Below are 142,155 nucleotides of genomic sequence, written 5' to 3' on the forward strand. Positions count from 1 at the left end.
AACCAGTAGGCCAGAGTGCGAGTCTAAGACCTTAGCTATTAGGCCAGAGTAAGAGTTAAGACCTTAAACTGTAGGCCATAGTACGAGTCTAAGACCTTAGCTATTAGGCCAGAGTAAGAGTTAAGACCTTAGCTATTAGGCCAGAGTAGGAGTTAAGACCTTAACCATTAGGCCAGAGTACGAGTCTAAGACCGTAGCTATTAGGCCAGAGTAATAGTTAAAACCTTAACTATTAGGCCAGAGTAAGAGTTAAGAGCTTAACCTGTAGGCGATAGTACGAGTCTAAGACCTTAGCTATTATTCCAGAGTAAGAGTTAAGTCCTTAACCATTAGGCCAGAGTACGAGTCTAAGACCTTAGCTATTAGGCCAGAGTACGAGTTTAATACCTTAGCCATTAGGCCAGAGTAAGAGTTACGACCTTAACCAGTAGGCCAGAGTACGAGTCTAAGACCTTATCTATTAGGCCAGAGTACGAGTCTAAGACCTTAGCTATTTGGCCAGAGTACTAGTCTAAGACCTTAGCTATTAGGCCAGAGTAAGAGTTAAGACCTTAACCATTAGGCCAGACTAAGAGTTAAGACCTTAACATGTAGGCCATAGTATGAGTCTAAGACCTTAGCTATTACGCCAGAGTAAGAGTTAAGACCTTAACCATTAGGCCAGAGTACGAGTCTAAGACCTTAGCTATTAGGCCAGAGTAAAAGTTAAGACCTTAGCTATTAGGCCAGAGTAAGAGTTAAGACCTTAACCATTAAGCCATAGTACAAGTCTAAGACCTTAGCTATTAGGCCAGAGTAAGAGCTAAGACCTTAGCTATTAGGGCAGAATAAGAGTTAACATATTAACCAGTAGGCCAGAGTACGAGTCTAAGACCTTAGCTATTAGGCCAGAGTAAGAGTTAAGACCTTAACCATTAGGCCAGAGTACGAGTCTAAGACCTTAGCTATTATTCCAGAGTAAGAGTTAAGTCCTTAACCATTAGGCCAGAGTACAAGTCTAAGACCTTAGCTATTAGGCCAGAGTACAAGTCTAAGACCTTAGCCATTAGGCCAGAGTAAGAGTTACGACCTTAACCAGAAGGCCAGAGTACGAGTCTAAGACCTTTGCTATTAGGCCAGAGTACGAGTCTAAGACCTTAGCTATTTGGCCAGAGTACTAGTCTAAGACCTTAGCTATTAGGCCAGTGTAAGAGTTAAGACCTTAACATGTTGGCCATAGTATGAGTCTAAGACCTTAGCTATTAGGCCAGAGTAAGAGTTAAGACCTTAACCATTAGGCCAGAGTACGAGTCTAAGACCTTAGCTATTAGGCCAGAGTAAAAGTTAAGACCTTAGCTATTAGGCCAGAGTAAGAGTTAAGACCTTAACCATTAGGCCATAGTACGAGTCTAAGACCTTAGCTATTAGGCCAGAGTAAGAGTTAAGACCTTAACCATTAGGCCATAGTACGAGTCTAAGACCTTAGCTATTAGGCCAGAGTAAGAGTTAAGACCTTAGCTATTAGGCTAGAGTAAGAGTTAAGACCTTAACCAGTAGTCCGGAGTACGAGTCTAAGACCTTAGCTATTAGGCCAGAGTAAGAGTTAAGACCTTAACCATTAGGCCAGAGTACGAGTCTAAGACCTTAGCTATTAGGCCAGAGTAAGAGTTAAGACCTTACCCAGTAGGCCAGAGTACGAGTCTTAGACCTTAGCTATTAGGCCAGAGTAAGAGTTAAGACCTTAACCAGTAGGCCAGAGTACGAGTCTAAGACCTTAGCTATTAGGCCAGAGTAAGAGTTAAGACAATAACCTGTAGGCCATAGTACGAGTCTAAGACCTTAGCTATTAGGCCAGAGTAAGAGTTAAGACCTTAGCTATTAGGCCAGAGTAAGAGTTAAGACCTTAACCATTAGGCCAGAGTACGAGTCTAAGACCTTAGCTATTAGGCCAGAGTAAGAGTTAAGACCTTAGCTATTAGGCCAGAGTAAGAGTTAAGACCTTAACCAGTAGGCCAGAGTACGAGTCTAAGACCATAGCTATTAGGCCAGAGTAAGAGTTAAGACCTTAACCAGTAGGCCAGAGTAAGAGTTAAGACCTTAACCATTAGGCCAGAGCACGAGTCTAAGACCTTAGCTATTATGCCAGAGTAAGAGTTAAGACCGTAACCATTAGGCCAGAGTACGAGTCTAAGACCTTAGCTATTAGGCCAGAGTAAGAGTTAAGACCTTATCTATTAGGCCAGAGTAAGAGTTAAGACCTTATCCATTAGGCCATAGTACGAATCTAAGACCTTAGCTATTAGGCCAGAGTAAGAGTTAAGACCTTAACCAGTAGGCCAGAGTACGAGTCTAAGACCTTAGCTATTAGGCCAGAGTAACAGTTAAGACCTTAAACTGTAGGCCATAGTACGAGTCTAAGACCTTAGCTATTAGGCCAGAGTAAGAGTTAAGACCTTAGCTATTAGGCCAGAGTAAGAGTTAAGACCTTAACCAGTAGGCCAGAGTACGAGTCTAAGACCTTAGCTATTAGGCCAGAGTAAGAGTTAAGACAATAACCTGTAGGCCATAGTACGAGTCTAAGACCTTAGCTATTAGGTCAGAGTAAGAGTTAAGACCTTAACCATTAGGCCAGAGCAGGAGTCTAAGACCTTAGCTATTAGGCCAGAGTAAGAGTTAAGACCTTAACCATTAGGCCAGAGTACGAGTCTAAGACCTTAGCTATTAGGCCAGAGTAAGAGTTAAGACCTTATCTATTTGGCCAGAGTAAGAGTTAAGACCTTAACCATTAGGCCATAGTACGAATCTAAGACCTTAGCTATTAGGCCAGAGTAAGAGTTAAGACCTTAACCAGTAGGCCAGAGTACGAGTCTAAGACCTTAGCTATTAGGCCAGAGTAAGAGTTAAGACCTTAAACTGTAGGCCATAGTACGAGTCTAAGACCTTAGCTATTAGGCCAGAGTAAGAGTTAAGACCTTAGCTATTAGGCCAGAGTACGAATTAAGACCTTAACCAGTAGGCCAGATTACGAGTCTAAGACCTTAGCTATTAGGCCAGAGTAAGAGTTAAGACAATATCCTGTAGGCCATAGTACGAGTCTAAGACCTTAGCTATTAGGCCAGAGTAAGAGTTAAGACCTTAGCTATTAGGCCAGAGTAAGAGTTAAGACCTTAACCATTAGGCCGGAGTACGAGTCTAAGACCTTAGCTATTAGGCCAGAGCAATAGTTAAGACCTTAGCTATTAGGCCAGAGTAAGAGTTAAGAGCTTAACCTGTAGGCGATAGTACGAGTCTAAGACCTTAGCTATTAGGCCAGAGTAAGAGTTAAGACCTTAGCTATTAGGCCAGAGTACGAATTAAGACCTTAACCAGTAGGCCAGATTACGAGTCTAAGACCTTAGCTATTAGGCCAGAGTAAGAGTTAAGACAATATCCTGTAGGCCATAGTACGAGTCTAAGACCTTAGCTATTAGGCCAGAGTAAGAGTTAAGACCTTAGCTATTAGGCCAGAGGAAGAGTTAAGACCTTAACCATTAGGCCGGAGTACGAGTCTAAGACCTTAGCTATTAGGCCAGAGCAATAGTTAAGACCTTAGCTATTAGGCCAGAGTAAGAGTTAAGAGCTTAACCTGTAGGCGATAGTACGAGTCTAAGACCTTAGCTAATATTCCAGAGTAAGAGTTAAGACCTTAACCATTAGGCCAGAGTACGAGTCTAAGACCTTAGCTATTAGGCCAGAGTAAGAGTTAAGACCTTATCCATTAGGCCAGAGTACGAGTCTAAGACCTTAGCTATTAGGCCAGAGTAAGAGTTAAGACCTTATCCATTAGGCCAGAGTACGAGTCTAAGACCTTAGCTTTTAGGCCAGAGTAAGTGTTAAGACCTTAGCTATTAGGCCAGAGTAAGAGTTAACACCTTAACCAGTAGGCCGGAGTACGAGTCTAAGACCTTAGCTATTAGGCCAGAGTAAGAGTTAAGACCTTAACCAGTAGGCCAGAGAAAGAGTTAAGACCTTAACCTGTAGGCCAGAGTAAGAGTTAAGACCTTAACCAGTAGGCCAGAGTACGAGTCTAAGACCTTAGCTATTAGGCCAGAGTAAGAGTTAAGACCTTAAACTGTAGGCCATAGTACGAGTCTAAGACCTTAGCTATTAGGCCAGAGTAAGAGTTAAGACCTTAGCTATTAGGCCAGAGTAGGAGTTAAGACCTTAACCATTAGGCCAGAGTACGAGTCTAAGACCGTAGCTGTTAGGCCAGAGTAATAGTTAAAACCTTAACTATTAGGCCAGAGTAAGAGTTAAGAGCTTAACCTGTAGGCGATAGTACGAGTCTAAGACCTTAGCTATTATTCCAGAGTAAGAGGTAAGTCCTTAACCATTAGGCCAGAGTACGAGTCTAAGACCTTAGCCATTAGGCCAGAGTAAGAGTTAAGACCTTAACCATTAGGCCAGAGTACAAGTATAAGACCTTAGCTATTAGGCCAGAGTAAGAGTTAAGACCTTAACCATTAGGCCAGAGTACGAGTCTAAGACCTTAGCTATTAGGCCAGAGTAAGAGTTAAGACCTTAACCAGTAGGCCAGAGTACGCGTCTAAGACCTTAGCTATTATTCCAGAGTAAGAGTTAAGTCCTTAACCATTAGGCCAGAGTACGAGTCTAAGACCTTAGCTATTAGGCCAGAGTACGAGTCTAAGACCTTAGCCATTAGGCCAGAGTAAGAGTTACGACCTTAACCAGAAGGCCAGAGTACGAGTCTAAGACCTTAGCTATTAGGCCAGAGTACGAGTCTAAGACCTTAGCTATTTGGCCAGAGTACTAGTCTAAGACCTTAGCTATTAGGCCAGTGTAAGAGTTAAGACCTTAACAATTAGGCCAGACTAAGAGTTAAGACCTTAACATGTTGGCCATAGTATGAGTCTAGGACCTTAGCTATTAGGCCAGAGTAAGAGTTAAGACCTTAACCATTAGGCCAGAGTACGAGTCTAAGACCTTAGCTATTAGGCCAGAGTAAAAGTTAAGACCTTAGCTATTAGGCCAGAGTAAGAGTTAAGACCTTAACCATTAGGCCATAGTACGAGTCTAAGACCTTAGCTATTAGGCCAGAGTAAGAGTTAAGACCTTAACCATTAGGCCATAGTACGAGTCTAAGACCTTAGCTATTAGGCCAGAGTAAGAGTTAAGACCTTAGCTATTAGGCCAGAGTAAGAGTTAAGACCTTAACCAGTAGTCCGGAGTACGAGTCTAAGACCTTAGCTATTAGGCCAGAGTAAGAGTTAAGACCTTAACCATTAGGCCAGAGTACGAGTCTAAGACCTTAGCTATTAGGCCAGAGTAAGAGTTAAGACCTTAACCAGTAGGCCAGAGTACGAGTCTTAGACCTTAGCTATTAGGCCAGAGTAAGAGTTAAGACCTTAACCAGTAGGCCAGAGTACGAGTCTAAGACCTTAGCTATTAGGCCAGAGTAAGAGTTAAGACAATAACCTGTAGGCCATAGTACGAGTCTAAGACCTTAGCTATTAGGCCAGAGTAAGAGTTAAGACCTTAGCTATTAGGCCAGAGTAAGAGTTAAGACCTTAACCATTAGGCCAGAGTACGAGTCTAAGACCTTAGCTATTAGGCCAGAGTAAGAGTTAAGACCTTAACCAGTAGGCCAGAGTAAGAGTTAAGACCTTAACCATTAGGCCAGAGCACGAGTCTAAGACCTTAGCTATTAGGCCAGAGTAAGAGTTAAGACCGTAACCATTAGGCCAGAGTACGAGTCTAAGACCTTAGCTATTAGGCCAGAGTAAGAGTTAAGACCTTATCTATTAGGCCAGAGTAAGAGTTAAGACCTTATCCATTAGGCCATAGTACGAATCTAAGACCTTAGCTATTAGGCCAGAGTAAGAGTTAAGACCTTAACCAGTAGGCCAGAGTACGAGTCTAAGACCTTAGCTATTAGGCCAGAGTAACAGTTAAGACCTTAAACTGTAGGCCATAGTACGAGTCTAAGACCTTAGCTATTAGGCCAGAGTAAGAGTTAAGACCTTAGCTATTAGGCCAGAGTAAGAGTTAAGACCTTAACCAGTAGGCCAGAGTACGAGTCTAAGACCTTAGCTATTAGGCCAGAGTAAGAGTTAAGACCTTAACCAGTACGCCAGAGTAAGAGTTAAGACCTTAACCATTAGGCCAGAGCACGAGTCTAAGACCTTAGCTATTAGGCCAGAGTAAGAGTTAAGACCGTAACCATTAGGCCAGAGTACGAGTCTAAGACCTTAGCTATTAGGCCAGAGTAAGAGTTAAGACCTTATCCATTAGGCCATAGTACGAATCTAAGACCTTAGCTATTAGGCCAGAGTAAGAGTTAAGACCTTAACCAGTAGGCCAGAGTACGAGTCTAAGACCTTAGCTATTAGGCCAGAGTAACAGTTAAGACCTTAAACTGTAGGCCATAGTACGAGTCTAAGACCTTAGCTATTAGGCCAGAGTAAGAGTTAAGACCTTAGCTATTAGGCCAGAGTAAGAGTTAAGACCTTAACCAGTAGGCCAGAGTACGAGTCTAAGACCTTAGCTATTAGGCCAGAGTAAGAGTTAAGACAATAACCTGTAGGCCATAGTACGAGTCTAAGACCTTAGCTATTAGGTCAGAGTAAGAGTTAAGACCTTAACCATTAGGCCAGAGCACGAGTCTAAGACCTTAGCTATTAGGCCAGAGTAAGAGTTAAGACCTTAACCATTAGGCCAGAGTACGAGTCTAAGACCTTAGCTATTAGGCCAGAGTAAGAGTTAAGACCTTATCTATTTGGCCAGAGTAAGAGTTAAGACCTTAACCATTAGGCCATAGTACGAATCTAAGACCTTAGCTATTAGGCCAGAGTAAGAGTTAAGACCTTAACCAGTAGGCCAGAGTACGAGTCTAAGACCTTAGCTATTAGGCCAGAGTAAGAGTTAAGACCTTAAACTGTAGGCCATAGTACGAGTCTAAGACCTTAGCTATTAGGCCAGAGTAAGAGTTAAGACCTTAGCTATTAGGCCAGAGTACGAATTAAGACCTTAACCAGTAGGCCAGATTACGAGTCTAAGACCTTAGCTATTAGGCCAGAGTAAGAGTTAAGACAATATCCTGTAGGCCATAGTACGAGTCTAAGACCTTAGCTATTAGGCCAGAGTAAGAGTTAAGACCTTAGCTATTAGGCCAGAGTAAGAGTTAAGACCTTAACCATTAGGCCGGAGTACGAGTCTAAGACCTTAGCTATTAGGCCAGAGCAATAGTTAAGACCTTAGCTATTAGGCCAGAGTAAGAGTTAAGAGCTTAACCTGTAGGCGATAGTACGAGTCTAAGACCTTAGCTATTAGGCCAGAGTAAGAGTTAAGACCTTAGCTATTAGGCCAGAGTACGAATTAAGACCTTAACCAGTAGGCCAGATGACGAGTCTAAGACCTTAGCTATTAGGCCAGAGTAAGAGTTAAGACAATATCCTGTAGGCCATAGTACGAGTCTAAGACCTTAGCTATTAGGCCAGAGTAAGAGTTAAGACCTTAGCTATTAGGCCAGAGTAAGAGTTAAGACCTTAACCATTAGGCCGGAGTACGAGTCTAAGACCTTAGCTATTAGGCCAGAGCAATAGTTAAGACCTTAGCTATTAGGCCAGAGTAAGAGTTAAGAGCTTAACCTGTAGGCGATAGTACGAGTCTAAGACCTTAGCTAATATTCCAGAGTAAGAGTTAAGACCTTAACCATTAGGCCAGAGTACGAGTCTAAGACCTTAGCTATTAGGCCAGAGTAAGAGTTAAGACCTTATCCATTAGGCCAGAGTACGAGTCTAAGACCTTAGCTATTAGGCCAGAGTAAGAGTTAAGACCTTAGCTATTAGGCCAGAGTAAGAGTTATGACTCTAACCAGTAGGCCGGAGTACGAGTCTAAGACCTTAGCTATTAGGCCAGAGTAAGAGTTAAGACCTTAACCAGTAGGCCAGAGAAAGAATTAAGACCTTAACCTGTAGGCCAGAGTAAGAGTTAAGACCTTAACCAGTAGGCCAGAGTATGAGTCTAAGACCTTAGCTATTAGGCCAGAGTAAGTGTTAAGACATTAAACTGTAGGCCATAGTACGAGTCTAAGACCTTAGCTATTAGGCCAGAGTAAGAGTTAAGACCTTAGCTATTAGGCCAGAATAGGAGTTAGGACCTTAACCATTAGGCCAGAGTACGAGTCTAAGACCTTAGCTATTAGGCCAGAGTACAAGTCTAAGACCTTAGTCATTAGGCCAGAGTAAGAGTTACGACCTTAACCAGTAGGCCAGAGTACGAGTCTAAGACCTTAGCTATTAGGCCAGAGTACGAGTCTAAGACCTTATCTATTTGGCCAGAGTACTAGTCTAAGACCTTAGCTATTAGGCCAGAGTAAGAGTTAAGACCTTAACCATTAGGCCAGACTAAGAGTTAAGACCTTAACATGTAGGCCAAAGTATGAGTCTAAGACCTTATCTATTAGGCCAGAGTAAGAGTTAAGACCTTAACCATTAGGCCAGAGTACGAGTCTAAGACATTAGCTATTAGGCCAGAGTAAAAGTTAAGACCTTAGCTATTAGGCCAGAGTAAGAGTTAAGACCTTAACCATTAGGCCATAGTACGCGTCTAAGACTTTAGCTATTAGGCCAGAGTAAGAGCTAAGACCTTAGCTATTAGGCCAGAATAAGAGTTAACACCTTAACCAGTAGGCCAGAGTACGAGTCTAAGACCTTAGCTATTAGGCCAGAGTAAGAGTTAAGACCTTAACCATTAGGCCAGAGTACGAGTCTAAGACCTTAGCTATTCGGCCAGAGTAAAAGTTAAGACCTTAACCATTAGGCCAGAGTACGAGTCTAAGACCTTAGCTATTAGGCTAGAGTAAGAGTTATTAAGACCTTAACCAGTAGGCCAGAGTACGAGTCTAAGACCTTAGCTATTAGGCCAGAGTAAGAGTTAAGACCTTAACCATTAGGCCAGAGTACGAGTCTAATACCTTAGCTATTAGGCCAGAGTAAGAGTTAAGACCTTAACCATTAGGCCAGAGTACGAGTCTAAGACCTTAGCTATTAGGCCAGAGTAAGCGTTAAGACCTTAACCAGTAGGCCAGAGTACGAGTCTAAGACCTTAGCTATTAGGCCAGAGTACGAGTCTAAGACCTTAGCTATTAGGCCAGAATAAGAGTTAAGACCTTAACCAGTAGGCCAGAGTACAAGTCTAAGACCTTAGCTATTAGGCCAGAGTACGAGTCTAAGACCTTAGCTATTAGGCCAGATTACGAGTCTAAGACCTTAGCTATTAGGCCAGAGTAAGAGTTAAGACCTTAACCAGTAGGCCAGAGTAAGAGTTAAGACCTTAGCTATTAGGCCAGAGTACGAGTCTAAGACCTTAGCTATTATGCCAGAGTAAGAGTTAAGACCTTAGCTATTAGGCCAGAGTAAGAGTTAAGACCTTAACCATTAGGCCATAGTACGAGTCTAAGACCTTAGCTATTAGGCCAGAGTAAAAGTTAAGACCTTAGCTATTAGGCCAGAGTAAGAGTTAGGACCTTAACCAGTAGGCCAGATTACGAGTCATAGACCTTAGCTATTAGGCCAGACTAAGAGTTCAGACCTTAACCTGTAGGCCATAGTACGAGTCTAAGACCTTAGCTATTAGGCCAGAGTAAGAGTTAAGACCTTAGCTATTAGGCCAGAGTAAGAGTTAAGACCTTAACCATTAGGCCAGAGTACGAGTCTAAGACCTTAGCTATTAGGCCAGAGTAAGAGTTAAGACCTTAACCAGTAGGCCAGAGTAAGAGTTAAGACCTTAACCATTAGGCCAGAGCACAAGTCTAAGACCTTAGCTATTAGGCCAGAGTAAGAGTTAAGACCATAACCATTAGGCCAGAGTACGAGTCTAAGACCTTAGCTATTAGGCCAGAGTAAGAGTTAAGACCTTAGCTATTAGGCCAGAGTAAGAGTTAGGACCTTAACCAGTAGGCCAGATTACGAGTCATAGACCTTAGCTATTAGGCCAGAGTAAGAGTTCAGACCTTAACCTGTAGGCCATAGTACGAGTCTAAGACCTTAGCTATTAGGCCAGAGTAAGAGTTAAGACCTTAGCTATTAGGCCAGAGTAAGAGTTAAGACCTTAACCATTAGGCCAGAGTACGAGTCTAAGACCTTAGCTATTAGGCCAGAGTAAGAGTTAAGACCTTAACCAGTAGGCCAGAGTAAGAGTTAAGACCTTAACCATTAGGCCAGAGCACAAGTCTAAGACCTTAGCTATTAGGCCAGAGTAAGAGTTAAGACCATAACCATTAGGCCAGAGTACGAGTCTAAGACCTTAGCTATTAGGCCAGAGTAAGAGTTAAGACCTTATCTATTAGGCCAGAGTAAGAGTTAAGACCTTAACCATTAGGCCATAGTACGAATCTAAGACCTTAGCTATTAGGCCAGAGTAAGAGTTAAGACCTTAACCAGTAGGCCAGAGTACGAGTCTAAGACCTTAGCTATTAGGCCAGAGTAACAGTTAAGACCTTAAACTGTAGGCCATAGTACGAGTCTAAGACCTTAGCTATTAGGCCAGAGTAAGAGTTAAGACCTTAGCTATTAGGCCAGAGTAAGAGTTAAGACCTTAACCAGTAGGACAGAGTACGAGTCTAAGACCTTAGCTATTAGGCCAGAGTAAGAGTTAAGACAATAACCTGTAGGCAATAGTACGAGTCTAAGACCTTAGCTATTAGGCCAGAGTAAGAGTTAAGACCTTAGCTATTAGGCCAGAGTAAGAGTTAAGACCTTAACCATTAGGCCAGAGTACGAGTCTAAGACCTTAGCTATTAGGCCAGAGTAAGAGTTAAGACCTTAACCAGTAGGCCAGAGTACGAGTCTAAGACCTTAGCTATTAGGCCAGAGTAACAGTTAAGACCTTAAACTGTAGGCCATAGTACGAGTCTAAGACCTTAGCTATTAGGCCAGAGTAAGAGTTAAGACCTTAGCTATTAGGCCAGAGTAAGAGTTAAGACCTTAACCATTAGGCCAGAGTACGAGTCTAAGACCTTAGCTATTAGGCCAGAGTAATAGTTAAGACCTTAGCTATTAGGCCAGAGTAAGAGTTAAGAGCTTAACCTGTAGGCGATAGTACGAGTCTAAGACCTTAGCTAATATTCCAGAGTAAGAGTTAAGACCTTAGCTATTAGGCCAGAGTAAGAGTTAAGACCTTAACCAGTAGGCCGGAGTACAAGTCTAAGACCTTAGCTATTAGGCCAGAGTAAGAGTTTAGACCTTAACCAGTAGGCCAGAGTACGAGTCTAAGACCTTAGCTATTAGGCCAGAGTAAGAGGTAAGACCTTAAACTGTAGGCCATAGTACGAGTCTAAGACCTTAGCTATTAGGCCAGAGTAAGAGTTAAGACCTTAGCTATTAGGCCAGAGTAAGAGTTAAGACCTTAACCAGTAGGCCAGAGTACGAGTCTAAGACCTTAGCTATTAGGCCAGAGTAAGAGTTAAGACAATAACCTGTAGGCCATAGTACGAGTCTAAGACCTTAGCTATTAGTCCAGAGTAAGAGTTAAGACCTTAGCTATTAGGCCAGAGTAAGAGTTAAGACCTTAACCATTAGGCCAGAGTACGAGTCTAAGACCTTAGCTATTAGGCCAGAGTAATAGTTAAGACCTTAGCTATTAGGCCAGAGTAAGAGTTAAGAGCTTAACCTGTAGGCGATAGTACGAGTCTAAGACCTTAGCTAATATTCCAGAGTAAGAGTTAAGACCTTAACCATTAGGCCAGAGTACGAGTCTAAGACCTTAGCTATTAAGCCAGAGTAAGAGTTAAGACCTTATCCATTAGGCCAGAGTAGGAGTCTAAGACCTTAGCTATTAGGCCAGAGTAAGAGTTAAGACCTTAGCTATTAGGCCAGAGTAAGAGTTAAGACCTTAACCAGTAGTCCGGAGTACGAGTCTAAGACCTTAGCTATTAGGCCAGAGTAAGAGTTAAGACCTTAACCATTAGGCCAGAGTACAAGTCTAAGACCTTGGCTATTAGGCCAGAGTAAAAGTTAAGACCTTAACCATTAGGCCAGAGTACGAGTCTAAGACCTTAGCTATTAGGCCAGAGTAAGAGTTAAGACCTTAACCAGTAGGCCAGAGTACAAGTCTAAGACCTTAGCTATTAGGCCAGAGTAAGAGTTAAGACCTTAACCAGTAGGCCAGAGTACGAGTCTAAGACCTTAGCTATTAGGCTAGAGTAAGAAATAAGACCTTAACCATTAGGCCAGAGTACGAGTCTAAGACCTTAGCTATTAGGCCAGAGTAAGTGTTAAGACCTTAACAATTAGGCCAGAGTACGAGTCTAAGACCTTAGCTATTAGGCCAGAGTAAGAGTTAAGACCTTAACCAGTAGGCCAGAGTACGAGTCTAAGACCTTAGCTATTAGGCCAGAGTAAGAGTTAAGACCTTAACCAGTAGGCCAGAGTACGAGTCTAAGACCTTAGCTATTAGGCCAGAGTAAGAGTTAAGACCTTAACCATTAGGCCAGAGTACGAGTCTAATACCTTAGCTATTAGGCCAGAGTAAGAGTTAAGACCTTAACCATTAGGCCAGAGTACGAGTCTAAGACCTATGCTATTAGGTCAGAGTAAGAGTTAAGACCTTAACCAGTAGGCCAGAGTACGAGTCTAAGACCTTAGCTATTAGGCCAGAGTAAGAGTTAAGACAATAACCTGTAGGCCATAGTACGAGTCTAAGACCTTAGCTATTAGTCCAGAGTAAGAGTTAAGACCTTAGCTATTAGGCCAGAGTAAGAGTTAAGACCTTAACCATTAGGCCAGAGTACGAGTCTAAGACCTTAGCTATTAGGCCAGAGTAATAGTTAAGACCTTAGCTATTAGGCCAGAGTAAGAGTTAAGAGCTTAACCTGTAGGCGATAGTACGAGTCTAAGACCTTAGCTAATATTCCAGAGTAAGAGTTAAGACCTTAACCATTAGGCCAGAGTACGAGTCTAAGACCTTAGCTATTAAGCCAGAGTAAGAGTTAAGACCTTATCCATTAGGCCAGAGTAGGAGTCTAAGACCTTAGCTATTAGGCCAGAGTAAGAGTTAAGACCTTAGCTATTAGGCCAGAGTAAGAGTTAAGACCTTAACCAGTAGTCCGGAGTACGAGTCTAAGACCTTAGCTATTAGGCCAGAGTAAGAGTTAAGACCTTAACCATTAGGCCAGAGTACAAGTCTAAGACCTTGGCTATTTGGCCAGAGTAAAAGTTAAGACCTTAACCATTAGGCCAGAGTACGAGTCTAAGACCTTAGCTATTAGGCCAGAGTAAGAGTTAAGACCTTAACCAGTAGGCCAGAGTACGAGTCTAAGACCTTAGCTATTAGGCCAGAGTAAGAGTTAAGACCTTAACCAGTAGGCCAGAGTACGAGTCTAAGACCTTAGCTATTAGGCTAGAGTAAGAAATAAGACCTTAACCATTAGGCCAGAGTACGAGTCTAAGACCTTAGCTATTAGGCCAGAGTAAGTGTTAAGACCTTAACAATTAGGCCAGAGTACGAGTCTAAGACCTTAGCTATTAGGCCAGAGTAAGAGTTAAGACCTTAACCAGTAGGCCAGAGTACGAGTCTAAGACCTTAGCTATTAGGCCAGAGTAAGAGTTAAGACCTTAACCAGTAGGCCAGAGTACGAGTCTAAGACCTTAGCTATTAGGCCAGAGTAAGAGTTAAGACCTTAACCATTAGGCCAGAGTACGAGTCTAATACCTTAGCTATTAGGCCAGAGTAAGAGTTAAGACCTTAACCATTAGGCCAGAGTACGAGTCTAAGACCTATGCTATTAGGTCAGAGTAAGAGTTAAGACCTTAACCAGTAGGCCAGAGTACGAGTCTAAGACCTTAGCTATTAGGCCAGAGTACGAGTCTAAGACCTTAGCTATTAGGCAAGAATAAGAGTTAAGACATTAACCAGTAGGCCAGAGTACAAGTCTAAGACCTTAGCTATTAGGCCAGAGTACGAGTCTAAGACCTTAGCTATTAGGCCAGATTACGAGTTTAAGACCTTAGCTATTAGGCCAGAGTAAGAGTTAAGACCTTAACCAGTAGGCCAGAGTAAGAGTTAAGACCTTAGCTATTAGGCCAGAGTACGAGTCTAAGACCTTAGCTATTATGCCAGAGTAAGAGTTAAGACCTTAGCTATTAGGCCAGAGTAAGAGTTAAGACCTTAACCATTAGGCCATAGTACAAGTCTAAGTCCTTAGCTATTAGGCCAGAGTAAGAGTTAAGACCTTAGCTATTAGGCCAGAGTAAGCGTTAGGACCTTAACCAGTAGGCCAGATTACGAGTCATAGACCTTAGCTATTAGGCCAGAGTAAGAGTTCAGACCTTAACCTGTAGGCCATAGTACGAGTCTAAGACCTTAGCTATTAGGCCAGAGTAAGAGTTAAGACCTTAGCTATTAGGCCAGAGTAAGAGTTAAGACCTTAACCATTAGGACAGAGTACGAGTCTAAGACATTAGCTATTAGGCCAGAGTAAGAGTTAAGACCTTAACCAGTAGGCCAGAGTAAGAGTTAAGACCTTAACCATTAGGCCAGAGCACGAGTCTAAGATCTTAGCTATTAGGCCAGAGTAAGAGTTAAGACCGTAACCATTAGGCCAGAGTACGAGTCTAAGACCTTAGCTATTAGGCCAGAGTAAGAGTTAAGACCTTATCTATTAGGCCAGAGTAAGAGTTAAGACCTTAACCATTAGGCCATAGTACGAATCTAAGACCTTAGCTATTAGGCCAGAGTAAGAGTTAAGACCTTAACCAGTAGGCCAGAGTATGAGTCTAAGACCTTAGCTATTAGGCCAGAGTAAGAGTTAAGACAATAACCTGTAGGCCATAGTACGAGTCTAAGACCTTAGCTATTAGGCCAGAGTAAGAGTTAAGACCTTAGCTATTAGGCCAGAGTAAGAGTTAAGACCTTAACCATTAGGCCAGAGTACGAGTCTAAGACCTTAGCTATTAGGCCAGAGTAATAGTTAAGACCTTAGCTATTAGGCCAGAGTAAGAGTTAAGAGCTTAACCTGTAGGCGATAGTATGAGTCTAAGACCTTAGCTAATATTCCAGAGTAAGAGTTAAGACCTTAGCTATTAGGCCAGAGAAAGAGTTAAGACCTTAACCAGTAGGCCGGAGTACGAGTCTAAGACCTTAGCTATTAGGCCAGAGTAAGAGTTAAGACCTTAAACTGTAGGCCATAGTACGAGTCTAAGACCTTAGCTATTAGGCTAGAGTAAGAGTTAAGTCCTTAGCTATTAGGCCAGAGTAAGAGTTAAGACCTTAACCAGTAGGCCAGAGTACGAGTCTAAGACCTTAGCTTTTAGGCCAGAGTAAGAGTTAAGACAATAACCTGTAGGCCATAGTACGAGTCTAAGACCTTAGCTATTAGACCAGAGTAAGAGTTAAGACCTTAACCATTAGGCCAGAGTACGAGTCTAAGACCGTAGCTATTAGGCCAGAGTAATAGTTAAGACCTTAGCTATTAGGCCAGAGTAAGAGTTAAGACCTTATCCATTAGGCCAGAGTACGAGTCTAAGACCTTAGCTTTTAGGCCAGAGTAAGAGTTAAGACCTTAGCTATTAGGCCAGAGTAAGAGTTAAGACCTTAACCAGTAGGCCGGAGTACGAGTCTAAGACCTTAGCTATTAGGCCAGAGTAAGAGTTAAGACCTTAACCAGTAGGCCAGAGAAAGAGTTAAGACCTTAACCTGTAGGCCAGAGTAAAAGTTAAGACCTTAACCAGTAGGCCAGAGTACGAGTCTAAGACCTTAGCTATTAGGCCAGAGTAAGAGTTAAGACCTTAAACTGTAGGCCATAGTACGAGTCTAAGACCTTAGCTATTAGGCCAGAGTAAGAGTTAAGACCTTAGCTATTAGGCCAGAGTAAGAGTTAAGACCTTAACCAGTAGGCCAGAGTACGAGTCTAAGACCTTAGCTATTAGGCCAGAGTAAGAGTTAAGACCTTAACCAGTAGGCCAGAGTAAGAGTTAAGACCTTAACCATTAGGCCAGAGCACGAGTCTAAGACCTTAGCTATTAGGCCAGAGTAAGAGTTAAGACCTTAACCATTAGGCCAGAGTACGAGTCTAAGACCGTAGCTATTAGGCCAGAGTAATAGTTAAAACCTTAACTATTAGGCCAGAGTAAGAGTTAAGAGCTTAACCTGTAGGCGATAGTACGAGTCTAAGACCTTAGCTATTATTCCAGAGTAAGAGTTAAGTCCTTAACCATTAGGCCAGAGTACGAGTCTAAGACCTTAGCTATTAGGCCAGAGTACGAGTCTAAGACCTTAGCCATTAGGCCAGAGTAAGAGTTACGACCTTAACCAGTAGGCCAGACTACGAGTCTAAGACCTTATCTATTAGGCCAGAGTACGAGTCTAAGACCTTAGCTATTTGGCCAGAGTACTAGTCTAAGACCTTAGCTATTAGGCCAGAGTAAGAGTTAAGACCTTAACCATTAGGCCAGACTAAGAGTTAAGACCTTAACATGTAGGCCATAGTATGAGTCTTAGACCTTAGCTATTAGGCCAGAGTAAGAGTTAAGACCTTAACCATTAGGCCAGAGTACGAGTCTAAGACCTTAGCTATTAGGCCAGAGTAAGAGTTAAGACCTTAACCATTAGGCCAGAGTACGAGTCTAAGACCTTAGCTATTAGGCCAGAGTAAGAGTTAAGACCTTAACCATTAGGCCAGAGTACGAGTCTAAGACCTTAGCTATTAGGCCAGAGTAAGAGTTAAGACCTTAACCAGTAGGTTAGAGTACGAGTCTAAGACCTTAGCTATTATTCCAGAGTAAGAGTTAAGTCCTTAACCATTAGGCCAGAGTACGAGTCTAAGACCTTAGCTATTAGGCCAGAGTACGAGTCTAAGACCTTAGCCATTAGGCCAGAGTAAGAGTTACGACCTTAACCAGAAGGCCAGAGTACGAGTCTAAGACCTTAGCTATTAGGCCAGAGTACGAGTCTAAGACCTTAGCTATTTGGCCAGAGTACTAATCTAAGACCTTAGCTATTAGGCCAGAGTAAAAGTTAAGACCTTAGCTATTAGGCCAGAGTAAGAGTTAAGACCTTAACCATTAGGCCATAGTACGAGTCTAAGACCTTAGCTATTAAGCCAGAGTAAGAGTTAAGACCTTATCCATTAGGCCAGAGTACGAGTCTAAGACCTTAGCTATTAGGCCAGAGTAAGAGTTAAGACCTTAGCTATTAGGCCAGAGTAAGAGTTAAGACCTTAACCAGTAGTCCGGAGTACGTGTCTAAGACCTTAGCTATTAGGCCAGAGTAAGAGTTAAGACCTTAACCATTAGGCCAGAGTACGAGTCTAAGACCTTAGCTATTAGGCCAGAGTAAGAGTTAAGACCTTAACCAGTAGGCCAGAGTACGAGTCTTAGACCTTAGCTATTAGGCCAGAGTAAGAGTTAAGACCTTAACCAGTAGGCCAGAGTACGAGTCTAAGACCTTAGCTATTAGGCCAGAGTAAGAGTTAAGACCTTAGCTATTAGGCCAGAGTAAGAGTTAAGACCTTAACCATTAGGCCAGAGTACGAGTCTAAGACCTTAGCTATTAGGCCAGAGTAATAGTTAAGACCTTAGCTATTAGGCCAGAGTAAGAGTTAAGAACTTAACCTGTAGGCGATAGTACGAGTCTAAGACCTTAGCTAATATTCCAGAGTAAGAGTTAAGACCTTAGCTATTAGGCCAGAGTAAGAGTTAAAACCTTAACCAGTAGGCCAGAGTACAAGTCTAAGACCTTAGCTATTAGGCCAGAGTAAGAGTCTAAGACCTTAGCTATTTGGCCAGAGTACTAATCTAAGACCTTAGCTATTAGGCCAGTGTAAGAGTTAAGACCTTAACCATTAGGCCAGACTAAGAGTTAAGACCTTAACATGTTGGCCATAGTATGAGTCTAAGACCTTAGCTATTAGGCCAGAGTAAGAGTTAAGACCTTAACCATTAGGCCAGAGTACGAGTCTAAGACCTTAGCTATTAGGCCAGAGTAAAAGTTAAGACCTTAGCTATTAGGCCAGAGTAAGAGTTAAGACCTTAACCATTAGGCCATAGTACGAGTCTAAGACCTTAGCTATTAGGCCAGAGTAAGAGTTAAGACCTTAACCATTAGGCCATAGTACGAGTCTAAGACCTTAGCTATTAGGCCAGAGTAAGAGTTAAGACCTTAGCTATTAGGCCAGAGTAAGAGTTAAGACCTTAACCAGTAGGCCAGAGTACGAGTCTTAGACCTTAGCTATTAGGCCAGAGTAAGAGTTAAGACCTTAACCAGTAGGCCAGAGTACGAGTCTAAGACCTTAGCTATTAGGCCAGAGTAAGAGTTAAGACCTTAGCTATTAGGCCAGAGTAAGAGTTAAGACCTTAACCATTAGGCCAGAGTACGAGTCTAAGACCTTAGCTATTAGGCCAGAGTAATAGTTAAGACCTTAGCTATTAGGCCAGAGTAAGAGTTAAGAGCTTAACCTGTAGGCGATAGTACGAGTCTAAGACCTTAGCTAATATTCCAGAGTAAGAGTTAAGACCTTAGCTATTAGGCCAGAGTAAGAGTTAAGACCTTAACCAGTAGGCCGGAGTACAAGTCTAAGACCTTAGCTATTAGGCCAGAGTAAGAGTTTAGACCTTAACCAGTAGGCCAGAGTACGAGTCTAAGACCTTAGCTATTAGGCCAGAGTAAGAGTTAAGACCTTAAACTGTAGGCCATAGTACGAGTCTAAGACCTTAGCTATTAGGCCAGAGTAAGAGTTAAGACCTTAGCTATTAGGCCAGAGTAAGAGTTAAGACCTTAACCATTAGGCCAGAGTACGAGTCTAAGACCTTAGCTATTAGGCCAGAGTAATAGTTAAGACCTTAGCTATTAGGCCAGAGTAAGAGTTAAGAGCTTAACCTGTAGGCGATAGTACGAGTCTAAGACCTTAGCTAATATTCCAGAGTAAGAGTTAAGACCTTAGCTATTAGGCCAGAGAAAGAGTTAAGACCTTAACCAGTAGGCCGGAGTACGAGTCTAAGACCTTAGCTATTAGGCCAGAGTAAGAGTTAAGACCTTAAACTGTAGGCCATAGTACAAGTCTAAGACCTTAGCTATTAGGCCAGAGTAAGAGTTAAGACCTTAGCTATTAGGCCAGAGTAAGAGTTAAGACCTTAACCAGTAGGCCAGAGTACGAGTCTAAGACCTTAGCTATTAGGCCAGAGTAAGAGTTAAGACAATAACCTGTAGGCCATAGTACGAGTCTAAGACCTTAGCTATTAGGCCAGAGTAAGAGTTAAGACCTTAACCATTAGGCCAGAGTATGAGTCTAAGACCGTAGCTATTAGGCCAGAGTAATAGTTAAGACCTTAGCTATTAGGCCAGAGTAAGAGTTAAGAGCTTAACCTGTAGGTGATAGTGCGAGTCTAAGACCTTAGCTAATATTCCAGAGTAAGAGTTAAGACCTTATCCATTAGGCCAGAGTACGAGTCTAAGACCTTAGCTTTTAGGCCAGAGTAAGAGTTAAGACCTTAGCTATTAGGCCAGAGTAAGAGTTAAGACCTTAACCAGTAGGCCGGAGTACGAGTCTAAGACCTTAGCTATTAGGCCAGAGTAAGAGTTAAGACCTTAACCAGTAGGCCAGAGAAAGAGTTAAGACCTTAACCTGTAGGCCAGAGTAAGAGTTAAGACCTTAACCAGTAGGCCAGAGTACGAGTCTAAGACCTTAGCTATTAGGCCAGAGTAAGAGTTAAGACCTTAAACTGTAGGCCATAGTACGAGTCTAAGACCTTAGCTATTAGGCCAGAGTAAGAGTTAAGACCTTAGCTATTAGGCCAGAGTAGGAGTTAAGACCTTATCCATTAGGCCAGAATACGAGTCTAAGACCGTAGCTATTAGGCCAGAGTAATAGTTAAAACCTTAAATATTAGGCCAGAGTAAGAGTTAAGAGCTTAACCTGTAGGCGATAGTACGAGTCTAAGACCTTAGCTATTATTCCAGAGTAAGAGTTAAGTCCTTAACCATTAGGCCAGAGTACGAGTCTGAGACCTTAGCTATTAGGCCAGAGTACGAGTCTAAGACCTTAGCCATTAGGCCAGAGTAAGAGTTACGACCTTAACTAGTAGGCCAGAGTACGAGTCTAAGACCTTATCTATTAGGCCAGAGTACGAGTCTAAGACCTTAGCTATTTGGCCAGAGTACTAGTCTAAGACCTTAGCTATTAGGCCAGAGTAAGAGTTAAGACCTTAACCATTAGGCCAGACTAAGAGTTAAGACCTTAACATGTAGGCCATAGTATGAGTCTAAGACCTTAGCTATTAGGCCAGAGTAAGAGTTAAGACCTTAACCATTAGGCCAGAGTACGAGTCTAAGACCTTAGCTATTAGGCCAGAGTAAAAGTTAAGACCTTAGCTATTAGGCCAGAGTAAGAGTTAAGACCTTAACCATTAAGCCATAGTACAAGTCTAAGACCTTAGCTATTAGGCCAGAGTAAGAGCTAAGACCTTAGCTATTAGGGCAGAATAAGAGTTAACATATTAACCAGTAGGCCAGAGTACGAGTCTAAGACCTTAGCTATTAGGCCAGAGTAAGAGTTAAGACCTTAACCATTAGGCCAGAGTACGAGTCTAAGACCTTAGCTATTAGGCCAGAGTAAGAGTTAAGACCTTAACCAGTAGGCCAGAGTACGAGTCTAAGACCTTAGCTATTATTCCAGAGTAAGAGTTAAGTCCTTAACCATTAGGCCAGAGTACGAGTCTAAGACCTTAGCTATTAGGCCAGAGTACGAGTCTAAGACCTTAGCCATTAGGCCAGAGTAAGAGTTACGACCTTAACCAGAAGGCCAGAGTACGAGTCTAAGACCTTAGCTATTAGGCCAGAGTACGAGTCTAAGAACTTAGCTATTTGGCCAGAGTACTAGTCTAAGACCTTAGCTATTAGGCCAGTGTAAGAGTTAAGACCTTAACCATTAGGCCAGACTAAGAGTTAAGACCTTAACATGTTGGCCATAGTATGAGTCTAAGACCTTAGCTATTAGGCCAGAGTAAGAGTTAAGACCTTAGCTATTAGGCCAGAGTAAGAGTTAAGACCTTAACCAGTAGTCTGGAGTACGAGTCTAAGACCTTAGCTATTAGGCCAGAGTACGAGTTAAGACCTTAACCATTAGGCCAGAGTGCGAGTCTAAGACCTTAGCTATTAGGCCAGAGTAAGAGTTAAGACCTTAACCAGTAGGCCAGAGTACGAGTCTTAGACCTTAGCTATTAGGAGAGAGTAAGAGTTAAGACCTTAACCAGTAGGCCAGAGTAATAGTTAAGACCTTAGCTATTAGGCCAGAGTAAGAGTTAAGAACTTAACCTGTAGGCGATAGTACGAGTCTAAGACCTTAGCTAATATTCCAGAGTAAGAGTTAAGACCTTAGCTATTAGGCCAGAGTAAGAGTTAAAACCTTAACCAGTAGGCCAGAGTACAAGTCTAAGACCTTAGCTATTAGGCCAGAGTAAGAGTCTAAGACCTTAGCTATTTGGCCAGAGTACTAATCTAAGACCTTAGCTATTAGGCCAGTGTAAGAGTTAAGACCTTAACCATTAGGCCAGACTAAGAGTTAAGACCTTAACATGTTGGCCATAGTATGAGTCTAAGACCTTAGCTATTAGGCCAGAGTAAGAGTTAAGACCTTAACCATTAGGCCAGAGTACGAGTCTAAGACCTTAGCTATTAGGCCAGAGTAAAAGTTAAGACCTTAGCTATTAGGCCAGAGTAAGAGTTAAGACCTTAACCATTAGGCCATAGTACGAGTCTAAGACCTTAGCTATTAGGCCAGAGTAAGAGTTAAGACCTTAACCATTAGGCCATAGTACGAGTCTAAGACCTTAGCTATTAGGCCAGAGTAAGAGTTAAGACCTTAGCTATTAGGCCAGAGTAAGAGTTAAGACCTTAACCAGTAGGCCAGAGTACGAGTCTTAGACCTTAGCTATTAGGCCAGAGTAAGAGTTAAGACCTTAACCAGTAGGCCAGAGTACGAGTCTAAGACCTTAGCTATTAGGCCAGAGTAAGAGTTAAGACCTTAGCTATTAGGCCAGAGTAAGAGTTAAGACCTTAACCATTAGGCCAGAGTACGAGTCTAAGACCTTAGCTATTAGGCCAGAGTAATAGTTAAGACCTTAGCTATTAGGCCAGAGTAAGAGTTAAGAGCTTAACCTGTAGGCGATAGTACGAGTCTAAGACCTTAGCTAATATTCCAGAGTAAGAGTTAAGACCTTAGCTATTAGGCCAGAGTAAGAGTTAAGACCTTAACCAGTAGGCCGGAGTACAAGTCTAAGACCTTAGCTATTAGGCCAGAGTAAGAGTTTAGACCTTAACCAGTAGGCCAGAGTACGAGTCTAAGACCTTAGCTATTAGGCCAGAGTAAGAGTTAAGACCTTAAACTGTAGGCCATAGTACGAGTCTAAGACCTTAGCTATTAGGCCAGAGTAAGAGTTAAGACCTTAGCTATTAGGCCAGAGTAAGAGTTAAGACCTTAACCATTAGGCCAGAGTACGAGTCTAAGACCTTAGCTATTAGGCCAGAGTAATAGTTAAGACCTTAGCTATTAGGCCAGAGTAAGAGTTAAGAGCTTAACCTGTAGGCGATAGTACGAGTCTAAGACCTTAGCTAATATTCCAGAGTAAGAGTTAAGACCTTAGCTATTAGGCCAGAGAAAGAGTTAAGACCTTAACCAGTAGGCCGGAGTACGAGTCTAAGACCTTAGCTATTAGGCCAGAGTAAGAGTTAAGACCTTAAACTGTAGGCCATAGTACAAGTCTAAGACCTTAGCTATTAGGCCAGAGTAAGAGTTAAGACCTTAGCTATTAGGCCAGAGTAAGAGTTAAGACCTTAACCAGTAGGCCAGAGTACGAGTCTAAGACCTTAGCTATTAGGCCAGAGTAAGAGTTAAGACAATAACCTGTAGGCCATAGTACGAGTCTAAGACCTTAGCTATTAGGCCAGAGTAAGAGTTAAGACCTTAACCATTAGGCCAGAGTATGAGTCTAAGACCGTAGCTATTAGGCCAGAGTAATAGTTAAGACCTTAGCTATTAGGCCAGAGTAAGAGTTAAGAGCTTAACCTGTAGGTGATAGTGCGAGTCTAGAGACCTTAGCTAATATTCCAGAGTAAGAGTTAAGACCTTATCCATTAGGCCAGAGTACGAGTCTAAGACCTTAGCTTTTAGGCCAGAGTAAGAGTTAAGACCTTAGCTATTAGGCCAGAGTAAGAGTTAAGACCTTAACCAGTAGGCCGGAGTACGAGTCTAAGACCTTAGCTATTAGGCCAGAGTAAGAGTTAAGACCTTAACCAGTAGGCCAGAGAAAGAGTTAAGACCTTAACCTGTAGGCCAGAGTAAGAGTTAAGACCTTAACCAGTAGGCCAGAGTACGAGTCTAAGACCTTAGCTATTAGGCCAGAGTAAGAGTTAAGACCTTAAACTGTAGGCCATAGTACGAGTCTAAGACCTTAGCTATTAGGCCAGAGTAAGAGTTAAGACCTTAGCTATTAGGCCAGAGTAGGAGTTAAGACCTTAACCATTAGGCCAGAGTACGAGTCTAAGACCGTAGCTATTAGGCCAGAGTAATAGTTAAAACCTTAAATATTAGGCCAGAGTAAGAGTTAAGAGCTTAACCTGTAGGCGATAGTACGAGTCTAAGACCTTAGCTATTATTCCAGAGTAAGAGTTAAGTCCTTAACCATTAGGCCAGAGTACGAGTCTGAGACCTTAGCTATTAGGCCAGAGTACGAGTCTAAGACCTTAGCCATTAGGCCAGAGTAAGAGTTACGACCTTAACTAGTAGGCCAGAGTATGAGTCTAAGACCTTATCTATTAGGCCAGAGTACGAGTCTAAGACCTTAGCTATTTGGCCAGAGTACTAGTCTAAGACCTTAGCTATTAGGCCAGAGTAAGAGTTAAGACCTTAACCATTAGGCCAGACTAAGAGTTTAGACCTTAACATGTAGGCCATAGTATGAGTCTAAGACCTTAGCTATTAGGCCAGAGTAAGAGTTAAGACCTTAACCATTAGGCCAGAGTACGAGTCTAAGACCTTAGCTATTAGGCCAGAGTAAAAGTTAAGACCTTAGCTATTAGGCCAGAGTAAGAGTTAAGACCTTAACCATTAAGCCATAGTACAAGTCTAAGACCTTAGCTATTAGGCCAGAGTAAGAGCTAAGACCTTAGCTATTAGGGCAGAATAAGAGTTAACATATTAACCAGTAGGCCAGAGTACGAGTCTAAGACCTTAGCTATTAGGCCAGAGTAAGAGTTAAGACCTTAACCATTAGGCCAGAGTACGAGTCTAAGACCTTAGCTATTAGGCCAGAGTAAGAGTTAAGACCTTAACCAGTAGGCCAGAGTACGAGTCTAAGACCTTAGCTATTATTCCAGAGTAAGAGTTAAGTCCTTAACCATTAGGCCAGAGTACGAGTCTAAGACCTTAGCTATTAGGCCAGAGTACGGGTCTAAGACCTTAGCCATTAGGCCAGAGTAAGAGTTACGACCTTAACCAGAAGGCCAGAGTACGAGTCTAAGACCTTAGCTATTAGGCCAGAGTACGAGTCTAAGAACTTAGCTATTTGGCCAGAGTACTAGTCTAAGACCTTAGCTATTAGGCCAGTGTAAGAGTTAAGACCTTAACCATTAGGCCAGACTAAGAGTTAAGACCTTAACATGTTGGCCATAGTATGAGTCTAAGACCTTAGCTATTAGGCCAGAGTAAGAGTTAAGACCTTAGCTATTAGGCCAGAGTAAGAGTTAAGACCTTAACCAGTAGTCCGGAGTACGAGTCTAAGACCTTAGCTATTAGGCCAGAGTAAGAGTTAAGACCTTAACCATTAGGCCAGAGTACGAGTCTAAGACCTTAGCTATTAGGCCAGAGTAAGAGTTAAGACCTTAACCAGTAGGCCAGAGTACGAGTCTTAGACCTTAGCTATTAGGCCAGAGTAAGAGTTAAGACCTTAACCAGTAGGCCAGAGTACGAGTCTAAGACCTTAGCTATTAGGCCAGAGTAAGAGTTAAGACAATAACCTGTAGGCCATAGTATGAGTCTAAGACCTTAGCTATTAGGCCAGAGTAAGAGTTAAGACCTTAGCTATTAGGCCAGAGTAAGAGTTAAGACCTTAACCATTAGGCCAGAGTACGAGTCTAAGACCTTAGCTATTAGGCCAGAGTAATAGTTAAGACCTTAGCTATTAGGCCAGAGTAAGAGTTAAGAGCTTAACCTGTAGGCGATTGTACGAGTCTAAGACCTTAGCTAATATTCCAGAGTAAGAGTTAAGACCTTAGCTATTAGGCCAAAGTAAGAGTTAAGACCTTAACCAGTAGGCCGGAGTACAAGTCTAAGACCTTAGCTATTAGGCCAGAGTAAGAGTTTAGACCTTAACCAGTAGGCCAGAGTACGAGTCTAAGACCTTAGCTATTAGGCCAGAGTAAGAGTTAAGACCTTAAACTGTAGGCCATAGTACGAGTCTAAGACCTTAGCTATTAGGCCAGAGTAAGAGTTAAGACCTTAGCTATTAGGCCAGAGTAAGAGTTAAGACCTTAACCATTAGGCCAGAGTACGAGTCTAAGACCTTAGCTATTAGGCCAGAGTAAGAGCTAAGACCTTAGCTATTAGGGCAGAATAAGAGTTAACATATTAACCAGTAGGCCAGAGTACGAGTCTAAGACCTTAGCTATTAGGCCAGAGTAAGAGTTAAGACCTTAACCATTAGGCCAGAGTACGAGTCTAAGACCTTAGCTATTAGGCCAGAGTAAGAGTTAAGACCTTAACCATTAGGCCAGAGTACGAGTCTAAGACCTTAGCTATTTGGCCAGAGTAAGAATTAAGACCTTAACCAGTAGGCCAGAGTACGAGTCTAAGACCTTAGCTATTATTCCAGAGTAAGAGTTAAGTCCTTAACCATTAGGCCAGAGTACGAGTCTAAGACCTTAGCTATTAGGCCAGAGTACGAGTCTAAGACCTTAGCCATTAGGCCAGAGTAAGAGTTACGACCTTAACCAGAAGGCCAGAGTACAAGTCTAAGACCTTAGCTATTAGGCCAGAGTACGAGTCTAAGACCTTAGCTATTTGGCCAGAGTACTAGTCTAAGACCTTAGCTATTAGGCCAGTGTAAGAGTTAAGACCTTAACCATTAGGCCAGACTAAGAGTTAAGACCTTAACATGTTGGCCATAGTATGAGTCTAAGACCTTAGCTATTAGGCCAGAGTAAGAGTTAAGACCTTAGCTATTAGGCCAGAGTAAGAGTTAAGACCTTAACCAGTAGTCCGGAGTACAAGTCTAAGACCTTAGCTATTAGGCCAGAGTAAGAGTTAAGACCTTAACCATTAGGCCAGAGTACAAGTCTAAGACCTTAGCTATTAGGCCAGAGTAAGTGTTAAGACCTTAACCAGTAGGCCAGAGTACGAGTCTTAGACCTTAGCTATTAGGCCAGAGTAAGAGTTAAGACCTTAACCAGTAGGCCAGAGTACGAGTCTAAGACCTTAGCTATTAGGCCAGAGAAAGAGTTAAGACAATAACCTGTAGGCCATAGTATGAGACTAAGACCTTAGCTATTAGGCCAGAGTAAGAGTTAAGACCTTAGCTATTAGGCCAGAGTAAGAGTTAAGACCTTAACCATTAGGCCAGAGTACGAGTCTAAGACCTTAGCTATTAGGCCAGAGTAATAGTTAAGACCTTAGCTATTAGGCCAGAGTAAGAGTTAAGAGCGTAACCTGTAGGCGATAGTACGAGTCTAAGACCTTAGCTAATATTCCAGAGTAAGAGTTAAGACCTTAGCTATTAGGCCAGAGTAAGAGTTAAGACCTTAACCAGTAGGCCGGAGTACAAGTCTAAGACCTTAGCTATTAGGCCAGAGTAAGAGTTTAGACCTTAACCAGTAGGCCAGAGTACGAGTCTAAGACCTTAGCTATTAGGCCAGAGTAAGAGTTAAGACCTTAAACTGTAGGCGATAGTATGAGTCTAAGACCTTAGCTAATATTCCAGAGTAAGAGTTAAGACCTTAAACTGTAGCCCATAGTACGAGTCTAAGACCTTAGCTATTAGGCCAGAGTAAGAGTTAAGACCTTAGCTATTAGGCCAGAGTAAGAGTTAAGACCTTAACCAGTAGGCCAGAGTACGAGTCTAAGACCTTAGCTATTATTCCAGAGTAAGAGTTAAGTCCTTAACCATTAGGCCAGAGTACGAGTCTAAGACCTTAGCTATTAGGCCAGAGTACGAGTCTAAGACCTTAGCCATTAGGCCAGAGTAAGAGTTACGACCTTAACCAGAAGGCCAGAGTACGAGTCTAAGACCTTAGCTATTAGGCCAGAGTACGAGTCTAAGACCTTAGCTATTTGGCCAGAGTACTAGTCTAAGACCTTAGCTATTAGGCCAGTGTAAGAGTTAAGACCTTAACCATTAGGCCAGACTAAGAGTTAAGACCTTAACATGTTGGCCATAGTATGAGTCTAAGACCTTAGCTATTAGGCCAGAGTAAGAGTTAAGACCTTAACCATTAGGCCAGAGTACGAGTCTAAGACCTTAGCTATTAGGCCAGAGTAAGAGTTAAGACCTTAACCATTAGACCATAGTACGAGTCTAAGACCTTAGCTATTAGGCCAGAGTAAGAGTTAAGACCTTAGCTATTAGGCCAGAGTAAGAGTTAAGACCTTAACCAGTAGTCCGGAGTACGAGTCTAAGACCTTAGCTATTAGGCCAGAGTAAGAGTTAAGACCTTAACCATTAGGCCAGAGTACGAGTCTAAGACCTTAGCTATTAGGCCAGAGTAAGAGTTAAGACCTTAACCAGTAGGCCAGAGTACGAGTCTTAGACCTTAGCTATTAGGCCCGAGTAAGAGTTAAGACCTTAACCAGTATGCCAGAGTACGAGTCTAAGACCTTAGCTATTAGGCCAGAGTAAGAGTTAAGACAATAACCTGTAGGCCATAGTACGAGTCTAAGACCTTAGCTATTAGGCCAGAGTAAGAGTTAAGACCTTAGCTATTAGGCCAGAGTAAGAGTTAAGACCTTAACCATTAGGCCAGAGTACGAGTCTAAGACCTTAGCTATTAGGCCAGAGTAAGAGTTAAGACCTTAACCAGTAGGCCAGAGTAAGAGTTAAGACCTTAACCATTAGGCCAGAGCACGAGTCTAAGACCTTAGCTATTAGGCCAGAGTAAGAGTTAAGACCGTAACCATTAGGCCAGAGTACGAGTCTAAGACCTTAGCTATTAGGCCAGAGTAAGAGTTAAGACCTTATCTATTAGGCCAGAGTAAGAGTTAAGACCTTATCCATTAGGCCATAGTACGAATCTAAGACCTTAGCTATTAGGCCAGAGTAAGAGTTAAGACCTTAACCAGTAGGCCAGAGTACGAGTCTAAGACCTTAGCTATTAGGCCAGAGTAACAGTTAAGACCTTAAACTGTAGGCCATAGTACGAGTCTAAGACCTTAGCTATTAGGCCAGAGTAAGAGTTAAGACCTTAGCTATTAGGCCAGAGTAAGAGTTAAGACCTTAACCAGTAGGCCAGAGTACGAGTCTAAGACCTTAGCTATTAGGCCAGAGTAAGAGTTAAGACCTTAACCAGTAGGCCAGAGTAAGAGTTAAGACCTTAACCATTAGGCCAGAGCACGAGTCTAAGACCTTAGCTATTAGGCCAGAGTAAGAGTTAAGACCGTAACCATTAGGCCAGAGTACGAGTCTAAGACCTTAGCTATTAGGCCAGAGTAAGAGTTAAGACCTTATCTATTAGGCCAGAGTAAGAGTTAAGACCTTATCCATTAGGCCATAGTACGAATCTGAGACCTTAGCTATTAGGCCAGAGTAAGAGTTAAGACCTTAACCAGTAGGCCAGAGTACGAGTCTAAGACCTTAGCTATTAGGCCAGAGTAACAGTTAAGACCTTAAACTGTAGGCCATAGTACGAGTCTAAGACCTTAGCTATTAGGCCAGAGTAAGAGTTAAGACCTTAGCTATTAGGCCAGAGTAAGAGTTAAGACCTTAACCAGTAGGCCAGAGTACGAGTCTAAGACCTTAGCTATTAGGCCAGAGTAAGAGTTAAGACAATAACCTGTAGGCCATAGTACGAGTCTAAGACCTTAGCTATTAGGTCAGAGTAAGAGTTAAGACCTTAACCATTAGGCCAGAGCACGAGTCTAAGACCTTAGCTATTAGGCCAGAGTAAGAGTTAAGACCTTAACCATTAGGCCAGAGTACGAGTTTAAGACCTTAGCTATTAGGCCAGAGTAAGAGTTAAGACCTTATCTATTTGGCCAGAGTAAGAGTTAAGACCTTAACCATTAGGCCATAGTACGAATCTAAGACCTTAGCTATTAGGCCAGAGTAAGAGTTAAGACCTTAACCAGTAGGCCAGAGTACGAGTCTAAGACCTTAGCTATTAGGCCAGAGTAAGAGTTAAGACCTTAAACTGTAGGCCATAGTACGAGTCTAAGACCTTAGCTATTAGGCCAGAGTAAGAGTTAAGACCTTAGCTATTAGGCCAGAGTACGAATTAAGACCTTAACCAGTAGGCCAGATTACGAGTCTAAGACCTTAGCTATTAGGCCAGAGTAAGAGTTAAGACAATATCCTGTAGGCCATAGTACGAGTCTAAGACCTTAGCTATTAGGCCAGAGTAAGAGTTAAGACCTTAACCATTAGGCCGGAGTACGAGTCTAAGACCTTAGCTATTAGGCCAGAGCAATAGTTAAGACCTTAGCTATTAGGCCAGAGTAAGAGTTAAGAGCTTAACCTGTAGGCGATAGTACGAGTCTAAGACCTTAGCTATTAGGCCAGAGTACGAATTAAGACCTTAACCAGTAGGCCAGATTACGAGTCTAAGACCTTAGCTATTAGGCCAGAGTAAGAGTTAAGACAATATCCTGTAGGCCATAGTACGAGTCTAAGACCTTAGCTATTAGGCCAGAGTAAGAGTTAAGACCTTAGCTATTAGGCCAGAGTAAGAGTTAAGACCTTAACCATTAGGCCGGAGTACGAGTCTAAGACCTTAGCTATTAGGCCAGAGCAATAGTTAAGACCTTAGCTATTAGGCCAGAGTAAGAGTTAAGAGCTTAACCTGTAGGCGATAGTACGAGTCTAAGACCTTAGCTAATATTCCAGAGTAAGAGTTAAGACCTTAACCATTAGGCCAGAGTACGAGTCTAAGACCTTAGCTATTAGGCCAGAGTACGAGTCTAAGACCTTAGCCATTAGGCCAGAGTAAGAGTTAAGACCTTAACCATTAGGCCAGAGTACGAGTCTAAGACCTTAGCTATTAGGCCAGAGTAAGAGTTAAGACCTTAACCATTAGGCCAGAGTACGAGTCTAAGACCTTAGCTATTAGGCCAGAGTACGAGTCTAAGACCTTAGCCATTAGGCCAGAGTAAGAGTTACGACCTTAACCAGAAGGCCAGAGTACGAGTCTAAGACCTTAGCTATTAGGCCAGAGTACGAGTCTAAGACCTTAGCTATTTGGCCAGAGTACTAGTCTAAGACCTTAGCTATTAGGCCAGTGTAAGAGTTAAGACCTTAACCATTAGGCCAGACTAAGAGTTAAGACCTTAACATGTTGGCCATAGTATGAGTCTAAGACCTTAGCTATTAGGCCAGAGTAAGAGTTAAGACCTTAACCATTAGGCCAGAGTACGAGTCTAAGACCTTAGCTATTAGGCCAGAGTAAAAGTTAAGACCTTAGCTATTAGGCCAGAGTAAGAGTTAAGACCTTAACCATTAGGCCATAGTACGAGTCTAAGACCTTAGCTATTAGGCCAGAGTAAGAGTTAAGACCTTAACCATTAGGCCATAGTACGAGTCTAAGACCTTAGCTATTAGGCCAGAGTAAGAGTTAAGACCTTAGCTATTAGGCCAGAGTAAGAGTTAAGACCTTAACCAGTAGTCCGGAGTACGAGTCTAAGACCTTAGCTATTAGGCCAGAGTAAGAGTTAAGACTATAACCATTAGGCCAGAGTACGAGTCTAAGACCTTAGCTATTAGGCCAGAGTAAGAGTTAAGACCTTAAGCAGTAGGCCAGAGTACGAGTCTTAGACCTTAGCTATTAGGCCAGAGTAAGAGTTAAGACCTTAACCAGTAGGCCAGAGTACGAGTCTAAGACCTTAGCTATTAGGCCAGAGTAAGAGTTAAGACAATAACCTGTAGGCCATAGTACGAGTCTAAGACCTTAGCTATTAGGCCAGAGTAAGAGTTAAGACCTTAGCTATTAAGCCAGAGTAAGAGTTAAGACCTTAACCATTAGGCCAGAGTACGAGTCTAAGACCTTAGCTATTAGGCCAGAGTAAGAGTTAAGACCTTAACCAGTAGGCCAGAGTAAGAGTTAAGACCTTAACCATTAGGCCAGAGCACGAGTCTAAGACCTTAGCTATTAGGCCAGAGTAAGAGTTAAGACCGTAACCATTAGGCCAGAGTACGAGTCTAAGACCTTAGCTATTAGGCCAGAGTAAGAGTTAAGACCTTATCTATTAGGCCAGAGTAAGAGTTAAGACCTTATCCATTAGGCCATAGTACGAATCTAAGACCTTAGCTATTAGGCCAGAGTAAGAGTTAAGACCTTAACCAGTAGGCCAGAGTACGAGTCTAAGACCTTAGCTATTAGGCCAGAGTAACAGTTAAGACCTTAAACTGTAGGCCATAGTACGAGTCTAAGACCTTAGCTATTAGGCCAGAGTAAGAGTTAAGACCTTAGCTATTAGGCCAGAGTAAGAGTTAAGACCTTAACCAGTAGGCCAGAGTACGAGTCTAAGACCTTAGCTATTAGGCCAGAGTAAGAGTTAAGACCTTAACCAGTAGGCCAGAGTAAGAGTTAAGACCTTAACCATTAGGCCAGAGCACGAGTCTAAGACCTTAGCTATTAGGCCAGAGTAAGAGTTAAGACCGTAACCATTAGGCCAGAGTACGAGTCTAAGACCTTAGCTATTAGGCCAGAGTAAGAGTTAAGACCTTATCTATTAGGCCAGAGTAAGAGTTAAGACCTTATCCATTAGGCCATAGTACGAATCTAAGACCTTAGCTATTAGGCCAGAGTAAGAGTTAAGACCTTAACCAGTAGGCCAGAGTACGAGTCTAAGACCTTAGCTATTAGGCCAGAGTAACAGTTAAGACCTTAAACTGTAGGCCATAGTACGAGTCTAAGACCTTAGCTATTAGGCCAGAGTAAGAGTTAAGACCTTAGCTATTAGGCCAGAGTAAGAGTTAAGACCTTAACCAGTAGGCCAGAGTACGAGTCTAAGACCTTAGCTATTAGGCCAGAGTAAGAGTTAAGACAATAACCTGTAGGCCATAGTACGAGTCTAAGACCTTAGCTATTAGGTCAGAGTAAGAGTTAAGACCTTAACCATTAGGCCAGAGCACGAGTCTAAGACCTTAGCTATTAGGCCAGAGTAAGAGTTAAGACCTTAACCATTAGGCCAGAGTACGAGTCTAAGACCTTAGCTATTAGGCCAGAGTAAGAGTTAAGACCTTATCTATTTGGCCAGAGTAAGAGTTAAGACCTTAACCATTAGGCCATAGTACGAATCTAAGACCTTAGCTATTAGGCCAGAGTAAGAGTTAAGACCTTAACCAGTAGGCCAGAGTACGAGTCTAAGACCTTAGCTATTAGGCCAGAGTAAGAGTTAAGACCTTAAACTGTAGGCCATAGTACGAGTCTAAGACCTTAGCTATTAGGCCAGAGTAAGAGTTAAGACCTTAACCAGTAGGCCAGAGTACGAGTCTAAGACCTTAGCTATTAGGCCAGAGTAAGAGTTAAGACAATAACCTGTAGGCCATAGTACGAGTCTAAGACCTTAGCTATTAGGTCAGAGTAAGAATTAAGACCTTAACCATTAGGCCAGAGCACGAGTCTAAGACCTTAGCTATTAGGCCAGAGTAAGAGTTAAGACCTTAACCATTAGGCCAGAGTACGAGTCTAAGACCTTAGCTATTAGGCCAGAGTAAGAGTTAAGACCTTATCTATTTGGCCAGAGTAAGAGTTAAGACCTTAACCATTAGGCCATAGTACGAATCTAAGACCTTAGCTATTAGGCCAGAGTAAGAGTTAAGACCTTAACCAGTAGGCCAGAGTACGAGTCTAAGACCTTAGCTATTAGGCCAGAGTAAGAGTTAAGACCTTAAACTGTAGGCCATAGTACGAGTCTAAGACCTTAGCCATTAGGCCAGAGTAAGAGTTACGACCTTAACCAGAAGGCCAGAGTACGAGTCTAAGACCTTAGCTATTAGGCCAGAGTACGAGTCTAAGACCTTAGCTATTTGGCCAGAGTACTAGTCTAAGACCTTAGCTATTAGGCCAGTGTAAGAGTTAAGACCTTAACCATTAGGCCAGACTAAGAGTTAAGACCTTAACATGTTGGCCATAGTATGAGTCTAAGACCTTAGCTATTAGGCCAGAGTAAGAGTTAAGACCTTAACCATTAGGCCAGAGTACGAGTCTAAGACCTTAGCTATTAGGCCAGAGTAAAAGTTAAGACCTTAGCTATTAGGCCAGAGTAAGAGTTAAGACCTTAACCATTAGGCCATAGTACGAGTCTAAGACCTTAGCTATTAGGCCAGAGTAAGAGTTAAGACCTTAACCATTAGGCCATAGTACGAGTCTAAGACCTTAGCTATTAGGCCAGAGTAAGAGTTAAGACCTTAGCTATTAGGCCAGAGTAAGAGTTAAGACCTTAACCAGTAGTCCGGAGTACGAGTCTAAGACCTTAGCTATTAGGCCAGAGTAAGAGTTAAGACCTTAACCATTAGGCCAGAGTACGAGTCTAAGACCTTAGCTATTAGGCCAGAGAAAGAGTTAAGACCTTAACCTGTAGGCCAGAGTAAGAGTTAAGACCTTAACCAGTAGGCCAGAGTACGAGTCTAAGACCTTAGCTATTAGGCCAGAGTAAGAGTTAAGACAATAACCTGTAGGCCATAGTACGAGTCTAAGACCTTAGCTATTAGGTCAGAGTAAGAGTTAAGACCTTAACCATTAGGCCAGAGCACGAGTCTAAGACCTTAGCTATTAGGCCAGAGTAAGAGTTAAGACCTTAACCATTAGGCCAGAGTACGAGTCTAAGACCTTAGCTATTAGGCCAGAGTAAGAGTTAAGACCTTATCTATTTGGCCAGAGTAAGAGTTAAGACCTTAACCATTAGGCCATAGTACGAATCTAAGACCTTAGCTATTAGGCCAGAGTAAGAGTTAAGACCTTAACCAGTAGGCCAGAGTACGAGTCTAAGACCTTAGCTATTAGGCCAGAGTAAGAGTTAAGACCTTAAACTGTAGGCCATAGTACGAGTCTAAGACCTTAGCTATTAGGCCAGAGTAAGAGTTAAGACCTTAACCAGTAGGCCAGAGTACGAGTCTAAGACCTTAGCTATTAGGCCAGAGTAAGAGTTAAGACAATAACCTGTAGGCCATAGTACGAGTCTAAGACCTTAGCTATTAGGTCAGAGTAAGAATTAAGACCTTAACCATTAGGCCAGAGCACGAGTCTAAGACCTTAGCTATTAGGCCAGAGTAAGAGTTAAGACCTTAACCATTAGGCCAGAGTACGAGTCTAAGACCTTAGCTATTAGGCCAGAGTAAGAGTTAAGACCTTATCTATTTGGCCAGAGTAAGAGTTAAGACCTTAACCATTAGGCCATAGTACGAATCTAAGACCTTAGCTATTAGGCCAGAGTAAGAGTTAAGACCTTAACCAGTAGGCCAGAGTACGAGTCTAAGACCTTAGCTATTAGGCCAGAGTAAGAGTTAAGACCTTAAACTGTAGGCCATAGTACGAGTCTAAGACCTTAGCCATTAGGCCAGAGTAAGAGTTACGACCTTAACCAGAAGGCCAGAGTACGAGTCTAAGACCTTAGCTATTAGGCCAGAGTACGAGTCTAAGACCTTAGCTATTTGGCCAGAGTACTAGTCTAAGACCTTAGCTATTAGGCCAGTGTAAGAGTTAAGACCTTAACCATTAGGCCAGACTAAGAGTTAAGACCTTAACATGTTGGCCATAGTATGAGTCTAAGACCTTAGCTATTAGGCCAGAGTAAGAGTTAAGACCTTAACCATTAGGCCAGAGTACGAGTCTAAGACCTTAGCTATTAGGCCAGAGTAAAAGTTAAGACCTTAGCTATTAGGCCAGAGTAAGAGTTAAGACCTTAACCATTAGGCCATAGTACGAGTCTAAGACCTTAGCTATTAGGCCAGAGTAAGAGTTAAGACCTTAACCATTAGGCCATAGTACGAGTCTAAGACCTTAGCTATTAGGCCAGAGTAAGAGTTAAGACCTTAGCTATTAGGCCAGAGTAAGAGTTAAGACCTTAACCAGTAGTCCGGAGTACGAGTCTAAGACCTTAGCTATTAGGCCAGAGTAAGAGTTAAGACCTTAACCATTAGGCCAGAGTACGAGTCTAAGACCTTAGCTATTAGGCCAGAGAAAGAGTTAAGACCTTAACCTGTAGGCCAGAGTAAGAGTTAAGACCTTAACCAGTAGGCCAGAGTACGAGTCTAAGACCTTAGCTATTAGGCCAGAGTAACAGTTAAGACCTTAAACTGTAGGCCATAGTACGAGTCTAAGACCTTAGCTATTAGGCCAGAGTAAGAGTTAAGACCTTAGCTATTAGGCCAGAGTAAGAGTTAGGACCTTAACCAGTAGGCCAGAGTACGAGTCTAAGACCTTAGCTATTAGGCCAGAGTAAGAGTTAAGACAATAACCTGTAGGCCATAGTACGAGTCTAAGACCTTAGCTATTAGGTCAGAGTAAGAGTTAAGACCTTAACCATTAGGCCAGAGCACGAGTCTAAGACCTTAGCTATTAGGCCAGAGTAAGAGTTAAGACCTTAACCATTAGGCCAGAGTACGAGTTTAAGACCTTAGCTATTAGGCCAGAGTAAGAGTTAAGACCTTATCTATTTGGCCAGAGTAAGAGTTAAGACCTTAACCATTAGGCCATAGTACGAATCTAAGACCTTAGCTATTAGGCCAGAGTAAGAGTTAAGACCTTAACCAGTAGGCCAGAGTACGAGTCTAAGACCTTAGCTATTAGGCCAGAGTAAGAGTTAAGACCTTAAACTGTAGGCCATAGTACGAGTCTAAGACCTTAGCTATTAGGCCAGAGTAAGAGTTAAGACCTTAGCTATTAGGCCAGAGTACGAATTAAGACCTTAACCAGTAGGCCAGATTACGAGTCTAAGACCTTAGCTATTAGGCCAGAGTAAGAGTTAAGACAATATCCTGTAGGCCATAGTACGAGTCTAAGACCTTAGCTATTAGGCCAGAGTAAGAGTTAAGACCTTAGCTATTAGGCCAGAGTAAGAGTTAAGACCTTAACCATTAGGCCGGAGTACGAGTCTAAGACCTTAGCTATTAGGCCAGAGCAATAGTTAAGACCTTAGCTATTAGGCCAGAGTAAGAGTTAAGAGCTTAACCTGTAGGCGATAGTACGAGTCTAAGACCTTAGCTATTAGGCCAGAGTACGAATTAAGACCTTAACCAGTAGGCCAGATTACGAGTCTAAGACCTTAGCTATTAGGCCAGAGTAAGAGTTAAGACAATATCCTGTAGGCCATAGTACGAGTCTAAGACCTTAGCTATTAGGCCAGAGTAAGAGTTAAGACCTTAGCTATTAGGCCAGAGTAAGAGTTAAGACCTTAACCATTAGGCCGGAGTACGAGTCTAAGACCTTAGCTATTAGGCCAGAGCAATAGTTAAGACCTTAGCTATTAGGCCAGAGTAAGAGTTAAGAGCTTAACCTGTAGGCGATAGTACGAGTCTAAGACCTTAGCTAATATTCCAGAGTAAGAGTTAAGACCTTAAACTGTAGGCCATAGTACGAGTCTAAGACCTTAGCCATTAGGCCAGAGTAAGAGTTACGACCTTAACCAGAAGGCCAGAGTACGAGTCTAAGACCTTAGCTATTAGGCCAGAGTACGAGTCTAAGACCTTAGCTATTTGGCCAGAGTACTAGTCTAAGACCTTAGCTATTAGGCCAGTGTAAGAGTTAAGACCTTAACCATTAGGCCAGACTAAGAGTTAAGACCTTAACATGTTGGCCATAGTATGAGTCTAAGACCTTAGCTATTAGGCCAGAGTAAGAGTTAAGACCTTAACCATTAGGCCAGAGTACGAGTCTAAGACCTTAGCTATTAGGCCAGAGTAAGAGTTAAGACCTTAACCATTAGGCCATAGTACGAGTCTAAGACCTTAGCTATTAGGCCAGAGTAAGAGTTAAGACCTTAGCTATTAGGCCAGAGTAAGAGTTAAGACCTTAACCAGTAGTCCGGAGTACGAGTCTAAGACCTTAGCTATTAGGCCAGAGTAAGAGTTAAGACCTTAACCATTAGGCCAGAGTACGAGTCTAAGACCTTAGCTATTAGGCCAGAGAAAGAGTTAAGACCTTAACCTGTAGGCCAGAGTAAGAGTTAAGACCTTAACCAGTAGGCCAGAGTACGAGTCTAAGACCTTAGCTATTAGGCCAGAGTAACAGTTAAGACCTTAAACTGTAGGCCATAGTACGAGTCTAAGACCTTAGCTATTAGGCCAGAGTAAGAGTTAAGACCTTAGCTATTAGGCCAGAGTAAGAGTTAGGACCTTAACCAGTAGGCCAGAGTACGAGTCTAAGACCTTAGCTATTAGGCCAGAGTAAGAGTTAAGACAATAACCTGTAGGCCATAGTACGAGTCTAAGACCTTAGCTATTAGGTCAGAGTAAGAGTTAAGACCTTAACCATTAGGCCAGAGCACGAGTCTAAGACCTTAGCTATTAGGCCAGAGTAAGAGTTAAGACCTTAACCATTAGGCCAGAGTACGAGTTTAAGACCTTAGCTATTAGGCCAGAGTAAGAGTTAAGACCTTATCTGTTTGGCCAGAGTAAGAGTTAAGACCTTAACCATTAGGCCATAGTACGAATCTAAGACCTTAGCTATTAGGCCAGAGTAAGAGTTAAGACCTTAACCAGTAGGCCAGAGTACGAGTCTAAGACCTTAGCTATTAGGCCAGAGTAAGAGTTAAGACCTTAAACTGTAGGCCATAGTACGAGTCTAAGACCTTAGCTATTAGGCCAGAGTAAGAGTTAAGACCTTAGCTATTAGGCCAGAGTAAGAGTTAAGACCTTAACCATTAGGCCGGAGTACGAGTCTAAGACCTTAGCTATTAGGCCAGAGCAATAGTTAAGACCTTAGCTATTAGGCCAGAGTAAGAGTTAAGAGCTTAACCTGTAGGCGATAGTACGAGTCTAAGACCTTAGCTATTAGGCCAGAGTACGAATTAAGACCTTAACCAGTAGGCCAGATTACGAGTCTAAGACCTTAGCTATTAGGCCAGAGTAAGAGTTAAGACAATATCCTGTAGGCCATAGTACGAGTCTAAGACCTTAGCTATTAGGCCAGAGTAAGAGTTAAGACCTTAGCTATTAGGCCAGAGTAAGAGTTAAGACCTTAACCATTAGGCCGGAGTACGAGTCTAAGACCTTAGCTATTAGGCCAGAGCAATAGTTAAGACCTTAGCTATTAGGCCAGAGTAAGAGTTAAGAGCTTAACCTGTAGGCGATAGTACGAGTCTAAGACCTTAGCTAATATTCCAGAGTAAGAGTTAAGACCTTAACCATTAGGCCAGAGTACGAGTCTAAGACCTTAGCTATTAGGCCAGAGTAAGAGTTAAGACCTTATCTATTAGGCCAGAGTAAGAGTTAAGACCTTATCCATTAGGCCATAGTACGAATCTAAGACCTTAGCTATTAGGCCAGAGTAAGAGTTAAGACCTTAACCAGTAGGCCAGAGTACGAGTCTAAGACCTTAGCTATTAGGCCAGAGTAACAGTTAAGACCTTAAACTGTAGGCCATAGTACGAGTCTAAGACCTTAGCTATTAGGCCAGAGTAAGAGTTAAGACCTTAGCTATTAGGCCAGAGTAAGAGTTAAGACCTTAACCAGTAGGCCAGAGTACGAGTCTAAGACCTTAGCTATTAGGCCAGAGTAAGAGTTAAGACCTTAACCAGTAGGCCAGAGTAAGAGTTAAGACCTTAACCATTAGGCCAGAGCACGAGTCTAAGACCTTAGCTATTAGGCCAGAGTAAGAGTTAAGACCGTAACCATTAGGCCAGAGTACGAGTCTAAGACCTTAGCTATTAGGCCAGAGTAAGAGTTAAGACCTTATCTATTAGGCCAGAGTAAGAGTTAAGACCTTATCCATTAGGCCATAGTACGAATCTAAGACCTTAGCTATTAGGCCAGAGTAAGAGTTAAGACCTTAACCAGTAGGCCAGAGTACGAGTCTAAGACCTTAGCTATTAGGCCAGAGTAACAGTTAAGACCTTAAACTGTAGGCCATAGTACGAGTCTAAGACCTTAGCTATTAGGCCAGAGTAAGAGTTAAGACCTTAGCTATTAGGCCAGAGTAAGAGTTAAGACCTTAACCAGTAGGCCAGAGTACGAGTCTAAGACCTTAGCTATTAGGCCAGAGTAAGAGTTAAGACAATAACCTGTAGGCCATAGTACGAGTCTAAGACCTTAGCTATTAGGTCAGAGTAAGAGTTAAGACCTTAACCATTAGGCCAGAGCACGAGTCTAAGACCTTAGCTATTAGGCCAGAGTAAGAGTTAAGACCTTAACCAGTAGGCCAGAGTACGAGTCTAAGACCTTAGCTATTAGGCCAGAGTAAGAGTTAAGACCTTAAACTGTAGGCCATAGTACGAGTCTAAGACCTTAGCCATTAGGCCAGAGTAAGAGTTACGACCTTAACCAGAAGGCCAGAGTACGAGTCTAAGACCTTAGCTATTAGGCCAGAGTACGAGTCTAAGACCTTAGCTATTTGGCCAGAGTACTAGTCTAAGACCTTAGCTATTAGGCCAGTGTAAGAGTTAAGACCTTAACCATTAGGCCAGACTAAGAGTTAAGACCTTAACATGTTGGCCATAGTATGAGTCTAAGACCTTAGCTATTAGGCCAGAGTAAGAGTTAAGACCTTAACCATTAGGCCAGAGTACGAGTCTAAGACCTTAGCTATTAGGCCAGAGTAAAAGTTAAGACCTTAGCTATTAGGCCAGAGTAAGAGTTAAGACCTTAACCATTAGGCCATAGTACGAGTCTAAGACCTTAGCTATTAGGCCAGAGTAAGAGTTAAGACCTTAACCATTAGGCCATAGTACGAGTCTAAGACCTTAGCTATTAGGCCAGAGTAAGAGTTAAGACCTTAGCTATTAGGCCAGAGTAAGAGTTAAGACCTTAACCAGTAGTCCGGAGTACGAGTCTAAGACCTTAGCTATTAGGCCAGAGTAAGAGTTAAGACCTTAACCATTAGGCCAGAGTACGAGTCTAAGACCTTAGCTATTAGGCCAGAGTAAGAGTTAAGACCTTAACCAGTAGGCCAGAGTACGAGTCTTAGACCTTAGCTATTAGGCCAGAGTAAGAGTTAAGACCTTAACCAGTAGGCCAGAGTACGAGTCTAAGACCTTAGCTATTAGGCCAGAGTAAGAGTTAAGACAATAACCTGTAGGCCATAGTATGAGTCTAAGACCTTAGCTATTAGGCCAGAGTAAGAGTTAAGACCTTAGCTATTAAGCCAGAGTAAGAGTTAAGACCTTAACCATTAGGCCAGAGTACGAGTCTAAGACCTTAGCTATTAGGCCAGAGTAAGAGTTAAGACCTTAACCAGTAGGCCAGAGTAAGAGTTAAGACCTTAACCATTAGGCCAGAGCACGAGTCTAAGACCTTAGCTATTAGGCCAGAGTAAGAGTTAAGACCGTAACCATTAGGCCAGAGTACGAGTCTAAGACCTTAGCTATTAGGCCAGAGTAAGAGTTAAGACCTTATCTATTAGGCCAGAGTAAGAGTTAAGACCTTATCCATTAGGCCATAGTACGAATCTAAGACCTTAGCTATTAGGCCAGAGTAAGAGTTAAGACCTTAACCAGTAGGCCAGAGTACGAGTCTGGGACCTTAGCTATTAGGCCAGAGTAACAGTTAAGACCTTAAACTGTAGGCCATAGTACGAGTCTAAGACCTTAGCTATTAGGCCAGAGTAAGAGTTAAGACCTTAGCTATTAGGCCAGAGTAAGAGTTAAGACCTTAACCAGTAGGCCAGAGTACGAGTCTAAGACCTTAGCTATTAGGCCAGAGTAAGAGTTAAGACCTTAACCAGTAGGCCAGAGTAAGAGTTAAGACCTTAACCATTAGGCCAGAGCACGAGTCTAAGACCTTAGCTATTAGGCCAGAGTAAGAGTTAAGACCGTAACCATTAGGCCAGAGTACGAGTCTAAGACCTTAGCTATTAGGCCAGAGTAAGAGTTAAGACCTTATCTATTAGGCCAGAGTAAGAGTTAAGACCTTATCCATTAGGCCATAGTACGAATCTAAGACCTTAGCTATTAGGCCAGAGTAAGAGTTAAGACCTTAACCAGTAGGCCAGAGTACGAGTCTAAGACCTTAGCTATTAGGCCAGAGTAACAGTTAAGACCTTAAACTGTAGGCCATAGTACGAGTCTAAGACCTTAGCTATTAGGCCAGAGTAAGTGTTAAGACCTTAGCTATTAGGCCAGAGTAAGAGTTAAGACCTTAACCAGTAGGCCAGAGTACGAGTCTAAGACCTTAGCTATTAGGCCAGAGTAAGAGTTAAGACAATAACCTGTAGGCCATAGTACGAGTCTAAGACCTTAGCTATTAGGTCAGAGTAAGAGTTAAGACCTTAACCATTAGGCCAGAGCACGAGTCTAAGACCTTAGCTATTAGGCCAGAGTAAGAGTTAAGACCTTAACCATTAGGCCAGAGTACGAGTCTAAGACCTTAGCTATTAGGCCAGAGTAAGAGTTAAGACCTTATCTATTTGGCCAGAGTAAGAGTTAAGACCTTAACCATTAGGCCATAGTACGAATCTAAGACCTTAGCTATTAGGCCAGAGTAAGAGTTAAGACCTTAACCAGTAGGCCAGAGTACGAGTCTAAGACCTTAGCTATTAGGCCAGAGTAAGAGTTAAGACCTTAAACTGTAGGCCATAGTACGAGTCTAAGACCTTAGCTATTAGGCCAGAGTAAGAGTTAAGACCTTAGCTATTAGGCCAGAGTACGAATTAAGACCTTAACCAGTAGGCCAGATTACGAGTCTAAGACCTTAGCTATTAGGCCAGAGTAAGAGTTAAGACAATATCCTGTAGGCCATAGTACGAGTCTAAGACCTTAGCTATTAGGCCAGAGTAAGAGTTAAGACCTTAGCTATTAGGCCAGAGTAAGAGTTAAGACCTTAACCATTAGGCCGGAGTACGAGTCTAAGACCTTAGCTATTAGGCCAGAGCAATAGTTAAGACCTTAGCTATTAGGCCAGAGTAAGAGTTAAGAGCTTAACCTGTAGGCGATAGTACGAGTCTAAGACCTTAGCTATTAGGCCAGAGTAAGAGTTAAGACCTTAGCTATTAGGCCAGAGTACGAATTAAGACCTTAACCAGTAGGCCAGATTATGAGTCTAAGACCTTAGCTATTAGGCCAGAGTAAGAGTTAAGACAATATCCTGTAGGCCATAGTACGAGTCTAAGACCTTAGCTATTAGGCCAGAGTAAGAGTTAAGACCTTAGCTATTAGGCCAGAGTAAGAGTTAAGACCTTAACCATTAGGCCGGAGTACGAGTCTAAGACCTTAGCTATTAGGCCAGAGCAATAGTTAAGACCTTAGCTATTAGGCCAGAGTAAGAGTTAAGAGCTTAACCTGTAGGCGATAGTACGAGTCTAAGACCTTAGCTAATATTCCAGAGTAAGAGTTAAGACCTTAACCATTAGGCCAGAGTACGAGTCTAAGACCTTAGCTATTAGGCCAGAGTAAGAGTTAAGACCTTAGCTATTAGGCCAGAGTAAGTGTTAAGACCTTAACCAGTAGGCCAGAGTACGAGTCTAAGACCTTAGCTATTAGGCCAGAGTAAGAGTTAAGACAATAACCTGTAGGCCATAGTACGAGTCTAAGACCTTAGCTATTAGGTCAGAGTAAGAGTTAAGACCTTAACCATTAGGCCAGAGCACGAGTCTAAGACCTTAGCTATTAGGCCAGAGCAATAGTTAAGACCTTAGCTATTAGGCCAGAGTAAGAGTTAAGAGCTTAACCTGTAGGCGATAGTACGAGTCTAAGACCTTAGCTAATATTCCAGAGTAACAGTTAAGACCTTAAAGTGTAGGCCATAGTACGAGTCTAAGACCTTAGCTATTAGGCCAGAGTAAGAGTTAAGACCTTAGCTATTAGGCCAGAGTAAGAGTTAAGACCTTAACCAGTAGGCCAGAGTACGAGTCTAAGACCTTAGCTATTAGGCCAGAGTAAGAGTTAAGACAATAACCTGTAGGCCATAGTACGAGTCTAAGACCTTAGCTATTAGGTCAGAGTAAGAGTTAAGACCTTAACCATTAGGCCAGAGCACGAGTCTAAGACCTTAGCTATTAGGCCAGAGTAAGAGTTAAGACCTTAACCATTAGGCCAGAGTACGAGTCTAAGACCTTAGCTATTAGGCCAGAGTAAGAGTTAAGACCTTATCTATTTGGCCAGAGTAAGAGTTAAGACCTTAACCATTAGGCCATAGTATGAATTTAAGACCTTAGCTATTAGGCCAGAGTAAGAGTTAAGACCTTAACCAGTAGGCCAGAGTACGAGTCTAAGACCTTAGCTATTAGGCCAGAGTAAGAGTTAAGACCTTAAACTGTAGGCCATAGTACGAGTCTAAGACCTTAGCTATTAGGCCAGAGTAAGAGTTAAGACCTTAGCTATTAGGCCAGAGTACGAATTAAGACCTTAACCAGTAGGCCAGATTACGAGTCTAAGACCTTAGCTATTAGGCCAGAGTAAGAGTTAAGACAATATCCTGTAGGCCATAGTACGAGTCTAAGACCTTAGCTATTAGGCCAGAGTAAGAGTTAAGACCTTAGCTATTAGGCCAGAGTAAGAGTTAAGAGCTTAACCTGTAGGCGATAGTACGAGTCTAAGACCTTAGCTATAAGGCCAGAGTAAGAGTTAAGACCTTAGCTATTAGGCCAGAGTAGGAATTAAGACCTTAACCAGTAGGCCAGATTACGAGTCTAAGACCTTAGCTATTAGGCCAGAGTAAGAGTTAAGACAATATCCTGTAGGCCATAGTACGAGTCTAAGACCTTAGCTATTAGGCCAGAGTAAGAGTTAAGACCTTAGCTATTAGGCCAGAGTAAGAGTTAAGACCTTAACCATTAGGCCGGAGTACGAGTCTAAGACCTTAGCTATTAGGCCAGAGCAATAGTTAAGACCTTAGCTATTAGGCCAGAGTAAGAGTTAAGAGCTTAACCTGTAGGCGATAGTACGAGTCTAAGACCTTAGCTAATATTCCAGAGTAAGAGTTAAGACCTTAACCATTAGGCCAGAGTACGAGTCTAAGACCTTAGCTATTAGGCCAGAGTAAGAGTTAAGACCTTATCCATTAGGCCAGAGTACGAGTCTAAGACCTTAGCTATTAGGCCAGAGTAAGAGTTAAGACCTTAGCTATTAGGCCAGAGTAAGAGTTATGACCCTAACCAGTAGGCCGGAGTACGAGTCTAAGACCTTAGCTATTAGGCCAGAGTAAGAGTTAAGACCTTAACCAGTAGGCCAGAGAAAGAGTTAAGACCTTAACCTGTAGGCCAGAGTAAGAGTTAAGACCTTAACCAGTAGGCCAGAGTATGAGTCTAAGACCTTAGCTATTAGGCCAGAGTAAGTGTTAAGACATTAAACTGTAGGCCATAGTACGAGTCTAAGACCTTAGCTATTAGGCCAGAGTAAGAGTTAAGACCTTAGCTATTAGGCCAGAGTAGGAGTTAGGACCTTAACCATTAGGCCAGAGTACGAGTCTAAGACCGTAGCTATTAGGCCAGAGTAATAGTTAAAACCTTAACTATTAGGCCATAGTACGAGTCTAAGACCTTAGCTATTAGGCCAGAGTACAAGTCTAAGACCTTAGCCATTAGGCCAGAGTAAGAGTTACGACCTTAACCAGTAGGCCAGAGTACGAGTCTAAGACCTTAGCTATTAGGCCAGAGTACGAGTCTAAGACCTTATCTATTTGGCCAGAGTACTAGTCTAAGACCTTAGCTATAAGGCCAGAGTAAGAGTTAAGACCTTAACCATTAGGCCAGACTAAGAGTTAAGACCTTAACATGTAGGCCAAAGTATGTGTCTAAGACCTTAGCTATTAGGCCAGAGTAAGAGTTAAGACCTTAACCATTAGGCCAGAGTACGAGTCTAAGACATTAGCTATTAGGCCAGAGTAAAAGTTAAGACCTTAGCTATTAGGCCAGAGTAAGAGTTAAGACCTTAACCATTAGGCCATAGTACGAGTCTAAGACTTTAGCTATTAGGCCAGAGTAAGAGCTAAGACCTTAGCTATTAGGCCAGAATAAGAGTTAACAACTTAACCAGTAGGCCAGAGTACGAGTCTAAGACCTTAGCTATTAGGCCAGAGTAAGAGTTAAAACCTTAACCATTTGGCCAGAGTACGAATCTAAGACCTTAGCTATTCGGCCAGAGTAAAAGTTAAGACCTTAACCATTAGGCCAGAGTACGAGTCTAAGACCTTAGCTATTAGGCCAGAGTAAGAGTTAAGACCTTAACCAGTAGGCCAGAGTACGAGTCTAAGACCTTAGCTATTAGGCCAGAGAAAGAGTTAAGACCTTAACCATTAGGCCAGAGTACGAGTCTAATACCTTAGCTATTAGGCCAGAGTAAGAGTTAAGACCTTAACCATTAGGCCAGAGTACGAGTCTAAGACCTTAGCTATTAGGCCAGAGTAAGAGTTAAGACCTTAACCAGTAGGCCAGAGTACGAGTCTAAGACCTTAGCTATTAGGCCAGAGTACGAGTCTAAGACCTTAGCTATTAGGCCAGAATAAGAGTTAAGACCTTAACCAGTAGGCCAGAGTACAAGTCTAAGACCTTAGCTATTAGGCCAGAGTACGAGTCTAAGACCTTAGCTATTAGGCCAGATTACGAGTCTAAGACCTTAGCTATTAGGCCAGAGTAAGAGTTAAGACCTTAACCAGTAGGCCAGAGTAAGAGTTAAGACCTTAGCTATTAGGCCAGAGACCGAGTCTAAGACCTTAGCTATTATGCCAGAGTAAGAGTTAAGACCTTAGCTATTAGGCCAGAGTAAGAGTTAAGACCTTAACCATTAGGCCATAGTACGAGTCTAAGACCTTAGCTATTAGGCCAGAGTAAAAGTTAAGACCTTAGCTATTTGGCCAGAGTAAGAGTTAGGACCTTAACCAGTAGGCCAGATTACGAGTCATAGACCTTAGCTATTAGGCCAGAGTAAGAGTTCAGACCTTAACCTGTAGGCCATAGTACGAGTCTAAGACCCTAGCTATTAGGCCAGAGTAAGAGTTAAGACCTTAGCTATTAGGCCAGAGTAAGAGTTAAGACCTTAACCATTAGGCCAGAGTACGAGTCTAAGACCTTAGCTATTAGGCCAGAGTAAGAGTTAAGACCTTAACCAGTAGGCCAGAGTAAGAGTTAAGACATTAACCATTAGGCCAGAGCACAAGTCTAAGACCTTAGCTATTAGGCCAGAGTAAGAGTTAAGACCGTAACCATTAGGCCAGAGTACGAGTCTAAGACCTTAGCTATTAGGCCAGAGTAAGAGTTAAGACCTTATCTATTAGGCCAGAGTAAGAGTTAAGACCTTAACCATTAGGCCATAGTACGAATCTAAGACCTTAGCTATTAGGCCAGAGTAAGAGTTAAGACCTTAACCAGTAGGCCAGAGTACGAGTCTAAGACCTTAGCTATTAGGCCAGAGTAACAGTTAAGACCTTAAACTGTAGGCCATAGTACGAGTCTAAGACCTTAGCTATTAGGCCAGAGTAAGAGTTAAGACCTTAGCTATTAGGCCAGAGTAAGAGTTAAGACCTTAACCAGTAGGACAGAGTACGAGTCTAAGACCTTAGCTATTACATCAGAGTAAGAGTTAAGACAATAACCTGTAGGCCATAGTACGAGTCTAAGACCTTAGCTATTAGGCCAGAGTAAGAGTTAAGACCTTAGCTATTAGGCCAGAGTAAGAGTTAAGACCTTAACCATTAGGCCAGAGTATGAGTCTAAGACCTTAACTATTAGGCCAGAGTAATAGTTAAGACCTTAGCTATTAGGCCAGAGTAAGAGTTAAGAGCTTAACCTGTAGGCGATAGTACGAGTCTAAGACCTTAGCTAATATTCCAGAGTAAGAGTTAAGACCTTAGCTATTAGGCCAGAGTAAGAGTTAAGACCTTAACCAGTAGGCCGGAGTACAAGTCTAAGACCTTAGCTATTAGGCCAGAGTAAGAGTTTAGACCTTAACCAGTAGGCCAGAGTACGAGTCTAAGACCTTAGCTATTAGGCCAGAGTAAGAGTTAAGACCTTAAACTGTAGGCCATAGTACGAGTCTAAGACCTTAGCTATTAGGCCAGAGTAAGAGTTAAGACCTTAGCTATTAGGCCAGAGTAAGAGTTAAGACCTTAACCATTAGGCCAGAGTACGAGTCTAAGACCTTAGCTATTAAGCCAGAGTAAGAGTTAAGACCTTATCCATTAGGCCAGAGTACGAGTCTAAGACCTTAGCTATTAGGCCAGAGTAAGACTTAAGACCTTAGCTATTAGGCCAGAGTAAGAGTTAAGACCTTAACCAGTAGTCCGGAGTACAAGTCTAAGACCTTAGCTATTAGGCCAGAGTAAGAGTTAAGACCTTAACCATTAGGCCAGAGTACAAGTCTAAGACCTTGGCTATTAGGCCAGAGTAAAAGTTAAGACCTTAACCATTAGGCCAGAGTACGAGTCTAAGACCTTAGCTATAAGGCCAGAGTAAGAGTTAAGACCTTAACCAGTAGGCCAGAGTACGAGTCTAAGACCTTAGCTATTAGGCCAGAGTAAGAGTTAAGACCTTAACCAGTAGGCCAGAGTACGAGTCTAAGACCTTAGCTATTAGGCCAGAGTAAGAAATAAGACCTTAACCATTAGGCCAGAGTACGAGTCTAAGACCTTAGCTATTAGGCCAGAGTAAGAGTTAAGACCTTAACCATTAGGCCAGAGTATGAGTCTAAGACCTTAGCTATTAGGCCAGAGTAAGAGTTAAGACCTTAACCAGTAGGCCAGAGTACGAGTCTAAGACCTTAGCTATTAGGCCAGAGTAAGAGTTAAGACCTTAACCAGTAGGCCAGAGTACGAGTCTAAGACCTTAGCTATTAGGCCAGAGTAAGAGTTAAGACCTTAACCATTAGGCCAGAGTACGAGTCTAATACCTTAGCTATTAGGCCAGAGTAAGAGTTAAGACCTTAACCATTAGGCCAGAGTACGAGTCTAAGACCTATGCTATTAGGCCAGAGTAAGAGTTAAGACCTTAACCAGTAGGCCAGAGTACGAGTCTAAGACCTTAGCTATTAGGCCAGAGTACGAGTCTAAGACCTTAGCTATTAGGCAAGAATAAGAGTTAAGACATTAACCAGTAGGCCAGAGTACAAGTCTAAGACCTTAGCTATTAGGCCAGAGTACGAGTCTAAGACCTTAGCTATTAGGCCAGATTACGAGTCTAAGACCTTAGCTATTAGGCCAGAGTAAGAGTTAAGACCTTAACCAGTAGGCCAGAGTAAGAGTTAAGACCTTAGCTATTAGGCCAGAGTACAAGTCTAAGACCTTAGCTATTATGCCAGAGTAAGAGTTAAGACCTTAGCTATTAGGCCAGAGTAAGAGTTAAGACCTTAACCATTAGGCCATAGTACGAGTCTAAGTCCTTAGCTATTAGGCCAGAGTAAGAGTTAAGACCTTAGCTATTAGGCCAGAGTAAGAGTTAGGACCTTAACCAGTAGGCCAGATTACGAGTCATAGACCTTAGCTATTAGGCCAGAGTAAGAGTTCAGACCTTAACCTGTAGGCCATAGTACGAGTCTAAGACCTTAGCTATTAGGCCAGAGTAAGAGTTAAGACCTTAGCTATTAGGCCAGAGTAAGAGTTAAGACCTTAACCATTAGGACAGAGTACGAGTCTAAGACATTAGCTATTAGGCCAGAGTAAGAGTTAAGACCTTAACCAGTAGGCCAGAGTAAGAGTTAAGACCTTAACCATTAGGCCAGAGCACGAGTCTAAGATCTTAGCTATTAGGCCAGAGTAAGAGTTAAGACCGTAACCATTAGGCCAGAGTACGAGTCTAAGACCTTAGCTATTAGGCCAGAGTAAGAGTTAAGACCTTATCTATTAGGCCAGAGTAAGAGTTAAGACCTTAACCATTAGGCCATAGTACGAATCTAAGACCTTAGCTATTAGGCCAGAGTAAGAGTAAAGACCTTAACCAGTAGGCCAGAGTATGAGTCTAAGACCTTAGCTATTAGGCCAGAGTAACAGTTAAGACCTTAAACTGTAGGCCATAGTACGAGTCTAAGACCTTAGCTATTAGGCCAGAGTAACAGTTAAGACCTTAGCTATTAGGTCAGAGTAAGAGTTAAGACCTTAACCAGTAGGCCAGAGTACGAGTCTAAGACCTTAGCTATTAGGCCAGAGTAAGAGTTAAGACAATAACCTGTAGGCCATAGTACGAGTCTAAGACCTTAGCTATTAGGCCAGAGTAAGAGTTAAGACCTTAGTAATTAGGCCAGAGTAAGAGTTAAGACCTTAACCATTAGGCCAGAGTACGAGTCTAAGACCTTAGCTATTAGGCCAGAGTAATAGTTAAGACCTTAGCTATTAGGCCAGAGTAAGAGTTAAGAGCTTAACCTGTAGGCGATAGTATGAGTCTAAGACCTTAGCTAATATTCCAGAGTAAGAGTTAAGACCTTAGCTATTAGGCCAGAGAAAGAGTTAAGACCTTAACCAGTAGGCCGGAGTACGAGTCTAAGACCTTAGCTATTAGGCCAGAGTAAGAGTTAAGACCTTAAACTGTAGGCCATAGTACGAGTCTAAGACCTTAGCTATTAGGCCAAAGTAAGAGTTAAGACCTTAGCTATTAGGCCAGAGTAAGAGTTAAGACCTTAACCAGTAGGCCAGAGTACGAGTCTAAGACCTTAGCTATTAGGCCAGAGTGAGAGTTAAGACAATAACCTGTAGGCCATAGTACGAGTCTAAGACCTTAGCTATTAGGCCAGAGTAAGAGTTAAGACCTTAACCATTAGGCCAGAGTACGAGTCTAAGACCGTAGCTATTAGGCCAGAGTAATAGTTAAGACCTTAGCTATTAGGCCAGAGTAAGAGTTAAGACCTTATCCATTAGGCCAGAGTACGAGTCTAAGACCTTAGCTTTTAGGCCAGAGTAAGAGTTAAGACCTTAGCTATTAGGCCAGAGTAAGAGTTAAGACCTTAACCAGTAGGCCGGAGTACGAGTCTAAGACCTTAGCTATTAGGCCAGAGTAAGAGTTAAGACCTTAACCAGTAGGCCAGAGAAAGAGTTAAGACCTTAACCTGTAGGCCAGAGTAAGAGTTAAGACCTTAACCAGTAGGCCAGAGTACGAGTCTAAGACCTTAGCTATTAGGCCAGAGTAAGAGTTAAGACCTTAAACTGTAGGCCATAGTACGAGTCTAAGACCTTAGCTATTAGGCCAGAGTAAGAGTTAAGACCTTAGCTATTAGGCCAGAGTAGGAGTTAAGACCTTAAACATTAGGCCAGAGTACGAGTCTAAGACCGTAGCTATTAGGCCAGAGTAATAGTTAAAACCTTAACTATTAGGCCAGAGTAAGAGTTAAGAGCTTAACCTGTAGGCGATAGTACGAGTCTAAGACCTTAGCTATTATTCCAGAGTAAGAGTTAAGTCCTTAACCATTAGGCCAGAGTACGAGTCGAAGACCTTAGCTATTAGGCCAGAGTACGAGTCTAAGACCTTAGCTATTAGGCCAGAGTAAGAGTTACGACCTTAACCAGTAGGCCAGAGTACGAGTCTAAGACCTTATCTATTAGGCCAGAGTACGAGTCTAAGACCTTTGCTATTTGGCCAGAGTACTAGTCTAAGACCTTAGCTATTAGGCCAGAGTAAGAGTTAAGACCTTAACCATTAGGCCAGACTAAGAGTTAAGACCTTAACATGTAGGCCATAGTATGAGTCTTAGACCTTAGCTATTAGGCCAGAGTAAGAGTTAAGACCTTAACCATTAGGCCAGAGTACGAGTCTAAGACCTTAGCTATTAGGCCAGAGTAAAAGTTAAGACCTTAGCTATTAGGCCAGAGTAAGAGTTAAGACCTTAACCATTAAGCCATAGTACAAGTCTAAGACCTTAGCTATTAGGCCAGAGTAAGAGCTAAGACCTTAGCTATTAGGGCAGAATAAGAGTTAACAAATTAACCAGTAGGCCAGAGTACGAGTCTAATACCTTAGCTATTAGGCCAGAGTAAGAGTTAAGACCTTAACCATTAGGCCTGAGTACGAGTCTAAGACCTTAGCTATTAGGCCAGAGTAAGAGTTAAGACCTTAACCAGTAGGCCAGAGTACGAGTCTAAGACCTTAGCTATTAGGCCAGAGTACGAGTCTAAGACCTTAGCTATTAGGCCAGAATAAGAGTTAAGACCTTAACCAGTAGGCCAGAGTACAAGTCTAAGACCTTAGCTATTAGGCCAGAGTACGAGTCTAAGACCTTAGCTATTAGGCCAGATTACGAGTCTAAGACCTTAGCTATTAGGCCAGAGTAAGAGTTAAGACCTTAACCAGTAGGCCAGAGTAAGAGTTAAGACCTTAGCTATTAGGCCAGAGACCGAGTCTAAGACCTTAGCTATTATGCCAGAGTAAGAGTTAAGACCTTAGCTATTAGGCCAGAGTAAGAGTTAAGACCTTAACCATTAGGCCATAGTACGAGTCTAAGACCTTAGCTATTAGGCCAGAGTAAAAGTTAAGACCTTAGCTATTTGGCCAGAGTAAGAGTTAGGACCTTAACCAGTAGGCCAGATTACGAGTCATAGACCTTAGCTATTAGGCCAGAGTAAGAGTTCAGACCTTAACCTGTAGGCCATAGTACGAGTCTAATACCCTAGCTATTAGGCCAGAGTAAGAGTTAAGACCTTAGCTATTAGGCCAGAGTAAGAGTTAAGACCTTAACCATTAGGCCAGAGTACGAGTCTAAGACCTTAGCTATTAGGCCAGAGTAAGAGTTAAGACCTTAACCAGTAGGCCAGAGTAAGAGTTAAGACATTAACCATTAGGCCAGAGCACAAGTCTAAGACCTTAGCTATTAGGCCAGAGTAAGAGTTAAGACCGTAACCATTAGGCCAGAGTACGAGTCTAAGACCTTAGCTATTAGGCCAGAGTAAGAGTTAAGACCTTATCTATTAGGCCAGAGTAAGATTTAAGACCTTAACCATTAGGCCATAGTACGAATCTAAGACCTTAGCTATTAGGCCAGAGTAAGAGTTAAGACCTTAACCAGTAGGCCAGAGTACGAGTCTAAGACCTTAGCTATTAGGCCAGAGTAACAGTTAAGACCTTAAACTGTAGGCCATAGTACGAGTCTAAGACCTTAGCTATTAGGCCAGAGTAAGAGTTAAGACCTTAGCTATTAGGCCAGAGTAAGAGTTAAGACCTTAACCAGTAGGACAGAGTACGAGTCTAAGACCTTAGCTATTACATCAGAGTAAGAGTTAAGACAATAACCTGTAGGCCATAGTACGAGTCTAAGACCTTAGCTATTAGGCCAGAGTAAGAGTTAAGACCTTAGCTATTAGGCCAGAGTAAGAGTTAAGACCTTAACCATTAGGCCAGAGTATGAGTCTAAGACCTTAACTATTAGGCCAGAGTAATAGTTAAGACCTTAGCTATTAGGCCAGAGTAAGAGTTAAGAGCTTAACCTGTAGGCGATAGTACGAGTCTAAGACCTTAGCTAATATTCCAGAGTAAGAGTTAAGACCTTAGCTATTAGGCCAGAGTAAGAGTTAAGACCTTAACCAGTAGGCCGGAGTACAAGTCTAAGACCTTAGCTATTAGGCCAGAGTAAGAGTTTAGACCTTAACCAGTAGGCCAGAGTACGAGTCTAAGACCTTAGCTATTAGGCCAGAGTAAGAGTTAAGACCTTAAACTGTAGGCCATAGTACGAGTCTAAGACCTTAGCTATTAGGCCAGAGTAAGAGTTAAGACCTTAGCTATTAGGCCAGAGTAAGAGTTAAGACCTTAACCATTAGGCCAGAGTACGAGTCTAAGACCTTAGCTATTAAGCCAGAGTAAGAGTTAAGACCTTATCCATTAGGCCAGAGTACGAGTCTAAGACCTTAGCTATTAGGCCAGAGTAAGAGTTAAGACCTTAGCTATTAGGCCAGAGTAAGAAATAAGACCTTAACCATTAGGCCAGAGTACGAGTCTAAGACCTTAGCTATTAGGCCAGAGTAAGAGTTAAGACCTTAACCATTAGGCCAGAGTATGAGTCTAAGACCTTAGCTATTAGGCCAGAGTAAGAGTTAAGACCTTAACCAGTAGGCCAGAGTACGAGTCTAAGACCTTAGCTATTAGGCCAGAGTAAGAGTTAAGACCTTAACCAGTAGGCCAGAGTACGAGTCTAAGACCTTAGCTATTAGGCCAGAGTAAGAGTTAAGACCTTAACCATTAGGACAGAGTACGAGTCTAATACCTTAGCTATTAGGCCAGAGTAAGAGTTAAGACCTTAACCATTAGGCCAGAGTACGAGTCTAAGACCTATGCTATTAGGCCAGAGTAAGAGTTAAGACCTTAACCAGTAGGCCAGAGTACGAGTCTAAGACCTTAGCTATTAGGCCAGAGTACGAGTCTAAGACCTTAGCTATTAGGCAAGAATAAGAGTTAAGACATTAACCAGTAGGCCAGAGTACAAGTCTAAGACCTTAGCTATTAGGCCAGAGTACGAGTCTAAGACCTTAGCTATTAGGCCAGATTACGAGTCTAAGACCTTAGCTATTAGGCCAGAGTAAGAGTTAAGACCTTAACCAGTAGGCCAGAGTAAGAGTTAAGACCTTAGCTATTAGGCCAGAGTACAAGTCTAAGACCTTAGCTATTATGCCAGAGTAAGAGTTAAGACCTTAGCTATTAGGCCAGAGTAAGAGTTAAGACCTTAACCATTAGGCCATAGTACGAGTCTAAGTCCTTAGCTATTAGGCCAGAGTAAGAGTTAAGACCTTAGCTATTAGGCCAGAGTAAGAGTTAGGACCTTAACCAGTAGGCCAGATTACGAGTCATAGACCTTAGCTATTAGGCCAGAGTAAGAGTTCAGACCTTAACCTGTAGGCCATAGTACGAGTCTAAGACCTTAGCTATTAGGCCAGAGTAAGAGTTAAGACCTTAGCTATTAGGCCAGAGTAAGAGTTAAGACCTTAACCATTAGGACAGAGTACGAGTCTAAGACATTAGCTATTAGGCCAGAGTAAGAGTTAAGACCTTAACCAGTAGGCCAGAGTAAGAGTTAAGACCTTAACCATTAGGCCAGAGCACGAGTCTAAGATCTTAGCTATTAGGCCAGAGTAAGAGTTAAGACCGTAACCATTAGGCCAGAGTACGAGTCTAAGACCTTAGCTATTAGGCCAGAGTAAGAGTTAAGACCTTATCTATTAGGCCAGAGTAAGAGTTAAGACCTTAACCATTAGGCCATAGTACGAATCTAAGACCTTAGCTATTAGGCCAGAGTAAGAGTAAAGACCTTAACCAGTAGGCCAGAGTATGAGTCTAAGACCTTAGCTATTAGGCCAGAGTAACAGTTAAGACCTTAAACTGTAGGCCATAGTACGAGTCTAAGACCTTAGCTATTAGGCCAGAGTAACAGTTAAGACCTTAGCTATTAGGTCAGAGTAAGAGTTAAGACCTTAACCAGTAGGCCAGAGTACGAGTCTAAGACCTTAGCTATTAGGCCAGAGTAAGAGTTAAGACAATAACCTGTAGGCCATAGTACGAGTCTAAGACCTTAGCTATTAGGCCAGAGTAAGAGTTAAGACCTTAGCTATTAGGCCAGAGTAAGAGTTAAGACCTTAACCATTAGGCCAGAGTACGAGTCTAAGACCTTAGCTATTAGGCCAGAGTAATAGTTAAGACCTTAGCTATTAGGCCAGAGTAAGAGTTAAGAGCTTAACCTGTAGGCGATAGTATGAGTCTAAGACCTTAGCTAATATTCCAGAGTAAGAGTTAAGACCTTAGCTATTAGGCCAGAGAAAGAGTTAAGACCTTAACCAGTAGGCCGGAGTACGAGTCTAAGACCTTAGCTATTAGGCCAGAGTAAGAGTTAAGACCTTAAACTGTAGGCCATAGTACGAGTCTAAGACCTTAGCTATTAGGCCAGAGTAAGAGTTAAGACCTTAGCTATTAGGCCAGAGTAAGAGTTAAGACCTTAACCAGTAGGCCAGAGTACGAGTCTAAGACCTTAGCTATTAGGCCAGAGTGAGAGTTAAGACAATAACCTGTAGGCCATAGTACGAGTCTAAGACCTTAGCTATTAGGCCAGAGTAAGAGTTAAGACCTTAACCATTAGGCCAGAGTACGAGTCTAAGACCGTAGCTATTAGGCCAGAGTAATAGTTAAGACCTTAGCTATTAGGCCAGAGTAAGATTTAAGACCTTATCCATTAGGCCAGAGTACGAGTCTAAGACCTTAGCTTTTAGGCCAGAGTAAGAGTTAAGACCTTAGCTATTAGGCCAGAGTAAGAGTTAAGACCTTAACCAGTAGGCCGGAGTACGAGTCTAAGACCTTAGCTATTAGGCCAGAGTAAGAGTTAAGACCTTAACCAGTAGGCCAGAGAAAGAGTTAAGACCTTAACCTGTAGGCCAGAGTAAGAGTTAAGACCTTAACCAGTAGGCCAGAGTACGAGTCTAAGACCTTAGCTATTAGGCCAGAGTAAGAGTTAAGACCTTAAACTGTAGGCCATAGTACGAGTCTAAGACCTTAGCTATTAGGCCAGAGTAAGAGTTAAGACCTTAGCTATTAGGCCAGAGTAGGAGTTAAGACCTTAACCATTAGGCCAGAGTACGAGTCTAAGACCGTAGCTATTAGGCCAGAGTAATAGTTAAAACCTTAACTATTAGGCCAGAGTAAGAGTTAAGAGCTTAACCTGTAGGCGATAGTACGAGTCTAAGACCTTAGCTATTATTCCAGAGTAAGAGTTAAGTCCTTAACCATTAGGCCAGAGTACGAGTCGAAGACCTTAGCTATTAGGCCAGAGTACGAGTCTAAGACCTTAGCCATTAGGCCAGAGTAAGAGTTACGACCTTAACCAGTAGGCCAGAGTACGAGTCTAAGACCTTATCTATTAGGCCAGAGTAGGAGTCTAAGACCTTTGCTATTTGGCCAGAGTACTAGTCTAAGACCTTAGCTATTAGGCCAGAGTAAGAGTTAAGACCTTAACCATTAGGCCAGACTAAGAGTTAAGACCTTAACATGTAGGCCATAGTATGAGTCTTAGACCTTAGCTATTAGGCCAGAGTAAGAGTTAAGACCTTAACCATTAGGCCAGAGTACGAGTCTAAGACCTTAGCTATTAGGCCAGAGTAAAAGTTAAGACCTTAGCTATTAGGCCAGAGTAAGAGTTAAGACCTTAACCATTAAGCCATAGTACAAGTCTAAGACCTTAGCTATTAGGCCAGAGTAAGAGCTAAGACCTTAGCTATTAGGGCAGAATAAGAGTTAACATATTAACCAGTAGGCCAGAGTACGAGTCTAAGACCTTAGCTATTAGGCCAGAGTAAGAGTTAAGACCTTAACCATTGGGCCAGAGTACGAGTCTAAGACCTTAGCTATTAGGCCAGAGTAAGAGTTAAGACCTTAACCATTAGGCCAGAGTACGAGTCTAACACCTTAGCTATTAGGCCAGAGTAAGAGTTAAGACCTTAACCAGTAGGTTAGAGTACGAGTCTAAGACCTTAGCTATTATTCCAGAGTAAGAGTTAAGTCCTTAACCATTAGGCCAGAGTACGAGTCTAAGACCTTAGCTATTAGGCCAGAGTACGAGTCTAAGATCTTAGCTATTTGGCCAGAGTACTAATCTAAGACCTTAGCTATTAGGCCAGTGTAAGAGTTAAGACCTTAACCATTAGGCCAGACTAAGAGTTAAGACCTTAACATGTTGGCCATAGTATGAGTCTAAGACCTTAGCTATTAGGCCAGAGTAAGAGTTAAGACCTTAACCATTAGGCCAGAGTACGAGTCTAAGACCTTATCTATTAGGCCAGAGTACGAGTCTAAGACCTTAGCTATTAGGCCAGAGTACGAGTCTAAGACCTTAGCCATTAGGCCAGAGTAAGAGTTACGACCTTAACCAGTAGGCCAGAGTACGAGTCTAAGACCTTATCTATTAGGCCAGAGTACGAGTCTAAGACCTTAGCTATTTGGCCAGAGTACTAGTCTAAGACCTTAGCTATTAGGCCAGAGTAAGAGTTAAGACCTTAACCATTAGGCCAGACTAAGAGTTAAGACCTTAACATGTAGGCCATATTATGAGTCTTAGACCTTAGCTATTAGGCCAGAGTAAGAGTTAAGACCTTAACCATTAGGCCAGAGTACGAGTCTAAGACCTTAGCTATTAGGCCAGAGTAAAAGTTAAGACCTTAGCTATTAGGCCAGAGTAAGAGTTAAGACCTTAACCATTAAGCCATAGTACAAGTCTAAGACCTTAGCTATTAGGCCAGAGAAAGAGCTAAGACCTTAGCTATTAGGGCAGAATAAGAGTTAACATATTAACCAGTAGGCCAGAGTACGAGTCTAAGACCTTAGCTATTAGGCCAGAGTAAGAGTTAAGACCTTAACCATTGGGCCAGAGTACGAGTCTAAGACCTTAGCTATTAGGCCAGAGTAAGAGTTAAGACCTTAACCATTAGGCCAGAGTACGAGTCTAAGACCTTAGCTATTAGGCCAGAGTAAGAGTTAAGACCTTAACCAGTAGGTTAGAGTACGAGTCTAAGACCTTAGCTATTATTCCAGAGTAAGAGTTAAGTCCTTAACCATTAGGCCAGAGTACGAGTCTATGACCTTAGCTATTAGGCCAGAGTACGAGTCTAAGACCTTAGCCATTAGGCCAGAGTAAGAGTTACGACCTTAACCAGAAGGCCAGAGTACGAGTCTAAGACCTTAGCTATTAGGCCAGAGTACGAGTCTAAGATCTTAGCTATTTGGCCAGAGTACTAATCTAAGACCTTAGCTATTAGGCCAGTGTAAGAGTTAAGACCTTAACCATTAGGCCAGACTAAGAGTTAAGACCTTAACATGTTGGCCATAGTATGAGTCTAAGACCTTAGCTATTAGGCCAGAGTAAGAGTTAAGACCTTAACCATTAGGCCAGAGTACGAGTCTAAGACCTTAGCTATTAGGCCAGAGTAAAAGTTAAGACCTTAGCTATTAGGCCAGAGTAAGAGTTAAGACCTTAACCATTAGGCCATAGTACGAGTCTAAGACCTTAGCTATTAGGCCAGAGTAAGAGTTAAGACCTTAACCATTAGGCCATAGTACGAGTCTAAGACCTTAGCTATTAGGCCAGAGTAAGAGTTAAGACCTTAGCTATTAGGCCAGAGTAAGAGTTAAGACCTTAACCAGTAGTCCGGAGTACGAGTCTAAGACCTTAGCTATTAGGCCAGTGTAAGAGTTAAGACCTTAACCATTAGGCCAGAGTACGAGTCTAAGACCTTAGCTATTAGGCCAGAGTAAGAGTTAAGACCTTAACCAGTAGGCCAGAGTACGAGTCTTAGACCTTAGCTATTAGGCCAGAGTAAGAGTTAAGACCTTAACCAGTAGGCCAGAGTACGAGTCTAAGACCTTAACCATTAGGCCAGACTAAGAGTTAAGACCTTACCATGTTGGCCATAGTATGAGTCTAAGACCTTAGCTATTAGGCCAGAGTAAGAGTTAAGACCTTAACCATTAGGCCAGAGTACGAGTCTAAGACCTTATCTATTAGGCCAGAGTACGAGTCTAAGACCTTAGCTATTAGGCCAGAGTACGAGTCTAAGACCTTAGCCATTAGGCCAGAGTAAGAGTTACGACCTTAACCAGTAGGCCAGAGTACGAGTCTAAGACCTTATCTATTAGGCCAGAGTACGAGTCTAAGACCTTAGCTATTTGGCCAGAGTACTAGTCTAAGACCTTAGCTATTAGGCCAGAGTAAGAGTTAAGACCTTAACCATTAGGCCAGACTAAGAGTTAAGACCTTAACATGTAGGCCATAGTATGAGTCTTAGACCTTAGCTATTAGGCCAGAGTAAGAGTTAAGACCTTAACCATTAGGCCAGAGTACGAGTCTAAGACCTTAGCTATTAGGCCAGAGTAAAAGTTAAGACCTTAGCTATTAGGCCAGAGTAAGAGTTAAGACCTTAACCATTAAGCCATAGTACAAGTCTAAGACCTTAGCTATTAGGCCAGAGTAAGAGCTAAGACCTTAGCTATTAGGGCAGAATAAGAGTTAACATATTAACCAGTAGGCCAGAGTACGAGTCTAAGACCTTAGCTATTAGGCCAGAGTAAGAGTTAAGACCTTAACCATTGGGCCAGAGTACGAGTCTAAGACCTTAGCTATTAGGCCAGAGTAAGAGTTAAGACCTTAACCATTAGGCCAGAGTACGAGTCTAAGACCTTAGCTATTAGGCCAGAGTAAGAGTTAAGACCTTAACCAGTAGGTTAGAGTACGAGTCTAAGACCTTAACTATTATTCCAGAGTAAGAGTTAAGTCCTTAACCATTAGGCCAGAGTACGAGTCTATGACCTTAGCTATTAGGCCAGAGTACGAGTCTAAGACCTTAACCATTAGGCCAGACTAAGAGTTAAGACCTTAACATGTTGGCCATAGTATGAGTCTAAGACCTTAGCTATTAGGCCAGAGTAAGAGTTAAGACCTTAACCATTAGGCCAGAGTACGAGTCTAAGACCTTAGCTATTAGGCCAGAGTAAAAGTTAAGACCTTAGCTATTAGGCCAGAGTAAGAGTTAAGACCTTAACCATTAGGCCATAGTACGAGTCTAAGACCTTAGCTATTAGGCCAGAGTAAGAGTTAAGACCTTAACCATTAGGCCATAGTACGAGTCTAAGACCTTAGCTATTAGGCCAGAGTAAGAGTTAAGACCTTAGCTATTAGGCCAGAGTAAGAGTTAAGACCTTAACCAGTAGTCCGGAGTACGAGTCTAAGACCTTAGCTATTAGGCCAGAGTAAGAGTTAAGACCTTAACCATTAGGCCAGAGTACGAGTCTAAGACCTTAGCTATTAGGCCAGAGTAAGAGTTAAGACCTTAACCAGTAGGCCAGAGTATGAGTCTTAGACCTTAGCTATTAGGCCAGAGTAAGAGTTAAGACCTTAACCAGTAGGCCAGAGTACGAGTCTAAGACCTTAGCTATTAGGCCAGAGTAAGAGTTAAGACAATAACCTGTAGGCCATAGTATGAGTCTAAGACCTTAGCTATTAGGCCAGAGTAAGAGTTAAGACCTTAGCTATTAGGCCAGAGTAAGAGTTAAGACCATAACCATTAGGCCAGAGTACGAGTCTAAGACCTTAGCTATTAGGCCAGAGTAATAGTTAAGACCTTAGCTATTAGGCCAGAGTAAGAGTTAAGAGCTTAACCTGTAGGCGATGGTACGAGTCTAAGACCTTAGCTAATATTCCAGAGTAAGAGTTAAGACCTTAGCTATTATGCCAGAGAAAGAGTTAAGACCTTAACCAGTAGGCCGGAGTACGAGTCTAAGACCTTAGCTATTAGGCCAGAGTAAGAGTTAAGACCTTAAACTGTAGGCCATAGTACGAGTCTAAGACCTTAGCTATTAGGCCAGAGTAAGAGTTAAGACCTTAGCTATTAGGCCAGAGTAAGAGTTAAGACCTTAACCAGTAGGCCAGAGTACGAGTCTAAGACCTTAGCTATTAGGCCAGAGTAAGAGTTAAGACAATAACCTGTAGGCCATAGTACGAGTCTAAGACCTTAGCTATTAGGCCAGAGTAAGAGTTAAGACCTTAACCATTAGGCCAGAGTATGAGTCTAAGACCGTAGCTATTAGGCCAGAGTAATAGTTAAGACCTTAGCTATTAGGCCAGAGTAAGAGTTAAGAGCTTAACCTGTAGGCGATAGTGCGAGTCTAAGACCTTAGCTAATATTCCAGAGTAAGAGTTAAGACCTTATCCATTAGGCCAGAGTACGAGTCTAAGACCTTAGCTTTTAGGATAGAGTAAGAGTTAAGACCTTAGCTATTAGGCCAGAGTAAGAGTTAAGACCTTAACCAGTAGGCCGGAGTACGAGTCTAAGACCTTAGCTATTAGGCCAGAGTAAGAGTTAAGACCTTAACCAGTAGGCCAGAGAAAGAGTTAAGACCTTAACCTGTAGGCCAGAGTAAGAGTTAAGACCTTAACCAGTAGGCCAGAGTACGAGTCTAAGACCTTAGCTATTAGGCCAGAGTAAGAGTTAAGACCTTAAACTGTAGGCCATAGTACGAGTCTAAGACCTTAGCTATTAGGCCAGAGTAAGAGTTAAGACCTTAGCTATTAGGCCAGAGTAGGAGTTAAGACCTTAACCAGTAGTCCGGAGTACGAGTCTAAGACCTTAGCTATTAGGCTAGAGTAAGAGTTAAGACCTTAACCATTAGGCCAGAGTACGAGTCTAAGACCTTAGCTATTAGGCCAGAGTAAGAGTTAAGACCTTAACCAGTAGGCCAGAGTACGAGACTTAGACCTTAGCTATTAGGCCAGAGTAATAGTTAAGACCTTAGCTATTAGGCCAGAGTAAGAGTTAAGAGCTTAACCTGTAGGCGATAGTACGAGTCTAAGACCTTAGCTAATATTCCAGAGTAAGAGTTAAGACCTTAGCTATTAGGCCAGAGTAAGAGTTAAGACCTTAACCAGTAGGCCGGAGTACAAGTCTAAGACCTTAGCTATTAGGCCAGAGTAAGAGTTTAGACCTTAACCAGTAGGCCAGAGTACGAGCCTAAGACCTTAGCTATTAGGCCAGAGTAAGAGTTAAGACCTTAAACTGTAGGCCATAGTACGAGTCTAAGACCTTAGCTATTAGGCCAGAGTAAGAGTTAAGACCTTAGCTATTAGGCCAGAGTAAGAGTTAAGACCTTAACCATTAGGCCAGAGTACGAGTCTAAGACCTTAGCTATTAGGCCAGAGTAATAGTTAAGACCTTAGCTATTAGGCCAGAGTAAGAGTTAAGAGCTTAACCTGTAGGCGATAGTACGAGTCTAAGACCTTAGCTAATATTCCAGAGTAAGAGTTAAGACCTTAGCTATTAGGCCAGAGAAACAGTTAAGACCTTAACCAGTAGGCCGGAGTACGAGTCTAAGACCTTAGCTATTAGGCCAGAGTAAGAGTTAAGACCTTAAACTGTAGGCCATAGTACGAGTCTAAGACCTTAGCTATTAGGCCAGAGTAAGAGTTAAGACCTTAGCTATTAGGCCAGAGTAAGAGTTAAGACCTTAACCAGTAGGCCAGAGTACGAGTCTAAGACCTTAGCTATTAGGCCAGAGTAAGAGTTAAGACAATAACCTGTAGGCCATAGTACGAGTCTAAGACCTTAGCTATTAGGCCAGAGTAAGAGTTAAGACCTTAACCATTAGGCCAGAGTATGAGTCTAAGACCGTAGCTATTAGGCCAGAGTAATAGTTAAGACCTTAGCTATTAGGCCAGAGTAAGAGTTAAGAGCTTAACCTGTAGGCGATAGTGCGAGTCTAAGACCTTAGCTAATATTCCAGAGTAAGAGTTAAGACCTTATCCATTAGGCCAGAGTACGAGTCTAAGACCTTAGCTTTTAGGCCAGAGTAAGAGTTAAGACCTTAGCTATTAGGCCAGAGTAAGAGTTAAGACCTTAACCAGTAGGCCGGAGTACGAGTCTAAGACCTTAGCTATTAGGCCAGAGTAAGAGTTAAGACCTTAACCAGTAGGCCAGAGAAAGAGTTAAGACCTTAACCTGTGGGCCAGAGTAAGAGTAAAGACCTTAACCAGTAGGCCAGAGTGCGAGTCTAAGACCTTAGCTATTAGGCCAGAGTAAGAGTTAAGACCTTAAACTGTAGGCCATAGTACGAGTCTAAGACCTTAGCTATTAGGCCAGAGTAAGAGTTAAGACCTTAGCTATTAGGCCAGAGTAGGAGTTAAGACCTTAACCATTAGGCCAGAGTACGAGTCTAAGACCGTAGCTATTAGGCCAGAGTAATAGTTAAAACCTTAACTATTAGGCCAGAGTAAGAGTTAAGAGCTTAACCTGTAGGCGATAGTACGAGTCTAAGACCTTAGCTATTATTCCAGAGTAAGAGTTAAGTCCTTAACCATTAGGCCAGAGTACGAGTCTAAGACCTTAGCTATTAGGCCAGAGTACGAGTCTAAGACCTTAGCCATTAGGCCAGAGTAAGAGTTACGACCTTAACCAGTAGGCCAGAGTACGAGTCTAAGACCTTATCTATTAGGCCAGAGTACGAGTCTAAGACCTTAGCTATTTGGCCAGAGTACTAGTCTAAGACCTTAGCTATTAGGCCAGAGTAAGAGTTAAGACCTTAACCATTAGGCCAGACTAAGAGTTAAGACCTTAACATGTAGGCCATAGTATGAGTCTAAGACCTTAGCTATTAGGCCAGAGTAAGAGTTAAGACCTTAACCATTAGGCCAGAGTACGAGTCTAAGACCTTAGCTATTAGGCCAGAGTAAAAGTTAAGACCTTAGCTATTAGGCCAGAGTAAGAGTTAAGACCTTAACCATTAAGCCATAGTACAAGTCTAAGACCTTAGCTATTAGGCCAGAGTAAGAGCTAAGACCTTAGCTATTAGGGCAGAATAAGAGTTAACATATTAACCAGTAGGCCAGAGTACGAGTCTAAGACCTTAGCTATTAGGCCAGAGTAAGAGTTAAGACCTTAACCATTAGGCCAGCGTACAAGTCTAAGACCTTAGCTATTAGGCCAGAGTAAGAGTTAAGACCTTAACCATTAGGCCAGAGTACGAGTCTAAGACCTTAGCTATTAGGCCATAGTAAGAGTTAAGACCTTAACCAGTAGGCCAGAGTACGAGTCTAAGACCTTAGCTATTATTCCAGAGTAAGAGTTAAGTCCTTAACCATTAGGCCAGAGTACGAGTCTAAGACCTTAGCTATTAGGCCAGAGTACGAGTCTAAGACCTTAGCTATTTGGCCAGAGTACTAGTCTAAGACCTTAGCTATTAGGCCAGTGTAAGAGTTAAGACCTTAACCATTAGGCCAGACTAAGAGTTAAGACCTTAACATGTTGGCCATAGTATGAGTCTAAGACCTTAGCTATTAGGCCAGAGTAAGAGTTAAGACCTTAACCATTAGGCCAGAGTACGAGTCTAAGACCTTAGCTATTAGGCCAGAGTAAAAGTTAAGACCTTAGCTATTAGGCCAGAGTAAGAGTTAAGACCTTAACCATTAGGCCATAGTACGAGTCTAAGACCTTAGCTATTAGGCCAGAGTAAGAGTTAAGACCTTAACCATTAGGCCATAGTACGAGTCTAAGACCTTAGCTATTAGGCCAGAGTAAGAGTTAAGACCTTAGCTATTAGGCCAGAGTAAGAGTTAAGACCTTAACCAGTAGTCCGGAGTACGAGTCTAAGACCTTAGCTATTAGGCCAGAGTAAGAGTTAAGACCTTAACCATTAGGCCAGAGTACGAGTCTAAGACCTTAGCTATTAGGCCAGAGTAAGAGTTAAGACCTTAACCAGTAGGCCAGAGTACGAGTCTTAGACCTTAGCTATTAGGCCAGAGTAAGAGTTAAGACCTTAACCAGTAGGCCAGAGTACGAGTCTAAGACCTTAGCTATTAGGCCAGAGTAAGAGTTAAGACAATAACCTGTAGGCCATAGTACGAGTCTAAGACCTTAGCTATTAGGCCAGAGTAAGAGTTAAGACCTTAGCTATTAGGCCAGAGTAAGAGTTAAGACCTTAACCATTAGGCCAGAGTACGAGTCTAAGACCTTAGCTATTAGGCCAGAGTAATAGTTAAGACCTTAGCTATTAGGCCAGAGTAAGAGTTAAGAGCTTAACCTGTAGGCGATAGTACGAGTCTAAGACCTTAGCTAATATTCCAGAGTAAGAGTTAAGACCTTAGCTATTAGGCCAGAGTAAGAGTTAAGACCTTAACCAGTAGGCCGGAGTACGAGTCTAAGACCTTAGCTATTAGGCCAGAGTAAGAGTTAAGACCTTAAACTGTAGGCCATAGTACGAGTCTAAGACCTTAGCTATTAGGCCAGAGTAAGAGTTAAGACCTTAGCTATTAGGCCAGAGTAAGAGTTAAGACCTTAACCAGTAGGCCAGAGTATGAGTCTAAGACCTTAGCTATTAGGCCAGAGTAAGTGTTAAGACAATAACCTGTAGGCCAAAGTACGAGTCTAAGACCTTAGCTATTAGGCCAGAGTAAGAGTTAAGACCTTAACCATTAGGCCAGAGTACGAGTCTAAGACCGTAGCTATTAGGCCAGAGTAATAGTTAAGACCTTAGCTATTAGGCCAGAGTAACAGTTAAGAGCTTAACCTGTAGGCAATAGTACGAGTCTAAGACCTTAGCTAATATTCCAGAGTAAGAGTTAAGACCTTATCCATTAGGCCAGAGTACGAGTCTAAGACCTTAGCTTTTAGGCCAGAGTAAGAGTTAAGACCTTAGCTATTAGGCCAGAGTAAGAGTTAAGACCTTAACCAGTAGGCCGGAGTACGAGTCTAAGACCTTATCTATTAGGCCAGAGTAAGAGTTAAGACCTTAACCAGTAGGCCAGAGAAAGAGTTAAGACCTTAACCTGTAGGCCAGAGTAAGAGTTAAGGCCTTTCCAGTAGGCCAGAGTACGAGTCTAAGACCTTAGCTATTAGGCCAGAGTAAGAGTTAAGACCTTAAACTGTAGGCCATAGTACGAGTCTAAGACCTTAGCTATTAGGCCAGAGTAAGAGTTAGGACCTTAGCTATTAGGCCAGAGTAGGAGTTAAGACCTTAACCATTAGGCCAGAGTACGAGTCTAAGACCGTAGCTATTAGGCCAGAGTAATAGTTAAAACCTTAACTATTAGGCCAGAGTAAGAGTTAAGAGCTTAACCTGTAGGCGATAGTACGAGTCTAAGACCTTAGCTATTATTCCAGAGTAAGAGTTAAGTCCTTAACCATTAGGCCAGAGTACGAGTCTAAGACCTTAGCTATTAGTCCAGAGTGCGAGTCTAAGACCTTAGCCATTAGGCCAGAGTAAGAGTTACGACCTTAACCAGTAGGCCAGAGTACGAGTCTAAGACCTTAGCTATTAGGCCAGAGTACGAGTCTAAGACCTTAGCCATTAGGCCAGATTACGAGTCTAAGACCTTAGCTATTAGGCCAGAGTAAGAGTTAAGACCTTAACCAGTAGGCCAGAGTAAGAGTTAAGACCTTAGCTATTAGGCCAGAGTACGAGTCTAAGACCTTAGCTATTATGCCAGAGTAAGAGTTAAGACCTTAGCTATTAGGCCAGAGTAAGAGTTAAGACCTTAACCATTAGGCCATAGTACGAGTCTAAGACCTTAGCTATTAGGCCAGAGTAAGAGTTAAGACCTTAGCTATTAGGCCAGAGTAAGAGTTAGGACCTTAACCAGTAGGCCAGATTACGAGTCATAGACCTTAGCTATTAGGCCAGAGTAAGAGTTCAGACCTTAACCTGTAGGCCATAGTACGAGTCTAAGACCTTAGCTATTAGGCCAGAGTAAGAGTTAAGACCTTAGCTATTAGGCCAGAGTAAGAGTTAAGACCTTAACCATTAGGCCAGAGTATGAGTCTAAGACATTAGCTATTAGGCCAGAGTAAGAGTTAAGACCTTAACCAGCAGGCCAGAGTAAGAGTTAAGACCTTAACCATTAGGCCAGAGCACGAGTCTAAGACCTTAGCTATTAGGCCAGAGTAAGAGTTAAGACCGTAACCATTAGGCCAGAGTACGAGTCTAAGACCTTAGCTATTAGGCCAGAGTAAGAGTTAAGACCTTATCTATTAGGCCAGAGTAAGAGTTAAGACCTTAACCATTAGGCCATAGTACGAATCTTAGACCTTAGCTATTAGGCCAGAGTAAGAGTTAAGACCTTAACCAGTAGGCCAGAGTACGAGTCTAAGACCTTAGCTATTAGGCCAGAGTAAGAGTTAAGACCTTATCTATTAGGCCAGAGTAAGAGTTAAGACCTTAACCATTAGGCCATAGTACGAATCTTAGACCTTAGCTATTAGGCCAGAGTAACAGTTAAGACCTTAAACTGTAGGCCATAGTACGAGTCTAAGACCTTAGCTATTAGGCCAGAGTAACAGTTAAGACCTTAAACTGTAGGCCATAGTACGAGTCTAAGACCTTAGCTATTATGCCAGAGTAACAGGTAAGACCTTAGCTATTAGGTCAGAGTAAGAGTTAAGACCTTAACCAGTAGGCCAGAGTACGAGTCTAAGACCTTAGCTATTAGGCCAGAGTAAGAGTTAAGACCTTAGCTATTAGGCCAGAGTAAGAGTTAAGACCTTAACCATTAGGCCAGAGTACGAGTCTAAGACCTTAGCTATTAGGCCAGAGTAATAGTTAAGACCTTAGCTATTAGGCCAGAGTAAGAGTTAAGAGCTTAACCTGTAGGCTATAGTACGAGTCTAAGACCTTAGCTAATATTCCAGAGTAAGAGTTAAGACCTTAGCTATTAGGCCAGAGTAAGAGTTAAGACCTTAACCAGTAGGCCGGAGTACGAGTCTAAGACCTTAGCTATTAGGCCAGAGTAAGAGTTAAGACCTTAAACTGTAGGCCATAGTACGAGTCTAAGACCTTAGCTATTAGGCCAGAGTAAGAGTTAAGACCTTAGCTATTAGGCCAGAGTAAGAGTTAAGACCTTAACCAGTAGGCCAGAGTATGAGTCTAAGACCTTAGCTATTAGGCCAGAGTAAGAGTTAAGACAATAAACTGTAGGCCATAGTACGAGTCTAAGACCTTAGCTATTAGGCCAGAGTAAGAGTTAAGACCTTAACCATTAGGCTAGAGTACGAGTCTAAGACCGTAGCTATTAGGCCAGAGTAATAGTTAAGACCTTAGCTATTAGGCCAGAGTAAGAGTTAAGAGCTTAACCTGTAGGCAATAGTACGAGTCTAAGACCTTAGCTAATAATCCAGAGTAAGAGTTAAGACCTTATCCATTAGGCCAGAGTACGAGTCTAAGACATTAGCTTTTAGGCCAGAGTAAGAGTTAAGACCTTAGCTATTAGGCCAGAGTAAGAGTTAAGACCTTAACCAGTAGGCCGGAGTACGAGTCTAAGACCTTAGCTATTAGGCCAGAGTAAGAGTTAAGACCTTAACCAGTAGGCCAGAGAAAGAGTTAAGACCTTAACCTGTAGGCCAGAGTAAGAGTTAAGACCTTAACCAGTAGGCCAGAGTACGAGTCTAAGACCTTAGCTATTAGGCCAGAGTAAGAGTTAAGACCTTAAACTGTAGGCCATAGTACGAGTCTAAGACCTTAGCTATTAGGCCAGAGTAAGAGTTAAGACCTTAGCTATTAGGCCAGAGTAAGAGTTAAGACCTTAACCATTAGGCCAGAGTACGAGTCTAAGACCGTAGCTATTAGGCCAGAGTAATAGTTACAACCTTAACTATTAGGCCAGAGTAAGAGTTAAGAGCTTAACCTGTAGGCGATAGTACGAGTCTAAGACCTTAGCTATTATTCCAGAGTAAGAGTTAAGTCCTTAACCATTAGGCCAGAGTACGAGTCTAAGACCTTAGCTATTAGGCCAGAGTGCGAGTCTAAGACCTTAGCCATTAGGCCAGAGTAAGAGTTACGACCTTAACCAGTAGGCCAGAGTACGAGTCTAAGACGTTAGCTATTAGGCCAGAGTACGAGTCTAAGACCTTAGCTATTTGGCCAGAGTACTAGTCTAAGACCTTAGCTATTAGGCCAGAGTAAGAGTTAAGACCTTAACCATTAGGCCAGACTAAGAGTTAAGACCTTAACATGTAGGCCATAGTATGAGTCTAAGACCTTAGCTATTAGGCCAGAGTAAGAGTTAAGACCTTAACCATTAGGCCAGAGTACGAGTCTAAGACCTTAGCTATTAGGCCAGAGTAAGAGTTAAGACCTTAACCAGTAGGCCACAGTACGAGTCTAAGACCTTAGCTATTAGGCCAGAGTAACAGTTAAGACCTTAAACTGTAGGCCATAGTACGAGTCTAAGACCTTAGCTATTAGGCCAGAGTAACAGTTAAGACCTTAGCTATTAGGTCAGAGTAAGAGTTAAGACCTTAACCAGTAGGCCAGAGTACGAGTCTAAGACCTTAGCTATTAGGCCAGAGTAAGAGTTAAGACAATAACCTGTAGGCCATAGTACGAGTCTAAGACCTTAGCTATTAGGCCAGAGTAAGAGTTAAGACCTTAGCTATTAGGCCAGAGTAAGAGTTAAGACCTTAACCATCAGGCCAGAGTACGAGTCTAAGACCTTAGCTATTAGGCCAGAGTAACAGTTAAGACCTTAGCTATTAGGTCAGAGTAAAAGTTAAGACCTTAACCAGTAGGCCAGAGTACGAGTCTAAGACCTTAGCTATTAGGCCAGAGTAAGAGTTAAGACAATAACCTGTAGGCCATAGTACGAGTCTAGGACCTTAGCTATTAGGCCAGAGTAAGAGTTAAGACCTATGCTATTAAGCCAGTGTAAGAGTTAAGACCTTAACCAGTAGGCCAGAGTACGAGTCTAAGACCTTAGCTATTAGGCCAGAGTACGAGTCTAAGACCTTAGCTATTAGGCCAGAATAAGAGTTAAGACCTTAACCAGTAGGCCAGAGTACAAGTCTAAGACCTTAGCTATTAGGCCAGAGTACGAGTCTAAGACCTTAGCTATTAGGCCAGATTACGAGTCTAAGACCTTAGCTATTAGGCCAGAGTAAGAGTTAAGACCTTAACCAGTAGGCCAGAGTAAGAGTTAAGACCATAGCTATTAGGCCAGAGTACGAGTCTAAGACCTTAGCTATTATGCCAGAGTAAGAGTTAAGACCTTAGCTATTAGGCCAGAGTAAGAGTTAAGACCTTAACCATTAGGCCATAGTACGAGTCTAAGACCTTAGCTATTAGGCCAGAGTAAGAGTTAAGACCTTAGCTATTAGGCCAGAGTAAGAGTTAGGACCTTAACCAGTAGGCCAGATTACGAATTATAGACCTTTGCTATTAGGCCAGAGTAAGAGTTCAGACCTTAACCTGTAGGCCATAGTACGAGTCTAAGACCTTAGCTATTAGGCCAGAGTAAGAGTTAAGACCTTCGCTATTAGGCCAGAGTACGAGTTAAGACCTTAACCATTAGGCCAGAGTACGAGTCTAAGACATTAGCTATTAAGCCAGAGTAAGAGTTAAGACCTTAACCAGTAGGCCAGAGTAAGAGTTAAGACCTTAACCATTAGGCCAGAGCACGAGTCTAAGACCTTAGCTATTAGGCCAGAGTAAGAGTTAAGACCGTAACCATTAGGCCAGAGTACGAGTCTAAGACCTTAGCTATTAGGCCAGAGTAAGAGTTAAGACCTTATCTATTAGGCCAGAGTAAGAGTTAAGACCTTAACCATTAGGCCATAGTACGAATCTAAGACCTTAGCTATTAGGCCAGAGTAAGAGTTAAGACCTTAACCAGTAGGCCAGAGTACGAGTCTAAGACCTTAGCTATTAGGCCAGAGTAACAGTTAAGACCTTAAACTGTAGGCCATAGTACGAGTCTAAGACCTTAGCTATTAGGCCAGAGTAACAGTTAAGACCTTAGCTATTAGGTCAGAGTAGGAGTTAAGACCTTAACCAGTAGGCCAGAGTACGAGTCTAAGACCTTAGCTATTAGGCCAGAGTAAGAGTTAAGACAATAACCTGTAGGCCATAGTACGAGTCTAAGACCTTAGCTATTAGGCCAGAGTAAGAGTTAAGACCTTAGCTATTAGGCCAGAGTAAGAGTTAAGACCTTAACCATTAGGCCAGAGTACGAGTCTAAGACCTTAGCTATTAGGCCAGAGTAATAGTTAAGACCTTAGCTTTTAGGCCAGAGTAAGAGTTAAGAGCTTAACCTGTAGGCGATAGTACGAGTCTAAGACCTTAGCTAATATTCCAGAGTAAGAGTTAAGACCTTAGCTATTAGGCCAGAGTAAGAGTTACGACCTTAACCAGTAGGCCAGAGTACGAGTCTAAGACCTTATCTATTAGGCCAGAGTACGAGTCTAAGACCTTAGCTATTTGGCCAGAGTACTAGTCTAAGACCTTAGCTATTAGGCCAGAGTAAGAGTTAAGACCTTAACCATTAGGCCAGACTAAGAAATAAGACCTTAACATGTAGGCCATAGTATGAGTCTTAGACCTTAGCTATTAGGCCAGAGTAAGAGTTAAGACCTTAACCATTAGGCCAGAGTACGAGTCTAAGACCTTAGCTATTAGGCCAGAGTAAAAGTTAAGACCTTAGCTATTAGGCCAGAGTAAGAGTTAAGACCTTAACCATTAAGCCATAGTACAAGTCTAAGACCTTAGCTATTAGGCCAGAGTAAGAGCTAAGACCTTAGCTATTAGGGCAGAATAAGAGTTAACATATTAACCAGTAGGCCAGAGTACGAGTCTAAGACCTTAGCTATTAGGCCAGAGTAAGAGTTAAGACCTTAACCATTAGGCCAGAGTACGAGTCTAAGACCTTAGCTTTTAGGCCAGAGTAAGAGTTAAGACCTTAACCATTAGGCCAGAGTACGAGTCTAAGACCTTAGCTATTAGGCCAGAGTAAGAGTTAAGACCTTAACCAGTAGGTTAGAGTACGAGTCTAAGACCTTAGCTATTATTCCAGAGTAAGAGTTAAGTCCTTAACCATTAGGCCAGAGTACGAGTCTAAGACCTTAGCTATTAGGCCAGAGTACGAGTCTAAGACCTTAGCCATTAGGCCAGAGTAAGAGTTACGACCTTAACCAGAAGGCCAGAGTACGAGTCTAAGACCTTAGCTATTAGGCCAGAGTACGAGTCTAAGACCTTAGCTATTTGGCCAGAGTACTAATCTAAGACCTTAGCTATTAGGCCACTGTAAGAGTTAAGACCTTAACCATTAGGCCAGACTAAGAGTTAAGACCTTAACATGTTGGCCATAGTATGAGTCTAAGACCTTAGCTATTAGGCCAGAGTAAGAGTTAAGACCTTAACCATTAGGCCAGAGTACGAGTCTAAGACCTTAGCTATTAGGCCAGAGTAAAAGTTAAGACCTTAGCTATTAGGCCAGAGTAAGAGTTAAGACCTTAACCATTAGGCCATAGTACGAGTCTAAGACCTTAGCTATTAGGCCAGAGTAAGAGTTAAGACCTTAACCATTAGGCCATAGTACGAGTCTAAGACCTTAGCTATTAGGCCAGAGTAAGAGTTAAGACCTTAGCTATTAGGCCAGAGTAAGAGTTAAGACCTTAACCAGTAGTCCGGAGTACGAGTCTAAGACCTTAGCTATTAGGCCAGAGTAAGAGTTAAGACCTTAACCATTAGGCCAGAGTACGAGTCTAAGACCTTAGCTATTAGGCCAGAGTAAGAGTTAAGACCTTAACCAGTAGGCCAGAGTACGAGTCTTAGACCTTAGCTATTAGGCCAGAGTAAGAGTTAAGACCTTAACCAGTAGGCCAGAGTACGAGTCTAAGACCTTAGCTATTAGGCCAGAGTAAGAGTTAAGACAATAACCTGTAGGCCATAGTATGAGTCTAAGACCTTAGCTATTAGGCCAGAGTAAGAGTTAAGACCTTAGCTATTAGGCCAGAGTAAGAGTTAAGACCTTAACCATTAGGCCAGAGTACGAGTCTAAGACCTTAGCTATTAGGCCAGAGTAATAGTTAAGACCTTAGCTATTAGGCCAGAGTAAGAGTTAAGAGCTTAACCTGTAGGCGATAGTACGAGTCTAAGACCTTAGCTAATATTCCAGAGTAAGAGTTAAGACCTTAGCTATTAGGCCAGAGAAAGAGTTAAGACCTTAACCAGTAGGCCGGAGTACGAGTCTAAGACCTTAGCTATTAGGCCAGAGTAAGAGTTAAGACCTTAAACTGTAGGCCATAGTACGAGTCTAAGACCTTAGCTATTAGGCCAGAGTAAGAGTTAAGACCTTAGCTATTAGGCCAGAGTAAGAGTTAAGACCTTAACCAGTAGGCCAGAGTACGAGTCTAAGACCTTAGCTATTAGGCCAGAGTAAGAGTTAAGACAATAACCTGTAGGCCATAGTACGAGTCTAAGACCTTAGCTATTAGGCCAGAGTAAGAGTTAAGACCTTAACCATTAGGCCAGAGTATGAGTCTAAGACCGTAGCTATTAGGCCAGAGTAATAGTTAAGACCTTAGCTATTAGGCCAGAGTAAGAGTTAAGAGCTTAACCTGTAGGAGATAGTGCGAGTCTAAGACCTTAGCTAATATTCCAGAGTAAGAGTTAAGACCTTATCCATTAGGCCAGAGTACGAGTCTAAGACCTTAGCTTTTAGGCCAGAGTAAGAGTTAAGACCTTAGCTATTAGGCCAGAGTAAGAGTTAAGACCTTAACCAGTAGGCCAGAGAAAGAGTTAAGACCTTAACCTGTAGGCCAGAGTAAGAGTTAAGACCTTAACCAGTAGGCCAGAGTATGAGTCTAAGACCTTAGCTATTAGGCCAGAGTAAGAGTTAAGACCTTAAACTGTAGGCCATAGTACGAGTCTAAGACCTTAGCTATTAGGCCAGAGTAAGAGTTAAGACCTTAGCTATTAGGCCAGAGTAGGAGTTAAGACCTTAACCAGTAGTCCGGAGTACGAGTCTAAGACCTTAGCTATTAGGCCAGAGTAAGAGTTAAGACCTTAACCATTAAGCCAGAGTACGAGTCTAAGACCTTAGCTATTAGGCCAGAGTAAGAGTTAAGACCTTAACCAGTAGGCCAGAGTACGAGTCTTAGACCTTAGCTATTAGGCCAGAGTAATAGTTAAGACCTTAGCTATTAGGCCAGAGTAAGAGTTAAGAGCTTAACCTGTAGGCGATAGTACGAGTCTAAGACCTTAGCTAATATTCCAGAGTAAGAGTTAAGACCTTAGCTATTAGGCCAGAGTAAGAGTTAAGACCTTAACCAGTAGGCCGGAGTACAAGTCTAAGACCTTAGCTATTAGGCCAGAGTAAGAGTTTAGACCTTAACCAGTAGGCCAGAGTACGAGTCTAAGACCTTAGCTATTAGGCCAGAGTAAGAGTTAAGACCTTAAACTGTAGGCCATAGTACGAGTCTAAGACCTTAGCTATTAGGCCAGAGTAAGAGTTAAGACCTTAACCATTAGGCCAGAGTACGAGTCTAAGACCTTAGCTATTAGGCCAGAGTAATAGTTAAGACCTTAGCTATTAGGCCAGAGTAAGAGTTAAGAGCTTAACCTGTAGGCGATAGTACGAGTCTAAGACCTTAGCTAATATTCCAGAGTAAGAGTTAAGACCTTAGCTATTAGGCCAGAGAAAGAGTTAAGACCTTAACCAGTAGGCCGGAGTACGAGTCTAAGACCTTAGCTATTAGGCCAGAGTAAGAGTTAAGACCTTAAACTGTAGGCCATAGTACGAGTCTAAGACCTTAGCTATTAGGCCAGAGTAAGAGTTAAGACGTTAGCTATTAGGCCAGAGTAAGAGTTAAGACCTTAACCAGTAGCCCAGAGTACGAGTCTAAGACCTTAGCTATTAGGCCAGAGTAAGAGTTAAGACAATAACCTGTAGGCCATAGTACGAGTCTAAGACCTTAGCTATTAGGCCAGAGTAAGAGTTAAGACCTTAACCATTAGGCCAGAGTATGAGTCTAAGACCGTATCTATTAGGCCAGAGTAATAGTTAAGACCTTAGCTATTAGGCCAGAGTAAGAGTTAAGAGCTTAACCTGTAGGCGATAGTGCGAGTCTAAGACCTTAGCTAATATTCCAGAGTAAGAGTTAAGACCTTATCCATTAGGCCAGAGTACGAGTCTAAGACCTTAGCTTTTAGGCCAGAGTAAGAGTTAAGACCTTAGCTATTAGGCCAGAGTAAGAGTTAAGACCTTAACCAGTAGGCCGGAGTACGAGTCTAAGACCTTAGCTATTAGGCCAGAGTAAGAGTTAAGACCTTAACCAGTAGGCCAGAGAAAGAGTTAAGACCTTAACCTGTAGGCCAGAGTAAGAGTTAAGACCTTAACCAGTAGGCCAGAGTGCGAGTCTAAGACCTTAGCTATTAGGCCAGAGTAAGAGTTAAGACCTTAAACTGTAGGCCATAGTACGAGTCTAAGACCTTAGCTATTAGGCCAGAGTAAGAGTTAAGACCTTAGCTATTAGGCCAGAGTAGGAGTTAAGACCTTAACCATTAGACCAGAGTACGAGTCTAAGACCGTAGCTATTAGGCCAGAGTAATAGTTAAAACCTTAACTATTAGGCCAGAGTAAGAGTTAAGAGCTTAACCTGTAGGCGATAGTACGAGTCTAAGACCTTAGCTATTATTCCAGAGTAAGAGTTAAGTCCTTAACCATTAGGCCAGAGTACGAGTCTAAGACCTTAGCTATTAGGCCAGAGTACGAGTCTAAGACCTTAGCCATTAGGCCAGAGTAAGAGTTACGACCTTAACCAGTAGGCCAGAGTACGAGTCTAAGACCTTATCTATTAGGCCAGAGTACGAGTCTAAGACCTTAGCTATTTGGCCAGAGTAAGAGTTAAGACCTTAAACTGTAGGCCAGAGTACGAGTCTAAGACCTTAGCTATTAGGCCAGAGTAAGAGTTAAGACCTTAAACTGTAGGCCATAGTACGAGTCTAAGACCTTAGCTATTAGGCCAGAGTAAGAGTTAAGACCTTAGCTATTAGGCCAGAGTAAGAGTTAAGACCTTAACCATTAGGCCAGAGTACGAGTCTAAGACCTTAGCTATTAGGCCAGAGTAATAGTTAAGACCTTAGCTATTAGGCCAGAGTAAGAGTTAAGAGCTTAACCTGTAGGCGATAGTACGAGTCTAAGACCTTAGCTAATATTCCAGAGTAAGAGTTAAGACCTTAGCTATTAGGCCAGAGAAAGAGTTAAGACCTTAACCAGTAGGCCGGAGTACGAGTCTAAGACCTTAGCTATTAGGCCAGAGTAAGAGTTAAGACCTTAAACTGTAGGCCATAGTACGAGTCTAAGACCTTAGCTATTAGGCCAGAGTAAGAGTTAAGACCTTAGCTATTAGGCCAGAGTAAGAGTTAAGACCTTAACCAGTAGGCCAGAGTACGAGTCTAAGACCTTAGCTATTAGGCCAGAGTAAGAGTTAAGACAATAACCTGTAGGCCATAGTACGAGTCTAAGACCTTAGCTATTAGGCCAGAGTAAGAGTTAAGACCTTAACCATTAGGCCAGAGTATGAGTCTAAGACCGTAGCTATTAGGCCAGAGTAATAGTTAAGACCTTAGCTATTAGGCCAGAGTAAGAGTTAAGAGCTTAACCTGTAGGCGATAGTGCGAGTCTAAGACCTTAGCTAATATTCCAGAGTAAGAGTTAAGACCTTATCCATTAGGCCAGAGTACGAGTCTAAGACCTTAGCTTTTAGGCCAGAGTAAGAGTTAAGACCTTAGCTATTAGGCCAGAGTAAGAGTTAAGACCTTAACCAGTAGGCCGGAGTACGAGTCTAAGACCTTAGCTATTAGGCCAGAGTAAGAGTTAAGACCTTAACCAGTAGGCCAGAGAAAGAGTTAAGACCTTAACCTGTAGGCCAGAGTAAGACTTAAGACCTTAACCAGTAGGCCAGAGTGCGAGTCTAAGACCTTAGCTATTAGGCCAGAGTAAGAGTTAAGACCTTAAACTGTAGGCCATAGTACGAGTCTAAGACCTTAGCTATTAGGCCAGAGTAAGAGTTAAGACCTTAGCTATTAGGCCAGAGTAGGAGTTAAGACCTTAACCATTAGGCCAGAGTACGAGTCTAAGACCGTAGCTATTAGGCCAGAGTAATAGTTAAAACCTTAACTATTAGGCCAGAGTAAGAGTTAAGAGCTTAACCTGTAGGCGATAGTACGAGTCTAAGACCTTAGCTATTATTCCAGAGTAAGAGTTAAGTCCTTAACCATTAGGCCAGAGTACGAGTCTAAGACCTTAGCTATTAGGCCAGAGTACGAGTCTAAGACCTTAGCCATTAGGCCAGAGTAAGAGTTACGACCTTAACCAGTAGGCCAGAGTACGAGTCTAAGACCTTATCTATTAGGCCAGAGTACGAGTCTAAGACCTTAGCTATTTGGCCAGAGTACTAGTCTAAGACCTTAGCTATTAGGCCAGAGTAAGAGTTAAGACCTTAACCATTAGGCCAGACTAAGAGTTAAGACCTTAACATGTAGGCCATAGTATGAGTCTAAGACCTTAGCTATTACGCCAGAGTAAGAGTTAAGACCTTAACCATTAGGCCAGAGTACGAGTCTAAGACCTTAGCTATTAGGCCAGAGTAAAAGTTAAGACCTTAGCTATTAGGCCAGAGTAAGAGTTAAGACCTTAACCATTAAGCCATAGTACAAGTCTAAGACCTTAGCTATTAGGCCAGAGTAAGAGCTAAGACCTTAGCTATTAGGGCAGAATAAGAGTTAACATATTAACCAGTAGGCCAGAGTACGAGTCTAAGACCTTAGCTATTAGGCCAGAGTAAGAGTTAAGACCTTAACCATTAGGCCAGAGTTTGAGTCTAAGACCTTAGCTATTAGGCCAGAGTAAGAGTTAAGACCTTAACCATTAGGCCAGAGTACGAGTCTAAGACCTTAGCTATTAGGCCAGAGTAAGAGTTAAGACCTTAACCAGTAGGCCAGAGTACGAGTCTAAGACCTTAGCTATTATTCCAGAGTAAGAGTTAAGTCCTTAACCATTAGGCCAGAGTACGAGTCTAAGACCTTAGCTATTAGGCCAGAGTACAAGTCTAAGACCTTAGCCATTAGGCCAGAGTAAGAGTTACGACCTTAACCAGAAGGCCAGAGTACGAGTCTAAGACCTTAGCTATTAGGCCAGAGTACGAGTCTAAGACCTTAGCTATTTGGCCAGAGTACTAGTCTAAGACCTTAGCTATTAGGCCAGAGTAAGAGTTAAGACCTTAACCATTAGGCCATAGTACGAGTCTAAGACCTTAGCTATTAGGCCAGAGTAAGAGTTAAGACCTTAGCTATTAGGCCAGAGTAAGAGTTAAGACCTTAACCAGTAGTCCGGAGTACGAGTCTAAGACCTTAGCTATTAGGCCAGAGTAAGAGTTAAGACCTTAACCATTAGGCCAGAGTACGAGTCTAAGACCTTAGCTATTAGGCCAGAGTAAGAGTTAAGACCTTAACCAGTAGGCCAGAGTACGAGTCTTAGACCTTAGCTATTAGGCCAGAGTAAGAGTTAAGACCTTAACCAGTAGGCCAGAGTACGAGTCTAAGACCTTAGCTATTAGGCCAGAGTAAGAGTTAAGACAATAACCTGTAGGCCATAGTACGAGTCTAAGACCTTAGCTATTAGGCCAGAGTAAGAGTTAAGACCTTAGCTATTAGGCCAGAGTAAGAGTTAAGACCTTAACCATTAGGCCAGAGTACGAGTCTAAGACCTTAGCTATTAGGCCAGAGTAAAAGTTAAGACCTTAGCTATTAGGCCAGAGTAAGAGTTAAGAGCTTAACCTGTAGGCGATAGTACGAGTCTAAGACCTTAGCTAATATTCCAGAGTAAGAGTTAAGACCTTAGCTATTAGGCCAGAGTAAGAGTTAAGACCTTAAACTGTAGGCCATAGTACGAGTCTAAGACCTTAGCTATTAGGCCAGAGTAAGAGTTAAGACCTTAGCTATTAGGCCAGAGTAAGAGTTAAGACCTTAACCAGTAGGCCAGAGTATGAGTCTAAGACCTTAGCTATTAGGCCAGAGTAAGTGTTAAGACAATAACCTGTAGGCCATAGTACGAGTCTAAGACCTTAGCTATTAGGCCAGAGTAAAAGTTAAGACCTTAACCATTAGGCCAGAGTACGAGTCTAAGACCGTAGCTATTAGGCCAGAGTAATAGTTAAGACCTTAGCTATTAGGCCAGAGTAACAGTTAAGAGCTTAACCTGTAGGCAATAGTACGAGTCTAAGACCTTAGCTAATATTCCAGAGTAAGAGTTAAGACCTTATCCATTAGGCCAGAGTACGAGTCTAAGACCTTAGCTTTTAGGCCAGAGTAAGAGTTAATTCCTTAGCTATTAGGCCAGAGTAAGAGTTAAGACCTTAACCAGTAGGCCGGAGTACGAGTCTAAGACCTTATCTATTAGGCCAGAGTAAGAGTTAAGACCTTAACCAGTAGGCCAGAAAAAGAGTTAAGACCTTAACCTGTAGGCCAGAGTAAGAGTTAAGGCCTTTCCAGTAGGCCAGAGTACGAGTCTAAGACCTTAGCTATTAGGCCAGAGTAAGAGTTAAGACCTTAAACTGTAGGCCATAGTACGAGTCTAAGACCTTAGCTATTAGGCCAGAGTAAGAGTTAAGACCTTAGCTATTAGGCCAGAGTAGGAGTTAAGACCTTAACCATTAGGCCAGAGTACGAGTCTAAGACCGTAGCTATTAGGCCAGAGTAATAGTTAAAACCTTAACTATTAGGCCAGAGTAAGAGTTAAGAGCTTAACCTGTAGGCGATAGTACGAGTCTAAGACCTTAGCTATTATTCCAGAGTAAGAGTTAAGTCCTTAACCATTAGGCCAGAGTACAAGTCTAAGACCTTAGCTATTAGGCCAGAGTGTGAGTCTAAGACCTTAGCCATTAGGCCAGAGTAAGAGTTACGACCTTAACCAGTAGGCCAGAGTACGAGTCTAAGACCTTAGCTATTAGGCCAGAGTACGAGTCTAAGACCTTAGCCATTAGGCCAGATTACGAGTCTAAGACCTTAGCTATTAGGCCAGAGTAAGAGTTAAGACCTTAACCAGTAGGCCAGAGTAAGAGTTAAGACCTTAGCTATTAGGCCAGAGTACGAGTCTAAGACCTTAGCTATTATGCCAGAGTAAGAGTTAAGACCTTAGCTATTAGGCCAGAGTAAGAGTTAAGACCTTAACCATTAGGCCATAGTACGAGTCTAAGACATTAGCTATTAGGCCAGAGTAAGAGTTAAGACCTTAGCTATTAGGCCAGAGTAAGAGTTAGGACCTTAACCAGTAGGCCAGATTACGAGTCATAGACCTTAGCTATTAGGCCAGAGTAAGAGTTCAGACCTTAACCTGTAGGCCATAGTACGAGTCTAAGACCTTAGCTATTAGGCCAGAGTAAGAGTTAAGACCTTAGCTATTAGGCCAGAGTAAGAGTTAAGACCTTAACCATTAGGCCAGAGTACGAGTCAAAGACATTAGCTATTAGGCCAGAGTAAGAGTTAAGACCTTAACCAGTAGGCCAGAGTAAGAGTTAAGACCTTAACCATTAGGCCAGAGCACGAGTCTAAGACCTTAGCTATTAGGCCAGAGTAATAGTTAAGACCGTAACCATTAGGCCAGAGTACGAGTCTAAGACCTTAGCTATTAGGCCAGAGTAAGAGTTAAGACCTTATCTATTAGGCCAGAGTAAGAGTTAAGACCTTAACCATTAGGCCATAGTACGAATCTTAGACCTTAGCTATTAGGCCAGAGTAAGAGTTAAGACCTTAACCAGTAGGCCAGAGTACGAGTCTAAGACCTTAGCTATTAGGCCAGAGTAAGAGTTAAGACCTTATCTATTAGGCCAGAGTAAGAGTTAAGACCTTAACCATTAGGCCATAGTACGAATCTTAGACCTTAGCTATTAGGCCAGAGTAACAGTTAAGACCTTAAACTGTAGGCCATAGTACGAGTCTAAGACCTTAGCTATTAGGCCAGAGTAACAGGTAAGACCTTAGCTATTAGGTCAGAGTAAGAGTTAAGACCTTAACCAGTAGGCCAGAGTACGAGTCTAATACCTTAGCTATTAGGCCAGAGTAAGAGTTAAGACAATAACCTGTAGGCCATAGTACGAGTCTAAGACCTTAGCTATTAGGCCAGAGTAAGAGTTAAGACCTTAGCTATTAGGCCAAAGTATGAGTTAAGACCTTAACCATTAGGCCAGAGTAAGAGTTAAGACCTTAACCATTAGGCCAGAGCACGAGTCTAAGACCTTAGCTATTAGGCCAGAGTAAGAGTTAAGACCGTAACCATTAGGCCAGAGTACGAGTCTAAGACCTTAGCTATTAGGCCAGAGTAAGAGTTAAGACCTTATATATTAGGCCAGAGTAAGAGTTAAGACCTTAACCATTAGGCCATAGTACGAATCTTAGACCTTAGCTATTAGGCCAGAGTAAGAGTTAAGACCTTAACCAGTAGGCCAGAGTACGAGTCTAAGACCTTAGCTATTAGGCCAGAGTAAGAGTTAAGACCTTATCTATTAGGCCAGAGTAAGAGTTAAGACCTTAACCATTAGGCCATAGTACGAATCTTAGACCTTAGCTATTAGGCCAGAGTAACAGTTAAGACCTTAAACTGTAGGCCATAGTACGAGTCTAAGACCTTAGCTATTAGGCCAGAGTAACAGGTAAGACCTTAGCTATTAGGTCAGAGTAAGAGTTAAGACCTTAACCAGTAGGCCAGAGTACGAGTCTAATACCTTAGCTATTAGGCCAGAGTAAGAGTTAAGACAATAACCTGTAGGCCATAGTACGAGTCTAAGACCTTAGCTATTAGGCCAGAGTAAGAGTTAAGACCTTAGCTATTAGGCCAAAGTAAGAGTTAAGACCTTAACCATTAGGCCAGAGTACGAGTCTAAGACCTTAGCTATTAGGCCAGAGTAATAGTTAAGACCTTAGCTATTAGGCCAGAGTAAGAGTTAAGAGCTTAACCTGTAGGCGATAGTACGAGTCTAAGACCTTAGCTAATATTCCAGAGTAAGAGTTAAGACCTTAGCTATTAGGCCAGAGTAAGAGTTAAGACCTTAACCAGTAGGCCGGAGTACGAGTCTAAGACCTTAGCTATTAGGCCAGAGTAAGAGTTAAGACCTTAAACTGTAGGCAATAGTACGAGTCTAAGACCTTAGCTATTAGGCCAGAGTAAGAGTTAAGACCTTAGCTATTAGGCCAGAGTAAGAGTTAAGACCTTAACCAGTAGGCCAGAGTATGAGTCTAAGACCTTAGCTATTAGGCCAGAGTAAGAGTTAAGACAATAACCTGTAGGCCATAGTACGAGTCTAAGACCTTAGCTATTAGGCCAGAGTAAGAGTTAAGACCTTAACCATTAGGCCAGAGTACGAGTCTAAGACCGTAGCTATTAGGCCAGAGTAATAGTTAAGACCTTAGCTATTAGGCCAGAGTAAGAGTTAAGAGCTTAACCTGTAGGCAATAGTACGAGTCTAAGACCTTAGCTAATATTCCAGAGTAAGAGTTAAGACCTTATCCATTAGGCCAGAGTACGAGTCTAAGACCTTAGCTTTTAGGCCAGAGTTAGAGTTAAGACCTTAGCTATTAGGCCAGAGTAAGAGTTAAGACCTTAACCAGTAGGCCGGAGTACGAGTCTAAGACCTTAGCTATTAGGCCAGAGTAAGAGTGAAGACCTTAACCAGTAGGCCAGAGAAAGAGTTAAGACCTTAACCTGTAGGCCAGAGTAAGAGTTAAGACCTTAACCAGTAGGCCAGAGTACGAGTCTAAGACCTTAGCTATTAGGCCAGAGTAAGAGTTAAGACCTTAAACTGTAGGCCATAGTACGAGTCTAAGACCTTAGCTATTAGGCCAGAGTAAGAGTTAAGACCTTAGCTATTAGGCCAGAGTAGGAGTTAAGACCTTAACCATTAGGCCAGAGTACGAGTCTAAGACCGTAGCTATTAGGCCAGAGTAATAGTTAAAACCTTAACTATTAGGCCAGAGTAAGAGTTAAGAGCTTAACCTGTAGGCGATAGTACGAGTCTAAGACCTTAGCTATTATTCCAGAGTAAGAGTTAAGTCCTTAACCATTAGGCCAGAGTACGAGTCTAAGACCTTAGCTATTAGGCCAGAGTACGAGTCTAAGACCTTAGCCATTAGGCCAGAGTAAGAGTTACGACCTTAACCAGTAGGCCAGAGTACGAGTCTAAGACCTTATCTATTAGGCCAGAGTACGAGTCTAAGACCTTAGCTATTTGGCCAGAGTACTAGTCTAAGACCTTAGCTATTAGGCCAGAGTAAGAGTTAAGACCTTAACCATTAGGCCAGACTAAGAGTTAAGACCTTAACATGTAGGCCATAGTATGAGTCTAAGACCTTAGCTATTACGCCAGAGTAAGAGTTAAGACCTTAACCATTAGGCCAGAGTACGAGTCTAAGACCTTAGCTATTAGGCCAGAGTAAAAGTTAAGACCTTAGCTATTAGGCCAGAGTAAGAGTTAAGACCTTAACCATTAAGCCATAGTACAAGTCTAAGACCTTAGCTATTAGGCCAGAGTAAGAGCTAAGACCTTAGCTATTAGGGCAGAATAAGAGTTAACATATTAACCAGTAGTCCAGAGTACGAGTCTAAGACCTTAGCTATTAGGCCAGAGTAAGAGTTAAGACCTTAACCATTAGGCCAGAGTTTGAGTCTAAGACCTTAGCTATTAGGCCAGAGTAAGAGTTAAGACCTTAACCATTAGGCCAGAGTACGAGTCTAAGACCTTAGCTATTAGGCCAGAGTAAGAGTTAAGACCTTAACCAGTAGGCCAGAGTACGAGTCTAAGACCTTAGCTATTATTCCAGAGTAAGAGTTAAGTCCTTAACCATTAGGCCAGAGTACGAGTCTAAGACCTTAGCTATTAGGCCAGAGTACAAGTCTAAGACCTTAGCCATTAGGCCAGAGTAAGAGTTACGACCTTAACCAGAAGGCCAGAGTACGAGTCTAAGACCTTAGCTATTAGGCCAGAGTACGAGTCTAAGACCTTAGCTATTTGGCCAGAGTACTAGTCTAAGACCTTAGCTATTAGGCCAGAGTAAGAGTTAAGACCTTAACCATTAGGCCATAGTACGAGTCTAAGACCTTAGCTATTAGGCCAGAGTAAGAGTTAAGACCTTAGCTATTAGGCCAGAGTAAGAGTTAAGACCTTAACCAGTAGTCCGGAGTACGAGTCTAAGACCTTAGCTATTAGGCCAGAGTAAGAGTTAAGACCTTAACCATTAGGCCAGAGTACGAGTCTAAGACCTTAGCTATTAGGCCAGAGTAAGAGTTAAGACCTTAACCAGTAGGCCAGAGTACGAGTCTTAGACCTTAGCTATTAGGCCAGAGTAAGAGTTAAGACCTTAACCAGTAGGCCAGAGTACGAGTCTAAGACCTTAGCTATTAGGCCAGAGTAAGAGTTAAGACAATAACCTGTAGGCCATAGTACGAGTCTAAGACCTTAGCTATTAGGCCAGAGTAAGAGTTAAGACCTTAGCTATTAGGCCAGAGTAAGAGTTAAGACCTTAACCATTAGGCCAGAGTACGAGTCTAAGACCTTAGCTATTAGGCCAGAGTAAAAGTTAAGACCTTAGCTATTAGGCCAGAGTAAGAGTTAAGAGCTTAACCTGTAGGCGATAGTACGACTCTAAGACCTTAGCTAATATTCCAGAGTAAGAGTTAAGACCTTAGCTATTAGGCCAGAGTAAGAGTTAAGACCTTAAACTGTAGGCCATAGTACGAGTCTAAGACCTTAGCTATTAGGCCAGAGTAAGAGTTAAGACCTTAGCTATTAGGCCAGAGTAAGAGTTAAGACCTTAACCAGTAGGCCAGAGTATGAGTCTAAGACCTTAGCTATTAGGCCAGAGTAAGTGTTAAGACAATAACCTGTAGGCCATAGTACGAGTCTAAGACCTTAGCTATTAGGCCAGAGTAAAAGTTAAGACCTTAACCATTAGGCCAGAGTACGAGTCTAAGACCGTAGCTATTAGGCCAGAGTAATAGTTAAGACCTTAGCTATTAGGCCAGAGTAACAGTTAAGAGCTTAACCTGTAGGCAATAGTACGAGTCTAAGACCTTAGCTAATATTCCAGAGTAAGAGTTAAGACCTTATCCATTAGGCCAGAGTACGAGTCTAAGACCTTAGCTTTTAGGCCAGAGTAAGAGTTAATTCCTTAGCTATTAGGCCAGAGTAAGAGTTAAGACCTTAACCAGTAGGCCGGAGTACGAGTCTAAGACCTTATCTATTAGGCCAGAGTAAGAGTTAAGACCTTAACCAGTAGGCCAGAAAAAGAGTTAAGACCTTAACCTGTAGGCCAGAGTAAGAGTTAAGGCCTTTCCAGTAGGCCAGAGTACGAGTCTAAGACCTTAGCTATTAGGCCAGAGTAAGAGTTAAGACCTTAAACTGTAGGCCATAGTACGAGTCTAAGACCTTAGCTATTAGGCCAGAGTAAGAGTTAAGACCTTAGCTATTAGGCCAGAGTAGGAGTTAAGACCTTAACCATTAGGCCAGAGTACGAGTCTAAGACCGTAGCTATTAGGCCAGAGTAATAGTTAAAACCTTAACTATTAGGCCAGAGTAAGAGTTAAGAGCTTAACCTGTAGGCGATAGTACGAGTCTAAGACCTTAGCTATTATTCCAGAGTAAGAGTTAAGTCCTTAACCATTAGGCCAGAGTACAAGTCTAAGACCTTAGCTATTAGGCCAGAGTGTGAGTCTAAGACCTTAGCCATTAGGCCAGAGTAAGAGTTACGACCTTAACCAGTAGGCCAGAGTACGAGTCTAAGACCTTAGCTATTAGGCCAGAGTACGAGTCTAAGACCTTAGCCATTAGGCCAGATTACGAGTCTAAGACCTTAGCTATTAGGCCAGAGTAAGAGTTAAGACCTTAACCAGTAGGCCAGAGTAAGAGTTAAGACCTTAGCTATTAGGCCAGAGTACGAGTCTAAGACCTTAGCTATTATGCCAGAGTAAGAGTTAAGACCTTAGCTATTAGGCCAGAGTAAGAGTTAAGACCTTAACCATTAGGCCATAGTACGAGTCTAAGACATTAGCTATTAGGCCAGAGTAAGAGTTAAGACCTTAGCTATTAGGCCAGAGTAAGAGTTAGGACCTTAACCAGTAGGCCAGATTACGAGTCATAGACCTTAGCTATTAGGCCAGAGTAAGAGTTCAGACCTTAACCTGTAGGCCATAGTACGAGTCTAAGACCTTAGCTATTAGGCCAGAGTAAGAGTTAAGACCTTAGCTATTAGGCCAGAGTAAGAGTTAAGACCTTAACCATTAGGCCAGAGTACGAGTCTAAGACATTAGCTATTAGGCCAGAGTAAGAGTTAAGACCTTAACCAGTAGGCCAGAGTAAGAGTTAAGACCTTAACCATTAGGCCAGAGCACGAGTCTAAGACCTTAGCTATTAGGCCAGAGTAATAGTTAAGACCGTAACCATTAGGCCAGAGTACGAGTCTAAGACCTTAGCTATTAGGCCAGAGTAAGAGTTAAGACCTTATCTATTAGGCCAGAGTAAGAGTTAAGACCTTAACCATTAGGCCATAGTACGAATCTTAGACCTTAGCTATTAGGCCAGAGTAAGAGTTAAGACCTTAACCAGTAGGCCAGAGTACGAGTCTAAGACCTTAGCTATTAGGCCAGAGTAAGAGTTAAGACCTTATCTATTAGGCCAGAGTAAGAGTTAAGACCTTAACCATTAGGCCATAGTACGAATCTTAGACCTTAGCTATTAGGCCAGAGTAACAGTTAAGACCTTAAACTGTAGGCCATAGTACGAGTCTAAGACCTTAGCTATTAGGCCAGAGTAACAGGTAAGACCTTAGCTATTAGGTCAGAGTAAGAGTTAAGACCTTAACCAGTAGGCCAGAGTACGAGTCTAATACCTTAGCTATTAGGCCAGAGTAAGAGTTAAGACAATAACCTGTAGGCCATAGTACGAGTCTAAGACCTTAGCTATTAGGCCAAAGTATGAGTTAAGACCTTAACCATTAGGCCAGAGTAAGAGTTAAGACCTTAACCATTAGGCCAGAGCACGAGTCTAAGACCTTAGCTATTAGGCCAGAGTAAGAGTTAAGACCGTAACCATTAGGCCAGAGTACGAGTCTAAGACCTTAGCTATTAGGCCAGAGTAAGAGTTAAGACCTTATCTATTAGGCCAGAGTAAGAGTTAAGACCTTAACCATTAGGCCATAGTACGAATCTTAGACCTTAGCTATTAGGCCAGAGTAAGAGTTAAGACCTTAACCAGTAGGCCAGAGTACGAGTCTAAGACCTTAGCTATTAGGCCAGAGTAAGAGTTAAGACCTTATCTATTAGGCCAGAGTAAGAGTTAAGACCTTAACCATTAGGCCATAGTACGAATCTTAGACCTTAGCTATTAGGCCAGAGTAACAGTTAAGACCTTAAACTGTAGGCCATAGTACGAGTCTAAGACCTTAGCTATTAGGCCAGAGTAACAGGTAAGACCTTAGCTATTAGGTCAGAGTAAGAGTTAAGACCTTAACCAGTAGGCCAGAGTACGAGTCTAATACCTTAGCTATTAGGCCAGAGTAAGAGTTAAGACAATAACCTGTAGGCCATAGTACGAGTCTAAGACCTTAGCTATTAGGCCAGAGTAAGAGTTAAGACCTTAGCTATTAGGCCAAAGTAAGAGTTAAGACCTTAACCATTAGGCCAGAGTACGAGTCTAAGACCTTAGCTATTAGGCCAGAGTAATAGTTAAGACCTTAGCTATTAGGCCAGAGTAAGAGTTAAGAGCTTAACCTGTAGGCGATAGTACGAGTCTAAGACCTTAGCTAATATTCCAGAGTAAGAGTTAAGACCTTAGCTATTAGGCCAGAGTAAGAGTTAAGACCTTAACCAGTAGGCCGAAGTACGAGTCTAAGACCTTAGCTATTAGGCCAGAGTAAGAGTTAAGACCTTAAACTGTAGGCAATAGTACGAGTCTAAGACCTTAGCTATTAGGCCAGAGTAAGAGTTAAGACCTTAGCTATTAGGCCAGAGTAAGAGTTAAGACCTTAACCAGTAGGCCAGAGTATGAGTCTAAGACCTTAGCTATTAGGCCAGAGTAAGAGTTAAGACAATAACCTGTAGGCCATAGTACGAGTCTAAGACCTTAGCTATTAGGCCAGAGTAAGAGTTAAGACCTTAACCATTAGGCCAGAGTACGAGTCTAAGACCGTAGCTATTAGGCCAGAGTAATAGTTAAGACCTTAGCTATTAGGCCAGAGTAAGAGTTAAGAGCTTAACCTGTAGGCAATAGTACGAGTCTAAGACCTTAGCTAATATTCCAGAGTAAGAGTTAAGACCTTATCCATTAGGCCAGAGTACGAGTCTAAGACCTTAGCTTTTAGGCCAGAGTAAGAGTTAAGACCTTAGCTATTAGGCCAGAGTAAGAGTTAAGACCTTAACCAGTAGGCCGGAGTACGAGTCTAAGACCTTAGCTATTAGGCCAGAGTAAGAGTGAAGACCTTAACCAGTAGGCCAGAGAAAGAGTTAAGACCTTAACCTGTAGGCCAGAGTAGGAGTTAAGACCTTAACCAGTAGGCCAGAGTACGAGTCTAAGACCTTAGCTATTAGGCCAGAGTAAGAGTTAAGACCTTAAACTGTAGGCCATAGTACGAGTCTAAGACCTTAGCTATTAGGCCAGAGTAAGAGTTAAGACCTTAGCTATTAGGCCAGAGTAGGAGTTAAGACCTTAACCATTAGGCCAGAGTACGAGTCTAAGACCGTAGCTATTAGGCCAGTGTAATAGTTACAACCTTAACTATTAGGCCAGAGTAAGAGTTAAGAGCTTAACCTGTAGGCGATAGTACGAGTCTAAGACCTTAGCTATTATTCCAGAGTAAGAGTTAAGTCCTTAACCATTAGGCCAGAGTACGAGTCTAAGACCTTAGCTATTAGGCCAGAGTGCGAGTCTAAGACCTTAGCCATTAGGCCAGTGTAAGAGTTACGACCTTAACCAGTAGGCCAGAGTACGAGTCTAAGACCTTAGCTATTAGGCCAGAGTACGAGTCTAAGACCTTAGCTATTTGGCCAGAGTACTAGTCTAAGATCTTAGCTATAAGGCCAGAGTAAGAGTTAAGACCTTAACCATTAGGCCAGACTAAGAGTTAAGACCTTAACATGTAGGCCATAGTATGAGTCTAAGACCTTAGCTATTAGGCCAGAGTAAGAGTTAAGACCTTAACCATTAGGCCAGAGTACGAGTCTAAGACCTTAGCTATTAGGCCAGAGTAAGAGTTAAGACCTTAACCAGTAGGCCACAGTACGAGTCTAAGACCTTAGCTATTAGGCCAGAGTAACAGTTAAGACCTTAAACTGTAGGCCATAGTACGAGTCTAAGACCTTAGCTATTAGGCCAGAGTAACAGTTAAGACCTTAGCTATTAGGTCAGAGTAAGAGTTAAGACCTTAACCAGTAGGCCAGAGTACGAGTCTAAGACCTTAGCTATTAGGCCAGAGTAAGAGTTAAGACAATAACCTGTAGGCCATAGTACGAGTCTAAGACCTTAGCTATTAGGCCAGAGTAAGAGTTAAGACCTTAGCTATTAGGCCAGAGTAAGAGTTAAGACCTTAACCATCAGGCCAGAGTACGAGTCTAAGACCTTAGCTATTAGGCCAGAGTAACAGTTAAGACCTTAGCTATTAGGTCAGAGTAAAAGTTAAGACCTTAACCAGTAGGCCAGAGTACGAGTCTAAGACCTTAGCTATTAGGCCAGAGTAAGAGTTAAGACAATAACCTGTAGGCCATAGTACGAGTCTAAGACCTTAGCTGTTAGGCCAGAGTAAGAGGTAAGACCTATGCTATTAGGCCAGTGTAAGAGTTAAGACCTTAACCAGTAGGCCAGAGTACGAGTCTAAGACCTTAGCTATTAGGCCAGAGAACGAGTCTAAGACCTTAGCTATTAGGCCAGAATAAGAGTTAAGACCTTAACCAGTAGGCCAGAGTACAAGTCTAAGACCTTAGCTTTTAGGCCAGAGTACGAGTCTAAGACCTTAGCTATTAGGCCAGATTACGAGTCTAAGACCTTAGCTATTAGGCCAGAGTAAGAGTTAAGACCTTAACCAGTAGGCCAGAGTAAGAGTTAAGACCTTAGCTATTAGGCCAGAGTACGAGTCTAAGACCTTAGCTATTATGCCAGAGTAAGAGTTAAGACCTTAGCTATTAGGCCAGAGTAAGAGTTAAGACCTTAACCATTAGGCCATAGTACGAGTCTAAGACCTTAGCTATTAGGCCAGAGTAAGAGTTAAGACCTTAGCTATTAGGCCAGAGTAAGAGTTAGGACCTTAACCAGTAGGCCAGATTACGAATCATAGACCTTAGCTATTAGGCCAGAGTAAGAGTTCAGACCTTAACCTGTAGGCCATAGTACGAGTCTAAGACCTTAGCTATTAGGCCAGAGTAAGAGTTAAGACCTTAGCTATTAGGCCAGAGTACGAGTTAAGACCTTAACCGTTAGGCCAGAGTACGAGTCTAAGACATTAGCTATTAAGCCAGAGTAAGAGTTAAGACCTTAACCAGTAGGCCAGAGTAAGAGTTAAGACCTTAACCATTAGGCCAGAGCACGAGTCTAAGACCTTAGCTATTAGGCCAGAGTAAGAGTTAAGACCGTAACCATTAGGCCAGAGTACGAGTCTAAGACCTTAGCTATTAGGCCAGAGTAAGAGTTAAGACCTTATCTATTAGGCCAGAGTAAGAGTTAAGACCTTAACCATTAGGCCATAGTACGAATCTAAGACCTTAGCTATTAGGCCAGAGTAAGAGTTAAGACCTTAACCAGTAGGCCAGAGTACGAGTCTAAGACCTTAGCTATTAGGCCAGAGTAACAGTTAAGACCTTAAACTGTAGGCCATAGTACGAGTCTAAGACCTTAGCTATTAGGCCAGAGTAACAGTTAAGACCTTAGCTATTAGGTCAGAGTAGGAGTTAAGACCTTAACCAGTAGGCCAGAGTACGAGTCTAAGACCTTAGCTATTAGGCCAGAGTAAGAGTTAAGACAATAACCTGTAGGCCATAGTACGAGTCTAAGACCTTAGCTATTAGGCCAGAGTAAGAGTTAAGACCTTAGCTATTAGGCCAGAGTAAGAGTTAAGACCTTAACCATTAGGCCAGAGTACGAGTCTAAGACCTTAGCTATTAGGCCAGAGTAATAGTTAAGACCTTAGCTTTTATGCCAGAGTAAGAGTTAAGAGCTTAACCTGTAGACGATAGTACGAGTCTAAGACCTTAGCTAATATTCCAGAGTAAGAGTTAAGACCTTAGCTATTAGGCCAGAGTGAGAGTTAAGACCTTAAACTGTAGGCCATAGTACGAGTCTAAGACCTTAGCTATTAGGCCAGAGTAAGAGTTAAGACCTTAGCTATTAGGCCAGAGTAAGAGTTAAGACCTTAACCAGTAGGCCAGAGTATGAGTCTATGACCTTAGCTATTAGGCCAGAGTAAGAGTTAATACAATAACCTGTAGGCCATAGTACGAGTCTAAGACCTTAGCTATTAGGCCAGAGTAAGAGTTAAGACCTTAAACATTAGGCCAGAGTACGAGTCTAAGACCGTAGCTATTAGGCCAGAGTAATAGTTAAGACCTTAGCTATTAGGCCAGAGTAAGAGTTAAGAGCTTAACCTGTAGGCAATAGTACGAGTCTAAGACCTTAGCTAATATTCCAGAGTAAGAGTTAAGACCTTATCCATTAGGCCTGAGTACGAGTCTAAGACCTTAGCTTTTAGGCCAGAGTAAGAGTTAAGACCTTAGCTATTAGGCCAGAGTAAGAGTTAAGACCTTAACCAGTAGGCCGGAGTACGAGTCTAAGACCTTAGCTATTAGGCCAGAGTAAGAGTTAAGACCTTAACCAGTAGGCCAGAGAAAGAGTTAAGACCTTAACCTGTAGGCCAGAGTAAGAGTTAAGACCTTTCCAGTAGGCCAGAGTACGAGTCTAAGACCTTAGCTATTAGGCCAGAGTAAGAGTTAAGACCTTAAACTGTAGGCCATAGTACGAGTCTAAGACCTTAGCTATTAGGCCAGAGTAAGAGTTAAGACCTTAGCTATTAGGCCAGAGTAGGAGTTAAGACCTTAACCATTAGGCCAGAGTACGAGTCTAAGACCGTAGCTATTAGGCCAGAGTAATAGTTAAAACCTTAACTATTAGGCCAGAGTAAGAGTTAAGAGCTTAACCTGTAGGCGATAGTACGAGTCTAAGACCTTAGCTATTATTCCAGAGTAAGAGTTAAGTCCTTAACCATTAGGCCAGAGTACGAGTCTAAGACCTTAGCTATTAGGCCAGAGTGCGAGTCTAAGACCTTAGCCATTAGGCCAGTGTAAGAGTTACGACCTTAACCAGTAGGCCAGAGTACGAGTCTAAGACCTTAGCTATTAGACCAGAGTACTAGTCTAAGACCTTAGCTATTAGGCCAGAGTAAGAGTTAAGACCTTAACCATTAGGCCAGACTAAGAGTTAAGACCTTAACATGTAGGCCATAGTATGAGTCTAAGACCTTAGCTATTAGGCCAGAGTAAGAGTTAAGACCTTAACCATTAGGCCAGAGTACGAGTCTAAGACCTTAGCTATTAGGCCAGAGTAAGAGTTAAGACCTTAACCAGTAGGCCACAGTAGGAGTCTAAGACCTTAGCTATTAGGCCAGAGTAAGAGTTAAGTCCTTAACCATTAGGCCAGAGTACGAGTCTAAGACCTTAGCTATTAGGCCAGAGTGCGAGTGTAAGACCTTAGCCATTAGGCCAGAGTAAGAGTTACGACCTTAACCATTAGGCCAGAGTACGAGTCTAAGACCTTAGCTATTAGGCCAGAGTACGAGTCTAAGACCTTAGCCATTAGGCCAGATTACGAGTCTAAGACCTTAGCTATTAGGCCAGAGTAAGAGTTAAGACCTTAACCAGTAGGCCAGAGTAAGAGTTAAGACCTTAGCTATTAGGCCAGAGTACGAGTCTAAGACCTTAGCTATTATGCCAGAGTAAGAGTTAAGACCTTAGCTATTAGGCCAGAGTAAGAGTTAAGACCTTAACCATTAGGCCATAGTACGAGTCTAAGACCTTAGCTATTAGGCCAGAGTAAGAGTTAAGACCTTAGCTATTAGGCCAGAGTAAGAGTTAGGACCTTAACCAGTAGGCCAGATTACGAGTCATAGACCTTAGCTATTAGGCCAGAGTAAGAGTTCAGACCTTAACCTGTAGGCCATAGTACGAGTCTAAGACCTTAGCTATTAGGCCAGAGTAAGAGTTAAGACCTTAACCATTAGGCCAGAGTACGAGTCTAAGACCTTAGCTATTAGGCCAGAGTAAGAGTTAAGACCTTAACCAGTAGGCCACAGTACGAGTCTAAGACCTTAGCTATTAGGCCAGAGTAACAGTTAAGACCTTAAACTGTAGGCCATAGTACGAGTCTAAGACCTTAGCTATTAGGCCAGAGTAACAGTTAAGACCTTAGCTATTAGGTCAGAGTAAGAGTTAAGACCTTAACCAGTAGGCCAGAGTACGAGTCTAAGACCTTAGCTATTAGGCCAGAGTAAGAGTTAAGACAATAACCTGTAGGCCATAGTACGAGTCTAAGACCTTAGCTATTAGGCCAGAGTAAGAGTTAAGACCTTAGCTATTAGGCCAGAGTAAGAGTTAAGACCTTAACCATCAGGCCAGAGTACGAGTCTAAGACCTTAGCTATTAGGCCAGAGTAACAGTTAAGACCTTAGCTATTAGGTCAGAGTAAAAGTTAAGACCTTAACCAGTAGGCCAGAGTACGAGTCTAAGACCTTAGCTATTAGGCCAGAGTAAGAGTTAAGACAATAACCTGTAGGCCATAGTACGAGTCTAAGACCTTAGCTGTTAGGCCAGAGTAAGAGTTAAGACCTATGCTATTAGGCCACTGTAAGAGTTAAGACCTTAACCAGTAGGCCAGAGTACGAGTCTAAGACCTTAGCTATTAGGCCAGAGAACGAGTCTAAGACCTTAGCTATTAGGCCAGAATAAGAGTTAAGACCTTAACCAGTAGGCCAGAGTACAAGTCTAAGACCTTAGCTTTTAGGCCAGAGTACGAGTCTAAGACCTTAGCTATTAGGCCAGATTACGAGTCTAAGACCTTAGCTATTAGGCCAGAGTAAGAGTTAAGACCTTAACCAGTAGGCCAGAGTAAGAGTTAAGACCTTAGCTATTAGGCCAGAGTACGAGTCTAAGACCTTAGCTATTATGCCAGAGTAAGAGTTAAGACCTTAGCTATTAGGCCAGAGTAAGAGTTAAGACCTTAACCATTAGGCCATAGTACGAGTCTAAGACCTTAGCTATTAGGCCAGAGTAAGAGTTAAGACCTTAGCTATTAGGCCAGAGTAAGAGTTAGGACCTTAACCAGTAGGCCAGATTACGAATCATAGACCTTAGCTATTAGGCCAGAGTAAGAGTTCAGACCTTAACCTGTAGGCCATAGTACGAGTCTAAGACCTTAGCTATTAGGCCAGAGTAAGAGTTAAGACCTTAGCTATTAGGCCAGAGTACGAGTTAAGACCTTAACCGTTAGGCCAGAGTACGAGTCTAAGACATTAGCTATTAAGCCAGAGTAAGAGTTAAGACCTTAACCAGTAGGCCAGAGTAAGAGTTAAGACCTTAACCATTAGGCCAGAGCACGAGTCTAAGACCTTAGCTATTAGGCCAGAGTAAGAGTTAAGACCGTAACCATTAGGCCAGAGTACGAGTCTAAGACCTTAGCTATTAGGCCAGAGTAAGAGTTAAGACCTTATCTATTAGGCCAGAGTAAGAGTTAAGACCTTAACCATTAGGCCATAGTACGAATCTAAGACCTTAGCTATTAGGCCAGAGTAAGAGTTAAGACCTTAACCAGTAGGCCAGAGTACGAGTCTAAGACCTTAGCTATTAGGCCAGAGTAACAGTTAAGACCTTAAACTGTAGGCCATAGTACGAGTCTAAGACCTTAGCTATTAGGCCAGAGTAACAGTTAAGACCTTAGCTATTAGGTCAGAGTAGGAGTTAAGACCTTAACCAGTAGGCCAGAGTACGAGTCTAAGACCTTAGCTATTAGGCCAGAGTAAGAGTTAAGACAATAACCTGTAGGCCATAGTACGAGTCTAAGACCTTAGCTATTAGGCCAGAGTAAGAGTTAAGACCTTAGCTATTAGGCCAGAGTAAGAGTTAAGACCTTAACCATTAGGCCAGAGTACGAGTCTAAGACCTTAGCTATTAGGCCAGAGTAATAGTTAAGACCTTAGCTTTTATGCCAGAGTAAGAGTTAAGAGCTTAACCTGTAGACGATAGTACGAGTCTAAGACCTTAGCTAATATTCCAGAGTAAGAGTTAAGACCTTAGCTATTAGGCCAGAGTGAGAGTTAAGACCTTAAACTGTAGGCCATAGTACGAGTCTAAGACCTTAGCTATTAGGCCAGAGTAAGAGTTAAGACCTTAGCTATTAGGCCAGAGTAAGAGTTAAGACCTTAACCAGTAGGCCAGAGTATGAGTCTAAGACCTTAGCTATTAGGCCAGAGTAAGAGTTAATACAATAACCTGTAGGCCATAGTACGAGTCTAAGACCTTAGCTATTAGGCCAGAGTAAGAGTTAAGACCTTAAACATTAGGCCAGAGTACGAGTCTAAGACCGTAGCTATTAGGCCAGAGTAATAGTTAAGACCTTAGCTATTAGGCCAGAGTAAGAGTTAAGAGCTTAACCTGTAGGCAATAGTACGAGTCTAAGACCTTAGCTAATATTCCAGAGTAAGAGTTAAGACCTTATCCATTAGGCCTGAGTACGAGTCTAAGACCTTAGCTTTTAGGCCAGAGTAAGAGTTAAGACCTTAGCTATTAGGCCAGAGTAAGAGTTAAGACCTTAACCAGTAGGCCGGAGTACGAGTCTAAGACCTTAGCTATTAGGCCAGAGTAAGAGTTAAGACCTTAACCAGTAGGCCAGAGAAAGAGTTAAGACCTTAACCTGTAGGCCAGAGTAAGAGTTAAGACCTTTCCAGTAGGCCAGAGTACGAGTCTAAGACCTTAGCTATTAGGCCAGAGTAAGAGTTAAGACCTTAAACTGTAGGCCATAGTACGAGTCTAAGACCTTAGCTATTAGGCCAGAGTAAGAGTTAAGACCTTAGCTATTAGGCCAGAGTAGGAGTTAAGACCTTAACCATTAGGCCAGAGTACGAGTCTAAGACCGTAGCTATTAGGCCAGAGTAATAGTTAAAACCTTAACTATTAGGCCAGAGTAAGAGTTAAGAGCTTAACCTGTAGGCGATAGTACGAGTCTAAGACCTTAGCTATTATTCCAGAGTAAGAGTTAAGTCCTTAACCATTAGGCCAGAGTACGAGTCTAAGACCTTAGCTATTAGGCCAGAGTGCGAGTCTAAGACCTTAGCCATTAGGCCAGTGTAAGAGTTACGACCTTAACCAGTAGGCCAGAGTACGAGTCTAAGACCTTAGCTATTAGGCCAGAGTACTAGTCTAAGACCTTAGCTATTAGGCCAGAGTAAGAGTTAAGACCTTAACCATTAGGCCAGACTAAGAGTTAAGACCTTAACATGTAGGCCATAGTATGAGTCTAAGACCTTAGCTATTAGGCCAGAGTAAGAGTTAAGACCTTAACCATTAGGCCAGAGTACGAGTCTAAGACCTTAGCTATTAGGCCAGAGTAAGAGTTAAGACCTTAACCAGTAGGCCACAGTAGGAGTCTAAGACCTTAGCTATTAGGCCAGAGTAAGAGTTAAGTCCTTAACCATTAGGCCAGAGTACGAGTCTAAGACCTTAGCTATTAGGCCAGAGTGCGAGTGTAAGACCTTAGCCATTAGGCCAGAGTAAGAGTTACGACCTTAACCAGTAGGCCAGAGTACGAGTCTAAGACCTTAGCTATTAGGCCAGAGTACGAGTCTAAGACCTTAGCCATTAGGCCAGATTACGAGTCTAAGACCTTAGCTATTAGGCCAGAGTAAGAGTTAAGACCTTAACCAGTAGGCCAGAGTAAGAGTTAAGACCTTAGCTATTAGGCCAGAGTACGAGTCTAAGACCTTAGCTATTATGCCAGAGTAAGAGTTAAGACCTTAGCTATTAGGCCAGAGTAAGAGTTAAGACCTTAACCATTAGGCCATAGTACGAGTCTAAGACCTTAGCTATTAGGCCAGAGTAAGAGTTAAGACCTTAGCTATTAGGCCAGAGTAAGAGTTAGGACCTTAACCAGTAGGCCAGATTACGAGTCATAGACCTTAGCTATTAGGCCAGAGTAAGAGTTCAGACCATAACCTGTAGGCCATAGTACGAGTCTAAGACCTTAGCTATTAGGCCAGAGTAAGAGTTAAGACCTTAACCATTAGGCCAGAGTACGAGTCTAAGACCTTAGCTATTAGGCCAGAGTAAGAGTTAAGACCTTAACCAGTAGGCCACAGTACGAGTCTAAGACCTTAGCTATTAGGCCAGAGTAACAGTTAAGACCTTAAACTGTAGGCCATAGTACGAGTCTAAGACCTTAGCTATTAGGCCAGAGTAACAGTTAAGACCTTAGCTATTAGGTCAGAGTAAGAGTTAAGACCTTAACCAGTAGGCCAGAGTACGAGTCTAAGACCTTAGCTATTAGGCCAGAGTAAGAGTTAAGACAATAACCTGTAGGCCATAGTATGAGTCTAAGACCTTAGCTATTAGGCCAGAGTAAGAGTTAAGACCTTAGCTATTAGGCCAGAGTAAGAGTTAAGACCTTAACCATCAGGCCAGAGTACGAGTCTAAGACCTTAGCTATTAGGCCAGAGTAACAGTTAAGACCTTAGCTATTAGGTCAGAGTAAAAGTTAAGACCTTAACCAGTAGGCCAGAGTACGAGTCTAAGACCTTAGCTATTAGGCCAGAGTAAGAGTTAAGACAATAACCTGTAGGCCATAGTACGAGTCTAAGACCTTAGCTGTTAGGCCAGAGTAAGAGTTAAGACCTATGCTATTAGGCCAGTGTAAGAGTTAAGACCTTAACCAGTAGGCCAGAGTACGAGTCTAAGACCTTAGCTATTAGGCCAGAGAACGAGTCTAAGACCTTAGCTATTAGGCCAGAATAAGAGTTAAGACCTTAACCAGTAGGCCAGAGTACAAGTCTAAGACCTTAGCTTTTAGGCCAGAGTACGAGTCTAAGACCTTAGCTATTAGGCCAGATTACGAGTCTAAGACCTTAGCTATTAGGCCAGAGTAAGAGTTAAGACCTTAACCAGTAGGCCAGAGTAAGAGTTAAGACCTTAGCTATTAGGCCAGAGTACGAGTCTAAGACATTAGCTATTATGCCAGAGTAAGAGTTAAGACCTTAGCTATTAGGCCAGAGTAAGAGTTAAGACCTTAACCATTAGGCCATAGTACGAGTCTAAGACCTTAGCTATTAGGCCAGAGTAAGAGTTAAGACCTTAGCTATTAGGCCAGAGTAAGAGTTAGGACCTTAACCAGTAGGCCAGATTACGAATCATAGACCTTAGCTATTAGGCCAGAGTAAGAGTTCAGACCTTAACCTGTAGGCCATAGTACGAGTCTAAGACCTTAGCTATTAGGCCAGAGTAAGAGTTAAGACCTTAGCTATTAGGCCAGAGTACGAGTTAAGACCTTAACCGTTAGGCCAGAGTACGAGTCTAAGACATTAGCTATTAAGCCAGAGTAAGAGTTAAGACCTTAACCAGTAGGCCAGAGTAAGAGTTAAGACCTTAACCATTAGGCCAGAGCACGAGTCTAAGACCTTAGCTATTAGGCCAGAGTAAGAGTTAAGACCGTAACCATTAGGCCAGAGTACGAGTCTAAGACCTTAGCTATTAGGCCAGAGTAAGAGTTAAGACCTTATCTATTAGGCCAGAGTAAGAGTTAAGACCTTAACCATTAGGCCATAGTACGAATCTAAGACCTTAGCTATTAGGCCAGAGTAAGAGTTAAGACCTTAACCAGTAGGCCAGAGTACGAGTCTAAGACCTTAGCTATTAGGCCAGAGTAACAGTTAAGACCTTAAACTGTAGGCCATAGTACGAGTCTAAGACCTTAGCTATTAGGCCAGAGTAACAGTTAAGACCTTAGCTATTAGGTCAGAGTAGGAGTTAAGACCTTAACCAGTAGGCCAGAGTACGAGTCTAAGACCTTAGCTATTAGGCCAGAGTAAGAGTTAAGACAATAACCTGTAGGCCATAGTACGAGTCTAAGACCTTAGCTATTAGGCCAGAGTAAGAGTTAAGACCTTAGCTATTAGGCCAGAGTAAGAGTTAAGACCTTAACCATTAGGCCAGAGTACGAGTCTAAGACCTTAGCTATTAGGCCAGAGTAATAGTTAAGACCTTAGCTTTTATGCCAGAGTAAGAGTTAAGAGCTTAACCTGTAGACGATAGTACGAGTCTAAGACCTTAGCTAATATTCCAGAGTAAGAGTTAAGACCTTAGCTATTAGGCCAGAGTGAGAGTTAAGACCTTAAACTGTAGGCCATAGTACGAGTCTAAGACCTTAGCTATTAGGCCAGAGTAAGAGTTAAGACCTTAGCTATTAGGCCAGAGTAAGAGTTAAGACCTTAACCAGTAGGCCAGAGTATGAGTCTAAGACCTTAGCTATTAGGCCAGAGTAAGAGTTAATACAATAACCTGTAGGCCATAGTACGAGTCTAAGACCTTAGCTATTAGGCCAGAGTAAGAGTTAAGACCTTAAACATTAGGCCAGAGTACGAGTCTAAGACCGTAGCTATTAGGCCAGAGTAATAGTTAAGACCTTAGCTATTAGGCCAGAGTAAGAGTTAAGAGCTTAACCTGTAGGCAATAGTACGAGTCTAAGACCTTAGCTAATATTCCAGAGTAAGAGTTAAGACCTTATCCATTAGGCCTGAGTACGAGTCTAAGACCTTAGCTTTTAGGCCAGAGTAAGAGTTAAGACCTTAGCTATTAGGCCAGAGTAAGAGTTAAGACCTTAACCAGTAGGCCGGAGTACGAGTCTAAGACCTTAGCTATTAGGCCAGAGTAAGAGTTAAGACCTTAACCAGTAGGCCAGAGAAAGAGTTAAGACCTTAACCTGTAGGCCAGAGTAAGAGTTAAGACCTTTCCAGTAGGCCAGAGTACGAGTCTAAGACCTTAGCTATTAGGCCAGAGTAAGAGTTAAGACCTTAAACTGTAGGCCATAGTACGAGTCTAAGACCTTAGCTATTAGGCCAGAGTAAGAGTTAAGACCTTAGCTATTAGGCCAGAGTAGGAGTTAAGACCTTAACCATTAGGCCAGAGTACGAGTCTAAGACCGTAGCTATTAGGCCAGAGTAATAGTTAAAACCTTAACTATTAGGCCAGAGTAAGAGTTAAGAGCTTAACCTGTAGGCGATAGTACGAGTCTAAGACCTTAGCTATTATTCCAGAGTAAGAGTTAAGTCCTTAACCATTAGGCCAGAGTACGAGTCTAAGACCTTAGCTATTAGGCCAGAGTGCGAGTCTAAGACCTTAGCCATTAGGCCAGTGTAAGAGTTACGACCTTAACCAGTAGGCCAGAGTACGAGTCTAAGACCTTAGCTATTAGGCCAGAGTACTAGTCTAAGACCTTAGCTATTAGGCCAGAGTAAGAGTTAAGACCTTAACCATTAGGCCAGACTAAGAGTTAAGACCTTAACATGTAGGCCATAGTATGAGTCTAAGACCTTAGCTATTAGGCCAGAGTAAGAGTTAAGACCTTAACCATTAGGCCAGAGTACGAGTCTAAGACCTTAGCTATTAGGCCAGAGTAAGAGTTAAGACCTTAACCAGTAGGCCACAGTAGGAGTCTAAGACCTTAGCTATTAGGCCAGAGTAAGAGTTAAGTCCTTAACCATTAGGCCAGAGTACGAGTCTAAGACCTTAGCTATTAGGCCAGAGTGCGAGTGTAAGACCTTAGCCATTAGGCCAGAGTAAGAGTTACGACCTTAACCAGTAGGCCAGAGTACGAGTCTAAGACCTTAGCTATTAGGCCAGAGTACGAGTCTAAGACCTTAGCCATTAGGCCAGATTACGAGTCTAAGACCTTAGCTATTAGGCCAGAGTAAGAGTTAAGACCTTAACCAGTAGGCCAGAGTACGAGTTAAGACCTTAGCTATTAGGCCAGAGTACGAGTCTAAGACCTTAGCTATTATGCCAGAGTAAGAGTTAAGACCTTAGCTATTAGGCCAGAGTAAGAGTTAAGACCTTAACCATTAGGCCATAGTACGAGTCTAAGACCTTAGCTATTAGGCCAGAGTAAGAGTTAAGACCTTAGCTATTAGGCCAGAGTAAGAGTTAGGACCTTAACCAGTAGGCCAGATTACGAGTCATAGACCTTAGCTATTAGGCCAGAGTAAGAGTTCAGACCATAACCTGTAGGCCATAGTACGAGTCTAAGACCTTAGCTATTAGGCCAGAGTAAGAGTTAAGACCTTAACCATTAGGCCAGAGTACGAGTCTAAGACCTTAGCTATTAGGCCAGAGTAAGAGTTAAGACCTTAACCAGTAGGCCACAGTACGAGTCTAAGACCTTAGCTATTAGGCCAGAGTAACAGTTAAGACCTTAAACTGTAGGCCATAGTACGAGTCTAAGACCTTAGCTATTAGGCCAGAGTAACAGTTAAGACCTTAGCTATTAGGTCAGAGTAAGAGTTAAGACCTTAACCAGTAGGCCAGAGTACGAGTCTAAGACCTTAGCTATTAGGCCAGAGTAAGAGTTAAGACAATAACCTGTAGGCCATAGTATGAGTCTAAGACCTTAGCTATTAGGCCAGAGTAAGAGTTAAGACCTTAGCTATTAGGCCAGAGTAAGAGTTAAGACCTTAACCATCAGGCCAGAGTACGAGTCTAAGACCTTAGCTATTAGGCCAGAGTAACAGTTAAGACCTTAGCTATTAGGTCAGAGTAAAAGTTAAGACCTTAACCAGTAGGCCAGAGTACGAGTCTAAGACCTTAGCTATTAGGCCAGAGTAAGAGTTAAGACAATAACCTGTAGGCCATAGTACGAGTCTAAGACCTTAGCTGTTAGGCCAGAGTAAGAGTTAAGACCTATGCTATTAGGCCAGTGTAAGAGTTAAGACCTTAACCAGTAGGCCAGAGTACGAGTCTAAGACCTTAGCTATTAGGCCAGAGAACGAGTCTAAGACCTTAGCTATTAGGCCAGAATAAGAGTTAAGACCTTAACCAGTAGGCCAGAGTACAAGTCTAAGACCTTAGCTTTTAGGCCAGAGTACGAGTCTAAGACCTTAGCTATTAGGCCAGATTACGAGTCTAAGACCTTAGCTATTAGGCCAGAGTAAGAGTTAAGACCTTAACCAGTAGGCCAGAGTAAGAGTTAAGACCTTAGCTATTAGGCCAGAGTACGAGTCTAAGACATTAGCTATTATGCCAGAGTAAGAGTTAAGACCTTAGCTATTAGGCCAGAGTAAGAGTTAAGACCTTAACCATTAGGCCATAGTACGAGTCTAAGACCTTAGCTATTAGGCCAGAGTAAGAGTTAAGACCTTAGCTATTAGGCCAGAGTAAGAGTTAGGACCTTAACCAGTAGGCCAGATTACGAATCATAGACCTTAGCTATTAGGCCAGAGTAAGAGTTCAGACCTTAACCTGTAGGCCATAGTACGAGTCTAAGACCTTAGCTATTAGGCCAGAGTAAGAGTTAAGACCTTAGCTATTAGGCCAGAGTACGAGTTAAGACCTTAACCGTTAGGCCAGAGTACGAGTCTAAGACATTAGCTATTAAGCCAGAGTAAGAGTTAAGACCTTAACCAGTAGGCCAGAGTAAGAGTTAAGACCTTAACCATTAGGCCAGAGCACGAGTCTAAGACCTTAGCTATTAGGCCAGAGTAAGAGTTAAGACCGTAACCATTAGGCCAGAGTACGAGTCTAAGACCTTAGCTATTAGGCCAGAGTAAGAGTTAAGACCTTATCTATTAGGCCAGAGTAAGAGTTAAGACCTTAACCATTAGGCCATAGTACGAATCTAAGACCTTAGCTATTAGGCCAGAGTAAGAGTTAAGACCTTAACCAGTAGGCCAGAGTACGAGTCTAAGACCTTAGCTATTAGGCCAGAGTAACAGTTAAGACCTTAAACTGTAGGCCATAGTACGAGTCTAAGACCTTAGCTATTAGGCCAGAGTAACAGTTAAGACCTTAGCTATTAGGTCAGAGTAGGAGTTAAGACCTTAACCAGTAGGCCAGAGTACGAGTCTAAGACCTTAGCTATTAGGCCAGAGTAAGAGTTAAGACAATAACCTGTAGGCCATAGTACGAGTCTAAGACCTTAGCTATTAGGCCAGAGTAAGAGTTAAGACCTTAGCTATTAGGCCAGAGTAAGAGTTAAGACCTTAACCATTAGGCCAGAGTACGAGTCTAAGACCTTAGCTATTAGGCCAGAGTAATAGTTAAGACCTTAGCTTTTATGCCAGAGTAAGAGTTAAGAGCTTAACCTGTAGACGATAGTACGAGTCTAAGACCTTAGCTAATATTCCAGAGTAAGAGTTAAGACCTTAGCTATTAGGCCAGAGTGAGAGTTAAGACCTTAAACTGTAGGCCATAGTACGAGTCTAAGACCTTAGCTATTAGGCCAGAGTAAGAGTTAAGACCTTAGCTATTAGGCCAGAGTAAGAGTTAAGACCTTAACCAGTAGGCCAGAGTATGAGTCTAAGACCTTAGCTATTAGGCCAGAGTAAGAGTTAATACAATAACCTGTAGGCCATAGTACGAGTCTAAGACCTTAGCTATTAGGCCAGAGTAAGAGTTAAGACCTTAAACATTAGGCCAGAGTACGAGTCTAAGACCGTAGCTATTAGGCCAGAGTAATAGTTAAGACCTTAGCTATTAGGCCAGAGTAAGAGTTAAGAGCTTAACCTGTAGGCAATAGTACGAGTCTAAGACCTTAGCTAATATTCCAGAGTAAGAGTTAAGACCTTATCCATTAGGCCTGAGTACGAGTCTAAGACCTTAGCTTTTAGGCCAGAGTAAGAGTTAAGACCTTAGCTATTAGGCCAGAGTAAGAGTTAAGACCTTAACCAGTAGGCCGGAGTACGAGTCTAAGACCTTAGCTATTAGGCCAGAGTAAGAGTTAAGACCTTAACCAGTAGGCCAGAGAAAGAGTTAAGACCTTAACCTGTAGGCCAGAGTAAGAGTTAAGACCTTTCCAGTAGGCCAGAGTACGAGTCTAAGACCTTAGCTATTAGGCCAGAGTAAGAGTTAAGACCTTAAACTGTAGGCCATAGTACGAGTCTAAGACCTTAGCTATTAGGCCAGAGTAAGAGTTAAGACCTTAGCTATTAGGCCAGAGTAGGAGTTAAGACCTTAACCATTAGGCCAGAGTACGAGTCTAAGACCGTAGCTATTAGGCCAGAGTAATAGTTAAAACCTTAACTATTAGGCCAGAGTAAGAGTTAAGAGCTTAACCTGTAGGCGATAGTACGAGTCTAAGACCTTAGCTATTATTCCAGAGTAAGAGTTAAGTCCTTAACCATTAGGCCAGAGTACGAGTCTAAGACCTTAGCTATTAGGCCAGAGTGCGAGTCTAAGACCTTAGCCATTAGGCCAGTGTAAGAGTTACGACCTTAACCAGTAGGCCAGAGTACGAGTCTAAGACCTTAGCTATTAGGCCAGAGTACTAGTCTAAGACCTTAGCTATTAGGCCAGAGTAAGAGTTAAGACCTTAACCATTAGGCCAGACTAAGAGTTAAGACCTTAACATGTAGGCCATAGTATGAGTCTAAGACCTTAGCTATTAGGCCAGAGTAAGAGTTAAGACCTTAACCATTAGGCCAGAGTACGAGTCTAAGACCTTAGCTATTAGGCCAGAGTAAGAGTTAAGACCTTAACCAGTAGGCCACAGTAGGAGTCTAAGACCTTAGCTATTAGGCCAGAGTAAGAGTTAAGTCCTTAACCATTAGGCCAGAGTACGAGTCTAAGACCTTAGCTATTAGGCCAGAGTGCGAGTGTAAGACCTTAGCCATTAGGCCAGAGTAAGAGTTACGACCTTAACCAGTAGGCCAGAGTACGAGTCTAAGACCTTAGCTATTAGGCCAGAGTACGAGTCTAAGACCTTAGCCATTAGGCCAGATTACGAGTCTAAGACCTTAGCTATTAGGCCAGAGTAAGAGTTAAGACCTTAACCAGTAGGCCAGAGTACGAGTTAAGACCTTAGCTATTAGGCCAGAGTACGAGTCTAAGACCTTAGCTATTATGCCAGAGTAAGAGTTAAGACCTTAGCTATTAGGCCAGAGTAAGAGTTAAGACCTTAACCATTAGGCCATAGTACGAGTCTAAGACCTTAGCTATTAGGCCAGAGTAAGAGTTAAGACCTTAGCTATTAGGCCAGAGTAAGAGTTAGGACCTTAACCAGTAGGCCAGATTACGAGTCATAGACCTTAGCTATTAGGCCAGAGTAAGAGTTCAGACCATAACCTGTAGGCCATAGTACGAGTCTAAGACCTTAGCTATTAGGCCAGAGTAAGAGTTAGGACCTTAGCTATTAGGCCAGAGTAAGAGTTAAGACCTTAACCATTAGGCCAGAGTACGAGTCTAAGACATTAGCTATTAGGCCAGAGTAAGAGTTAAGACCTTAACCAGTAGGCCAGAGTAAGAGTTAAGACCTTAACCATTAGGCCAGAGCACAAGTCTAAGACCTTAGCTATTAGGCCGGAGTAAGAGTTAAGACCGTAACCATTAGGCCAGAGTACGAGTCTAAGACCTTAGCTATTAGGCCAGAGTAAGAGTTAAGACCTTATCTATTAGGCCAGAGTAAGAGTTAAGACCTTAACCATTAGGCCATAGTACGAATCTTAGACCTTAGCTATTAGGCCAGAGTAAGAGTTAAGACCTTAACCAGTAGGCCAGAGTACGAGTCTAAGACCTTAGCTATTAGGCCAGAGTAAGAGTTAAGACCTTATCTATTAGGCCAGAGTAAGAGTTAAGACCTTAACCATTAGGCCATAGTACGAATCTTAGACCTTAGCTATTAGGCCAGAGTAACAGTTAAGACCTTAAACTGTAGGCCATAGTACGAGTCTAAGACCTTAGCTATTAGGCCAGAGTAACAGGTAAGACCTTAGCTATTGGGTCAGAGTAAGAGTTAAGACCTTAACCAGTAGGCCAGAGTACGAGTCTAAGACCTTAGCTATTAGGCCAGAGTAAGAGTTAAGACAATAACCTGTAGGCCATAGTACGAGTCTAAGACCTTAGCTATTAGGCCAGAGTAAGAGTTAAGACCTTAGCTATTAGGCCAGAGTAAGAGTTAAGACCTTAACCATTAGGCCAGAGTACGAGTCTAAGACCTTAGCTATTAGGCCAGAGTAATAGTTAAGACCTTAGCTATTAGGCCAGAGTAAGAGTTAAGAGCTTAACCTGTAGGCGATAGTACGAGTCTAAGACCTTAGCTAATATTCCAGAGTAAGAGTTAAGACCTTAGCTATTAGGCCAGAGTAAGAGTTAAGACCTTAACCAGTAGGCCGGAGTACGAGTCTAAGACCTTAGCTATTAGGCCAGAGTAAGAGTTAAGACCTTAACCAGTAGGCCAGAGTATGAGTCTAAGACCTTAGCTATTAGGCCAGAGTAAGAGTTAAGACAATAACCTGTAGGCCATAGTACGAGTCTAAGACCTTAGCTATTAGGCCAGAGTAAGAGTTAAGACCTATGCTATTAGGCCAGTGTAAGAGTTAAGACCTTAACCAGTAGGCCAGAGTACGAGTCTAAGACCTTAGCTATTAGGCCAGAGTACGAGTCTAAGACCTTAGCTATTAGGCCAGAATAAGAGTTAAGACCTTAACCAGTAGGCCAGAGTACAAGTCTAAGACCTTAGCTATTAGGCCAGAGTACGAGTCTAAGACCTTAGCTATTAGGCCAGATTACGAGTCTAAGACCTTAGCTATTAGGCCAGAGTAAGAGTTAAGACCTTAACCAGTAGGCCAGAGTAAGAGTTAAGACCTTAGCTATTAGGCCAGAGTACGAGTCTAAGACCTTAGCTATTATGCCAGAGTAAGAGTTAAGACCTTAGCTATTAGGCCAGAGTAAGAGTTAAGACCTTAACCATTAGGCCATAGTACGAGTCTAAGACCTTAGCTATTAGGCCAGAGTAAGAGTTAAGACCTTAGCTATTAGGCCAGAGTAAGAGTTAGGACCTTAACCAGTAGGCCAGATTACGAATCATAGACCTTATCTATTAGGCCAGAGTAAGAGTTCAGACCTTAACCTGTAGGTCATAGTACGAGTCTAAGACCTTAGCTATTAGGCCAGAGTAAGAGTTAAGACCTTAGCTATTAGGCCAGAGTACGAGTTAAGACCTTAACCATTAGGCCAGAGTACGAGTCTAAGACATTAGCTATTAAGCCAGAGTAAGAGTTAAGACCTTAACCAGTAGGCCAGAGTAAGAGTTAAGACCTTAACCATTAGGCCAGAGCACGAGTCTAAGACCTTAGCTATTAGGCCAGAGTAAGAGTTAAGACCGTAACCATTAGGCCAGAGTACGAGTCTAAGACCTTAGCTATTAGGCCAGAGTAAGAGTTAAGACCTTATCTATTAGGCCAGAGTAAGAGTTAAGACCTTAACCATTTGGCCATAGTACGAATCTAAGACCTTAGCTATTATGCCAGAGTAAGAGTTAAGACCTTAACCAGTAGGCCAGAGTACGAGTCTAAGACCTTAGCTATTAGGCCAGAGTAACAGTTAAGACCTTAAACTGTAGGCCATAGTACGAGTCTAAGACCTTAGCTATTAGGCCAGAGTAGGAGTTAAGACCTTAACCAGTAGGCCAGAGTACGAGTCTAAGACCTTAGCTATTAGGCCAGAGTAAGAGTTAAGACAATAACCTGTAGGCCATAGTACGAGTCTAAGACCTTAGCTATTAGGCCAGAGTAAGAGTTAAGACCTTAGATATTAGGCCAGAGTAAGAGTTAAGACCTTAACCATTAGGCCAGAGTACGAGTCTAAGACCTTAGCTATTAGGCCAGAGTAATAGTTAAGACCTTAGCTTTTAGGCCAGAGTAAGAGTTAAGAGCTTAACCTGTAGGCGATAGTACGAGTCTAAGACCTTAGCTAATATTCCAGAGTAAGAGTTAAGACCTTAGCTATTAGGCCAGAGTAAGAGTTAAGACCTTAAACTGTAGGCCATAGTACGAGTCTAAGACCTTAGCTATTAGGCCAGAGTAAGAGTTAAGACCTTAGCTATTAGGCCAGAGTAAGAGTTAAGACCTTAACCAGTAGGCCAGAGTATGAGTCTAAGACCTTAGCTATTAGGCCAGAGTAAGAGTTAATACAATAACCTGTAGGCCATAGTACGAGTCTAAGACCTTAGCTATTAGGCCAGAGTAAGAGTTAAGACCTTAACCATTAGGCCAGAGTACGAGTCTAAGACCGTAGCTATTAGGCCAGAGTAATAGTTAAGACCTTAGCTATTAGGCCAGAGTAAGAGTTAAGAGCTTAACCTGTAGCAAATAGTACGAGTCTAAGACCTTAGCTAATATTCCAGAGTAAGAGTTAAGACCTTATCCATTAGGCCAGAGTACGAGTCTAAGACCTTAGCTTTTAGGCCAGAGTAAGAGTTAAGACCTTAGCTATTAGGCCAGAGTAAGAGTTAAGACCTTAACCAGTAGGCCGGAGTACGAGTCTAAGACCTTAGCTATTAGGCCAGAGTAAGAGTTAAGACCTTAACCAGTAGGCCAGAGAAAGAGTTAAGACCTTAACCTGTAGGCCAGAGTAAGAGTTAAGACCTTTCCAGTAGGCCAGAGTACGAGTCTAAGACCTTAGCTATTAGGCCAGAGTAAGAGTTAAGACCTTAAACTGTAGGCCATAGTACGAGTCTAAGACCTTAGCTTTTAGGCCAGAGTAAGAGTTAAGACCTTAGCTATTAGGCCAGAGTAGGAGTTAAGACCTTAACCATTAGGCCAGAGTACGAGTCTAAGACCGTAGCTATTAGGCCAGAGTAATAGTTAAAACCTTAACTATTAGGCCAGAGTAAGAGTTAAGAGCTTAACCTGTAGGCGATAGTACGAGTCTAAGACCTTAGCTATTATTCCAGAGTAAGAGTTAAGTCCTTAACCATTAGGCCAGAGTACGAGTCTAAGACCTTAGCTATTAGGCCAGAGTGCGAGTCTAAGACCTTAGCCATTAGTCCAGTGTAAGAGTTACGACCTTAACCAGTAGGCCAGAGTACGAGTCTAAGACCTTAGCTATTAGGCCAGAGTACTAGTCTAAGACCTTAGCTATTAGGCCAGAGTAAGCGTTAAGACCGTAACCATTAGGCCAGAGTACGAGTCTAAGACCTTAGCTATTAGGCCAGAGTAAGAGTTAAGACCTTATCTATTAGGCCAGAGTAAGAGTTAAGACCTTAACCATTAGGCCATAGTACGAATCTTAGACCTTAGCTATTAGGCCAGAGTAACAGTTAAGACCTTAAACTGTAGGCCATAGTACGAGTCTAAGACCTTAGCTATTAGGCCAGAGTAACAGGTAAGACCTTAGCTATTAGGTCAGAGTAAGAGTTAAGACCTTAACCAGTAGGCCAGAGTACGAGTCTAAGACCTTAGCTATTAGGCCAGAGTAAGAGTTAAGACAATAACCTGTAGGCCATAGTACGAGTCTAAGACCTTAGCTATTAGGCCAGAGTAAGAGTTAAGACCTTAGCTATTAGGCCAGAGTAAGAGTTAAGACCTTAACCATTAGGCCAGAGTACGAGTCTAAGACCTTAGCTATTAGGCCAGAGTAATGGTTAAGACCTTAGCTATTAGGCCAGAGTAAGAGTTAAGAGCTTAACCTGTAGGCGATAGTACGAGTCTAAGACCTTAGCTAATATTCCAGAGTAAGAGTTAAGACCTTAGCTATTAGGCCAGAGTAAGAGTTAAGACCTTAACCAGTAGGCCGGAGTACGAGTCTAAGACCTTAGCTATTAGGCCAGAGTAAGAGTTAAGACCTTAAACTGTAGGCCATAGTACGAGTCTAAGACCTTAGCTATTAGGCCAGAGTAAGAGTTAAGACCTTAGCTATTAGGCCAGAGTAAGAGTTAAGACCTTAACCAGTAGGCCAGAGTATGAGTCTAAGACCTTAGCTATTAGGCCAGAGTAAGAGTTAAGACAATAACCTGTAGGCCATAGTACGAGTCTAAGACCTTAGCTATTAGGCCAGAGTAAGAGTTAAGACCTTATCCATTAGGCCAGAGTACGAGTCTAAGACCTTAGCTTTTAGGCCATAGTAAGAGTTAAGACCTTAGCTATTAGGCCAGAGTAAGAGTTAAGACCTTAACCAGTAGGCCGGAGTACGAGTCTAAGACCTTAGCTATTAGGCCAGAGTAAGAGTTAAGACCTTAACCAGTAGGCCAGAGAAAGAGTTAAGACCTTAACCTGTAGGCCAGAGTAAGAGTTAAGACCTTAACCAGTAGGCCAGAGTACGAGTCTAAGACCTTAGCTATTAGGCCAGAGTAAGAGTTAAGACCTTAAACTGTAGGCCATAGTACGAGTCTAAGACCTTAGCTATTAGGCCAGAGTAAGAGTTAAGACCTTAGCTATTAGGCCAGAGTAGGAGTTAAGACCTTAACCATTAGGCCAGAGTACGAGTCTAAGACCGTAGCTATTAGGCCAGAGTAATAGTTACAACCTTAACTATTAGGCCAGAGTAAGAGTTAAGAGCTTAACCTGTAGGCGATAGTACGAGTCTAAGACCTTAGCTATTATTCCAGAGTAAGAGTTAAGTCCTTAACCATTAGGCCAGAGTACGAGTCTAAGACCTTAGCTATTAGGCCAGAGTGCGAGTCTAAGACCTTAGCCATTAGGCCAGAGTAAGAGTTACGACCTTAACCAGTAGGCCAGAGTACGAGTCTAAGACCTTAGCTATTAGGCCAGAGTACGAGTCTAAGACCTTAGCTATTTGGCCAGAGTACTAGTCTAAGACCTTAGCTATTAGGCCAGAGTAAGAGTTAAGACCTTAACCATTAGGCCAGACTAAGAGTTAAGACCTTAACATGTAGGCCATAGTATGAGTCTAAGACCTTAGCTATTAGACCAGAGTAAGAGTTAAGACCTTAACCATTAGGCCAGAGTACGAGTCTAAGACCTTAGCTATTAGGCCAGAGTAAGAGTTAAGACCTTAACCAGTAGGCCACAGTACGAGTCTAGGACCTTAGCTATTAGGCCAGAGTAACAGTTAAGACCTTAAACTGTAGGCCATAGTACGAGTCTAAGACCTTAGCTATTAGGCCAGAGTAACAGTTAAGACCTTAGCTATTAGGTCAGAGTAAGAGTTAAGACCTTAACCAGTAGGCCAGAGTACGAGTCTAAGACCTTAGCTATTAGGCCAGAGTAAGAGTTAAGACAATAACCTGTAGGCCATAGTACGAGTCTAAGACCTTAGCTATTAGGCCAGAGTAAGAGTTAAGACCTTAACCATCAGGCCAGAGTACGAGTCTAAGACCTTAGCTATTAGGCCAGAGTAACAGTTAAGACCTTAGCTATTAGGTCAGAGTAAAAGTTAAGACCTTAACCAGTAGGCCAGAGTACGAGTCTAAGACCTTAGCTATTAGGCCAGAGTAAGAGTTAAGACAATAACCTGTAGGCCATAGTACGAGTCTAAGACCTTAGCTATTAGGCCAGAGTAAGAGTTAAGACCTATGCTATTAGGCCAGTGTAAGAGTTAAGACCTTAACCAGTAGGCCAGAGTACGAGTCTAAGACCTTAGCTATTAGGCCAGAGTACGAGTCTAAGACCTTAGCTATTAGGCCAGAATAAGAGTTAAGACCTTAACCAGTAGGCCAGAGTACAAGTCTAAGACCTTAGCTATTAGGCCAGAGTACGAGTCTAAGACCTTAGCTATTAGGCCAGATTACGAGTCTAAGACCTTAGCTATTAGGCCAGAGTAAGAGTTAAGACCTTAACCAGTAGGCCAGAGTAAGAGTTAAGACCTTAGCTATTAGGCCAGAGTACGAGTCTAAGACCTTAGCTATTATGCCAGAGTAAGAGTTAAGACCTTAGCTATTAGGCCAGAGTAAGAGTTAAGACCTTAACCATTAGGCCATAGTACGAGTCTAAGACCTTAGCTATTAGGCCAGAGTAAGAGTTAAGACCTTAGCTATTAGGCCAGAGTAAGAGTTAGGACCTTAACCAGTAGGCCAGATTACGAATCATAGACCTTAGCTATTAGGCCAGAGTAAGAGTTCAGACCTTAACCTGTAGGCCATAGTAAGAGTCTAAGACCTTAGCTATTAGGCCAGAGTAAGAGTTAAGACCTTAGCTATTAGGCCAGAGTACGAGTTAAGACCTTAACCATTAGGCCAGAGTACGAGTCTAAGACATTAGCTATTAAGCCAGAGTAAGAGTTAAGACCTTAACCAGTAGGCCAGAGTAAGAGTAAAGACCTTAACGATTAGGCCAGAGCACGAGTCTAAGACCTTAGCTATTAGGCCAGAGTAAGAGTTAAGACCGTAACCATTAGGCCAGAGTACGAGTCTAAGACCTTAGCTATTAGGCCAGAGTAAGAGTTAAGACCTTAACCATTAGTCCAGAGTAAGAGTTAAGACCTTAACCATTAGTCCAGAGTAAGAGTTAAGACCTTAACCATTAGGCCAGAGTAAGAGTTAAGACCTTAACCATTAGGCCATAGTACGAATCTAAGACCTTAGCTATTAGGCCAGAGTAAGAGTTAAGACCTTAACCAGTAGGCCAGAGTACGAGTCTAAGACCTTAGCTATTAGGCCAGAGTAACAGTTAAGACCTTAAACTGTAGGCCATAGTACGAGTCTAAGACCTTAGCTATTAGGCCAGAGTAACAGTTAAGACCTTAGCTATTAGGTCAGAGTAGGAGTTAAGACCTTAACCAGTAGGCCAGAGTACGAGTCTAAGACCTTAGCTATTAGGCCAGAGTAAGAGTTAAGACAATAACCTGTAGGCCATTGTACGAGTCTAAGACCTTAGCTATTAGGCCAGAGTAAGAGTTAAGACCTTAGCTATTAGGCCAGAGTAAGAGTTAAGACCTTAACCATTAGGCCAGAGTACGAGTCTAAGACCTTAGCTATTAGGCCAGAGTAATAGTTAAGACCTTAGCTTTTAGGCCAGAGTAAGAGTTGAGAGCTTAACCTGTAGGCGATAGTACGAGTCTAAGACCTTAGCTAATATTCCAGAGTAAGAGTTAAGACCTTAGTTATTAGGCCAGAGTAAGAGTTAAGACCTTAAACTGTAGGCCATAGTACGAGTCTAAGACCTTAGCTATTAGGCCAGAGTAAGAGTTAAGACCTTAGCTATTAGGCCAGAGTAAGAGTTAAGACCTTAACCAGTAGGCCAGAGTATGAGTCTAAGACCTTAGCTATTAGGCCAGAGTAAGAGTTAATACAATAACCTGTAGGCCATAGTACGAGTCTAAGAAATTAGCTATTAGGCCAGAGTCAGAGTTAAGACCTTAACCATTAGGCCAGAGTACGAGTCTAAGACCGTAGCTATTAGGCCAGAGTAATAGTTAAGACCTTAGCTATTAGGCCAGAGTAAGAGTTAAGAGCTTAACCTGTAGGCAATAGTACGAGTCTAAGACCTTAGCTAATATTCCAGAGTAAGAGTTAAGACCTTATCCATTAGGCCAGAGTACGAGTCTAAGACCTTAGCTTTTAGGCCAGAGTAAGAGTTAAGACCTTAGCTATTAGGCCAGAGTAAGAGTTAAGACCTTAACCAGTAGGCCGGAGTACGAGTCTAAGACCTTAGCTATTAGGCCAGAGTAAGAGTTAAGACCTTAACCAGTAGGCCAGAGAAAGAGTTAAGACCTTAACCTGTAGGCCAGAGTAAGAGTTAAGACCTTTCCAGTAGGCCAGAGTACGAGTCTAAGACCTTAGATATTAGGCCAGAGTAAGAGTTAAGACCTTAAACTGTAGGCCATAGTACGAGTCTAAGACCTTAGCTATTAGGCCAGAGTAAGAGTTAAGACCTTAGCTATTAGGCCAGAGTAGGAGTTAAGACCTTAACCATTAGGCCAGAGTACGAGTCTAAGACTGTAGCTATTAGGCCAGAGTAATAGTTAAAACCTTAACTATTAGGCCAGAGTAAGAGTTAAGAGCTTAACCTGTAGGCGATAGTACGAGTCTAAGACCTTAGCTATTATTCCAGAGTAAGAGTTAAGTCCTTAACCATTAGGCCAGAGTACGAGTCTAAGACCTTAGCTATTAGGCCAGAGTGCGAGTCTAAGACCTTAGCCATTAGGCCAGTGTAAGAGTTACGACCTTAACCAGTAGGCCAGAGTACGAGTCTAAGACCTTAGCTATTAGGCCAGAATACTAGTCTAAGACCTTAGCTATTAGGCCAGAGTAAGAGTTAAGACCTTAACCATTAGGCCAGACTAAGAGTTAAGACCTTAACATGTAGGCCATAGTATGAGTCTAAGACCTTAGCTATTAGGCCAGAGTAAGAGTTAAGACCTTAACCATTAGGCCAGAGTACGAGTCTAAGACCTTAGCTATTAGGCCAGAGTAAGAGTTAAGACCTTAACCAGTAGGCCACAGTAGGAGTCTAAGACCTTAGCTATTAGGCCAGAGTAACAGTTAAGACCTTAAACTGTTGGCCATAGTACGAGTCTAAGACCTTATCTATTAGGCCAGAGTAACAGTTAAGACCTTAGCTATTAGGTCAGAGTAAGAGTTAAGACCTTAACCAGTAGGCCAGAGTACGAGTCTAAGACCTTAGCTATTAGGCCAGAGTAAGAGTTAAGACAATAACCTGTAGGCCATAGTACGAGTCTAAGACCTTAGCTATTAGGCCAGAGTAAGAGTTAAGACCTTAACCATCAGGCCAGAGTATGAGTCTAAGACCTTAGCTATTAGGCCAGAGTAACAGTTAAGACCTTAGCTATTAGGTCAGAGTAAGAGTTAAGACCTTAACCAGTAGGCCAGAGTACGAGTCTAAGACCTTAGCTATTAGGCCAGAGTAAGAGTTAAGACAATAACCTGTATGCCATAGTACGAGTCTAAGACCTTAGCTATTAGGCCAGAGTAAGAGTTAAGACCTATGCTATTAGGCCAGTGTAAGAGTTAAGACCTTAACCAGTAGGCCAGAGTACGAGTCTAAGACCTTAGCTATTAGGCCAGAGTACGAGTCTAAGACCTTAGCTATTAGGCCAGAATAAGAGTTAAGACCTTAACCAGTAGGCCAGAGTACAAGTCTAAGACCTTAGCTATTAGGCCAGAGTGCGAGTCTAAGACCTTAGCCATTAGGCCAGTGTAAGAGTTACGACCTTAACCAGTAGGCCAGAGTACGAGTCTAAGACCTTAGCTATTAGGCCAGAATACTAGTCTAAGACCTTAGCTATTAGGCCAGAGTAAGAGTTAAGACCTTAACCATTAGGCCAGACTAAGAGTTAAGACCTTAACATGTAGGCCATAGTATGAGTCTAAGACCTTAGCTATTAGGCCAGAGTAAGAGTTAAGACCTTAACCATTAGGCCAGAGTACGAGTCTAAGACCTTAGCTATTAGGCCAGAGTAAGAGTTAAGACCTTAACCAGTAGGCCACAGTAGGAGTCTAAGACCTTAGCTATTAGGCCAGAGTAACAGTTAAGACCTTAAACTGTTGGCCATAGTACGAGTCTAAGACCTTATCTATTAGGCCAGAGTAACAGTTAAGACCTTAGCTATTAGGTCAGAGTAAGAGTTAAGACCTTAACCAGTAGGCCAGAGTACGAGTCTAAGACCTTAGCTATTAGGCCAGAGTAAGAGTTAAGACAATAACCTGTAGGCCATAGTACGAGTCTAAGACCTTAGCTATTAGGCCAGAGTAAGAGTTAAGACCTTAGCTATTAGGCCAGAGTAAGAGTTAAGACCTTAACCATCAGGCCAGAGTATGAGTCTAAGACCTTAGCTATTAGGCCAGAGTAACAGTTAAGACCTTAGCTATTAGGTCAGAGTAAGAGTTAAGACCTTAACCAGTAGGCCAGAGTACGAGTCTAAGACCTTAGCTATTAGGCCAGAGTAAGAGTTAAGACAATAACCTGTATGCCATAGTACGAGTCTAAGACCTTAGCTATTAGGCCAGAGTAAGAGTTAAGACCTATGCTATTAGGCCAGTGTAAGAGTTAAGACCTTAACCAGTAGGCCAGAGTACGAGTCTAAGACCTTAGCTATTAGGCCAGAGTACGAGTCTAAGACCTTAGCTATTAGGCCAGAATAAGAGTTAAGACCTTAACCAGTAGGCCAGAGTACAAGTCTAAGACCTTAGCTATTAGGCCAGAGTACGAGTCTAAGACCTTAGCTATTAGGCCAGATTACGAGTCTAAGACCTTAGCTATTAGGCCAGAGTGAGAGTTAAGACCTTAACCAGTAGGCCAGAGTAAGAGTTAAGACCTTAGCTATTAGGCCAGAGTACGAGTCTAAGACCTTAGCTATTATGCCAGAGTAAGAGTTAAGACCTTAGCTATTAGGCCAGAGTAAGAGTTAAGACCTTAACCATTAGGCCATAGTACGAGTCTAAGACCTTAGCTATTAGGCCAGAGTAAGAGTTAAGACAATAACCTGTATGCCATAGTACGAGTCTAAGACCTTAGCTATTAGGCCAGAGTAAGAGTTAAGACCTATGCTATTAGGCCAGTGTAAGAGTTAAGACCTTAACCAGTAGGCCAGAGTACGAGTCTAAGACCTTAGCTACTAGACCAGAGTACGAGTCTAAGACCTTAGCTATTAGGCCAGAATAAGAGTTAAGACCTTAACCAGTAGGCCAGAGTAGAAGTCTAAGACCTTAGCTATTAGGCCAGAGTACGAGTCTAAGACCTTAGCTATTAGGCCAGATTACGAGTCTAAGACCTTAGCTATTAGGCCAGAGTAAGAGTTAAGACCTTAACCAGTAGGCCAGAGTACGAGTCTAAGACCTTAGCTATTAGGCCAGAGTACGAGTCTAAGACCTTAGCTATTAGGCCAGAGTAAGAGTTACAACCTTAACCAGTAGGCCAGAGAACGAGTCTAAGACCTTAGCTATTAGGCCAGAGTACGAGTCTAAGACCTTAGCTATTTGGCCAGAGTACGAGTCTAAGACCTTAGCTATTAGGCCAGAGTAAGAGTTAAGACCTTAACCATTAGGCCAGACTAAGAGTTAAGACCTTAACCTGTAGGCCATAGCAAGTAAGAGTTAAGACAGTAGCTATGAGGCCAGAGTAAGAGTCCAAGACCTTAACCATTAGGCCAGAGTAAGAGTTAAGACAGTAGCTATGAGGCCAGAGTAAGAGTTTAGACAGTAGCTATTAGGTCAGAGTAAGAGTTAAGACAGTAGCTATGAGGCCAGAGTAAGAGTTAAGACAGTAGCTATGAGGCCAGAGTAAGAGTTATGACAGTAAGAGTTAAGAGCTTAAACTGTAGGCGATAGTACGAGTCTAAGACCTTAGCTAATATTCCAGAGTAAGAGTTAAGACCTTATCCATTAGGCCAGAGTACGAGTCTAAGACCTTAGCTATTAGGCCAGAGTAAGAGTTAAGACCTTAAACAGTAGGCCAGAGTAAGAGTTAAGACCTTAACCATTAGGCCAGAGCACGAGTCTAAGACCTTAGCTATTAGGCCAGAGTAAGAGTTAAGACCTTATCCATTAGGCCAGAGCACGAGTCTAAGACCTTAGCTATTAGGCCAGAGTAAGAGTTAAGACCTTAAACAGTAGGCCAGAGTAAGAGTTAAGACCTTAACCATTAGGCCAGAGCATGAGTCTAAGACCTTAGCTATTAGGCCAGAGTAAGAGTTAAGACCTTAACAATTAGGCCAGAGTACGAGTCTAAGACCTTAGCTATTAGGCCAGAGTAAGAGTTAAGACCTTAACCATTAGGCCAGAGTACGAGTCTAAGACCTTAGCTATTAGGCCAGAGTAAGAGTTAAGACCTTAACCAGTAGGCCAGAGTACAAGTCTAAGACCTTAGCTATTAGGCCAGAGTACGAGTCTAAGACCTTAGCTATTAGGCCAGAGTAAGAGTTACAACCTTAACCAGTAGGCCAGAGAACGAGTCTAAGACCTTAGCTATTAGGCCAGAGTACGAGTCTAAGACCTTAGCTATTTGGCCAGAGTACGAGTCTAAGACCTTAGCTATTAGGCCAGAGTAAGAGTTAAGACCTTAACCATTAGGCCAGACTAAGAGTTAAGACCTTAACCTGTAGGCCATAGTACGAGTCTAAGACCTTAGCTATTAGGCCAGAGATAGAGTTAAGACATTAACCATAAGGCCAGAGTATGAGTCTAAGACCTTAGCTATTAGGCCAGAGTAAGAGTTAAGAGCTTAACCATTAGGCCAGAGTACGAGTCTAAGACCTTAGCTATTAGGCCAGAGTAAGAGTTAAGACCTTAACCAGTAGGCCAGAGTACGAGTCTAAGACCTTAGCTATTATGCCAGAGTATGAGTCTAAGACCTTAGCTATTAGGCCAGAGTAAGAGTTACAACCTTAACCAGTAGGCCAGAGAACGAGTCTAAGACCTTAGCTATTAGGCCAGAGTACGAGTCTAAGACCTTAGCTATTTGGCCAGAGTACGAGTCTAAGACCTTAGCTATTAGGCCAGAGTAAGAGTTAAGACCTTACCCATTAGGCCAGAGTATTAGTCTAAGACCTTAGCTATTAGGCCAGAGTAAGAGTTAAGACCTTAACCATTAGGCCAGAGTACGAGTCTAAGACCTTAGCTATTAGGCCAGAGTAAGAGTTAAGACCTTAACCTGTAGGCCAGAGTAAGAGTTAAGACCTTAACCATTAGGCCAGAGTACGAGTCTAAGACCTTAGCTATTAGGCCAGAGTATGAGTTTAAGACCTTAGCTATTAGGCCAGAGTAAGAGTTAAGACCTTAACCATTAGGCCAGAGTACGAGTCAAAGACCTTAGCTATTAGGCCAGAGTAAGAGTTAAGACCTTAGCTATTAGGCCAGAGTAAGAGTTAAGACCTTAACCATTAGGCCAGAGCACGAGTCTAAGACCTTAGCCATTAGGCCAGAGTAAGAGTTAAGACCTTAGCTATTAGGCCAGAGTAAGAGTTAAGACCTTAACCATTAGTCCAGAGTACGATTCTAAGACCTTAGCTATTAGGCCAGAGTAAGAGTTAAGACCTTAACCATTAGGCCAGAGTACGAGTCTAAGACGTTAGCTATTAGGCCAGAGTAAGAGTTAAGACCTTAACCAGTAGGCCAGAGTAAGAGTTAAGACCTTAACCATTAGGCCAGAGCACGAGTCTAAGACCTTAGCTATTAGGCCAGAGTAAGAGTTAAGACCTTAACCATTAGGCCAGAGTACGAGTCTAAGACCTTAGCTATTAGGCCAGAGAAAGAGTTAAGACCTTAGCTATTAGGCCAGAGTAAGAGTTAAGACCTTAACCATTGGGCCATAGTACGAGTCTAAGACCTTAGCTATTAGGCCAGAGTAAGACTTAAGACCTTAACCAGTAGGCCAGAGTACGAGTCTAAGACCTTAGCTATTAGGCCAGAGTAAGAGTTAAGACCTTAAACTGTAGGCCATAGTACGAGTCTAAGACCTTAGCTATTAGGCCAGAGTAAGAGTTAAGACCTTAGCTATTAGGCCAGAGTAAGAGTTAAGACCTTAACCATTAGGCCAGAGTACGATTCTAAGACCTTAGCTATTAGGCCAGAGTAAGAGTTAAGACCTTAACCATTAGGCCAGAGTACGAGTCTAAGACCTTAGCTATTAGGCCAGAGTAAGAGTTAAGACCTTAACCAGTAGGCCAGAGTAAGAGTTAAGACCTTAACCATTAGGCCAGAGCACGAGTCTAAGACCTTAGCTATTAGGCCAGAGTAAGAGTTAAGACCTTAACCATTAGGCCAGAGTACGAGTCTAAGACCTTAGCTATTAGGCCAGAGAAAGAGATAAGACCTTAGCTATTAGGCCAGAGTAAGAGTTAAGACCTTAACCATTAGGCCAGAGTACGAGTCTAAGACCTTAGCTATTAGGCCAGAGAAAGAGTTAAGACCTTAGCTATTAGGCCAGAGTAAGAGTTAAGACCTTAACCATTAGGCCATAGTACGAGTCTAAGACCTTAGCTATTAGGCCAGAGTAAGACTTAAGACCTTAACCAGTAGGCCAGAGTACGAGTCTAAGACCTTAGCTATTAGGCCAGAGTAAGAGTTAAGACCTTAAACTGCAGGCCATAGTACGAGTCTAAGACCTTAGCTATTAGGCCAGAGTAAGAGTTAAGACCTTAGCTATTAGGCCAGAATAAGAGTTAAGACCTTAACCATTAGGCCAGAGTACGAGTCTAAGACCGTAGCTATTAGGCGAGAGTAATAGTTAGGACCTGAACTATTAGGCCAGAGTAAAAGTTAAGAGCTTAACCTGTAGGCGATAGTACGAGTCTAAGACCTTAGCTATTATTCCAGAGTAAGAGTTAAGACCTTATCAATTAGGCCAGAGTACGAGTCTAAGACCTTAGCTATTAGGCCAGAGTAAGAGTTAAGACCTTAACCATTAGGCCAGAGTACGAGTCTAAGACCTTAGCTATTAGGCCAGAGTAAGAGTTAAGACCTTAACCAGTAGGCCAGAGTACGAGTCTAAGACCTTAGCTATTAGGCCAGAGTAAGAGTTACAACCTTAACCAGTAGGCCAGAGAACGAGTCTAAGACCTTAGCTATTAGGCCAGAGTACGAGTCTAAGACCTTAGCTATTTGGCCAGAGTACGAGTCTGAGACCTTAGCTATTAGGCCAGAGTAAGAGTTAAGACCTTAACCTGTATGCCATAGTACGAGTCTAAGACCTTAGCTATTAGGCCAGAGTAAGAGTTAAGACCTATGCTATTAGGCCAGTGTAAGAGTTAAGACCTTAACCAGTAGGCCAGAGTACGAGTCTAAGACCTTAGCTACTAGACCAGAGTACGAGTCTAAGACCTTAGCTATTAGGCCAGAATAAGAGTTAAGACCTTAACCAGTAGGCCAGAGTAGAAGTCTAAGACCTTAGCTATTAGGCCAGAGTACGAGTCTAAGACCTTAGCTATTAGGCCAGATTACGAGTCTAAGACCTTAGCTATTAGGCCAGAGTAAGAGTTAAGACCTTAACCAGTAGGCCAGAGTACGAGTCTAAGACCTTAGCTATTAGGCCAGAGTACGAGTCTAAGACCTTAGCTATTAGGCCAGAGTAAGAGTTACAACCTTAACCAGTAGGCCAGAGAACGAGTCTAAGACCTTAGCTATTAGGCCAGAGTACGAGTCTAAGACCTTAGCTATTTGGCCAGAGTACGAGTCTAAGACCTTAGCTATTAGGCCAGAGTAAGAGTTAAGACCTTAACCATTAGGCCAGACTAAGAGTTAAGACCTTAACCTGTAGGCCATAGCAAGTAAGAGTTAAGACAGTAGCTATGAGGCCAGAGTAAGAGTCCAAGACCTTAACCATTAGGCCAGAGTAAGAGTTAAGACAGTAGCTATGAGGCCAGAGTAAGAGTTTAGACAGTAGCTATTAGGTCAGAGTAAGAGTTAAGACAGTAGCTATGAGGCCAGAGTAAGAGTTAAGACAGTAGCTATGAGGCCAGAGTAAGAGTTATGACAGTAAGAGTTAAGAGCTTAAACTGTAGGCGATAGTACGAGTCTAAGACCTTAGCTAATATTCCAGAGTAAGAGTTAAGACCTTATCCATTAGGCCAGAGTACGAGTCTAAGACCTTAGCTATTAGGCCAGAGTAAGAGTTAAGACCTTAAACAGTAGGCCAGAGTAAGAGTTAAGACCTTAACCATTAGGCCAGAGCACGAGTCTAAGACCTTAGCTATTAGGCCAGAGTAAGAGTTAAGACCTTATCCATTAGGCCAGAGCACGAGTCTAAGACCTTAGCTATTAGGCCAGAGTAAGAGTTAAGACCTTAAACAGTAGGCCAGAGTAAGAGTTAAGACCTTAACCATTAGGCCAGAGCATGAGTCTAAGACCTTAGCTATTAGGCCAGAGTAAGAGTTAAGACCTTAACAATTAGGCCAGAGTACGAGTCTAAGACCTTAGCTATTAGGCCAGAGTAAGAGTTACAACCTTAACCAGTAGGCCAGAGAACGAGTCTAAGACCTTAGCTATTAGGCCAGAGTACGAGTCTAAGACCTTAGCTATTTGGCCAGAGTACGAGTCTAAGACCTTAGCTATTAGGCCAGAGTAAGAGTTAAGACCTTAACCATTAGGCCAGACTAAGAGTTAAGACCTTAACCTGTAGGCCATAGTACGAGTCTAAGACCTTAGCTATTAGGCCAGAGATAGAGTTAAGACATTAACCATAAGGCCAGAGTATGAGTCTAAGACCTTAGCTATTAGGCCAGAGTAAGAGTTAAGAGCTTAACCATTAGGCCAGAGTACGAGTCTAAGACCTTAGCTATTAGGCCAGAGTAAGAGTTAAGACCTTAACCAGTAGGCCAGAGTACGAGTCTAAGACCTTAGCTATTATGCCAGAGTATGAGTCTAAGACCTTAGCTATTAGGCCAGAGTAAGAGTTACAACCTTAACCAGTAGGCCAGAGAACGAGTCTAAGACCTTAGCTATTAGGCCAGAGTACGAGTCTAAGACCTTAGCTATTTGGCCAGAGTACGAGTCTAAGACCTTAGCTATTAGGCCAGAGTAAGAGTTAAGACCTTACCCATTAGGCCAGAGTATTAGTCTAAGACCTTAGCTATTAGGCCAGAGTAAGAGTTAAGACCTTAACCATTAGGCCAGAGTACGAGTCTAAGACCTTAGCTATTAGGCCAGAGTAAGAGTTAAGACCTTAACCTGTAGGCCAGAGTAAGAGTTAAGACCTTAACCATTAGGCCAGAGTACGAGTCTAAGACCTTAGCTATTAGGCCAGAGTATGAGTTTAAGACCTTAGCTATTAGGCCAGAGTAAGAGTTAAGACCTTAACCATTAGGCCAGAGTACGAGTCAAAGACCTTAGCTATTAGGCCAGAGTAAGAGTTAAGACCTTAGCTATTAGGCCAGAGTAAGAGTTAAGACCTTAACCATTAGGCCAGAGCACGAGTCTAAGACCTTAGCCATTAGGCCAGAGTAAGAGTTAAGACCTTAGCTATTAGGCCAGAGTAAGAGTTAAGACCTTAACCATTAGTCCAGAGTACGATTCTAAGACCTTAGCTATTAGGCCAGAGTAAGAGTTAAGACCTTAACCATTAGGCCAGAGTACGAGTCTAAGACGTTAGCTATTAGGCCAGAGTAAGAGTTAAGACCTTAACCAGTAGGCCAGAGTAAGAGTTAAGACCTTAACCATTAGGCCAGAGCACGAGTCTAAGACCTTAGCTATTAGGCCAGAGTAAGAGTTAAGACCTTAACCATTAGGCCAGAGTACGAGTCTAAGACCTTAGCTATTAGGCCAGAGAAAGAGTTAAGACCTTAGCTATTAGGCCAGAGTAAGAGTTAAGACCTTAACCATTGGGCCATAGTACGAGTCTAAGACCTTAGCTATTAGGCCAGAGTAAGACTTAAGACCTTAACCAGTAGGCCAGAGTACGAGTCTAAGACCTTAGCTATTAGGCCAGAGTAAGAGTTAAGACCTTAAACTGTAGGCCATAGTACGAGTCTAAGACCTTAGCTATTAGGCCAGAGTAAGAGTTAAGACCTTAGCTATTAGGCCAGAGTAAGAGTTAAGACCTTAACCATTAGGCCAGAGTACGATTCTAAGACCTTAGCTATTAGGCCAGAGTAAGAGTTAAGACCTTAACCATTAGGCCAGAGTACGAGTCTAAGACCTTAGCTATTAGGCCAGAGTAAGAGTTAAGACCTTAACCAGTAGGCCAGAGTAAGAGTTAAGACCTTAACCATTAGGCCAGAGCACGAGTCTAAGACCTTAGCTATTAGGCCAGAGTAAGAGTTAAGACCTTAACCATTAGGCCAGAGTACGAGTCTAAGACCTTAGCTATTAGGCCAGAGAAAGAGATAAGACCTTAGCTATTAGGCCAGAGTAAGAGTTAAGACCTTAACCATTAGGCCAGAGTACGAGTCTAAGACCTTAGCTATTAGGCCAGAGAAAGAGTTAAGACCTTAGCTATTAGGCCAGAGTAAGAGTTAAGACCTTAACCATTAGGCCATAGTACGAGTCTAAGACCTTAGCTATTAGGCCAGAGTAAGACTTAAGACCTTAACCAGTAGGCCAGAGTACGAGTCTAAGACCTTAGCTATTAGGCCAGAGTAAGAGTTAAGACCTTAAACTGCAGGCCATAGTACGAGTCTAAGACCTTAGCTATTAGGCCAGAGTAAGAGTTAAGACCTTAGCTATTAGGCCAGAATAAGAGTTAAGACCTTAACCATTAGGCCAGAGTACGAGTCTAAGACCGTAGCTATTAGGCGAGAGTAATAGTTAGGACCTGAACTATTAGGCCAGAGTAAAAGTTAAGAGCTTAACCTGTAGGCGATAGTACGAGTCTAAGACCTTAGCTATTATTCCAGAGTAAGAGTTAAGACCTTATCAATTAGGCCAGAGTACGAGTCTAAGACCTTAGCTATTAGGCCAGAGTAAGAGTTAAGACCTTAACCATTAGGCCAGAGTACGAGTCTAAGACCTTAGCTATTAGGCCAGAGTAAGAGTTAAGACCTTAACCAGTAGGCCAGAGTACGAGTCTAAGACCTTAGCTATTAGGCCAGAGTAAGAGTTACAACCTTAACCAGTAGGCCAGAGAACGAGTCTAAGACCTTAGCTATTAGGCCAGAGTACGAGTCTAAGACCTTAGCTATTTGGCCAGAGTACGAGTCTAAGACCTTAGCTATTAGGCCAGAGTAAGAGTTAAGACCTTAACCATTAGGCCAGACTAAGAGTTAAGACCTTAACCTGTAGGCCATAGTACTAGTCTAAGACCTTAGCTATTAGGCCAGAGTAAGAGTTAAGACCTTAACCATTAGGCCAGAGTATGAGTCTAAGACCTTAGCTTATAGGCCAGAGTAAGAGTTAAGACCTTAACCATTAGGCCAGAGTACGAGTCTAAGACCTTAGCTATTAGGCCAGAGTAAGAGTTAAGACCTTAACCTGTAGGCCAGAGTAAGAGTTAAGACCTTAACCATTAGGCCAGAGAACGAGTCTAAGACCTTAGCTATTAGGCCAGAGTACGAGTTTAAGACCTTAGCTATTAGGCCAGAGTAAGAGTTAAGACCTTAACCATTAGGCCAGAGTACGAGTCAAAGACCTTAGCTATTAGGCCAGAGTAAGAGTTAAGACCTTAGCTATTAGGCCAGAGTAAGAGTTAAGACCTTAACCATTAGGCCAGAGCACAAGTCTAAGACCTTAGCTATTAGGCCAGAGTAAGAGTTAAGACCATAGCTATTAGGCCAGAGTAAGAGTTAAGACCTTAACCATTAGTCCAGAGTACGATTCTAAGACCTTAGCTATTAGGCCAGAGTAAGAGTTAAGACCTTAACCATTAGGCCAGAGTACAAGTCTAAGACCTTAGCTATTAGGCCAGAGTAAGAGTTAAGACCTTAACCAGTAGGCCAGAGTAAGAGTTAAGACCTTAACCTGTAGGCCAGAGTAAGAGTTAAGACCTTAACCATTAGGCCAGAGTACGAGTCTAAGACCTTAGCTATTAGGCCAGAGTACGAGTTTAAGACCTTAGCTATTAGGCCAGAGTAAGAGTTAAGTCCTTAATCATTAGGCCAGAGTACGAGTCAAAGACCTTAGCTATTAGGCCAGAGTAAGAGTTAAGACCTTAGCTATTAGGCCAGACTAAGAGTTAAGACCTTAACCATTAGGCCAGAGTACGAGTCTAAGACCTTAGCTATTAGGCCAGAGTAAGAGTTAAGACCTTAGCTATTAGGCCAGAGTAGGAGTTAAGACCTTAACCATTAGGCCAGAGTACGATTCTAAGACCTTAGCTATTAGGCCAGAGTAAGAGTTAAGACCTTAACCATTAGGCCAGAGTACGAGTCTAAGACCTTAGCTATTAGGCCAGAGTAAGAGTTAAGACCTTAACCAGTAGGCCAGAGTAAGAGTTAAGACCTTAACCATTAGGCCAGAGCACAAGTCTAAGACCTTAGCTATTAGGCCAGAGTAAGAGTTAAGACCTTAACCATTAGGCCAGAGTACGAGTCTAAGACCTTAGCTATTAGGCCAGAGAAAGAGTTAAGACCTTAGCTATTAGGCCAGAGTAAGAGTTAAGACCTTAACCATTAGGCCAGAGTACGAGTCTAAGACCTTAGCTATTAGGCCAGAGAAAGAGTTAAGACCTTAGCTATTAGGCCAGAGTAAGAGTTAAGACCTTAACCATTAGGCCATAGTACGAGTCTAAGACCTTAGCTATTAGGCCAGAGTAAGACTTAAGACCTTAACCAGTAGGCCAGAGTACGAGTCTAAGACCTTAGCTATTAGGCCAGAGTAAGAGTTAAGACCTTAAACTGTAGGCCATAGTACGAGTCTAAGACCTTAGCTATTAGGCCAGAGTAAGAGTTAAGACCTTAACCATTAGGCCAGAGTACGAGTCTAAGACCTTAGCTATTAGGCCAGAGTAAGAGTTAAGACCTTAACCTGTAGGCCAGAGTAAGAGTTAAGACCTTAACCATTAGGCCAGAGTACGAGTCTAAGACCTTAGCTATTAGGCCAGAGTACGAGTTTAAGACCTTAGCTATTAGGCCAGAGTAAGAGTTAAGACCTTAACCATTAGGCCAGAGTACGAGTCAAAGACCTTAGCTATTAGGCCAGAGTAAGAGTTAAGACCTTAGCTATTAGGCCAGAGTAAGAGTTAAGACCTTAACCATTAGGCCAGAGCACGAGTCTAAGACCTTAGCCATTAGGCCAGAGTAAGAGTTAAGACCTTAGCTATTAGGCCAGAGTAAGAGTTAAGACCTTAACCATTAGCCCAGAGTATGATTCTAAGACCTTAGCTATTAGGCCAGAGTAAGAGTTAAGACCTTAACCATTAGGCCAGAGTACGAGTCTAAGACCTTAGCTATTAGGCCAGAGTAAGAGTTAAGACCTTAACCAGTAGGCCAGAGTAAGAGTTAAGACCTTAACCATTAGGCCAGAGCACGAGTCTAAGACCTTAGCTATTAGGCCAGAGTAAGAGTTAAGACCTTAACCATTAGGCCAGAGTACGAGTCTAAGACCTTAGCTATTAGGCCAGAGAAAGAGTTAAGACCTTAGCTATTAGGCCAGAGTAAGAGTTAAGACCTTAACCATTGGGCCATAGTACGAGTCTAACACCTTAGCTATTAGGCCAGAGTAAGACTTAAGACCTTAACCAGTAGGCCAGAGTACGAGTCTAAGACCTTAGCTATTAGGCCAGAGTAAGAGTTAAGACCTTAAACTGTAGGCCATAGTACGAGTCTAAGACCTTAGCTATTAGGCCAGAGTAAGAGTTAAGACCTTAGCTATTAGGCCAGAGTAAGAGTTAAGACCTTAACCATTAGGCCAGAGTACGATTCTAAGACCTTAGCTATTAGGCCAGAGTAAGAGTTAAGACCTTAAACATTAGGCCAGAGTACGAGTCTAAGACCTTAGCTATTAGGCCAGAGTAAGAGTTAAGACCTTAACCAGTAGGCCAGAGTAAGAGTTAAGACCTTAACCATTAGGCCAGAGCACAAGTCTAAGACCTTAGCTATTAGGCCAGAGTAAGAGTTAAGACCTTAACCATTAGGCCAGAGTACGAGTCTAAGACCTTAGCTATTAGGCCAGAGAAAGAGATAAGACCTTAGCTATTAGGCCAGAGTAAGAGTTAAGACCTTAACCATTAGGCCAGAGTACGAGTCTAAGACCTTAGCTATTAGGCCAGAGAAAGAGTTAAGACCTTAGCTATTAGGCCAGAGTAAGAGTTAAGACCTTAACCATTAGGCCATAGTACGAGTCTAAGACCTTAGCTATTAGGCCAGAGTAAGACTTAAGACCTTAACCAGTAGGCCAGAGTACGAGTCTAAGACCTTAGCTATTAGGCCAGAGTAAGAGTTAAGACCTTAAACTGTAGGCCATAGTACGAGTCTAAGACCTTAGCTATTAGGCCAGAGTAAGAGTTAAGACCTTAGCTATTAGGCCAGAATAAGAGTTAAGACCTTAACCATTAGGCCAGAGTACGAGTCTAAGACCGTAGCTATTAGGCGAGAGTAATAGTTAGGACCTGAACTATTAGGCCAGAGTAAAAGTTAAGAGCTTAACCTGTAGGCGATAGTACGAGTCTAAGACCTTAGCTATTATTCCAGAGTAAGAGTTAAGACCTTATCAATTAGGCCAGAGTACGAGTCTAAGACCTTAGCTATTAGGCCAGATTAAGAGTTAAGACCTTAACCATTAGGCCAGAGTACGAGTCTAAGACCTTAGCTATTAGGCCAGAGTAAGAGTTAAGACCTTAACCAGTAGGCCAGAGTACGAGTCTAAGACCTTAGCTATTAGGCCAGAGTACGAGTCTAAGACCTTAGCTATTAGGCCAGAGTAAGAGTTACAACCTTAACCAGTAGGCCAGAGAACGAGTCTAAGACCTTAGCTATTAGGCCAGAGTAAGAGTCTAAGACCTTAGCTATTAGGCCAGAGTAAGAGTTAAGACCTTAACCATTGGGCCATAGTACGAGTCTAAGACCTTAGCTATTAGGCCAGAGTAAGACTTAAGACCTTAACCAGTAGGCCAGAGTACGAGTATAAGACCTTAGCTATTAGGCCAGAGTAAGAGTTAAGACCTTAAACTGTAGGCCATAGTACGAGTCTAAGACCTTAGCTATTAGGCCAGAGTAAGAGTTAAGACCTTAGCTATTAGGCCAGAGTAAGAGTTAAGACCTTAACCATTAGGCCAGAGTACGATTCTAAGACCTTAGCTATTAGGCCAGAGTAAGAGTTAAGACCTTAACCATTAGGCCAGAGTACGAGTCTAAGACCTTAGCTATTAGGCCAGAGTAAGAGTTAAGACCTTAACCAGTAGGCCAGAGTAAGAGTTAAGACCTTAACCATTAGGCCAGAGCACGAGTCTAAGACCTTAGCTATTAGGCCAGAGTAAGAGTTAAGACCTTAACCATTAGGCCAGAGTACGAGTCTAAGACCTTAGCTATTAGGCCAGAGAAAGTGATAAGACCTTAGCTATTAGGCCAGAGTAAGAGTTAAGACCTTAACCATTAGGCCAGAGTACGAGTCTAAGTCCTTAGCTATTAGGCCAGAGAAAGAGTTAAGACCTTAGCTATTAGGCCAGAGTAAGAGTTAAGACCTTAACCATTAGGCCATAGTACGAGTCTAAGACCTTAGCTATTAGGCCAGAGTAAGACTTAAGACCTTAACCAGTAGGCCAGAGTACGAGTCTAAGACCTTAGCTATTAGGCCAGAGTAAGAGTTAAGACCTTAAACTGCAGGCCATAGTACGAGTCTAAGACCTTAGCTATTAGGCCAGAGTAAGAGTTAAGACCTTAGCTATTAGGCCAGAATAAGAGTTAAGACCTTAACCATTAGGCCAGAGTACGAGTCTAAGACCGTAGCTATTAGGCGAGAGTAATAGTTAGGACCTGAACTATTAGGCCAGAGTAAAAGTTAAGAGCTTAACCTGTAGGCGATAGTACGAGTCTAAGACCTTAGCTATTATTCCAGAGTAAGAGTTAAGACCTTATCAATTAGGCCAGAGTACGAGTCTAAGACCTTAGCTATTAGGCCAGAGTAAGAGTTAAGACCTTAACCATTAGGCCAGAGTACGAGTCTAAGACCTTAGCTATTAGGCCAGAGTAAGAGTTAAGACCTTAACCAGTAGGCCAGAGTACGAGTCTAAGACCTTAGCTATTAGGCCAGAGTAAGAGTTACAACCTTAACCAGTAGGCCAGAGAACGAGTCTAAGACCTTAGCTATTAGGCCAGAGTACGAGTCTAAGACCTTAGCTATTTGGCCAGAGTACGAGTCTAAGACCTTAGCTATTAGGCCAGAGTAAGAGTTAAGACCTCAACCATTAGGCCAGACTAAGAGTTAAGACCTTAACCTGTAGGCCATAGTACTAGTCTAAGACCTTAGCTATTAGGCCAGAGTAAGAGTTAAGACCTTAACCATTAGGCCAGAGTATGAGTCTAAGACCTTAGCTTATAGGCCAGAGTAAGAGTTAAGACCTTAACCATTAGGCCAGAGTACGAGTCTAAGACCTTAGCTATTAGGCCAGAGTAAGAGTTAAGACCTTAACCTGTAGGCCAGAGTAAGAGTTAAGACCTTAACCATTAGGCCAGAGTACGAGTCTAAGACCTTAGCTATTAGGCCAGAGTACGAGTTTAAGACCTTAGCTATTAGGCCAGAGTAAGAGTTAAGACCTTAACCATTAGGCCAGAGTACGAGTCAAAGACCTTAGCTATTAGGCCAGAGTAAGAGTTAAGACCTTAGCTATTAGGCCAGAGTAAGAGTTAAGACCTTAACCATTAGGCCAGAGCACAAGTCTAAGACCTTAGCTATTAGGCCAGAGTAAGAGTTAAGACCATAGCTATTAGGCCAGAGTAAGAGTTAAGACCTTAACCATTAGTCCAGAGTACGATTCTAAGACCTTAGCTATTAGGCCAGAGTAAGAGTTAAGACCTTAACCATTAGGCCAGAGTACAAGTCTAAGACCTTAGCTATTAGGCCAGAGTAAGAGTTAAGACCTTAACCAGTAGGCCAGAGTAAGAGTTAAGACCTTAACCTGTAGGCCAGAGTAAGAGTTAAGACCTTAACCATTAGGCCAGAGTACGAGTCTAAGACCTTAGCTATTAGGCCAGAGTACGAGTTTAAGACCTTAGCTATTAGGCCAGAGTAAGAGTTAAGTCCTTAATCATTAGGCCAGAGTACGAGTCAAAGACCTTAGCTATTAGGCCAGAGTAAGAGTTAAGACCTTAGCTATTAGGCCAGACTAAGAGTTAAGACCTTAACCATTAGGCCAGAGTACGAGTCTAAGACCTTAGCTATTAGGCCAGAGTAAGAGTTAAGACCTTAGCTATTAGGCCAGAGTAGGAGTTAAGACCTTAACCATTAGGCCAGAGTACGATTCTAAGACCTTAGCTATTAGGCCAGAGTAAGAGTTAAGACCTTAACCATTAGGCCAGAGTACGAGTCTAAGACCTTAGCTATTAGGCCAGAGTAAGAGTTAAGACCTTAACCAGTAGGCCAGAGTAAGAGTTAAGACCTTAACCATTAGGCCAGAGCACAAGTCTAAGACCTTAGCTATTAGGCCAGAGTAAGAGTTAAGACCTTAACCATTAGGCCAGAGTACGAGTCTAAGACCTTAGCTATTAGGCCAGAGAAAGAGTTAAGACCTTAGCTATTAGGCCAGAGTAAGAGTTAAGACCTTAACCATTAGGCCAGAGTACGAGTCTAAGACCTTAGCTATTAGGCCAGAGAAAGAGTTAAGACCTTAGCTATTAGGCCAGAGTAAGAGTTAAGACCTTAACCATTAGGCCATAGTACGAGTCTAAGACCTTAGCTATTAGGCCAGAGTAAGACTTAAGACCTTAACCAGTAGGCCAGAGTACGAGTCTAAGACCTTAGCTATTAGGCCAGAGTAAGAGTTAAGACCTTAAACTGTAGGCCATAGTACGAGTCTAAGACCTTAGCTATTAGGCCAGAGTAAGAGTTAAGACCTTAACCATTAGGCCAGAGTACGAGTCTAAGACCTTAGCTATTAGGCCAGAGTAAGAGTTAAGACCTTAACCTGTAGGCCAGAGTAAGAGTTAAGACCTTAACCATTAGGCCAGAGTACGAGTCTAAGACCTTAGCTATTAGGCCAGAGTACGAGTTTAAGACCTTAGCTATTAGGCCAGAGTAAGAGTTAAGACCTTAACCATTAGGCCAGAGTACGAGTCAAAGACCTTAGCTATTAGGCCAGAGTAAGAGTTAAGACCTTAGCTATTAGGCCAGAGTAAGAGTTAAGACCTTAACCATTAGGCCAGAGCACGAGTCTAAGACCTTAGCCATTAGGCCAGAGTAAGAGTTAAGACCTTAGCTATTAGGCCAGAGTAAGAGTTAAGACCTTAACCATTAGCCCAGAGTATGATTCTAAGACCTTAGCTATTAGGCCAGAGTAAGAGTTAAGACCTTAACCATTAGGCCAGAGTACGAGTCTAAGACCTTAGCTATTAGGCCAGAGTAAGAGTTAAGACCTTAACCAGTAGGCCAGAGTAAGAGTTAAGACCTTAACCATTAGGCCAGAGCACGAGTCTAAGACCTTAGCTATTAGGCCAGAGTAAGAGTTAAGACCTTAACCATTAGGCCAGAGTACGAGTCTAAGACCTTAGCTATTAGGCCAGAGAAAGAGTTAAGACCTTAGCTATTAGGCCAGAGTAAGAGTTAAGACCTTAACCATTGGGCCATAGTACGAGTCTAACACCTTAGCTATTAGGCCAGAGTAAGACTTAAGACCTTAACCAGTAGGCCAGAGTACGAGTCTAAGACCTTAGCTATTAGGCCAGAGTAAGAGTTAAGACCTTAAACTGTAGGCCATAGTACGAGTCTAAGACCTTAGCTATTAGGCCAGAGTAAGAGTTAAGACCTTAGCTATTAGGCCAGAGTAAGAGTTAAGACCTTAACCATTAGGCCAGAGTACGATTCTAAGACCTTAGCTATTAGGCCAGAGTAAGAGTTAAGACCTTAAACATTAGGCCAGAGTACGAGTCTAAGACCTTAGCTATTAGGCCAGAGTAAGAGTTAAGACCTTAACCAGTAGGCCAGAGTAAGAGTTAAGACCTTAACCATTAGGCCAGAGCACAAGTCTAAGACCTTAGCTATTAGGCCAGAGTAAGAGTTAAGACCTTAACCATTAGGCCAGAGTACGAGTCTAAGACCTTAGCTATTAGGCCAGAGAAAGAGATAAGACCTTAGCTATTAGGCCAGAGTAAGAGTTAAGACCTTAACCATTAGGCCAGAGTACGAGTCTAAGACCTTAGCTATTAGGCCAGAGAAAGAGTTAAGACCTTAGCTATTAGGCCAGAGTAAGAGTTAAGACCTTAACCATTAGGCCATAGTACGAGTCTAAGACCTTAGCTATTAGGCCAGAGTAAGACTTAAGACCTTAACCAGTAGGCCAGAGTACGAGTCTAAGACCTTAGCTATTAGGCCAGAGTAAGAGTTAAGACCTTAAACTGTAGGCCATAGTACGAGTCTAAGACCTTAGCTATTAGGCCAGAGTAAGAGTTAAGACCTTAGCTATTAGGCCAGAATAAGAGTTAAGACCTTAACCATTAGGCCAGAGTACGAGTCTAAGACCGTAGCTATTAGGCGAGAGTAATAGTTAGGACCTGAACTATTAGGCCAGAGTAAAAGTTAAGAGCTTAACCTGTAGGCGATAGTACGAGTCTAAGACCTTAGCTATTATTCCAGAGTAAGAGTTAAGACCTTATCAATTAGGCCAGAGTACGAGTCTAAGACCTTAGCTATTAGGCCAGATTAAGAGTTAAGACCTTAACCATTAGGCCAGAGTACGAGTCTAAGACCTTAGCTATTAGGCCAGAGTAAGAGTTAAGACCTTAACCAGTAGGCCAGAGTACGAGTCTAAGACCTTAGCTATTAGGCCAGAGTACGAGTCTAAGACCTTAGCTATTAGGCCAGAGTAAGAGTTACAACCTTAACCAGTAGGCCAGAGAACGAGTCTAAGACCTTAGCTATTAGGCCAGAGTAAGAGTCTAAGACCTTAGCTATTAGGCCAGAGTAAGAGTTAAGACCTTAACCATTGGGCCATAGTACGAGTCTAAGACCTTAGCTATTAGGCCAGAGTAAGACTTAAGACCTTAACCAGTAGGCCAGAGTACGAGTATAAGACCTTAGCTATTAGGCCAGAGTAAGAGTTAAGACCTTAAACTGTAGGCCATAGTACGAGTCTAAGACCTTAGCTATTAGGCCAGAGTAAGAGTTAAGACCTTAGCTATTAGGCCAGAGTAAGAGTTAAGACCTTAACCATTAGGCCAGAGTACGATTCTAAGACCTTAGCTATTAGGCCAGAGTAAGAGTTAAGACCTTAACCATTAGGCCAGAGTACGAGTCTAAGACCTTAGCTATTAGGCCAGAGTAAGAGTTAAGACCTTAACCAGTAGGCCAGAGTAAGAGTTAAGACCTTAACCATTAGGCCAGAGCACGAGTCTAAGACCTTAGCTATTAGGCCAGAGTAAGAGTTAAGACCTTAACCATTAGGCCAGAGTACGAGTCTAAGACCTTAGCTATTAGGCCAGAGAAAGTGATAAGACCTTAGCTATTAGGCCAGAGTAAGAGTTAAGACCTTAACCATTAGGCCAGAGTACGAGTCTAAGACCTTAGCTATTAGGCCAGAGAAAGAGTTAAGACCTTAGCTATTAGGCCAGAGTAAGAGTTAAGACCTTAACCATTAGGCCATAGTACGAGTCTAAGACCTTAGCTATTAGGCCAGAGTAAGACTTAAGACCTTAACCAGTAGGCCAGAGTACGAGTCTAAGACCTTAGCTATTAGGCCAGAGTAAGAGTTAAGACCTTAAACTGCAGGCCATAGTACGAGTCTAAGACCTTAGCTATTAGGCCAGAGTAAGAGTTAAGACCTTAGCTATTAGGCCAGAATAAGAGTTAAGACCTTAACCATTAGGCCAGAGTACGAGTCTAAGACCGTAGCTATTAGGCGAGAGTAATAGTTAGGACCTGAACTATTAGGCCAGAGTAAAAGTTAAGAGCTTAACCTGTAGGCGATAGTACGAGTCTAAGACCTTAGCTATTATTCCAGAGTAAGAGTTAAGACCTTATCAATTAGGCCAGAGTACGAGTCTAAGACCTTAGCTATTAGGCCAGAGTAAGAGTTAAGACCTTAACCATTAGGCCAGAGTACGAGTCTAAGACCTTAGCTATTAGGCCAGAGTAAGAGTTAAGACCTTAACCAGTAGGCCAGAGTACGAGTCTAAGACCTTAGCTATTAGGCCAGAGTACGAGTCTAAGACCTTAGCTATTAGGCCAGAGTAAGAGTTACAACCTTAACCAGTAGGCCAGAGAACGAGTCTAAGACCTTAGCTATTAGGCCAGAGTACGAGTCTAAGACCTTAGCTATTTGGCCAGAGTACGAGTCTAAGACCTTAGCTATTAGGCCAGAGTAAGAGTTAAGACCTTAACCATTAGGCCAGACTAAGAGTTAAGACCTTAACCTGTAGGCCATAGTACTAGTCTAAGACCTTAGCTATTAGGCCAGAGTAAGAGTTAAGACCTTAACCATTAGGCCAGAGTATGAGTCTAAGACCTTAGCTTATAGGCCAGAGTAAGAGTTAAGACCTTAACCATTAGGCCAGAGTACGAGTCTAAGACCTTAGCTATTAGGCCAGAGTAAGAGTTAAGACCTTAACCTGTAGGCCAGAGTAAGAGTTAAGACCTTAACCATTAGGCCAGAGTACGAGTCTAAGACCTTAGTTATTAGGCCAGAGTACGAGTTTAAGACCTTAGCTATTAGGCCAGAGTAAGAGTTAAGACCTTAACCATTAGGCCAGAGTACGAGTCAAAGACCTTAGCTATTAGGCCAGAGTAAGAGTTAAGACCTTAACCATTAGGCCAGAGCACAAGTCTAAGACCTTAGCTATTAGGCCAGAGTAAGAGTTAAGACCATAGCTATTAGGCCAGAGTAAGAGTTAAGACCTTAACCATTAGTCCAGAGTACGATTCTAAGACCTTAGCTATTAGGCCAGAGTAAGAGTTAAGACCTTAACCATTAGGCCAGAGTACGAGTCTAAGACCTTAGCTATTAGGCCAGAGTAAGAGTTAAGACCTTAACCAGTAGGCCAGAGTAAGAGTTAAGACCTTAACCTGTAGGCCAGAGTAAGAGTTAAGACCTTAACCATTAGGCCAGAGTACGAGTCTAAGACCTTAGCTATTAGGCCAGAGTACGAGTTTAAGACCTTAGCTATTAGGCCAGAGTAAGAGTTAAGTCCTTAATCATTAGGCCAGAGTACGAGTCAAAGACCTTAGCTATTAGGCCAGAGTAAGAGTTAAGACCTTAGCTATTAGGCCAGACTAAGAGTTAAGACCTTAACCATTAGGCCAGAGTACGAGTCTAAGACCTTAGCTATTAGGCCAGAGTAAGAGTTAAGACCTTAGCTATTAGGCCAGAGTAGGAGTTAAGACCTTAACCATTAGGCCAGAGTACGATTCTAAGACCTTAGCTATTAGGCCAGAGTAAGAGTTAAGACCTTAACCATTAGGCCAGAGTACGAGTCTAAGACCTTAGCTATTAGGCCAGAGTAAGAGTTAAGACCTTAACCAGTAGGCCAGAGTAAGAGTTAAGACCTTAACCATTAGGCCAGAGCACAAGTCTAAGACCTTAGCTATTAGGCCAGAGTAAGAGTTAAGACCTTAACCATTAGGCCAGAGTACGAGTCTAAGACCTTAGCTATTAGGCCAGAGAAAGAGTTAAGACCTTAGCTATTAGGCCAGAGTAAGAGTTAAGACCTTAACCATTAGGCCAGAGTACGAGTCTAAGACCTTAGCTATTAGGCCAGAGAAAGAGTTAAGACCTTAGCTATTAGGCCAGAGTAAGAGTTAAGACCTTAACCATTAGGCCATAGTACGAGTCTAAGACCTTAGCTATTAGGCCAGAGTAAGACTTAAGACCTTAACCAGTAGGCCAGAGTACGAGTCTAAGACCTTAGCTATTAGGCCAGAGTAAGAGTTAAGACCTTAAACTGTAGGCCATAGTACGAGTCTAAGACCTTAGCTATTAGGCCAGAGTAAGAGTTAAGACCTTAACCATTAGGCCAGAGTACGAGTCTAAGACCTTAGCTATTAGGCCAGAGTAAGAGTTAAGACCTTAACCTATAGGCCAGAGTAAGAGTTAAGACCTTAACCATTAGGCCAGAGTACGAGTCTAAGACCTTAGCTATTAGGCCAGAGTACGAGTTTAAGACCTTAGCTATTAGGCCAGAGTAAGAGTTAAGACCTTAACCATTAGGCCAGAGTACGAGTCAAAGACCTTAGCTATTAGGCCAGAGTAAGAGTTAAGACCTTAGCTATTAGGCCAGAGTAAGAGTTAAGACCTTAACCATTAGGCCAGAGCACGAGTCTAAGACCTTAGCCATTAGGCCAGAGTAAGAGTTAAGACCTTAGCTATTAGGCCAGAGTAAGAGTTAAGACCTTAACCATTAGTCCAGAGTACGATTCTAAGACCTTAGCTATTAGGCCAGAGTAAGAGTTAAGACCTTAACCATTAGGCCAGAGTACGAGTCTAAGACCTTAGCTATTAGGCCAGAGTAAGAGTTAAGACCTTAACCAGTAGGCAAGAGTAAGAGTTAAGACCTTAACCATTAGGCCAGAGCACGAGTCTAAGACCTTAGCTATTAGGCCAGAGTAAGAGTTAAGACCTTAACCATTAGGCCAGAGTACGAGTCTAAGACCTTAGCTATTAGGCCAGAGAAAGAGTTAAGACCTTAGCTATTAGGCCAGATTAAGAGTTAAGACCTTAACCATTGGGCCATAGTACGAGTCTAAGACCTTAGCTATTAGGCCAGAGTAAGACTTAAGACCTTAACCAGTAGGCCAGAGTACGAGTCTAAGACCTTAGCTATTAGGCCAGAGTAAGAGTTAAGACCTTAAACTGTAGGCCATAGTACGAGTCTAAGACCTTAGCTATTAGGCCAGAGTAAGAGTTAAGACCTTAGCTATTAGGCCAGAGTAAGAGTTAAGACCTTAACCATTAGGCCAGAGTACGATTCTAAGACCTTAGCTATTAGGCCAGAGTAAGAGTTAAGACCTTAAACATTAGGCCAGAGTACGAGTCTAAGACCTTAGCTATTAGGCCAGAGTAAGAGTTAAGACCTTAACCAGTAGGCCAGAGTAAGAGTTAAGACCTTAACCATTAGGCCAGAGCACAAGTCTAAGACCTTAGCTATTAGGCCAGAGTAAGAGTTAAGACCTTAACCATTAGGCCAGAGTACGAGTCTAAGACCTTAGCTATTAGGCCAGAGAAAGAGATAAGACCTTAGCTATTAGGCCAGAGTAAGAGTTAAGACCTTAACCATTAGGCCAGAGTACGAGTCTAAGACCTTAGCTATTAGGCCAGAGAAAGAGTTAAGACCTTAGCTATTAGGCCAGAGTAAGAGTTAAGACCTTAACCATTAGGCCATAGTACGAGTCTAAGACCTTAGCTATTAGGCCAGAGTAAGACTTAAGACCTTAACCAGTAGGCCAGAGTACGAGTCTAAGACCTTAGCTATTAGGCCAGAGTAAGAGTTAAGACCTTAAACTGTAGGCCATAGTACGAGTCTAAGACCTTAGCTATTAGGCCAGAGTAAGAGTTAAGACCTTAGCTATTAGGCCAGAATAAGAGTTAAGACCTTAACCATTAGGCCAGAGTACGAGTCTAAGACCGTAGCTATTAGGCGAGAGTAATAGTTAGGACCTGAACTATTAGGCCAGAGTAAAAGTTAAGAGCTTAACCTGTAGGCGATAGTACGAGTCTAAGACCTTAGCTATTATTCCAGAGTAAGAGTTAAGACCTTATCAATTAGGCCAGAGTACGAGTCTAAGACCTTAGCTATTAGGCCAGATTAAGAGTTAAGACCTTAACCATTAGGCCAGAGTACGAGTCTAAGACCTTAGCTATTAGGCCAGAGTAAGAGTTAAGACCTTAACCAGTAGGCCAGAGTACGAGTCTAAGACCTTATCTATTAGGCCAGAGTACGAGTCTAAGACCTTAGCTATTAGGCCAGAGTAAGAGTTACAACCTTAACCAGTAGGCCAGAGAACGAGTCTAAGACCTTAGCTATTAGGCCAGAGTAAGAGTCTAAGACCTTAGCTATTTGGCCAGAGTACGAGTCTAAGACCTTAGCTATTAGGCCAGAGTAAGAGTTAAGACCTTAACCATTAGGCCAGACTAAGAGTTAAGACCTTAACCTGTAGGCCATAGTACGAGTCTAAGACCTTAGCTATTAGGCCAGAGTAAGAGTTAAGACCTTAACCATTAGGCCAGAGTATGAGTCTAAGACCTTAGCTATTAGGCCAGAGTAAGAGTTAAGACCTTAACCATTAGGCCAGAGTACGAGTCTAAGACCTTAGCTATTAGGCCAGAGTAAGAGTTAAGACCTTAACCTGTAGGCCAGAGTAAGAGTTAAGACCTTAACCATTAGGCCAGAGTACGAGTCTAAGACCTTAGCTATTAGGCCAGAGTACGAGTTTAAGACCTTAGCTATTAGGCCAGAGTAAGAGTTAAGACCTTAACCATTAGGCCAGAGTACGAGTCAAAGACCTTAGCTATTAGGCCAGAGTAAGAGTTAAGACCTTAGCTATTAGGCCAGAGTAAGAGTTAAGACCTTAACCATTAGGCCAGAGCACGAGTCTAAGACCTTAGCTATTAGGCCAGAGTAAGAGTTAAGACCTTAACCATTAGGCCAGAGTACGAGTCTAAGACCTTAGCTATTAGGCCAGAGTAAGAGTTAAGACCTTAACCAGTAGGCCAGAGTAAGAGTTAAGACCTTAACCATTAGGCCAGAGCACGAGTCTAAGACCTTAGCTATTAGGCCAGAGTAAGAGTTAAGACCTTAACCATTAGGCAGAGTACGAGTCTAAGACCTTAGCTATTAGGCCAGAGAAAGAGTTAAGACCTTAACCATTGGGCCATAGTACGAGTCTAAGACCTTAGCTATTAGGCCAGAGTAAGAGTTAAGACCTTAAACTGTAGGCCATAGTACGAGTCTAAGACCTTAGCTATTAGGCCAGAATAAGAGTTAAGACCTTAGCTATTAGGCCAGAGTACGAGTCTAAGACATTAGCTATTAGGACAGAATAAGAGTTAAGACCTTAACCAGTAGGCCAGAGTACAAGTCTAAGACCTTAGCTATTAGGCCAGAGTAAGAGTCTAAGACCTTAGCTATTTGGCCAGAGTACGAGTCTAAGACCTTAGCTATTAGGCCAGAGTAAGAGTTAAGACCTTAACCATTAGGCCAGACTAAGAGTTAAGACCTTAACCTGTAGGCCATAGTACGAGTCTAAGACCTTAGCTATTAGGCCAGAGTAAGAGTTAAGACCTTAACCATTAGGCCAGAGTATGAGTCTAAGACCTTAGCTATTAGGCCAGAGTAAGAGTTAAGACCTTAACCATTAGGCCAGAGTACGAGTCTAAGACCTTAGCTATTAGGCCAGAGTAAGAGTTAAGACCTTAACCTGTAGGCCAGAGTAAGAGTTAAGACCTTAACCATTAGGCCAGAGTACGAGTCTAAGACCTTAGCTATTAGGCCAGAGTACGAGTTTAAGACCTTAGCTATTAGGCCAGAGTAAGAGTTAAGACCTTAACCATTAGGCCAGAGTACGAGTCAAAGACCTTAGCTATTAGGCCAGAGTAAGAGTTAAGACCTTAGCTATTAGGCCAGAGTAAGAGTTAAGACCTTAACCATTAGGCCAGAGCACGAGTCTAAGACCTTAGCTATTAGGCCAGAGTAAGAGTTAAGACCTTAACCATTAGGCCAGAGTACGAGTCTAAGACCTTAGCTATTAGGCCAGAGTAAGAGTTAAGACCTTAACCAGTAGGCCAGAGTAAGAGTTAAGACCTTAACCATTAGGCCAGAGCACGAGTCTAAGACCTTAGCTATTAGGCCAGAGTAAGAGTTAAGACCTTAACCATTAGGCAGAGTACGAGTCTAAGACCTTAGCTTTTAGGCCAGAGAAAGAGTTAAGACCTTAACCATTGGGCCATAGTACGAGTCTAAGACCTTAGCTATTAGGCCAGAGTAAGAGTTAAGACCTTAAACTGTAGGCCATAGTACGAGTCTAAGACCTTAGCTATTAGGCCAGAATAAGAGTTAAGACCTTAGCTATTAGGCCAGAGTACGAGTCTAAGACATTAGCTATTAGGACAGAATAAGAGTTAAGACCTTAACCAGTAGGCCAGAGTACAAGTCTAAGACCTTAGCTATTAGGCCAGAGTAAGAGTTAAGACCTTAGCTATTAGGCCAGAGTACGAGTCTAAGACCTTAGCTATTTGGCCAGAGTACGAGTCTAAGACCTTAGCTATTAGGCCAGAGTAAGAGTTAAGACCTTAACCATTAGGCCAGACTAAGAGTTAAGACCTTAACCTGTAGGCCATTGTACGAGTCTAAGACCTTAGCTATTAGGCCAGAGATAGAGTTAAGACCTTAACCATTAGGCCAGAGTATGAGTCTAAGACCTTAGCTATTAGGCCAGAGTAAGAGTTACAACCTTAACCAGTAGGCCAGAGAACGAGTCTAAGACCTTAGCTATTAGGCCAGAGTACGAGTCTAAGACCTTAGCTATTAGGCCAGAGTAAGAGTTAAGACCTTAACCAGTAGGCCAGAGTAAGAGTTAAGACCTTAACCTGTAGGCCAGAGTAAGAGTTAAGACCTTAACCATTAGGCCAGAGTACGAGTCTAAGACCTTAGCTATTAGGCCAGAGTACGAGTTTAAGACCTTAGCTATTAGGCCAGAGTTAGAGTTAAGTCCTTAATCATTAGGCCAGAGTACGAGTCAAAGACCTTAGCTATTAGGCCAGAGTAAGAGTTAAGACCTTAGCTATTAGGCCAGACTAAGAGTTAAGACCTTAACCATTAGGCCAGAGTACGAGTCTAAGACCTTAGCTATTAGGCCAGAGTAAGAGTTAAGACCTTAGCTATTAGGCCAGAGTAGGAGTTAAGACCTTAACCATTAGGCCAGAGTACGATTCTAAGACCTTAGCTATTAGGCCAGAGTAAGAGTTAAGACCTTAACCATTAGGCCAGAGTACGAGTCTAAGACCTTAGCTATTAGGCCAGAGTAAGAGTTAAGACCTTAACCAGTAGGCCAGAGTAAGAGTTAAGACCTTAACCATTAGGCCAGAGCACAAGTCTAAGACCTTAGCTATTAGGCCAGAGTAAGAGTTAAGACCTTAACCATTAGGCCAGAGTACGAGTCTAAGACCTTAGCTATTAGGCCAGAGAAAGAGTTAAGACCTTAGCTATTAGGCCAGAGTAAGAGTTAAGACCTTAACCATTAGGCCAGAGTACGAGTCTAAGACCTTAGCTATTAGGCCAGAGAAAGAGTTAAGACCTTAGCTATTAGGCCAGAGTAAGAGTTAAGACCTTAACCATTAGGCCATAGTACGAGTCTAAGACCTTAGCTATTAGGCCAGAGTAAGACTTAAGACCTTAACCAGTAGGCCAGAGTACGAGTCTAAGACCGTAGCTATTAGGCGAGAGTAATAGTTAGGACCTGAACTATTAGGCCAGAGTAAAAGTTAAGAGCTTAACCTGTAGGCGATAGTACGAGTCTAAGACCTTAGCTATTATTCCAGAGTAAGAGTTAAGACCTTATCAATTAGGCCAGAGTACGAGTCTAAGACCTTAGCTATTAGGCCAGATTAAGAGTTAAGACCTTAACCATTAGGCCAGAGTACGAGTCTAAGACCTTAGCTATTAGGCCAGAGTAAGAGTTAAGACCTTAACCAGTAGGCCAGAGTACGAGTCTAAGACCTTAGCTATTAGGCCTGAGTACGAGTCTAAGACCTTAGCTATTAGGCCAGAGTAAGAGTTACAACCTTAACCAGTAGGCCAGAGAACGAGTCTAAGACTTTAGCTATTAGGCCAGAGTAAGAGTCTAAGACCTTAGCTATTAGGCCAGAGTAAGAGTTAAGACCTTAACCATTGGGCCATAGTACGAGTCTAAGACCTTAGCTATTAGGCCAGAGTAAGACTTAAGACCTTAACCAGTAGGCCAGAGTACGAGTATAAGACCTTAGCTATTAGGCCAGAGTAAGAGTTAAGACCTTAAACTGTAGGCCATAGTACGAGTCTAAGACCTTAGCTATTAGGCCAGAGTAAGAGTTAAGACCTTAGCTATTAGGCCAGAGTAAGAGTTAAGACCTTAACCATTAGGCCAGAGTACGATTCTAAGACCTTAGCTATTAGGCCAGAGTAAGAGTTAAGACCTTAACCATTAGGCCAGAGTACGAGTCTAAGACCTTAGCTATTAGGCCAGAGTAAGAGTTAAGACCTTAACCAGTAGGCCAGAGTAA

Source organism: Triturus cristatus, chromosome 10 (genome assembly GCF_964204655.1).
Source record: "Triturus cristatus chromosome 10, aTriCri1.1, whole genome shotgun sequence".
In the NCBI taxonomy this organism is placed as follows: Eukaryota; Metazoa; Chordata; class Amphibia; order Caudata; family Salamandridae; genus Triturus; species Triturus cristatus.